Genomic DNA, 144,179 nt, shown 5'->3' on the forward strand with positions numbered 1-144,179 from the left:
TCTTTTTTAGGCGAAGTATTTCTTGACTCCATTTGCGTTCATAGGACAATTGAACTCCTCACCATCCATAGTTGTAAGAATCAAAGCACCGCATGAAAAGGCTCTCTTAAATAACATATGGGCCTTAATAATTAGGAGTCCATCTGCCCTTAGAATCTAGCTTGAAAGATAGAATATTCTTGAACACAAGGGCACCTTCTCTGAAGACACGAAGTCTGACCTTCTTGTCAAAAGCTTTCTTCATTCTCTGTTGATATAACTGGCCATGGCACATGTCAGTCAATCTCTTCTCTTCTATCAAATTCAGTCGGTCATACCTGGTCTGACACCATTCAGCCTCAGTCAACTTCGCTTCCATCAAGACACGCAATGATGGGATCTCAACCTCTACTAGGATCACAACTTCCATGCCATAAACAAGTGAGAAAGGGGTTTCCTCTATTGAAGTGAGGATGGAAGTACGATACCCATGCAAAGCAAATGGGAGCATCTCATTCCAATCCTTGTATGTCACAACCATCTTATGGATAATATTCTTGATGTTCTTGTTACAGCTTTAACAACCCCATTCATCTTAGGTCCGTAGGGAGAAGAATTATGATGTGCAATCTTGAAGTCTTTCCAAAGAGCTTCCACCATATTATTGTTCAAGTTAGATCCATTATCAGTAATGGTCTTACTTGGCACACCATACGGGCATATAATCTTATTCTTGATAAACCTTACAATAACTTGCTTGGTTACATTTGCATATGATGCCGCTTCAACCCACTTTGTGAAGTAGTCAATAGCCACTAAAATGAAACGATGTCCATTCGAAGCTCTGGGCTCAATCATGCCAATCATATCAATTCCCCACATGGAGAATGGCCATGGGGAGGAAATGACGTTCAACAGTGTCAGAGGAACATGAATCATATCTGCATAGATTTGACACTTGTGGCATTTCTTCACAAACTTGCAATAGTCAGATTCCATTGTCAGCCAATAGTAACCTGCTCGCAACATTTTCTTAGCCTTGCACTCATACCATACCTCAAGATCAAGCTGCACTCAAGAATTGGAGTGGATCGTGTTCATCAAAGCTGCACTTCAAAGGTTTACATGTCAACTGTTTTGCTTCGAATCTCACTATATATTGTGCTTTGCTTGAGTTTGCTTGGTTTTCTGAAGTCCTCGTGTGAGAGGCAAGCCAATGGTGGCTTTAATTTCAATAATTGATGCACTGCAGATCAAGTACCTAGATTTTCCATCTCAGATTTCTCCTTCCATAGAGATCTAGAGAACAATCCAAGGTTACAGGGGTGATGTACATCACCCCAGCTTTATTTTGGTATAAGGCACGTTTTGTTTGGTTGAGGTTGCAAAACCTGCAACTGGTGGCCGAAATTTGTTGGCTCATCGGAGAAGACGGTGGTTTCCACCACCGTCCCTTACGTGGAAGCTCTTTGGTCATTGGATTCAAGTGATATGATCTAATCTGAGCCATTGCCTTATTTGACTTATTTTAAAACATTTTGCAACGCGTTTGACTAGTGTGCATGGTGAGCGCGCGTATCTGAGCCACATGATGGTCCACGTCAATTAATGAGGTTGGATCATGCGCTCCAGTTTTTTTCTCTTTTTTTAATTTCTGTTTTATTTTCTTTAAATCCATTTGTTTTCAAAAATTCATAACTATTTTATTTGGAATCACAAAAATATGGGACCAATTGCAAAAAATTTCTCTTAAATTCTTGTTTCATAATATGATTTTTAATTATTTTTGTGATTCCATTTAATATTTTTTGTGAATTATTTTGTTTTTAATAGTTTTTAATTCATTTTAAATACTTTTTGATATTCAAAAATGCCAAAATTATTTTCTTAACACATTTGGATCATGATAAGTCTATAAAAATATTCTCATCAATTTCTTAATTGATTTGAGATTTATTTGAGATTTTAATTCATTTGTGTTATATTTTAATGCTTTTAATTGACTTTAAAATAGTTTCTGTTTTCAAAATATATTGAGAAAATTTGTCAAACCTAGTTTGACCATGTTAGACTTATGATGATCCAATTGGACTTATCCAAGTTGATTTGAATTGGATTTGAAGTTTGACCTTACTTTGTTCGTTTTATTTTATGTATTATTTTAATTCCAAAAAATACCAAAAATATGTTTGACCTTTCTCGACTTCTAATCTTCATTTCACTTCTGTTTACCATTGATTGATGTTGATTCTATTCACATTTGATCATTGTGTTTTGGTTATGTCATTTGAATTTTCATTTTGTACATTCCATTTTCTTCTTCATATTCTTCTTTTTATTTTGACCAATGAGTTAATGATTTGTGGTTAGCCTTGACATATGGGAGACTTAACCTTCTTTGATCCAAATCAAATTCAACTTGATCAAAGATCAAGTGAATTGCTTTGTGTCCCAGATAGGTTGCTTCTTGGTCAAGCAAAGAACCTAAAATCCATACAAGGTCATTCTTCTTTTCTTTTGGCATGGCAAGTTGTAGAAGCTTGGCTTACTAGTCATGATCTCTAACTTGTGTTTATTTGCCTATAGTTTTATTGACCGGCCTCAGATAGGTGTGACTACTACATTAGTCCACTTACGATTGCTTAACATAGCGCTAAATTGTCTTATGGCACACTAACACTAACTACTAATTACTAACTTTTAACTCAAGCATTTATTTCTTTCAATTTACTTTAACGCAATTTAATTTCTTGCTCATTTATTCATATTGTCTTTTCCCTTTTCTCATTTGAGCTCATGTTTATGTTTATGCCATTGCCTTTTGCTCACTTGAGCACATTATTGTGTAAATATACTATTGCCTTGTGCTTGTTTTGTCTTTGTTTGTGTGAACCCAATGAAAAAAGGAGAAAGGACTTAGAATTAGGACCTCACCTATGCTTAATGGAGTTCAAGAGCAACTAGGCCTCATGCCTTTAGAATGCTAAATTTGTTGAAGAGAAACTAGGTCTCATGCCTTTAGAATGCTTAATCTTGAAGTTGACTTGAACCCTTAATCTAAACTCTCTTTGTCCATTCCTCTTATTGCATTGTGAACTTTTTGATTGTTTGTTCTTGTGTGATAGGGATTCCAAACTTGAGCTAGTTAGAAGGACCATTGTCATGAGCATCCAAGTTAAGAGAGACAAGTCCAATTGGAAGATCCTAGGAGCTTTTTTGAATACTTGTTTGACTGCTTGAGTTAATTGCAAAGTCCAAAGAAAATGAGCATCTTGGATCATCTTTATGATCTCAAGAAAGGAACTCCAAGAGTTTTATTCTCTTCTCTCATCTTTGCATGTTTAGGACTAGCCCTTCTCTTCTTCTCTCCACTCTAACCCAAGCCAAACTCATTTTGTGCAAACATTGACATTGTTTTTCAAATTAGAAACCTAGGCCATATGCCTTTGATTTTTCAAACTCTTTTCATTAATACTTATTTTGAATTGAATCCTAGGTCAACTTTGACTTCCTTTTGTGAATACTTCTAATTGGTACATACCACTCACTTCAAATGATTTTTTTGTGGTTCTAATGGCCACCTTTGTTAAAACCTTTTTCATAAACATTAGCCATAGGTTTGAGTTATCATAGTGGTTGATGTAAACCTCACCTCATCCTTAGTTATTGGACTATAAGTCTTCCATACTTATTATAGGGTGGATCCCTCACTAGTATGTTGAAGCTCTCCTCACATGGTGGATTATTGGTTTAGGTTGATTTTTCTCCCTTTGATAACAAAAGACCTTAAGGCTTTTGTCAAATCAATTCATCCATATTTTGAGATTTTTACCCCGGACTACGAGGTTTTGATCCTACCTTTGTGATGGTACGTAGGAAGTGGGTTTATCCATTCAAACAACAAAATTGTAAATTATTTGTATATTCTTTTCTCATATCCCCAATCATGTTTGCATAAGTATTTTCACAAATACCAACCTACCATACAACTTTGCAAAAAGGGCTCCCTTAGAGTACTAAGGATATTTTGGGTGCTTAAAACCTTCCCATTGCATAACCAACCCCCTTACCCAGATCTCTGACATTTTTATTAGTTTTTGATTTGATAAAACTTCTCGGTTTTTGTTCGCTTTCTAACCTTTCCTTTGGATAAATAGAAGTGCGGTGGCGACTCGAATTGTATGATTTACTTTTGATTTAGTCAATAAATCTAAAGGTAATGAATAGCCCGTTACACGGTTGTTTGTGTAATCTTTCAAGATTAGTGGATTATGTCCTTTTTAAAGGAGAAATCACCTTGGCCGGGTGGTATGGAGTAGCTTTGAATTTCAAGCGAACCAGTATAAAATTCCGTGTTGAATTCCTTTTTATTCTGCGTGTGTCCAAATTCTTAAAAAGTTTTATTTTCAAAAACCATTCAAACCCTCTTTCTTTTTTTTCTCTACCTTCATATCCGTCATCGGTTAGGATGAACATATCAAGGATAAACTGCTTGAAAAAGTGGGGATTACATCTATCGAATACTGGATAGAACACCGAAAAGAGAATATCCATCATCGGTTAGGATGAACATATCAAGGATATACTTCCTGGGAGATGTGGAAACGAACCCGCTGGGGAAACAAGGTTACCTTTGTCGGTATTTAGCAAAAGTGACGAACATGAGAAGAATATTACAAGTTACTGGGTAATAGGCTCTTAGGGGACCAAAAGCATCTATCTAGGTAAGATCTAGAAAGAAAAGGTAAATCAAAGGACTCAATCCAATGAGGATATAACTCAAGGGGGTGGTTCCATCCAGATAATCAACTAGGGAGGAAGCTGAAATAATGTCCATCCACGAGGAAATAACTCAGTGGGGAAAGAGAAAGGTTAAAGTCTTCATGCTTAATAGGATAACACTCTACAATTGAAAGAGGTTAGACAAACCAAATGTGCATAGGGAAAAGTATACCACCATAACAGAGCATTAAAGTGAACAATGAATCACAAGGTGCAATAATGTAATAATGAAGTTATATGAGTATATATGTATATGTATATGTATATATGATGATTATGCTGACAAAACGATCGTAAAGGATACAAATGTCACTTATTTGAATCATCGATACAACCCTTAGCCAATCCTCGCGGGAGGGAAACAACTGTTGGAGAGAAACGAACATCTCGAAGGCTCAATCCTGGCTGGGTAAAGCACAAGGAGAGGATCTGCTGAGGAAATTGCTACAAATTCTACGGGGAATTTTAGGTCAACATCATATCAAATGGAGACAACCCTGCAGGGGATTAACATAATAGCTGCTCAAAATCAGGAGTAACTCTGACGACTTGCGGAGAAGCAAAATTCTGCCGAAGTTGTGCAAACTGCCAAAATAACACGCCTACAACTCAAGGGAGGCCAACAAACTCGGCTGGGGAAACCAACAGAACTCGGTTACTGAAATGTTGTCGGGGATGAAATAGGGGTCACACCCACTGCTTGGGGAGAACAAATACTACTCCGTATTTATGGCTTGCCTTTCTTCAAACCGCTGTTGATATTCTTTAAAATGATATCGATTGCTTAAAATAACTGCTTTTATATATTTAAGAAAACATGATTTTGATTTTAAACATTTAATTTCAAAAATGATCATAATAAAATTTAAATCTATTTGGCTGAATTAAACAAGAGTAGAAACAATTGGATAAAAGGCTCAACTTTATTTAATGGGATGGTAGTCTGTAAATGACAAGGCTCCGTAGATCTTTACAAAAGTTGAAAATTGGTAATTTACATGGAAAAGGGCTACATTGAATACAATGATCACTAATCCTTTTACCAACTTTCGATATCCACTGTGCTCTTGGCGACGGTTGGAGATGATGAATCAGAATTGACCAACTTGCTCAAGAATGCCTTCAAAACTGAAGATCACCAGGATGCAGTTTCTTGCCATAATCCCTAATTTTTGCATAAATTGCCCCAAGGTGGGGTACTCAATTTATCGGGATAATTCTTCCTGTTTTTATGTCTCTAATTTTTGCCTGGATCGCCCTTTCAGGTTTCAATCCATCGAGACGCTCATTTTTACCTAAGCTGCTCTTTTGGGTTTACAACTTAGCGAGTTGTTCTTTTCTTTTTTAGGCGAAGTATTTCTTGACTGCATTTGCGTTCATAGGACAATTGAACTCCTCACCATCCATAGTTGTAAGAATCAAAGCACCACATGAAAAGGCTCTCTTAAATAACATATGGGCCTTAATAATTAGGAGTCCATCTGCCCTTAGAATCTAGCTTGAAAGATAGAATATTCTTGAACACAAGGGCACCTTCTCTGAAGACACGAAGTCTGACCTTCTTGTCAAAAGCTTTCTTCATTCTCTGTTGATATAACTGGCCATGGCACATGTCAGTCAATCTCTTCTCTTCTATCAAATTCAGTCGGTCATACCTGGTCTGACACCATTCAGCCTCAGTCAACTTCGCTTCCATCAAGACACGCAATGATGGGATCTCAACCTCTACTAGGATCACAACTTCCATGCCATAAACAAGTGAGAAAGGGGTTTCCTCTATTGAAGTGAGGATGGAAGTACGATACCCATGCAAAGCAAATGGGAGCATCTCATTCCAATCCTTGTATGTCACAACCATCTTATGGATAATATTCTTGATGTTCTTGTTACAGCTTTAACAACCCCATTCATCTTAGGTCCGTAGGGAGAAGAATTATGATGTGCAATCTTGAAGTCTTTCCAAAGAGCTTCCACCATATTATTGTTCAAGTTAGATCCATTATCAGTAATGGTCTTACTTGGCACACCATACGGGCATATAATCTTATTCTTGATAAACCTTACAATAACTTGCTTGGTTACATTTGCATATGATGCCGCTTCAACCCACTTTGTGAAGTAGTCAATAGCCACTAAAATGAAACGATGTCCATTCGAAGCTCTGGGCTCAATCATGCCAATCATATCAATTCCCCACATGGAGAATGGCCATGGGGAGGAAATGACGTTCAACAGTGTCAGAGGAACATGAATCATATCTGCATAGATTTGACACTTGTGGCATTTCTTCACAAACTTGCAATAGTCAGATTCCATTGTCAGCCAATAGTAACCTGCTCGCAACATTTGCTTCGCCATAGCATGCCCATTGGAATGAGTACCAAAGGAGCCTTCATGGACTTCAGTCATCAATAGGTTTGCTTCGTGTCTATCCACACATCTAAGAAGAACCATATTGAAGTTTCTCTTGTATAATACATCACCATTCAGGTAGAAATTTCCGGCTAATCTTCTCAAAGTCTTCTTATCTTTCAAAGATGCCCCGGACGGGTAAATCTAACTTTGGAGGAAACATTTGATATCAAAATACCCACGACTTTTCATCTTTGGCTTCTTCAACAACAAACACATGAGTTGGCCTATCAAGGTGCATCACAATCAAATTGGGAACCTCATTCCAATACTTCACCATAATCATTGAAGCCAACATTGCAAGAGCATCTGCCATCCGGTTTTCATCTCGAAGGATATGATGTAATTTAACCTTCATAAATAAATTTGAAATCCTCCTCGCATAATCTCTATATGGTATCAAACCAGGTTGATTCGTCTCACATTCACCTTTGATCTGATTCACCGCCAAGGTTGAATCTCCATAGACGTCCAAATACTTGATTCTGAGATTAATGGCCTCTTCAAGCCCCATAATACAAGCTTCATAATCAGCCATATTATTTGTACACTTGAAAGTCAATCTAGCTATAAATGGAAAATGTGTGCCTTGAGGAGTAATGATTACTACCCCAATGCCATTACCATATTGATTATTAGCTCCATCAAATACCATACCCCAACGGGAACCAGGTTTCAGCCCTTCTTGAAGCAATGGTTCATCACAATCTTTCATTTTCAAGTACAAAATCTCTTCATCAGGAAAATCATATTGCACTGACTGATAATCTTCAATTGGTTAGTGAGCCAAATGGTTAAGCAAGACACTACCTTTGATTACTTTCTGAGATTGATATTCGACATCATACTCGGATAACAACATCTGTCAACGGGCAATCCTCCTTGTTAGTGCAGGCTTCTCAAAAATATACTTGATTGGATCCATTTTGGATATCAACCAAGTGGTATGATTCAACATATATTGACGCAGACGCTTAGGAGCCCAAGCCAATGCGCAACAAGTCTTCTCAAGCACAGAATACCGAGTCTCACAATCGGTGAACTTCTTACTGAGGTAGTAAATAGCATATTCTTTCTTTTTAGTATCATCTTGCTGAACAAGAACAAAGCCCATACTCTCATCAAGCACAGTCAAATACATGATCAACGGTCTTCCTTCAACAGGCGAAGACAGAATTGGAGGCTCAAGAAGATACTCTTTGATACTATCAAAAGCTTTCTGGAAGTCTTCGGTCCAATCATAAGACTGATCTTTTCGAAGAAGCTTGAATATAGGCGCACATGTGGTAGTCATGTGTAAAATGAATCTTGAGATATAATTCAAGCGGCCGAGAAAACCTCTGACTTGCTTCACAGTTTTAGGCGCATGCATCTCTTGTATTATTTTGACCTTGGTGGGATCAACTTCAATACCCTTCTCGCTGACAATAAAGCCCAACAACTTACCAAAACGAACACCAAAACTACACTTATTGGGATTCAAGTGGAGTTTGTATTTCCTCAAACGCTGGAAAAGCTTCAACAAATGCTCAACATGTTCCTCTTCATCAATGGATTTGGCAATCATATCATCAACATAGACTTCGATCTCTTTATACATCATATCATGAAAAAGAGTAATCATTGCCCTTTGGTAAGTTGCACCAGCATTCTTTAAACCGAAAGGCAAAATTCTATAATAGAATGTTCCCTAGGGTGTAATGAATGTGGTCTTCTCCATATCCTCGGGTGCCATCTTAATCTGGTCGATCCTGCAAGTAACCCTCAGTTGTAAGGCCTAGGGAAGACCAACGGTTATTTAGCAATTTCCACAGTAATCATAAAGGTAGTATCTTGGCTGACCATTTGGCTCACCAACCGATTTAAGATTATCAGTCGGTATAATATGACTTTCTTTGATGAAGAGATCTTGTACTTGAAAATGAAAGATTATGATGAACCATTGCTTGAAGAAGGGCCAGAACCTGGTTTCCGTTGGGGCATGGTAATTGATGGAGCTGTTAATCAGTATGGTAATGGTATTGGGGCGGTGATTATTACTCCTCAAGGCACGCATTTTCCCTTTACCGCTAGATTGACTTTCAAGTGTACAAACAATATGGAAGAATATGAAGCCTGCATTATGGGGCTTGAAGAGGCCAAATCGAAGCAACTCAGTTCATGTCAATGTGAAGCCTGCATTATATCCGGAAAATCCATCCATAAACGAAAAGACTTTGAATTTAGCTGTATTATCTACCAACATGTCAATGTGTGGCATAGGAAAGTCATCTTTCGGACTGGCTTTATTCAAATCTTTATAATCGATGCACATACGGACTTTTCCATCTTTCTTCGGAACATGCACAATATTGGCCAACCACTGCGGATACTTAGCAGTAACAAGGAAACTAACGTCAATTTGCTTCTGCACTTCTTCTTTGATCTTTACTGCCATATCAGGATGAGTTCTCCTCAATTTCTACTTGATTGGCGAGCATTCTAGCTTCAACAGCAATCTATGCTCCACAATCTCAGAATCCATCCCATGCATATCTTGATAGGACATGCAAACACATCTGAATACTCTCAGAGAAGATCAATCAACCCCTTCTTCACTTTTGTACACAGTCGAGACTCAATCTTGACTTCCTTCACATCATCCTCGGAACCCAAGTTGACTAACTCAATCTTCTCTTCAAACAGCTGAATGGCTTTTTCCTTGTGCTTAAGTAGACGAGACAATTCATCAGATACTTCTTCATCACTTCCTTCCTCGACTTCAAACACAGGGAATTCAAAATTTGGCGAAGGAGTAGGATCATTGTATTCAATGGGTTTAGAAACCAACCTGCATAATGATTTGATATTTTGATTTTAGAGAAGTGATTTGGTGACCAAATATTATGCAGATGGACAATTATATTTATTTATTCATGTTTTTTGTGATTACCATTTTCAGAAAAAGCAAAAAGTAAAAATAAAACATCATAGATGTGGATGAATAGAATTGAATTTTATTAATGATCAAATTTGAAAATGCCAACAATGTTCACTTCTCCCTTAGGCATAGGAGAAGGATTTTCAAAAACAATAAAAGCAATTACTTAGAATGATGCATAATAACAGGAACATCAACAGCAATCCAATTGTTACAAGCTTTTCCATGCGTCACAAAATTGGTGCAATCTTCATCTTTATCATCCTCGATCACCAAAGCTAAGTGTTGTTCGTTACCATGAATGAACCCTCCGCTACGGAAACTGGGTTGCACATCTTCAACTCTAAACTCATTCGAACCTCGTTGGAATCCTAAACCGGCTCTACTCTTATTCTCGGTGACCTCTACCATCCGGCCCCACTGATCAGAAATACCGTCTTCAACAATCTTATGAGCATCTTTGAAGAAGGACGTGAGTGCCCCAACTCTCTTTTCCTCAGCAATAGATAGAGCTTGGAACGGAGTTCCAACCTCATCCTTAACTTCTACATAAAAGAAAGACGACATATGGCTTACCAACAAAGCCTTCTCCCCACCGACGATAACAAGCTTTCCATTCTTGACAAACTTCAAGTTATGATGTAACATTGATGTAACGGCTCCTGCCTCATGTATCCATGGCCTTCCTAACAATCAGCTATAGACCGGGTGGATATCCATTACTTGGAAAGTAATTTGGAAATTACTCGGACCTACCTTCACAAGACGGTCCTCCTCACCAATCACAGTTTTACGAGAACCGTCAAATGCCTTGACGATCATGCCACTATATCTCATTGGAGCTCCTTGATATGACAATATAGAAAGAGTTGATTTGGGAAGAACATTCATTGAAAAACCGGTATCAACCAATACGTTCAACAGAGCATCCTCCTTGCTATTCATTGAAATATGCAACACTAAATTTTGATTTCTACCGTCCTCAGGAAGTTCCTCATCACAGAAGCTCAAATTGTTACAGGAGGTGATGTTAGCCATAATATGATCAAACTGATCAACTGTTACATCATGCTCTACATAAGCTTGCTCCAACAATTTTTACAATGCCTCTTTGTGCGCTTCAGAGTTCATAAGCAGAGACAACACTGAAATCTTGGAAGGGGTTTGGAGCAACTGCTCCACCATATTAAATTCACTTTTCTTAATCAACTGGAGTACTTCATCATCATCATTAGGCTTCAAACCGCTAGATTCACCATACTGACACTTCGGAGCGCTAATCGGATCAATTGCAGGCACTTCAACTTTCTTACTGACAGACACCTCTTCTACATTCTTTGGGAACACCGGCCCAAAAACACGACCACTATGGGTCACCTTCGTAACATAAGCAATGCTTTCAACAGAACTGGTCGTAGGAAATGCAATCTCTTGACCATTATCCAACATATTCACATTATACTGGTACAAAACAGCTTTATCGGATGCATACAGGACTGCTGATATTGTCAAATTGAATCACCACTCTCTCTGGTGTTTTGAACACAGGAACTATTACATTCACATCGTCACCCTAGTGACGAGACTAAAGAATTTGGATCATACCCTCATCAATCAACCTCTGAATGTCTCTTTTCACAACCACACAACCTCGGGGGTTGACACTGCAGATTGCACAACCATCATGGTCATGCTCACAATCACTTACCAAACAGATATCCTTGTGCATCGTCACCAAAGACCTTCTAATGAAATGTACATCATATACCTTAAACTCCCTAGGACATCCATCTACCATATTAACAGAAGGGTTACCTTGAGCAGGTAGTGGGTTAACTTTGACATTAGGAGCACGGTCCATAAAGGATACCATCCCACTTTTGACCAACTTCTGGACTTCAAACTTCAGGGGGTAACAGTTCTCAATATCATGGCTAGGAGCCCCTTGGTGAAAAGCACAGTGAAGCTCTGGCTTGTACCACCATGGAAGTGGTTCAGGAACCTGCGTAGGATTTCTCGGTTGCAAAAGGTTTCTTGAGAACCAATGATGGGTACAATTCAGCATAAGACATAGGAATCGGATCAAAAGAGACCTTCTTCCTCTCAAAGTTTTATTGTTGTTGATGATTGTTGGTATTGTTGTTGTTGTAGTTGTTTGTTCTTTGCGGTGGTTGTTATTGACGTTGTTGTTGAACTGGCGTTGATTGATTGTTGGAAAATACCAGAATAACAAATGATACTCGATGATGGTGTTGACGGGGTTGTGGACTTCTTCTAACATGAGGCTTCCTCTGCCTCCCAACGGATACTACATTAGTCTCACCTTCTTTCTTTCTGGAAAACCCACTTCCATACTTCTTGCTAGACGAAACCTCCTCTTTAGACAACCATCCCTCTCGGACACCTTCTTCTAGTCTCATCCACATGTTTACCATATCGGTAAAATCACTGGGGCATTGGCAATCATGCACTCATAGTAAAATGAGCTTACGGTCTTGAGAAAAATCATGGTCATCTCCTTTTATTCCAAAGTAGGGGTAATTTGAGCGGCAAGCTCTCTCCATCATTAAGCGTATTCCTTAAACGTCTCTTTGTCCTTTTGAGACAATGACCTCAACTGGTCCCTATCTGGCACCATGTCCACATTATACTTGTATTACTTCACGAAAGCCTCACCCAAATTATTGAACGTGCGGACACTCACACTATCCAAACCCATGTACCACCTTAGAGCGGCACCAGTCAGACTGTCTTGGAAATAATGAATCAGTAACTGATCATTATCAATTTATGTTGATATATTTCTAGCATACATGACGAGATGACTGAGTGGACGTGTATTCCCCTTATACTTTTCAAAGTTAGGGACTTTGAACTTCATCGGGATCTTAACATTAGGAACCAAGCAAAGTTCCACAACACGCTTACCAAACAAATCTTTTCCCCTCAAGGTCTTCAACTTCTTTCGTAGCTCAAGGAATTGGTCTTTCATCTCTTCCATCTTCTAATAAACATCCGGACCCTCAGCTAACTCGGAATGATAGATGGTGTCCTCAACACGAGGCAAAGTGTGAACAATCGGTTGTGGAACATATATGACCGGGCTAGATGTCGGCATGGAAGCAAAAGTAGGCGCAAAACCTTCAGTCACAAAGTTGGGCGTCATTCCCCACGGGAATCCGGCAGGCATGGCAGGAGCGAAATGAGCGGCAGACACGGTTGAAGAAACAACCTCTGATATGACCGTCCTGTGAGGAGGAGGAGTTGCAGGCGTTGGAGAAGATTGACTCTGAGCAGCTAGGACTGACTTCATCATGGCAGTCAGACGGGAAATCTTGTCCTTCAAGTCTCTGTTCTCTTGCTCTAGGTGTTCCATGATTCTCGGATGATTGGCACGGGTATTGTATCGATGAGTCAGCTTGGCTAAAGCATAGAAGAAATACCAATAAGACATCTGACGAAAGAGAAACCTGTATGCAAATGATGCATGAAATGCAATGCTTGATTGTTTTTATTTTCAAGGAAGTTACTATTTTATTTGCAAATATAATAATAATAAAAATTCCAATAATTTTATTGACCATAAAATCTCTTCTATTTATATAATTGGAAGGATTACACTGTGTACAATTTCAGAAACCAAAAATACAAAAATACAAGGTAAAGGGAAACTAGTCATCCTAAGGATCCCTAACAAAAATGTCAGAAGGTCGGGTCACGGGTGCATACTTCCTTCGGATGCATCGGATCTCGGACTCAAAAGAAGTCTTCATCTAAGTCTTCTCGAGGACAAACTGATCTATAATCTTCTTCCAGGAGATGGAAGGCTGGGGCATACTAGAGGAAGATGAAACCTCTGGCTCTCTCTGTCTCTTCACTACTCGGTCTTCAAGAAGCTCAATAAGTGCATCTTTGTCCTTAGACTCAAGTTGCATCTCCTCAGGCTTTCTGCTCAAAGCATGGAAACGCTCTTCCCACATATCCTTCTCTTGCTTCATCTTGATGAGTGCGTCTTCCAACTCCTCTACATCTTAGTTAGGGAGAGCTAATGGCTCAACCACAACCATAAACATAGGTCTTTCACAAGCATGAGGCATCTTCAATTCCAAAGCTCTCTTCTTCACCCAAGTAATGCAAGCTTCCAAAGCTACATAGTTGCGCAGACCAAGCTCGAATCTTCCTTTCTTATACATATTATGCCAAGCATGCACAATCTTCTTCTTCAAATGTTTGAGATCTTTACCCTCTTGATATAAAAGACCTTCTAACAAAGTGTTATTAGGTTTGTCACTCAAGGGGAACCCAAGTTGATGACAAGCCAAAGCAGGGTTGTAGTTAATTCCTCCTTGTGTACCAATGAGAGGCACATTAGATAATTCACCACAACAATCAATAATCTCCAAGCTACTCAATGAAGTATGATACCAAACTATATCATCATTAGTGAGAGACATGAGTCTTTGATACCACCGTAGACATTGTTTGTTCTCCAAAAAAGTAGCCGTCTGAGGCAAGTGCGAAATAAACCACTTGTAAAGAAGAGGAACACAACACACAATAGTTCCACCACCTTTAGCATTCCTTAGATGCAAATAGAAATACATATCACCTAACAGAGTAGGAACATGATTCCCAATCAAGAAGATTCTAATGGCGTTAACATCAACAAAACCGTCAATGTTAGGGAACAAGGCTAATCCATAGATGAGAAATACAAAGATAGCTTCAAAAGGATCCACACTATCGGTTTAAGCAAAGGCAGTAGCTTCCTTGATGAGGAACTCAGAAGTCAATCCAAACAATCCTCCTCTCTTCACCCAATCAGCCTCTATCTCAGACTTCTTCAGATGAAGAGCTTCAGCTATAATATGAGATCTGGGAATCTCTTCCAATCCACTAAAGGGCATCTTGTTATAAACAGGTATTCCCAAGAGATGGGCATACTCCTCTAACATAGGCACAAGCTGATAATCAGTAAAAGTGAAGCAATGGTAGAGAGGATCATATAACTGAACCAACACACTCAAAAGTCCTTCAACCACATCAGCAGACAAGATAGACAGAAGCTTCCCATGATATTGCTTGAAGTCCAAGGGATCTAATACAAAGATGATAACTTCCTTAACTCTTTCAAATCTGGACATCTGAAACTATACTTCTTAGTGTTCCTTCGTCCATAATCCATGGTCTGAAAATATTTGATAATAAGACCTCAGTTCCTTGAAATTATTTTTGGTGTGATTAATGTTATGATGCACATGAATGCATGAATGCAACAATCACAAATAAGGGATCACACACAAGGAAAACAAAGGTCAATGGATGAATCAAGTCTTTGTCAAGATCAATCATCCATTTTGGTGGATTATGGTTTTCACCTTATCAACACCCAAGTTCCATTGATATTGACAAGACTTGATTGGGTCAACCAAGAATCAAGGGTTTGTTGTGAGTCACGAGCATGGAGTCTGGGTAAGAACCATCCCAAAGGAGTGTACTAAGGATAAAACCTATAGATCATCTTCTAAAAAGTTCCCAGATTCTTAATTCCATCTATCAGATATTACAGGTTAGGATGACTGACTCGTTAACCCATAATATTCTCAAGAGAAACTCGTATGAGTGTAGTATCGCGTAATAACTGTTATCAAGTCTACACCTGAACAGTCTCCATGCTACGTCCTAAATAGGCCAAGTTGGGTTAAATGTTCTACGGTCCTTAGCTTCTCGGACCCCAAATCAGAGAGAGTAATGCCTAACCACAAATGACTTGTGTGACATTAATAACTCCAAAAGGGTCTCCATTGAGTAGATGGGTCTCAAGCCAACTTGTTAAGGACTACTCCGCACAATTCGAACATGACTATACCATCCTCCTATCTTAATTGCACTCAAGTCCGGGTTAGAACTTATCTCACCACTCAGAGATCATCAAGCACAACAAGCAGATTATATCATACAAAAAAATATACAAGCATCAAATATACAATTATATACACACAAAAAAGTAGGCTAAACCCACTGGAGACTACTCCCCAGCAGAGTCACCACTTAATTTCTGTAGCGGTAAATTCATGACCATCAAGCTATGGATAAGCTAGAAGTCAATTAAACTAGAGTCGCCACCGCGCTTTTATTATTTCCAAGGGAAAAGGGAAAACTACGAACAAAATCCAAAGATAAAAAGTTTTCAAATCAAAACTAATAAAATGCCAGAGATTACAGGTAAGGGGGTTGGTTACACATAGGGAAGGTGTTAGCATCCAAAGTGTCCTAGGTACTCCTAGGGAGCCCTTTTGGTGTGCATGTGTGTTTTTGTACAAAATGATGTTTGCAAAAAAATAGAGTGGAGGGATGAGAAAAGAATTTATTAATTATACTTTTGTGTTTGACAAGACCTTCGGACTTGTGCCTATGTACCAACATAAAATGAGGGATCAAAACCTCATAGTTAGTGGTAACAATTTCAAAATGGATGTATTGCTTTTAACAAAAATTTAAGTTTAACAAAGGCACCAAAGGGCCTAAAAAGGTTTGAATGAGTATTAGTTCTTTTTTCTTTTGAAATTTGAAGTCAAGTATAGTTAGGTTCATTTACAAGTTTGGTTAATAAAAGAGTTTAAAAATGCAATGGCATAAGGCCAAAGTTTCTAATTTGTAATATGGTCTAAGTTAAAAAAACACAAGCAAAAACGGTTTTAAAAGGAGGGAGAGATTTGAAATTAAAGAAGTGGGGAAGAAATAAAGATACTAAGCCTATGCAAAAATTAAAATTTAAGAGTTAAAAAGATCTGACCAATGGACTGCAATCCAATAGACAAGAATGTCATATAGAAACCCAAATTTCCCTTGGACTTAATAATCAAGAAATATCAATACAAAAATAGCAATATTGAGAGCAAGGTATAAAATAAAGATAGCCACATCAAAGCATAGCCATTCCATGAATCTTCTTCATAATCTCCCATGTATCAGATGAACTCAAAGATAGACACTAGGCACAGGTTCAAAGTAACAACTTCAATAAGACCATGTAGCAGATGAACTCAAATGGATCTTCAATACTTGCTTCAGATGAAGTTTCAATTCACAAGAACTTGGTTTCATGAAAGTTGGTATTGGCAAAGTCCTTTTGCATTGGGAGTGTTGCCTAATTCTAAGTCCAATGTCTCAGATCCAATCCAACAGTCCACACAAATGTCTTTTAGGGTTTTTTTGGTTATTGTGTACATTAAGGTCAAAAAACCACAAACACAATCAAGTATATACAATCACAATATAATCACAAGATAAGGCTCAAATGAGCAAAGTGAAAATGGCATTAAGGTAAACAAGTTAAATGGTATGAATAATGGCAAATGAATAAAGACTAAAAATTAAAGTGCATAAAAGTAAATGGCTTAAAATTAAATGTTAGTTGTTACTTTATTAGAACTTAGTGTAATACCCCAAAATTTACCCTTCTTATTTTCCAAAAAAAAAAAAAAAAAAAAAAAAAAAAATTAAAATTAAAATAAATAATTAAAATATAACAAATTATTTTGGACTTGGGTCTCCCTCATTCCAAGCCCACAAGTCCACGAAAATCAGCTATAAATATAAGAGTTTCAGTAGGGTTTCAGACACTTGGAAATTCCCTGAGAAATAGACTTGGAGTTCACGTGGAGTTTCAAACCTAGGAACTACTCTGCAGCAACCTTCGGGCAGCCCCGAGAAGTTCATTCTGCCTCACGCAAACCCTAAACGTTGCTTCGCCAATCCGGCCTTGTCTTCCAATTTTAACAGGTCTCTCATCAGCTTGGGAGAATCTCAGGGTCGCTTATCCTTTAATTGCTGTAACTTCGGATCTTGATCTGTGTGGTATTTTACTTCTTCCCTTTTATTTCTACTGTTTCTTAGCTGGAACACCTCGATAGGAGGCAATGTTTGAGCCCCTTGGTGGCATTTTTTCTATTTCAAGATATATGTTTTGTGTGATGTGATTGTTTCCCCATAGGATGCGAGGCTTCGCGTAGTCTCCCGTTTGCATGCCAATTTAGGTAGCACTGTTCCTCCGCCTAGGACTTCCTTTTTGCATGCGCGTTCCTACAACGCAAACAAAACCTAAAACCCAAAGCAACACGTTTACTCCTTCTACTACAGGCGAGTAAGTCTCCAAAGGTCGAGCATCCGGTAGATTGCGTAGTAACGTTGTTCACCCCGTAACATAATCCATAACCCCGTAGTTAGTCGAACTACGGCTTGCTCTGATTCTCATTCCAGATGAGATACGTAGGCATAAGACGCGATGTCTTAGCGAGCACAATTACCCCCAACCCGTAGGTCAGCCGAGCTACGAAGACTCTGATTCTCATATTCAGATGAGATACGTATGCAGTGGATGCGACATCCGCGCGAGTCATTTCTCTTAACCTTTTTAGTAAATAGCACATTAGGCAAAACCATACCCTTTAAACAAAAACCGCACAAGTGGATCCCGTAGAGTACTACGGATGCGTAGGGGTGCTAATACCTTCCCTTCACATAACCGACTCCCGAACCCAAGATTTGGTTGCGAGACCTTGTCTTTTTCTTTCCTATTTTCAGGTTTACTTCGAGCGTTTCCTTTCCCTCCTTTGGGATAAATAACGCACGGTGGCGACTCTCCTGTCTTTTTTCTTCGCCGGTTGTTTTTTTTCGCACTGTATTTTTTCAAGTTGCGACAGCTGGCGACTCTGCTGGGGACTTTAGAAGTTGACCTCTTGCTGGTCCATCTTCCCTAAGCGAGTCCCTCCTAGCTTGTGTGTTTTCTTGTTTATTGAGTGTTCATTCTTTTGTGCAGTTACTTATTTGCCTAACTGCATTCATGTACATATGTTTGCTGTATCTGCTGCTGTTTGTTTGTTTGTTGGGATGGGGTGTTCTACGAGAGATAAGCCCATTACCCAGGCTTGAGTGTACACACAGGTTTTAGAGTGGATGTTCATGAGGCTTGCGTGGCATGTTGCTGCGTTAAGTCGTTCGTGAAGAACCACACCCAGACGAGGTTTCTCTTGGATATACTATGTCCTACGGATGTTCCGTAACGACATAATATTCCCCTAGAAATTGTCGACTCTGGTGACCATTTCCCGAGAACTCAGTCGAGGCCTCTCCTCCGAGACGTGATTATGTTAGCTCTGGTGGGCGCATTCTCGCTGATCAATCCAAGGACCCCGAGACTGGGAACTTGCTTTAGGATGTCCTGTTGAGGGGAGTCAGTGGAGGTCTTTTATTCCGTAATAATGCCAAACCTTCAATGGTAAACGTATTATTCGCGACTGAAGGGCTGAAGTTGACGAACTTCTGTTCTTAGAACCTACCAGTGAGGGGCGGGCTAAATTCAGGAAACCTTAACCTCCGACCAACCCGGTTTTCTGGAGCAGTGCTTTGATCTCGTATTATATTCCTCAGTGGTTTTCTCTTCAGACAGTGCAACCTGACAAATGCTCAAGCAGATACAGCAATCCTGATTGACACGCCGCTGCATTACATTCACATCATCACATCATTCTGCATTCATATCATTTAACACATGTTTATCCATTTCTAGGGGGTTTACATCTTCTTCTTGATTCCGGTCGGGGTTTTTTTCTGGTTCTCTTAAGATGGATATTGGCAGAAAGAGACTCGTCGCCTACAAGTTTCCGGTGGTCTGTCTGGAGCCCATTCAACAGTTAATGAAGTTAATGGATCCTGGTTCTCTAGAAGGATTCCGAGAGGATTACGGTTTGATTCTAAGTTTCGTCACGGTTCTTTCCAAAGATCAACATGATGCTCTCTTCACACTACTGCAGTTCTATGACCCTCCATTGAGGTGCTTCACATTCCCGGATTATGTTTTGGTCCCTACTTTGGAGGAGATTGCCAGTTTTCTCAGAATTCCCATCAAGTCACAGTTGCTATTCTACAGCTCGGAGTGTCTGCCCGATCTCAGCATGGTTGCTTCAACCACATATTTGAAGGAATCAGTTTTGAAGGCTAATATGTGTCAGAAGGGAGAAGTTAACGGTTTTCATCTGAGTTTCTTATTGGGAGAAGCAAAGAAGAAGCTTGAAGATGGTGACCAGAGGGGTTTCAATGCTGTGTTGGCTCTTTGTGTGTATGGGATTGTCTTGTTCCCTAATGTCGCCAAATTTATAGACGTAGATGCCATACGCCTCTTCGTGTTGGGAAATCCAGTGCCGACCTTGCTGGGAGATTTCTTTCATTCAGTGCACCACAGGAATAAGAATAGAAAAGGAGGATTGTTGAATTGTTGTGCGCCTTTGTTTTATAAGTGGTTCAGTTCTCACCTACCCAAGTCAGGAGCATTCATTGATGTCAAGGACTCGTTGAGTTGGTCAAAGAGATTGATGGGGTTGAGAGCTGAAGATATTTCTTGGTGGTCTGACCGGAGTTTGCTTCGGGCAGGTATTATTCACAGTTGTGGGAACTTCCCGAATGTTCCGTTGGTAGGAAGAAAAGGAGGAATCAACTATAATCCTTCTCTTGCAGTTAGACAGTTTGGATATGCCTTAAGAACTCCGCCGGTGGAAAAGGATGTGGAAGAGTCTCTGTTTTTCCATTCTTCGCCTGATTTGACGGTATCCCGTAAGGCAGCTGAGGCCTGGCTCAAGGTGATCAAGAAAGGAAGAATTGTTCTTGGGAAAGGAGATTGTAGAGCTTACCCTCAGTATGGAGAATGGCTTCAAGGAAGAATCGAAGAGTTTGGTCTACCGTTTCCTATTGAAGAACCCTTGTATTCACCTACTCTCGAGCAGTCAGCAACGGTGAGCCGAGAGGAGTATGACAAGTTGAAGAACACCACGGAAGGACTTCAAATCGAGAACTCGGAGTTAAGGGAGAAATTGCAAGACTGTATGCATCGATTCCATGAGTCAGAATATCAGAAGGAGGAAGCCGTCAAATTGCAAGAGGAAGCCGAAAGGAAATTTGCTGTGGAGGTGAATTTCTTCAGGAAGACAGACGAAGCCTTGAGATCATCCAGTTCTGAGTTGAGGCGAGTCAAGCAGCAGTTAATGGATGCTCGTGGTAAATTAGCTGGGTGGCAAGAGCGATGGGATGCATTTTCAACTTCTCGGAAGACAAAGGAGGAAGAGACGGTGGCTGAACTGACTGGTCAGATAGAGAAATTGAAGACTTTGCTGAAGGGGAAGAACCATGAGCTGCTGTGTACCCGATCAACTAATGGTTATATCACAGATCAACTCAATGAGGCTCAAGGATATATCGAAGAACTCAAGACGCTGGCAAGTTTGAAGAAATCCAGACTTGAAGAGGTATTTGGAGAAGATGATGGGAATTACTACGGAGAACACATCAACGAACTGGATAGGATCATTCGCAAGAGGAATCTGCTTATCAGGCGTTTGACAGAATCTCCAGAGCATCCTGACACGGTGGCGCTACTGGATGAAGTGAGGAACGGTCCTTATGGGTTGCATACAGGAGGCTGATTTCTGATTTGCTTGTTCCTCTCTTTACTTACTGCTTTGGTGTTATGTAGTGATGATCCACAGGCTTGTTGTGGAGATCCTCCTTTGATGTATTTTTGGCTAAGGCCCTTTCCTTGAACTCATTTGTATGATGGTTTCCCTTTATTACATCTTGATCTCAGGAGTTTATCCATGACTCGGCCTTCTTGCACTACCCACCTGATGTGAGACTGGAATCAAGGGGGTAGAATACCTTTTGGAATTGATAAACATGTCATTGCATTTACATATTCATTGTCATATCTTGCATAACAGGTACCGCTGCGGTGTTCTCATATTGTTTGGTGTTCCACTAGCAGGATAGCTGACTCAGGCATTCACCGATACGGTACCCGGAGGAATCAACAGAGAGCAATGGAAGGTGTACAAGCAGAGCTCGCTGAGATGAGGGCCCGCATGACCCAATTCATGGATGTGGTTCAAGGGGTGGCTCAGGGACAACAAGAGCTCAGGCAGATAATACAGGGGAATCCCCCTGCTCAACCAGAGACAGTGACTGATCCTCCAGCTGGAGAGGTTAACGGACCCAGTGGACCAGGGCCTATCCCGATCCCGCACGCCAACCCCGGTCAACAGCCCGTTCATGATGATCAGGACGATCAGTTTCCCCCACTTCAGGAAGACTTTGGCATGGGTCATGGCGTAGACCCCATGTTCAGGAGATTGGAAGAGAGGTTGAAGGCAGTGGAAGGACAGAATCCTTTGGGAGTAGACGTTGCTGACTTAGGGCTGGTCCCAGGTGTGAGAGTGCCACCGAAATTCAAAGTCCCGGTCTTTGACAAGTACAAGGGCAACTCTTGCCCCAAGACTCACGTGCAAGCCTATTTCCGTAAAATGGTTGCATACTCTGATGACGAGAAGCTACTTATGTACTTCTTCCAGGACAGCCTGGCTGGGGCATCCTTGGAATGGTATATGAGGCTGGACAGAGCCCACATCCGTTGCTGGAGGGATTTGGCGGAGGCCTTCGTGAAGCAGTATCAGTATAATGCAGACATGGCTCCGGACAGAACTCAACTTCAGAATCTGTCTCTTAAAAGCAATGAGTGCTTCAGGGAATACGCTCAACGCTGGAGGGAGACAGCTTCCCGTGTTCAGCCCCCTATGTTGGAGAAAGAAATGGCCAACATGTTCATGAATACGTTGCCCGGACCTTATCTGGAGCGTCTGGTGGGGTGCAATGCTTCCAACTTTGCTGATGTGGTCTCTACCGGAGAGAGGGTGGAGAATTACCTGAAGACCTGCAAGATCCAAAGTGGAGGAGGATCTTCGTCAGGGGTAAAAAAGTCGTTCGTTGGAGGGCATAAGCAAAGAGAGGGGGGAGTGAATTCTTTGGCTTCCAATCAGAACAGAGGTGTTAGAAGGAATAATTTCCAGAATTATCATCAACAACCGTATGTTACGGCTGTGACCATTCCAGCTGCAGCACCACTACAACAACAACAGCCGCAGCGTCAACCAGCTCAGTATCAACAGCAGCAACAACCGGGTAACAGACCCGCTTATCAACAGAGACAAAGGATGATGGATCGGCGTTTCGACACCATTCCAATGTCGTACGCCCAGTTGCTTTCTAGTCTTCAACAACTACAGCTTGTGCAATTACGCACTCTGGCTCCTCCTGTTGGTAGACTTCCGGTGGGTTACGACGCCAACGCTAGGTGTAGTTTCCACTCTGGAGCACCTGGCCACAACATTGAGAACTGCAAAGCTTTTAAGCACGTAGTTCAGGACCTCATAGATTCAAAGGCCATCGACCTTACACCGGCTCCGAATGTCGTTAACAATCCCATGCCCCAGCATGGTGGTGCGAACGTTAACATGATAGAGGGAAAAGCCAAGTCCATTGAGGATGTGTTGAAGTTGAAGACTCCATTGTTGGATATCAAAGGATGCTTGCTGAAGGCCGATGTTTTCCCCGGTTGTGGGAAAGTTTGTTTGGATTGTGCTGCACAGGAGAAGGGTTGTTTGAAACTACAGCAAGGTATCCAGGCCTTGCTCGACAAGGGTATCCTCCAGGTTGAAGATTTGTCTGTCCGAGAGTCTATGGAAGGGGTTGAGGAAGAAGGGTTTGAAGGTGCTACTGAAGAGTTCCTAGATGTTGTTCCTGCTGATTCTGCAGTCCATGATGATGTATTTACTCTTTCCAATATGGTTGACTCTTTTGTATTTGAACTTGATTCCGATGTTTCGGATGTTTATGCTCCAACAAATGAGGTTTCTGAGTACGACTGTGACATTGCAACTATAACTATTTTCTATCCAACTAATCAGATCAGTGTGCCAGAAGCGCAACCCGCGCCACCAGTGCGACGACCTACTATGACCCTTCACCAGTGAAAGGGCCATTCCGTGGCATTATGGGGGGAGCGTGTATACGCACGATCATGAGGTGGAACGGCCACTGAAAGTAGAAGAGGGTCAGAAGCCTGAACTTGAAGGTCCCGCAGTGGATAATGTTGGTGGAATCTGGCGATTCACCAGGAGTGGTAGATTGCTCTCACCACCGGTTACCCAAGCTGATAATGCTGATGCTGTGGCGAAAACCAAAGGCAAGCAAGTCGTGAATGAGGGTACCTCTACACCCCAAGATGGTTCTGAGCCCACTTTTGCAAAGGACGTGGACGAGTTTCTAAGAATCATAAAGAAAAGCGATTACAAGGTAGTCGATCAGTTGATTCAGACTCCGTCCAAGATATCCATTCTCTCACTCCTATTGTGTTCGGAGGCACACAGGGAGGCACTTCTGAAGGTTCTTAATGCTGCATATGTACCTCAGAAGATCTCAGTGAACCAACTAGAAGGGATCGTTGCCAATGTCCATACAAGCAACGGGTTGGGTTTTACTGATTCTGACTTAACACCAGCTGGACGCAATCATAACAAGGCTCTGCACATCTCATTGGAATGCAGAGACACCATGTTATCTCATGTTCTGGTGGATACAGGTTCCTCTCTCAATGTGCTACCCAAGAGGGCCCTGTCGAAGTTAGAAGTAGAGGGTTTGGTCTTGAAACCTTCAGATCTTATTGTGAGAGCCTTCGATGGTTCTAAGAGATCGGTGTTTGGAGAGGTAGAATTGCCAATTCTGATTGGATCACAAACCTTCAACACTGTCTTCTACGTGATGGATATCAGTCCTTCCTACAGTTGCCTGCTAGGTCGGCCTTGGATCCATAATGCTGGGGCAGTCTCTTCAACTCTGCATCAGAAGATTAAGTTTCCGGTCAACGGACGAATTATCACCGTCTGTGGTGAAGAGGACATCCTGGTCAGTAACCTGTCTACATTCAAGTATGTAGAAGTAGAAGGTGAAATTCATGAGACTCTGTGTCAGGCTTTTGAGTCAGTTCAAGTCAAGGATGCAGCTCCGGTGGAAGAAGTTAAAGCGGGTGCCTCTATCTCATCCTTTAAGCAGGCACAGGCCGTGGTGGATTCAGGTGTTGCTCCCGGTTGGGGACGTCTGTTGGAATTACCAGTTAAGGAAGATAAGTTCGGGATTGGATACCAGCCAGCTCTGACTTCTACAACTTCAACACTTCAGGGGCCGATCACTTTCTCCAGTGCTGGCATCATTCAGTATGGTCAAGTCTCTGCTGTCAACGAAGAAGATGGGGATAGTGACTGCGACATCGACAACTGGGTGCGTCCGAGGATCCCGGGTGAAGTCATCAACAATTGGTCTTCTGAAGAGATTATTCAAGTCACTCTTCTTGAAGAGTAATTTTCTTTGTTTATTCATGCATATCCAAGTCTTACGTTCCACCCAGGGCGTAACGACTCATTGTAGGGCCCGTCTATGTGACACTTGCATTTTTTTATCATAAATAAAGGACGTCTTTTCGCATTCAAATATTTCGTTCCTTGTCTTTCTATTTTTTGCAGTTTTTCAAAAAAAAAATGGCAATGTTTTGTTTAGTTTCCACATTTTTTTTCACACTCATAAGCACATACCATCACTCATGCAGATGCACACCACCGGATCCTATTGATAACGGTTCTGCTATGGCTCGCTTCGACTTTGAAAATCCAATCTTTCAAGCTGAAGAAGAGGATGATGAAGATTGTGAACTCCCTGAAGAACTTGCCAGGTTGTTGAAACAAGAGGAAAGGGTTATTCAACCGCATCAAGAGTTTGTTGAAGTGATTAATCTCGGCACCGAAGACGCCAAGAGAGAAATCAAAATAGGGGCTGCTTTGGAAGATAATGTGAAGAAAGGGCTGATTAAATTGCTGCAAGAATACATTGACATCTTCGCCTGGTCTTATCAGGACATGCCTGGGCTGGACACAGACATCGTGGTACACCGCTTGCCTCTCAAAGAAGGTTGTCCTCCGGTCAAGCAGAAGCTCAGAAGAACAAGACCAGAGATGGCTGTCAAGATAAAGGAAGAAGTGCAAAAGCAGTTGGATGCAGGGTTTCTAGCAGTCACCAATTATCCGCCATGGGTTGCAAACATCGTCCCAGTACCTAAGAAGGATGGAAAGGTACGGATGTGTGTCGACTATCGGGATCTGAACAGAGCTAGCCCTAAAGATGATTTCCCATTACCTCACATCGACGTTTTGGTGGATAATACAGCTCAGTTCTCGGTATTCTCCTTCATGGATGGCTTTTCTGGCTATAACCAAATCAAGATGGCACCAGAAGACATGGAAAAGACAACTTTCATAACCCCGTGGGGCACCTTCTGCTACAAGGTGATGCCGTTTGGTCTGAAAAATGCCGGAGCAACATATCAACGAGCTATGGTAACTCTGTTCCATGATATGATTCATCATGAAATCGAGGTTTATGTGGATGATATGATTGCCAAATCTCAGACAGAAGAAGAACATTTGGTGAATTTGCAGAAATTGTTTGAGCGTTTGAGGAAATTCAAGTTGAGGCTTAATCCGAACAAGTGTACTTTCGGGGTGAGATCGGGAAAATTGCTGGGTTTTATTGTTAGCGGAAAAGGGATTGAGGTGGATCCTGACAAAGTGAAAGCAATACAGGAAATGCCTGAGCCAAGAACAGAGAAGCAAGTCCGTAGTTTCTTAGGGAGGTTGAACTACATTGCAAGGTTCATCTCTCACCTAACAACCACGTGTGAGCCAATTTTCAAATTGCTGAGGAAAGATCAGGCTATCGGGTGGAATGAAGATTGTCAAAGGGCTTTTGAGAAGATAAAAGAGTATTTACAGAAACCTCCAATCCTTATACCTCCAGTTCCTGGGAGACCTCTGATAATGTACCTATCAGTGACTGAGAACTCGATGGGGTGTGTATTGGGACAGCATGACGAGTCTGGTCGAAAAGAGCATGCCATATACTACCTTAGCAAAAAGTTTACCGACTGTGAAATCAAATATTCGCAGCTTGAGAAAACTTGCTGTGCTTTGGCCTGGGCTGCTCGCCGACTGAGGCAGTATATGTTGAACCATACTACCTTGTTGATTTCTAAGATGGATCCAGTGAAATACATATTCGAGAAGCCAGCTCTCACCGGAAGGGTTGCTCGTTGGCAAATGATTTTAACAGAGTATGATATTCAGTACACGTCGCAAAAAGCCATCAAAGGTAGTATTCTATCAGACTACCTTGCCGAGCAGCCGATTGATGATTATGAGCCGATGAAGTTTGAATTCCCTGATGAAGACATCATGTTCCTCAAGATGAAAGACTGTGAAGAGCCAGTTGTTGGGGAGGGACCTGATCCGAACGAAAAGTGGACTTTGTTGTTTGATGGGGCTGTCAATGCTAGAGGAAGTGGAATTGGTGCTGTCATTACAACTCCGAAAGGTGCCCACATACCTTTCACCGCTCGTTTGACTTTTGAGTGCACAAATAATGAAGCTGAGTACGAGGCCTGTATCTTGGGCATTGAGCAAGCCATTGATCTGAGAATCAAGACTCTGGACATCTTCGGAGATTCAGCTCTGGTGATTAATCAAGTGAATGGTGATTGGAATACTCTCCAACCCACTCTGGTCCCCTACAGAGATTACACGAGAAGACTGTTGACTTTCTTCACAACAGTAAAGTTGTATCATATACCTCGTGATGAGAACCAGATGGCAGACGCACTTGCTACTCTATCCTCCATGATCAAGGTAATTCGTTGGAACCATGCTCCCAGGATCGATGTGATGCGCCTTGACAGGGCCGCGTATGTGTTTGCTGCTGAACTGGTAGTCGATGACAAGCCCTGGTATCACGATATCAAGCGCTTTCTGAAGAATCAAGAGTACCCTGCAGGGGCATCCAACAATGACAGAAAGACTTTGAGAAGATTGGCAGGCAGTTTCTTCTTGAACAAAGACGATGTGTTGTATAAGAGGAACTTCGACATGGTTTTGCTCAGATGTGTGGACAGACACGAGGCGGACATGTTAATGCAGGAAGTTCATGAAGGTTCCTTCGGTACTCATGTCGGTGGACATGCAATGGCTAAGAAATTGTTGAGAGCGGGTTATTATTGGATGACCATGGAATCAGATTGTTTCAAGTATGCTTGGAAGTGTCATAAATGCCAGATTTATGCTGATAAGGTGCATGTACCGTCGAATCCTCTGAATGTGATGTCTTCGCCGTGGCCGTTTGCTATGTGGGGCATTGACATGATTGGAAAGATTGAGCCGACTGCTTCCAATGGGCATCGCTTCATCCTTGTTGCCATCGACTATTTCACCAAGTGGGTCGAGGCAGCGTCATTTGCGAATGTCACCAGACATGTGGTTGCCCGTTTCATCAAGAAAGAAATTATTTGTCGCTATGGGATTCCCGAAAGAATCATTACTGATAATGGTTCTAATCTCAACAACAAAATGATGAAGGAGTTGTGTCAGAACTTCAACATTCAGCATCACAATTCTTCCCCTTACCGCCCTAAGATGAACGGCGCTGTTGAGGCGGCAAATAAGAACATAAAGAAGATTGTGCAGAAGATGGTCGTTACGTACAGAGATTGGCATGAGATGCTACCCTTTGCTTTGCATGGGTACCGCACTTCAGTACGTACATCGACAGGGGCAACCCCTTACTCCCTTGTGTATGGTATGGAAGCGGTCCTACCTGTTGAAGTGGAGATTCCTTCTCTAAGAGTCCTGTTGGATGTCAAGTTAGATGAAGCTGAATGGATTCGGACAAGGTTCAATGAGTTGAGTCTTATCGAAGAGAAGCGAATGGCAGCCATTTGTCATGGGCAGTTGTATCAGAGTCGGATGAAGAGAGCTTTTGATCAGAAGGTGCGTCCTCGTTGTTTCCAAGTCGGAGATTTAGTGTTGAAAAGGATCCTTCCTCCTCAGACAGATCACAGGGGCAAGTGGACTCCTAACTATGATGGACCGTATATTGTCACCAAGATTTTTGATGGTGGGGCCCTAATGCTTGCAACTATGGAGGGTGAAGACTTCGCTTCCCCTGTGAACTCAGACGTAGTTAAAAAATACTTCGCATAAAATAGACCCGCTGGACAGTAAAAAGAATAGTCCAGGCAAAAATGGGCATCCCGACGAACCAAGAAAATGGAAAGGTTCGGGCAAAAATTAGGGATCAAAAATAAAAAAAAAAGATTGTACACCCGGTAAGTTGAAAACCTGAAAAGGCAACTTAGGCAAAAATGGGTATCCCGGTGGATCGAAAACCCGAAAAGGGCGATCCAGGCAAAAGTTAGGGATTAAGCGAAGGACTGCGTTCTGAGTAGCTCTGAATCTCATCTCGTGCCAATGACTGGAAATTTTTGAAGGATAGGAAACAGTCCAATCACTCTTTCAGAAAGCTGATCATCTGGAGGATCTTGAAGACGGGCAAGTCATAGCAGAATTGGAACCCAATAGAAATCCACTTCACATTGCCATTAGATTAATTTTTGTTTTATCTATTGTGCGATTACCTCTTTCCAGGGATTGCTTCTTAATGTAAATGCCTATTCAGAGGCCATTCAATCAATAAAATCATGTTATTCAGTATATCTCTGTTTTCATTTTCATTTTACTGTTTTGTTTGCGAAAATGACGTCCGAATTTTTGATAAACATTGCATCATGACACATAAGGGCTTTACAGGTACATGCTCAGTAAACATTTAAAATTGCTGTAAATTTTGAGTGCCTTGGATCGTCTATTCAGAACAGATACCCTCGGGGCATTTCTTTAAAATCCCCTTGCAGATGATCGTGAATATCTTCCCCAGAAGTCACCAACAGACTTCGGTGTCTTATCCCTGTAGAGCTAATTAGAGCGTTGGATTCTTCAATCCCCAGCAGGTTTTCACCACTGTACTTCCCCAAGCGTTTGTTTCAGGACATACACTCCCCAGTAGAGTTGACAGTGCCAGACTATATATCCCCAGCGGAGTTGACAGTGCCAGACTGTATCTTTCCAGCAGAAGTGGCTGCTCCTTAGAGTTCGATGCCAGATCGATAGTCCCAATGCCAGATCCATGGTTTCTTTCCTTGAAGCAGAACCTCGGTACCGTATCAGTGTTTGCTCCCCCTGCTGAGTCATCTCTCGCAAACCGTGGTTGCCAGAATCATTGTAGCTTTCCTCAGCAGCAGGCTTCCAATGCCATTCCTTCCCCGATCAGAGTCTCGGTATGGCCAGAACACCGCATGGCTAGTCGTCTCCCCACAGAATTCTTTGCGCCGTGCATCTCCAACAGCCTTGCCAGGGTCCAGAAGATGGTGATCATTTCCCCAGCAGATCCCCTTGCCTCGGCTTGGCATTTTACCCAGCATTTCGCATCCCTGCATGTAGAATCATATTGCATTGCATCCTTCCAAATCGCGTAGCATTTCCATTTTCATGGAGCATTACGCCATTGAAAAATTCAAACATATGCATGTAAACATAAAACATTCTCGGTATCCCAAGTGATAAGCTAGAAGTTGTTTCCAGTACTCAGACTGAAGATTGTTCATGACTTAACTTTGTGTCATTGGCCCAGGCGCCGCCTCTATTATCATTCCCTATTTCTGCCGATGCTGACAGGCATGAAGTTTTCCGGTATCCAGACCGAAGTGGCGTTCAGGCCAGTTTTCCGGTATCCAGACCGAAGTGGCGTTCAGGCCAGTTTTCCGGTATCCAGACCGAAGTGGCGTTCAGGCCAGTTTTCCGGTATCCAGACCGAAGTGGCGTTCAGGCCAGTTTTCCGGTATCCAGACCGAAGTGGCGTTCAGGCCAGTTTTCCGGTATCCAGACCGAAGTGGCATTCAGGCCAGTTTTCCGATATTCAGATCGAAGTGGCGTCCAGGCCAGTGTTCCGATGTTCAGATCGAAGTCCTTTCCAGTATTCAAACTGATGAGCGGCATTCCGGCCATGGTTATTTCTGTGTTACCATTTATTTTGGTATGCAAGTTAACATTCTTTATTCAGACTGACTCTCACCGTACCAGACGGATTCTTCTTTCAAGACCACCTCTTTGCCGATTCTGACAGACATTGTTACTTCATTTCACTTCAGTGCAAATTTTTGGGCTTTTATTGTATTCAATCCCTTGACACCTCGAAAGCACGAAAGCAGCTGTCATCTTCCTTCCGGGTCTCCAGTTGATTGAATAGGGGCAGCTGTAATACCCCAAAATTTACCCTTCTTTTTTTCCAAAAAAAAAAAAAAAAAAAAAAAAAATTAAATAAATAATTAAAATATAACAAATTATTTTGGACTTGGGTCTCCCTCATTCCAAGCCCACAAGTCCACGAAAATCAGCTATAAATATAAGAGTTTCAGTAGGGTTTCAGACACTTGGAAATTCCCTGAGAAATAGACTTGGAGTTCACGTGGAGTTTCAAACCTAGGAACTACTCTGCAGCAACCTTCGGGCAGCCCCGAGAAGTTCATTCCGCCTCACGCAAACCCTAAACGTTGCTTCGCCAATCCGGCCTTGTCTTCCAATTTTAACAGGTCTCTCATCAGCTTGGGAGAATCTCAGGGTCGCTTATCCTTTAATTGCTGTAACTTCGGATCTTGATCCGTGTGGTATTTTACTTCTTCCCTTTTATTTCTACTGTTTCTTAGCTGGAAGACCTCGATAGGAGGCAATGTTTGAGCCCCTTGGTGGCATTTTTTCTATTTCAAGATATATGTTTTGTGTGATGTGATTGTTTCCCCATAGGATGCGAGGCTTCGCGTAGTCTCCCGTTTGCATGCCAATTTAGGTAGCACTGTTCCTCCGCCTAGGACTTCCTTTTTGCATGCGCGTTCCTACAACGCAAACAAAACCTAAAACCCAAAGCAACACGTTTACTCCTTCTACTACAGGCGAGTAAGTCTCCAAAGGTCGAGCATCCGGTAGATTGCGTAGTAACGTTGTTCACCCCGTAACATAATCCATAACCCCGTAGTTAGTCGAACTACGGCTTGCTCTGATTCTCATTCCAGATGAGATACGTAGGCATAAGACGCGATGTCTTAGCGAGCACAATTACCCCTAACCCGTAGGTCAGCCGAGCTACGAAGACTCTGATTCTCATATTCAGATGAGATACGTATGCAGTGGATGCGACATCCGCGCGAGTCATTTCTCTTAACCTTTTTAGTAAATAGCACATTAGGCAAAACCATACCCTTTAAACAGAAACCGCACAAGTGGATCCCGTAGAGTACTACGGATGCGTAGGGGTGCTAATACCTTCCCTTCGCATAACCGACTCCCGAACCCAAGATTTGGTTGCGAGACCTTGTCTTTTTCTTTCCTATTTTCAGGTTTACTTCGAGCGTTTCCTTTCCCTCCTTTGGGATAAATAACGCACGGTGGCGACTCTCCTGTCTTTTTTCTTCGCCGGTTGTTTTTTTTCGCACTGTATTTTTTCAGGTTGCGACACTTAGTATTGCTTTTGCTTTTGTTTTGTTTAAGTCATTCTTTGGAGAACACTCAACCCACTATTCACAAGTATGGATCCTTAAACCAAGACATCTTCCAAAGGAAGGAAAAAAGGCCAAGTTTCCACACAATACCATGAAAGAGGGGAGACTTACAATCTCACTTACTAGAATACTATGCCTTTTGTGTCAAACTTTTAGCGATATTTTAAGCAATCGTAATTGGACTTATGTAGAAGTCACAACTATTTGAGGTCAGACAATAGAAATTTTAGTGTTAATGCATGTTAGACATATGGTATTATGAACCATACTCCTAAAATATACCACACTTAAAAGAATATGCAAAACGGGTGAACCTAATCTCATCCATACTTATGTTGATTTTACAATCAACTAGCCTTAGGATATAGAGATATCATAGGTCCATGAAATGAATGAGAAGAGAATGGGATTGAGATGAAGAGGGAGGAAAAATGGAATCAACACAAATTGGTCAAACGAGGACTTTTGTCAAATTAAAATCATTCATTCATTTTGGGAGATAAAATGTACATTTCATCAATCCTCTAAATCCAATGATTTTAATTCAACAAAGTCAAATCAACCTTGACCAAGGCCCAACAACACAAGTCAATATCAAAAGCTCAACACAATTTATTTTTCAATTAAACAATTAAAATCAATTAAAAATTGCATTAAATTAAATTATGGTTGGTCAAAATCCTAAAACCTCATCAAAACACCAAATAAATGGCCATGAGATTTATCATAGGTCAAACAAGGTCAAAGGACCTTGGAGGAAAAAAATCATTAATATTGGAAACTTAAACCTATTTTTAAACAATTAAATCATGAAAAATATTAATAATGATCCAAAAAATAATTTTAATTTAGAAAATGAAAGAGGAATTTATTTAAATTTTTTTGGTGAAACTCTCATATTTTTTGGATCAATATTAGAATTAATATGAATTAATGAAAATAAACCAAATAAAATGAAAACCAGAAAATAGCAAAAAACATGGACCACTTGATCTCCCTCATTAATTGAGGTGGCAAATCAAGTGGCTCTTAGCGCGCGTTCCGCAATAGACTTTAGTCAATGCGCAGTAGGAAAGGTAATCTGAACCAACGCGAGAGATTAGAACATTTAAAGGGATCCTATGGCTCAGATAAACGCCAGCACACCACCGGAGCCAAAGCTCTGGTCTCCTTCTGCGGTGAGCCTCACCGGGCTGGTTCACTCTCAACCATCACCAAAATAAAAAAGAAGGACATGAATTTAAAGTAAAAATGCGCAGGAGCTCGAATTTGGCCTCAATTTCTTCAAACTCCATGTATATTAAAAGATACATTGGTAGGACTTCAGACAACCAAAGATCAAGAAGAATTATGGAAAATTGAGTGAGAATCAAAGAGATGAGAAATTCTGAAAATTACCTTCAATACAGGTCTGTATGAACACGATCTTGCTTCCAATTGCTCTTGATCTTGCTCTGGACACTTAATGGAATGGAATTGAATCAACAAAAGGCACAAGACTCTTGGAGATTTGAATCTCAAAACAGTGGAGATTCAAACTCAATTTCCAATGGAAATTCTCAAGGTTATCCTTTGAATGAGAGGGTTTGGAGCTAGGGATTCAAAGCTGGTGCGCAGGGTCCTTAATTCTGAGCATGAAAGGCTCTATTTATAGGCCAAATGATTGTTATTTGCACACTTGAAATTAAGTTCCAAAAATAGCAATGTACATTTCATGGATGCATGGGCGTGTGATAGGCCCATGTTATCATCTCTTCAGTTCCAAAAATGAGTACAAACATTGTTGAAGTCACATTGGTAAGCCATGCAATTGTGTATTAGGAATGCAAGTTCAATTATGCCAAATGGTGATCCAAGTTCAAGCCATGCGCAAGTCACTCATACTTTCTCCAAATGGGATGAAGTTGGACTTTTTGAAAAGGTTAGATCAAGAGGAACAACTTTCATTTTGAACACCTTTTCATTTGAAGCTTGGATCATGATGAATTTTTAGGTGGATGTTGGGAAAATCAAACATGTCAAAAAAAATTCTAAGTGTCAAGCCATATGTTCACTTATTCCATCTTGGCTAACTTTTAATGTGAGCTTCAAATAAGAAGCGTTCCTTCATCAAAGTTGTATCTCTATCATAGTCCTTAAAAATGGTTACAAATTTGACCTAATTTGGATTTAGCATGAAGGAGTTATGCATTTTTGAAGTTGAGGAAAATCACTTGTTCAATGGCATTGGACCAAAATGACTTATAATGTCTCCTCATATCACATGCATATAAAAGTTTAATTTTCTCTTCCTCTAAACATAAAAGTTGAATTAGACATCTTTAATTTGATTGTGCAACTTGAATAGATTTCATATCATAAAAATTGAGCAAGTTATGGCCTTGGGAATTTGACCTCCAAATTAGGGTTTAGACAAAATGACCTATAATCTTTTGGCATAAAAAATGACTTTCCAAGAAAAACTAGCTCTTGAGATCAAAATGAAAGTTGTTTGTAATTTCATTTAGAGTAACTATTTTCTTGGAATAATTTTCATATGACAAAAATTGTAGGAGATAAGGTCTAGGGAACCCCAGTTTTGATCAAATGAATTCCTCTGGTCAACCACCATGCACCAACTTGCTAGCTTGATATTCTCTTGACTTTTGGGACTCATGAAGGATCATATATGCATAATATGATGAAATTTGAAGTATCCATTGAAATATTTGATCAATTGGTGAAGAAGCTTGTTGAAGAAGTTACACAAGATACCCAGATGAATTAGGGTTTCCAAGGCAAACAAACTCCAAACTCTTGATGAATTATTGAGAAAAATAACATGTAAAGACCATGGGGATTCATATATGATGCTTAGAGCCATAGTAAACCAATTCTTGATTGAACTCCTTGCATTGAGGGTCTTAAACCCTAGATGTGAGCTTGATAGATCAAAGGTGAGCATATGCCCTACCTACAAAAGAGTTAGTTTATACAAAGACATGTTTTTGGTATTTCGACTAGTAAAAATGATAAAATACAAAGTATGATACAATCAAATGATGTTTGGTGATCTCTCCCAATGCAAACCCAATTAATAAGGGGTAAGGAGGATGTCAAGATGTGATCCCAATGCCATTGCATATGATGAGATAGCATAAGGGATCTTAGGGTCAAAATTGGGGTCTTACACAGGCCTGGAAAGGTGGTCAGCAACTACATTCTCCGTACCCTTCTTGTCTCGAATATCCAGGTCAAACTCTTGCAGTAAAAGGACTCATCGAAGTAACCTAGGTTTGGCGTCCTTCTTGCTTAACAGGTATCAAATAGCTGCATGATCTGTTTAAACTATAATTTTAGCTTCGACCAGATAAGATCGAAATTTATCAATAGCAAAAACAACAGCGAGGAGTTCTTTTTTGGTTGTTGCATAGTTAACTTGAGCGGTATCCAGGGTTCTGCTGGCATAGTAAATTACGTGTAATTTCTTGTATTTTCTTTGCCCTAGAACAACACCAACAGTGTAATCGCTAGCATCACACATGATTTTGAAAGGCTGGTTTCAATCTGGAGGTTGAATAATAGGTGCAAAAATCAGTGCTTGTTTCAAAAGGTTGAATGCTTCAATACATTTTTCGGTGAAAATAAACTCGACATCTTTCATTAGAATGCTAGTCAGAGGTTTGGTTATTCTAGAGAAGTCTTTAATAAAGTGCCGATAGAAACCGGTGTGTCCAAGAAAGCTTCGGACTTCCGTAATGGTCTTAGGTGGTTTGAGGTCTTCTATAACCTCTATTTTGGCTTTATAAACCTCAATGCCTTTTTCAGAGACTATGTGTCCTAATACTATTCCTTCGGTAACCATAAAGTGACATTTTTCCCAGTTTAGCACAAGGTTTGCTTCTACGCATCTTTCTAGAATTTTCTCAAGGTTAGCTAGACAATTTTCAAAACTGAATTTGCATACCAAGAAATCGTCCATAAAAACTTCCATAATCTCATAAAGGAAATCTGTGAAGATTGACATCATACAATGTTGGAAGGTAGCTGGGGAATTGCCAAATCCGAATCGAATTCGTCTATAGCCAAATGTTTCGTAAGGGCATGTAAAGGTTGTTTTCTCTTCGTCATCGGGGTGAATAGGAATTTGGAAAAATCCCGAGTATTCATCTAAATAGAAAAAGTAAGAGTGTCTAGCTAGACGCTCAAGCATTTGATCTATGAATTGGAGAGGGAAATGATTTGTCCTAGTTACCTTATTTAGTTTTCTGTAATCGATGCACATACGCCAACCGTTTTCCACACGCTTAACTACACGCTCGCCTTTCTCATTTTCCACAATTGTGACACCTCCTTTTTTAGGTACCACATGTACAAGGCTCACCCACTTACTATTTGAAATTTGATAAATTATACCAACCTCTAGTAGTTTTAGTACTTCTTTCTTAACCACATCGCTCATTATAGGGTTTAGCCTTCGTTGATGTTCTCTAGAAGGTTAGAATCTTCCTCCAGCAAGATTCGGTGCATGCACGCGGATGGGCTTATCCCTTTGAGATCAGATATGTTATATCATAAAGCTGAGGGATACTTTCGTAAGATATCTAAATGTTGATTCATTTCATCTTCATTCAAGGTGGCGCTCACTATAACGGGGAAATTTAGTTCTTCATCTAAAAACTCATATCTTAGATTCTTGGGTAGTTCCTTAAGTTCTATAAATGGTTTCTTAGGATATGGCATATGGTTCGGGGTAAGTGCTAAGCATTCATAAGAGTTGTCATCCATGTAAGGCTCCATTCCAAATTCGTCGTCTTCTCTTATGGGAGTCAAGGGAAATTTCATTTTCTCGGGAGGTCTTTCTTGATCTAGCTCCCTTATGCATTCATCAATGATATCGATGGCATAACATGAGTCTTCTCTGACTGGTGCCATTAGGAATTTGGAAAGTATAAATTCTATCTTCTCATCATCTACTTCAAAAGTTAATTTTCCTCTTTTAACATCTATTATGGCTCTTGCTGTTGATAAGAAAGGTCTACCAAGGAGGATTGGGATTTCGTCATCTTCTTTAATGTCGATTACAACGAAATCTATTGGGATATAAAGTTGGCCGATTTTAACTGGAATGTATTCTAATATGCCTATTGGATATTTTACAGATCTATCGGCTAATTGAAGAGACATCTTAGTCGGTTGCAATTCTCCTAGGTTTAACCTTCTACAAACTGCTAAAGGCATTAAGCTTACGCTTTCTCCCAAGTCTAGGAACGCTTTGTCTATAACATGATTCCCTAAAGTACAAGGTATGGAAAAGCTTCCGGGATCTTTCTCCTTCTTAGCAAGTTTAATCTCATCAATGGAGTTGCACTCTAAAGGTTTGGGATCATCAAGCCTATGTTTGTTGGTCAAGATGTCTTTAAGGAATTTAGCATAAGATGGTATCTGGGTGATGGCTTCGGGTAATGGGATTTCTACGTGGAGTTTCTCGATCACCTTTATAAACTTTTTATATTGGTTATCAATTTTGGTCTATTTAAGTCTTTGCGGGTATGGAATTGGTGGTTTATAAGGAGAGGGTGGAACATAAACTTTTTCTTTATCTTTCCCTTATCTTTTTCTTCTTGGTCTTTTGTCTCTCTAGTTCCTCTACTTTATCTGTAGACACAACGTTTTTCTTAGAACTCGGTGGTCCACTCAAGGATGGTTTTTTCGGTTCTTCATAAGTGGCCCCACTTCGTAGGGTAACATCGTTAGCTTGCCCTCAGGGGTTTGGTTGAGGTTGTCCAGGAAATTACCCTCCAGGTTGTAAGAACAAGATTCCGTGTCTACAACTCATCTCTAAGATTTTGAGGATAACAAAGGATGAAACAAATAGGTAGCCAAACATAATTTATCTAAGTGTGCAGGACTCTAATATAAAAAGAGGTCAGATAGACATATATCAGATACACACGCAAGTTCAGAATGACCAATTAGAAGTTATTCAGGCAGAAGCTTTGACTCTAAACAAAAAGGAAGCCTACAAAGCTCAACGAAGAAAGAGGTATCAGACGCTCTGATTCTAAAAATCATACTATAGGGTGTGATGCTTTTTCATCATGATGTAATCACTATCAGGAAGACATCAAGAACCTCAGAAGTCAATCAACTTTCAGCAACTATCTGAAGATGCACACGCTGAATAGAAACTCTGATCTCTGTACACTCTGAATTAGAAACGATCAATAAGACTTAACTGTGAAGTCTTTCACTTATGGCAGGAATCTATTTTTGGAAGAAAGTTAACGCGCCCCAAACTGCTAGGGAAAGAACAAAGAGATTAATTACATTAAATATAATATATATATTATATATATATATATATAATATATATATATAATATATATATATATATATATATATATATATATTATATATATATAATATATATAATATATATATATATATATATATATAGGATGGATCATCTTCACATCTATCAACGAAGCACACGAGAATACTGAACCTAATCACAAATCTCTTTTTTCATTCTCTTTTCACACGAGTTGTTGCTCTAAGTGTGGACCAATTTTTTTGTGTGTTCTTATATTATGGAATTTCTACTTACCTAGAAGCACTAAGCACATAACTGTATTTCCCATTAACTGCTAAATATTCCTCAAGTGACTTGTGAAGTCTGTAAACATGAGAGGGCTAAGAGATATTTATCCTCTTAGACGCTAAGTATTGTAATCTTTCAAGATTAGTGGATTAAGTCCTTGTTGAAGGTGAAATCACCTTGCCCGGGTGGACTGGAGTAGCTTTGAATTTCACGCGAAATCACCTTGTCATGACCTTTTCTTTGCTTAGGTTGGAATATATTGTGAGAATGGTTTTGTGATTGAGCCAATAGGATGTTTAAGTTATCAAATGAAGATGGAGAAGTTAATGGTCGTTCTTGTTGCAAGATTGAGTAAAAAATGTTAGAAACATCAAGGAGCGACTTGATCGTTAGGATTTGAGACTTGATATTATTGAAATTTTCGTTCAAACCCTTCAAGAAATAGATAACGTATTCCATGTCAGGTTGTTTCTTAAGTGTGGCATGTGTACACAGGTGCATGTTAGAAGAACTCGGAGGGTTTCCAGGTCCTCCCAAAGTGTCTTGAGCTCATTAAATTACGTTGTTATTGATTTCTCACCTTGGCGCATAGAGTGAATTTGTTGACGGAGATCAGATAACCGGAAATGACCAGTCTTAGAAAATCGATTATGGATATCTCTCCAAAGTTGAGCCACATCGTCCATGTAAATGGTGCTCTACGCGCTATCTGGAAAAAGAGACGCAGAGATCCATGCAAGAACGATATTACTTCATCGCTCCCATGTATCGAATAAAGGATTATATTCCTTCAGAGTTGTGATCTGGTCGTTGATGAATTTTATTTTGTTCTTATTGAGAAAGGGATGTTTAATGGACATTCTCCAAGATTCACAGTTGTTTCACGACAACGGTGGTGTAACAAGAACGATGCCTGGATTCTCTGCAGGATGCAGATAATATGAGCTAGATTGATCAAGGGTGGTGTTATTGCTTGCAAAATTGTTGTTGTTTTGTGATATGTTATTGTTGTTATTCAGTGGATATTCAAGTTTATTAACCATGATGGAAGATGTGAAGGAAGCTCGAGAATGAGAGGAAGAAGAAGAATAGTGAATGTAAAAAGTACTCACACTACTGATACCATAATAGAATTTGTGTATTTGTGCATAATTGAGCTTAACATTTGATATTGATGAAGGTAAAGAGATATACACAATAGGTGGTTTGGATAGCAAGCAACATAAAATAACAAACTATCCTAAAAAAAGTAAAACCCTAACTACCCCTACTGTCATTACCCAAAAATAGTAATACAATCCAATAAAAACTAAAAATGGAGCTTCCACAATCACCCTTGTATATAGTTCTAAGCCATATGTAATCACCATGATTTGGTAAAGACACAAATAACGGCGCAAAGAAAAAGCAACAAAACATAGAGAAAAAAAGTGAAAACACCTTTCGAGAGAGATAATATATATCCCTAAACTAAGACAATTTAAAGAAAAAGCAACAAAACATAGAGAAAAAAAGTGGAAACACCTTTCGAGAGAGATAATATATATCCCTAAACTAAGACAATTTTGAATTTCATTAGCAGTTTATATAATGACATTTAAGGAAGGAGAGGAAGACAACACCCATAGATATAAGATTTTCCCAAAGGGAACAACCTTAGAACTGTTGAGCCAAATATGGTTTGAATAACAATAGTCTATATTTGTAGAGTTTTGATGATAACATTTAATTATGAATAATAGATACTGGAATGCTTTTGTTTCTATGTGTAGAATAATTTGCAATTATTTATAGGAAATAAAGTGATGAACGTCTACAAAATAAATAACATATGTATCATAGTCAACAAGTTTGACCACCTACATCTCAAGCCTAAATGATTATCTACACCTAGACAAATGAAATGATCATCTGCACTAGAATCGAGAAGATTGACCATATGATCATCTCCAATCACTTAGAAGAAATGATCATCTATCCTTAGAGAAAAGGAATGATCATTTGAGCTTAAGTCAACAAGGTTGATCATTTGTACTCAATGCTAATACAATCATTTATATCCCAGGACAAGAATGAGCATTTATACCTCAACAAACATGATTATTTTTACTTAATACAAGTGACTACCTATGCCTAGATGAAGAACCAATCACATGTACCTCAATGACAATGACATGATATGCTATGTCATCATAGAAAATGTTTTCAACAGTCACATAATGAGATTTGTGTCAATACAAGAAATAAAAGAATAAGGAACAATACAATGAGCAGGGAGATAAGGCTCCATGCATGTGGTAAATTTTCAACGGTTCCATTCTCAACGAGCAAATAATTGACAAAGACAATTGACATGGAAATTCATAATTACCAAGTCCCATACAAAGGGAGACTATAAATGTCGAAGGTCACACACATACAAACACACTCTACCACAACTAACTATTGTATTATTGTTATATAGTTGAGAATCATGAATATTGAGCTTTAAAAAACATTTTAATATTAGCAAAGAAAAAACAAGAAGCGGGTTCACTTTTATTCATTATCTTTCTTAGAAGAGTTAATCATTTATAATTAAGTTGTATTAGATTTCTCTCTTTGTGTGAGTTGTTATAAATAAAATATTTTGTAATATTTCCAAAGTCCTCCGGTGTGAGAAAAGTAAGTCCTTAAAGGTTGTGAGGCAAAGAGGTCTTGTAGAATGAGGAGAGGAAATTCAAGACTAGGTTATAATTTTTGTGTGATTCTCTTCCCTATTCTCTTTACTTTCTGTTGCATTACCATTTATACTTAAGGGACATGTGATACATTATAGGCTATAAATGTCTTTGTATACAAGTCTCATGCTTAGTGATTAATGATTGTAAAAATCATAACTTTCAACATTTATTTTCCCCCTACCACACAAGGCCTATAAGCCCATCACTAAAGTACCCAGGGATCAATACCCAAGTAGAAACACACACAACACATGATGTTTTACTCGATGAAACAACATTTTATCATGATTGAGACAATAAAAAGATGTGATATCGATTATCTCAGAAAGCCATAGCCAAGGCCACGACTGAGATAAACGTGGGAGACCTCCCTTTCTATATGTGTGAACTAAACTAAACACTTTTTTCTACAAACTAACTACCATAGAGTTATGGCCATTGCACACTCCTAGCAAGTTTCACCATAACAATAATCACCAAAAACAAACAAAAATATATATTGGCATTTTTATACTGGAAATAATTATGTTTTAAAAACTCAAAAACAAAAAATATATAAAATATTATTATTTATTAGCTCTAAAAGAATCTCATCTTTTAACTTGCCAAGATCTAAAGTATGTATTCAGTTGTCCATGCTGCCCCTGTCTATATATAATATACTTGTCCAAGACTCTCCACTGTTACCAAATACCATCTATGTTTCAAACTCCAAATTGGTTCTCTCTCTTCCTCATCATCATTCTCCTATTTTTTTTTCTTCTATCAAATTCATTCTCCTATTCTTTTCCCCTACTTGTTAGATCTCATAAAAGGATATACTTCAACCACACAACACATCATCTCTTATATGCTTCAGTTTTCTTCGATCTATATAGGTTTTCATTTCTTTTTTGGTCAAGACTTTTACACCAAAAAAAACAACAAAGGGTTTAGTTTTTGCTTTAATTTAGTTTTGTTTTCGAGGAAAGAGCTTCTTCACCTGCATAGTTTCTCTCTTGTTCGCTCTTTTTAGTTTCTCTTTGTGACTTTTTATCTATAAGAATATTTTCTGTCATGATATGATATGTACTTTTGGAGAGATTGGCAGGAAGAAGGGCATAGTTGCATGGACAGATAAACAGTCGTCATTTGCGGATGTAGCATCATCAAGATTCACATGAAAGTGCAAGTGGGTTGGTTGGTTGGATTCTGATCAGATCAATGTAAATCCAACAACTCCATATGTCTTTTTTAACTGAGAATCTTGATGATGCTGCATCAGCCATAGACGGCTTTAAAAATAGTTTGGATTAGTTCATATAAAATTCAGTCAAAGATCTGACCAATGTTTAACCAGGTGCTCGCTCACTCATCCTTTCAACAACTTTGCTTTTTGTGCTTCTGTCAGGTAGGTTTTCATTTTTTTATATTCTTTTTTGTCTGAAAATTTATAATTTCTTACTCCATTTTTTTAATCAATGGCATCATGGGCTTATTGTACTTTCTTATATTATAATTTTGTTATATTTCAATATTATATTTAGGTTTTACAAGTTTTGCAGAAAAAGCTAGGGTATCAAAAAATAGGCTTACATGGGGAGGTGAAGAGGGGAAATTAGGGTTTTTTTTGCTGACTTCATAGATCTATTTATGTATATTCCTTTTCAACAGAATTGCTGGGAATGGTAATGGTGTCTTTTCAGTTTCTAAATATAGATGATGATGATGACAATGATGTATGATACTTTATCCAAATCTGGGTGAGAATTATCAGAAGGCTAGGAGAAGAAAATAAAATTAGTATTTTGATTTATTAGTATTGACTACTCAATAGTACGGTTGATATATGTTGCTATAATTATGGTAACTTTTACTTATGATGTGTAGTTAGTTTTTCCTTGAATATAGTATATTGCTAGACCAAATATAGATTTTTTTGATCTACAGATCTGTAGAGAACTTCAACAAAATCTGCAATTTTTTGTGGTAAGGTTTATGAAAAACTGTCTCGAATGATCTATGATGGATTCGTAGTTTAACATGATTGGAAACTCTAAGAAAGACCGATAATTCTCGTTATAACAGAACTCAGAAGGCAATCCTAGTTTGTGTTAATTCGCCTTCAAAGAAAACAAATACTATGTGTGTTTGTTTTCTCTTATTTTGTTGAATTCACATTTACTTGACATAGTTTTAAATTGCAGTTTGCAGCGCATAATATTACTGTTGTGGTTGTCTCCGTAACAATATCGGTCAACAACTGCAATGTATGTGTCATTACATTATGTCTATTTTCCGGCCTGGGTTTTGTCGAGTTTGTTGTTCTTGCGCACTATTAGTGCTCATTGTTCTTTTTATAACATTTGTTTCTCTAAATTTATAAGAAATTGTAATAAAAATTCAAGTTTTAGCATCCCATATCGCATTCTTCTTCGTAGATATAATAAATTCATAAATATTTATTCACAATACAGAAACGGCAACGCACGTGGCATCGAGCATCAATCGCAATGAGTGCAATCGCAACACCTGCAGCTGTATTCACAATTTAAAACTATGCATAAGGACATAAGGACAACACCTGCGACTTCAAACACAATGTTTGAAGTTTTGTGTGATTTTAAATCATTTATCCGGTGTAGAACTATGAGCTACGCCTTCACTCTATTAATCATCTTTTTTGATGTCTATACAGAGAAAGTTAAAGTTAAAAGGTTTGTTGAGTCATCTTCTGATTCTGATTTTCAAATAGCAAAATACTATTCGTTTCATGTGAGATTTTTGATTTCCCTTCACACAAATGTGGTCCAAATTGCGGTTCTGAAACTGCCATTGAGACCACAAAATCATTGTTATTTTAGTCTTTTTAATCTTTCATGTGTCAGTTCAAAATATATAGATACTATTTAATATATCTTGCTTTGGTGTTAACAAGAACACTTATTCATGATGTATGTATACAAGAACTAATTATACTTTTGGGAGTGGATAATATTCCTAGTTGGTTTGCATCTCCAATGCATATAGTAGATTATTGAAATTTGAATGAAATAGGATGATGATGAAGGTTTTGGCTTTATTAATAATACTGAAAACACCCGTGGTTGGTGGACCAATAGATCTCTTTCAAGTTGGACCCTTATAGGTACACACTATCTCTATGCCAGAGATTTTTCAGGCCTTCTATTTGTTACTTCTCTTGTAATAGTCAATTACTAATTAATGCTAAAAGTTTTTTCTTCATAAATGCAAATGTCAGTGAGATGGTGAAGTCTCCATTCAAATATTTACCGGATACACACTTTGCAATTCCAATCTTCGAATCAAGATCAAACGAATCGAATTTCAAACAAATTCTTCACAAACACACCGCAATGGTTGTCTCATGCTTCTTGCAACATGAGAACATAACCATTTTTGAATTCGTGTCAAACGGACTACAACCTAGAGTCTCAAATTTGTCAGAGTTAAGACTATAATTATATAAGACTTTTAGTTATTTTGTCATAGATGAATCAAACTATGACTAACTAACGTACACATAATCTCTAAAAATTTAAGACGACTCTGCTCATGAGATTATGTCCTCCCCTGAACTAGCAATCAACCTACTTCCATGGACTATTAATGTTCAAAGTTAAAGTCTCTACTTCCATGAACTATTAATGCTCAAAGTTAAACAGTAGATGTTTTATTTAATTTTTCAAAAAACTATACTTACATTTTCTTCATGATTGATGATAGTGATGATTCAATAAGTTCAAAAGATTGAAGATCCAATCACATGGAAAGATGTGTGCCCCTATCACTGTCCTAATGCTACATCATTGAGAGGGTTGTGTACAATCTCTGCTCAAAATTAAACTCCTTTTCCCTCCCCACAGCCCCCCACCCCCCCGACCCAAAAATAAAATTGCCCTATTTTTCCGTACATTGTAACAAGACTCATCATGTATATTGCATGCATTAGGCCCACGCATTTCAATTACTTTATTTTCTCTATGGACTTTCAATATTCACAATTAGTGTGGATTTATAGTCAATAGTGCTTTAAGTATTAAAGCAAAGATTGATGGTGAATGTACTATATTGGTTACAGAATATATAGATAGCATTCATTCTCCTTAATATGGATCTGGTCCAACCATCAACCTTTATGTCAACCCATTAACTCCATCTATTTATTCTATATAATAACCTACTATTCTAAATCATTTTTTCACGCCATTTGTTTCTTGTATAGTAGTATAAACGTAAGATGTAATTGGAAAAGACATTGATATGGACAAGTTTATGGAAAGTTTTCCAATTTTCAACTCTCCACGCACTTAAGTGTGTGAGGAAGGTTTGAAAAATGGTCTTATACAGTCGCGACAAAACAGTATAAGAAGATGTTGATACATTTATTTATAGTTTTTATATTAAAGAAAAACACATATGAAATGAATATGTTGGATTATATTGTTAGGAGTATATTTTAACCCTTAAAAAAAGTTAGAACTAAATTCTGTGTTTTTAGTTTTTCGAAAACCTAAAAGAGTATTTCACGTGGCAAACCCTAAGTGCATTGTAAGATGAAGGATGTATAAGCAAATCCCCTGATTAATGCATTGTATGGGAAAAGTAACTGTATGGGGGAGTTATCCAGGTACTGCTGTGTGAGGTGATAGTAGAATCTATTGCATATGAAAACAGCTTTTGATTTGTGATTTCTATGATTGTTCTTCCATCCTACTAGAAATATATAATCTTTAAAACAAGGCGATTCTTCTAATTCATATAACTGCATTTTACTAATTATTAAGTTTTAGATTTATAAAATAAAAATAATTGTTTATAATAACAATGCAGAAATCATATATTACTATATAAAAAAAATAAAAGTTATAGAAAATTACAAGAGGAACAAAGAGCTCAGAAGTGTGAAACAACAACAAAACAGAAAAGCAAAACAACAAAACTACAACAAAAGAAAACACAAGCCAATCAATCCAATAGTTCTATCTATCCGAAAACCAGAGACCAAATAGACCTCAAGAGACACCGACCTGGAGAGAAGAAGATACAATGGCATCCACAAAACAAAAACAAAAACTGATCATCCAGCGCCACCCTAAATACCTGGCTAGTTAATAAGAGAAACAACTGTGCATGAGCATGTATTCACTTCCACACCAAACTGAATAATTATTAATAATTAATTATTAACTGACAAACTTTTCCGATAAAAAATAATGTTATTTCGTTTTTTTTAATAATCTAGACCACATAATATCATATCGATACAAAATTGTAAGATGTCAGTTTCCTTTTACCTAGACCCTGAAACAACTTAAACACCTATAAAATCGAGTGTAATAGAGGCTCAAACTGATCAATCCACCTAGAAACTCTATACCATATGACTGAAGCAACATCACATAAAATAAAAAAATGATCAACCAACTTTATTTGCCCCACACACAATACACCTTGCATTATTAGAACAAGATATGATTTGACGCCTCAAAAGATTCTGCCTAGTTGAAAGACTATTTTAAATTAACCGTCAAGTGAAACATCTTTCCGATAATGCCTAACTACTCCTTAAATGAAGATGAAAGATTGAAGATAATCAAACACAATGAAACTCATGATATGGTGGATATAGTTCTTTGATAATCAAAAAAACTACCGAAAGATTTGCACTTTAAACACACACATCAAAAATTAACATTATGTATAATTCGGTGTTTGAAATTAATTGGAATTATATAGTGTATAAAACATTCTTACTTAACTATATGTGATTAAATTGATTTTATTAAAATTTATGTGTATCAAATTTTTTTTTTGAAATCCATGTTTAATTTACCTCTAGACTAAAAACTATAAATTAAAAACGATTTAAATAATATTAATAAAATAAATACATTATACCCATTTCCAATTTATAGCCACATGTGGCACATAGATCTAAGATAACTTATACTTTATAGGTCCAATTGGACATAATCACATGCCACTACGTACATTGCTTCCATCATCCAACGTCTTGTTATATCTCCTTTAACAAGTGGAGGAAGGAACCACAATTCGAATCTCTTCCGTACTGTCTACAATCTAAAAAGATCCTTTTTTTATAAGTTGGATGCTCAACAATGCTCTCATTTTTTTTGGCACATAGTTTTGTTTTTTATTTTGTCTAGTATTATAATTGTTAGAATTTTTTAAAATTAATAAGTGGAACTAGGGTGATTTTTAGCTATCTTCGGCTCTTGTTTAAGTTTTTCATGAATTTAGGTAGTTGATTAAGATAATTCGTGGTGTTTGTTATGATTTGAGATATTGTTGATTCATTTATTTAGAGGAGACGCAACGATAATATCTTTAATAATGTTTTGTGAAAGAAGCGGATGAGAAGAGTATTTTTTTATACATAATAATGTTTTTTAAGTCAACAAAGGTGGACTCTTGTGCTAAGGGATACCTTCCTAAATTACTTACGCGATTTTCACCTTTCTATTAATATTTTACTTTATCTTTAAAAAAATTGATATTCTTATAACTATCAATTGAGTTTGATTAATAAGACAAAAAATTTGATTTTAGATATCACCCGGTCGACTATTTTTATTTTTATTTTAATATTTTTGTAGCTTTAGATTTTATTTGAGAGTTTGGAGGAAAAGAGATGGGAGATCTTTGAAAAAAAAGAAATGATTGAATGAAAATAATAAAAGGACTTAGGTGGGAGGATTTGGGAGTTTATTTTTATTTTAAAACATAATTCTCCTTAATTTAAGAAAACTAAAAATTGTATTTGACATTAGTACAAATAATATATTTCATGACGACGATTTTACCTCACGTATTGAAAACCTAGGTATAGTTTTTGCACGCACCTTATTTTTTTTATAAAATATATACAAAATATTTCGTCGATTATTTTGAAAACCGATGGGTAAACCTATTCAGTGTACATGCTTCAAATCTCATCCGCCTCAGTTTATGTTTTTATCTCATTAAAAGTGACGCATTCTTGAATATTTTATTTTTTAATCTAAAAGAACATTACTTTTCACCTCAGTTTTCTTTCCAACTGATGTGAATACGTTTCTCGGATATATATAGTTTTAACTTGTAGCATTCAGTTTCATTTGTCTAAACAACACAAACAGAACCCTAACGAAGAGTCCTAAATAATGAAAGTCATAAAAACATACCATATTTAATACGAAGATGTTATGTGTTTAGTGCTTTCGTTTCTTCATCAGGGCTCCAAATCATTTTCTTTTACTTCTTCTTCAGAGATTTGGTGCGTCAAACATCACTACTCATATTGTTCTTATTGATGTTGTTGATGTTGTTGAGATTCGAAACCCTAGAGATTTTATCTTGTTGTTATTGCTAATGTTTAAACAGATTTTTATTATAGGTTTATTGATATTGTTGTTGTTGTTGAGATCTGTTATTGAGACCCTAAATCGTAGAGGTTTAATATTGTTGTTATCGTTTAAATAAATTTATGTTATAGTTATGTTGTTGATGTTGTTGTTGTTGTTGAGACCCTAAACCACAGAGGTTTAATCATGTTATTGTTGTATCAACTGATTTATGTTATAGGTTTATTGATGATGTTGTTGTAGTTTTGTTAAGAGATAACTTTTTTGAGTTGTTATTTAATATAAGTTGTTGTTTTTGAGTCGTTGATGTTATTGTTTTTGTTGGGTAGTTGTTCTACTACCCAAGGTTATGAAAACATATATGTTGTAGTCTAGTTGTTGTTATTGAGTTTTAATTTTAGATTGATATTGATATTGAGTTTATGTTTTTTTTTATTCTTTGTGGAGCTCTCATCTTGTTCTGTCGAGTTGAATTTATTATATCTAATTATTTGTTTCACTAACCCCTTTTTGAACATATAACCTAGTAAATTGATTTTGAAAATAATCATATGTAAAATTATGTTGTATCTGAAACTTATCTTATATTGATTAATGTTTTTCTAATATTCTGCAACTTAAAATTCATCTCATGATGTTTTATCGTTAAAATATCTCTGATACTTCAAGTTTTCATTCAATTTTCTTTCATATTTGTTCATTTTTTAAAGCATCAAATTTTATGCTTTCAAGAATGAATTAGTAGAAAAGGAAGTGTTGAATAAAGAACTTGAAATATTTGAGAGATTTTAATCATAAAACAACATGAGATGAATGATGACTTGCAGGATGCTTCAAAATCACTAATAATTGTAAGTTTTTCTTCAAATATAACACAATTGTTCATATAATTATTTTCCTAACCAATTTTGAGAAGTTATATGTTCAGTGTAGGGTTTAGTGAAATAAACAATCCACATTAAATTTAATAAACTCAAAATATTTTACCCATCGGTTTTATTAGGTAACCGAGATGAAATGTGCTCTATCCGTCGGTGAAATTATAAAACGTAGGGGACATGTGTTTTTGCCATTTCATAATTCCAAAATGGTCTCCCTGGAGATCGAACGCATGACTGTTTCACATATCCGTCAATTATTTTAAAACCGAGAGGTAATGTGTGCACTTTTCATGACGCCCTTTGTTACCTCGCCTCTGTAGCCGAGGTTAAATGTATTTCGCGTCCAACATTAAATGTGTTTTTTCTAGTAGTGTGAGAAGGGGTTTGGAAGGTTTGGGAGGACTTATAGAAAATTTTAAAATATAATTTATGTTGTTATAATATTCCCAAATTTAAAAATAATGTAAATGTTAAGTATTCTTTTATTATTCTATGTAATTTCTTGTTCAAAAAATAGTAAACATGTCTTAATATTTCTTAAAAAAATTGTTTTTCGAAATCTTCTCTTCTCCTCCTCTCCAAACTCCCAAACAGAATTTAGGTCTTTTTTTGTTGTTGTCATTGTTCATTTGTTTAGGGTGAGGCAATTCTTTCACCTTCTTTCTTAGTAATTTATTTTATAAAAATATATAAAATTTATGTTTATAATTTCGAGTATAACTCAACCCTATATCTAATTTTATTTGGAATATAGAATTTATTGTGTGAATATAAATAGTAGGAGATATAGTAAATAAAATTGAAAAAGGATAAGTAGCCTAGTATTGCATCTTTTTCGGTCTAAGTCCCGATGTTTAAAATAATGACGTTCTTATCCTTAATGGATTTTTTAGCCAAGTAATAGGCAATAGTGTAAATAAGGGATTTAAGACCAATTTTCTAGAGATTTAATATCTGATTTTTTTTTATGTTGTTGCTACCGATATTGTAAATATGATTTTGATACCGATTTTTAAAAGGGTATGATAAATCGATTTAATATCGTTGATAAACTGGTGTTATAAGTGTTACATATTGTTGTTAAAACTAAAATTCGACACTTTTTTCTACTTCAAAGAGGTGTAAACACTTACAAATTGTACCTAATTTTTCCAAAAACCGATGTTAAAGTTTAATGTAGAGTAGTTTGATTAGAAACCAACTTATTACGCCTATTTTTACATTAAAAAAAAGATGTAGAACATATATATCATATCAATTTTCTTCAAAATTGGGTGTTAAAAATTTAACGGAGTTATTTGGTTAAAAACATACTTTTCACACCTATTATTTTTCTTAAATTAGGTGTATACACTTTTCTTATAATGTTTCTATAGCGTATGTATCACATTTGTTCTTTACTAAAGTTAGTGTTATAAATGACATCGCGTGTGATTTGATTTTAAATGAACCATCAACAAATATTATTCTCTAAAATGAATGAGAAAATATATATAATATAACTGTTTAATCATAAATCAAGTTGAGGTCACATATGAGATCTGCAAAAAAATTATTATTGATTCAACTCATCAAAATTAAACTAAAATTTTTTGATTTAAATTTAAGAAATTATACCAAAGAGTGTAAATCAAAATTCAAAAACAAAATTATAATAAAAAATAATTTTAATTAATAATTCAATATCAATTCTTATAAAACGCCATCTTTTATCGAATTCTTTGTTTCTTTCCCTTCAAGTTGATGTTATTCTTCGGCTATTTGCAAAAATAGTTGAGCCCAAAGTTATTGGATATTATCAATAACATCCTTGTCATATGATGATGGATTGTCATATATCTACAAATCCAAACAATAAAACAAATTAAACGAGAACATATTAAAACATTAAGTGATGTGATTAACATATTAAGCATTAAAAAAATAATGATTAAGTGAAAATAATAAAAGGATTTAGGTGAGAGGATTTGGGAGTTTATTTTTATTTAAAAACATAATTCCCCTTAATTTAAGGAAACTAAAAATTGTATTTGACATTACTACAAATAATACATTTCATGACGATGATTTTACCTCATGTATTGAAAACTTGGGATATAATTTATGGGCGCGCCGTGTTTTTTTTTTTAAATATATACAAAAAATTTCTTCGGTTATTTTGAAAACCGAAGGATAAACCTATTCAATGTACATGCTTTAAATCCCATCAGTCTCAATTTATGATTTTATCTCATTAAAAGTGACGCCTTCTTGAATATTTTATTTTTAATCTAAAAGTACGCTGCTTTTCACCTCTGTTTTCTTTCCAACCAAGGTGAATATGTTTCTCTGATATATATATATATATATATATATATATATATATATATATATATATATATATATATATATATATATATATATATATATATATATATATATATATATTACCTTGTAGCATCCAGTTTCGTTGGTCTAAACAACACATTTTAGTGCTCTTGTTTCTTCATCAGAGCTTCAACTCATTTTCTTTTACTTCTTCTTCAAAGATCTGTTACGTCAAACATCACTACTCATATTGTTCTTCTTGTTGTTGTTGATGTTGTTGAGACCTAAAACCCTAGAGGTTTTATCTCATTGTTATTGCTAATGTTTAAATAGATTTTTATTATAGGTTTATTGATATCATTGTTGTTGTCGTTGTTGAGACCCGTTATTAAGATCTTAAATTCTAGAGGTTTGATATTGTTGTTGTTGTTTAAACAAATTTATGTTATAGGTCTATTTACGTTGTTGTTGTTGTTATTGAGACTCATTATTGAGATCCTAAACCCTAGAGGTTTAATCTTATTGTTGTTGTATCAACTTATTTATGTTATATGTTTATTGATGATGTTGTTGTAGTTTTGTTAAGAGATTGTTTTTTAGTTGTTGTTTAATATAAGTTGTTGTTTTGAGTTGTTGATGTTATTGTTGTCGTTGTATAGTTGTTATACTATCCAGAGTTATGAATATATATCTTGTAGTCTAGTTGTTGTTATTGAGTTTTAGTTTTAGATTGATATTGATATTGAGTTTATGTTTTTTTTATTCTTTGTGCAATTTTCATCTTGTTTTGTCGAGTTAATTTTATTATATCTAATTTCGATTGTTTGTTTCACTAATCCCTATTTGAATATATAACCTAGTAAATTAATTTGGGAAATAATCATATGTAAAATTATGTTGTGTTTCTGAGGCCCAATGTTTAAAACAATGAGGTTTTTATCCTTAATGGTTGTTTTAGCCAAGTAATGGGTCAGACCATTTTCGGTTCTAATTACATGATTTATGGTCCAATTGTTGAATTTTCTTAGGCTTTGTACAATTTTAGTCATTGTAAACCTTAAATTGGTTCTCTATATCATTTGAATTTGCACTGAGTTTCCATCTTCTTCCTCATACTTGGTCAGTTGTTTCCATCTCTCTCTCTCTCAATCATTTTTACCACCATTTTGCAATTCGATCGTATCTCCATATCACTCGCCTTCATTTTCTCAACAAGCTAAATCGTGTTGTAGATCACTTTTTCTTCTCAAAATATGGCACTAGAGAACCATTTCTACTTCCATATTGTCGTCCCAATGGTTTCACCGTTAGTGTTTCTGAACCAATCATCCACGTTACATTCATCCTGAATGGCCATGTTCACATCAATGTTTGTTGATAATGATGTGTTTCTTTCTATCCCATATATGATTTTTTTTTCTAGAGTGCGTGTTGCGATCTTCTTCGTTGTAGCTTTTGATATCTTGCGTGTTATTCTCTTTTCTGCAGGTCTCCTTCTAGGCATCGTTCTTCTTCTTCACGAAGGTATTTTTCCCCTTAATTTTAACATGAGTTTGCTCTCTAATGTAAACTCCTTATTAAGCGATTTGTTGATTTGCATGTTGATGTCTTTCAAAAAATTTATGTGGAGAATATCCAACTTTGCTCCTCCTTTTAAGCTCTCACCTATGTACCATCTCTTTTACAAGTCTTCATCCTTCTATTGTTACCAGGTTGGTTTGTGCCTTTCTCCTCCATAGTTTTCTTATAATCTCTCTTTACATTTATGTTGTTGTTTTCCATTTCCCCCTTGTTATCAGGATTGATGATATTGTTGTATCTGTTGTCAGACTGGTCTTCCTTGTGGTGAGCATTGCCCTTATGATGGCTCTTTAGGATCTCATCTTTTTGTATAGTATACTGCATATTATGCTTCCCTTTGTTGCTTTGATCTATGTTGTTTTTCTTTCCCACCTTATTAATGTTATTGTTATGGTTGTTTCCCAGGTTGGTCGTTTGATTGTTCTGCATGTTCAAGGTATTCCTAGTTTTGCTCTCCTTGTTATGACTATTGTAGTTGTTCTCCTTATATCCTTGTCAATCCTCGTTATTTTGATTGTTCCTAGTGATTTTATCTCGATGGTTGGTATGATGTTCAAGCATTTTGCCCTTGTGCGCTCCGTTCATATTCCAGGTATTTGGCTCTTGGTAGTTATCTTTTGTCTTGTTTTTCTGGTTGGAGTTATGGGTATGATTGTTAAGCTGAATAACCTTAGACTCAGCTGCTATAGCCATTTACATAATTCCAATCTCTTCCTTCCAAGGATCTTCCCACACCTTAGTAGACTTTCCATTGCCTATTCTCCAGGAGCAATCTTTTAATATTTTTTCCTTGGTTTGGATGATTTTGTTCCAATCGTAGCTTCCTCCCTGCTTGCTTGTAAGCACTAGGATACTTGTCTTAGGAAAATAGTTTGCCTTTAGGAACCTGTGAATCAAGGATTTCTATTAGTGGTGATTCTCCATAGCTGTTTGGAAAGGAGAGCTTCATTCACCGTGCTCATAGTTTTGATCCCCAGACCCCATGTATCCTCGTTGTTGTTTATTTTTTCCTAGATAGCCCAACAAATGACTTTCCCTTCCTAATTCTTGGTATGACCCCACCAGTAATGTCTTATAAGCTTTTACATGTCCTTACAAACCTTCATAGGCACTTTGAGCACACTCATAACATAGTTAGAGATTGCTTGTATGATGGCTTTCATCAACACTTTTTTACCAGCATAAAACAAGTGTTTCTCTTTCCACCATGTAATTCTCTTCCTGATGTGATCCATAATAAATTGGATTTCATGGTTCTTAGATGTACCCACTTGGGTATGGATTCCTAAGTAGCTTCTCATCCTTTCATTCCTAAGAATGGTCATCCACTTGTTGATTTCATTCTTGTCAGCTTCCTGAACTCTGCTGCTGAAAACCATCGTAGAATTTTGGTAGTTGATAAGTTGTCCTGAAACCACTTGGTACTTTCCAAAACTATTGTAAATTCCATGGGCTTCCTCATCTAAAGCCCTGCAAAAAACTAAGGTTATCATCGGCAAAAACGATATGTGTTATAGTCGGGGAATTTCTATGAATGGTTAATCCATGCATTTTTCCCGAGTCCTGGCTCTTTTAAAGAAGGGCCGGGAAGACTTCAATTTATAATATGAAAGGCCTTTTGGTTATAGAGTAGGAAACAGTTTTAATGCATTGCATGATAATAGAGTAGGAAATAGTTTAATGCATTGCATGACAATGGACACCAGCTTACTAGGGAAGCCCATAGTTCTAAGAGTTTTTTCTATGAAAGGCCATTCTAGCCTATCATAGGCTTTGACCATTTGTTAGTGTTAGTATTCTTGCTTATGGTATGAAAAGCTTCAAAGGTTAAAATAATATTATTCGTTATAAGCCTACCAGGAATGAAGGCCCTTTGGTTAGGATGTATGATGTTGTTAAGAATATGCTTGAAACTATTAGATATAGCCTTAGTGATAATCTTAAGGATACCGTTACAAATATATATAGGGTGAACATCGGAGGGAAGTGTAAGCTTGTGTACCTTAGGGACTACGCAAATAAAAGTTTTGTTGAATGGAGAAATGTTATTGTTACTGTTAAGAATGTTGAGGACATTATTTGTCACCTCTTAGCCAACAGTGTCCCATTAGATTTGGTAGAAGCACGTTGTTTGCCCATCAGGGCCATACAATGCATATTCCTTCATTTGAGAGATATCTTCAGTAATGTTTTGAGTTATGAACTCTCTGAATATCCTCCTGCATATTGTTGTCAATTATTTTTCTGACCACCTCAAAGATATCATATTTGTTCTAGTTTTCTTCTGCCATGAAAATAGTATGAAAGTAATGCATGAATATTTTTCCTATGATCTCATTGTCTTTTTTCCAATTTCCATCCCCATCTTTGATAGCATGAATGTTGTTTTTTACTCTTCTTTGGCTAGCTTTTAGGTGAAAATATTTAGTGTTCTTATCGCCTTCGTAGAGCCAGGTGCTCTTAGCCCGTTGGATCCATCATATTTCCTCTTGATTGAGGGTCTTCTCCATTAGGTCTTCAGCCATCCTAATACGCCTTTGTTGGTTAGGATACTCGCCTTTCCTCTGAATTTTGTTCAGATATTCCTTAGCATCTTCCTGTTGGAAGTTAGGTTCCCAAAGACCTTTTTTCTCCATTCATCCAGTCTCTTGAGGGTTTTTTCCTATTCGGTGATCATGTAAAAATTAGATGTCAAGACCTGCCCAACTTTACTTCCAATTTTATCACCCAATTTCTTGGTGCAAAATTTCTCCAGGATATCCCATAGTTAATCCCAAAGAGGAACCTTTTGAAAAAATCCTTTCTTGCAATGATTTATAGATTCTCGCAAGACTCACAAGATTCTCAAAATAAAACCCAGTGAGGAGATAAGAAGGATGATAGCCCAAGAACAGAGGAGGAGGAGGAAGATAAAGAACAAGAAAAAGAGGCTGAAACTAGCTAAGACTCAACACTACACAGACATAACACTACACATCCAAAGCAACTTGGAAAGTAAAAACACTCACAAGAATAGAAGGAAGTTGTCGGAGGAGAAAGATGTTACATGCCTCAACAGGGCGAAATAGAGAATGAATAAATAAAAAGAAACACACTTCAACAGGATAATACTAGAGCGCGCTCTAGTAAAAATATTTGATGACACGGACGTGTAAAATAAAAATTACACTCTTATATATAATATATATATAATATATTATATATATATTATATATATTATATATATATATATATATATATAATATATATATATATATATAATATATTATATATATAATATATAATATAATATATAATATGAGAAACTACTAAACTAAAATATCAAGATATCTAATAAAGTTATTTGGAATCCAATAAAATTAATTGAATTATGTAAGATCTTAGATGAATAGTTTAATATTTCATCAATTTAGAGTTCCAAATCAAAATTAAAAACTAAAAGACACTTACAATTTCATTTTAATAGTGTACTCTAATATTATTATTTTTTATTTTTTTCTTTAAAAAAAGTAATGGTTAGTGTTCCACTGAGGAACAAGAGTGTTTGATGAAACAGTGAGATAAGATCTTGAATCGAATCTGCAAGTTCTCGATACAATCGATATGGGGTAGAGATAATGAATTTGAATATCTAAAATGATGTGTTTTATTCTTATATATCATGATAGGTTGAAACAATTCATGCGTGGTGCGGCGTGTTGTGCATTGTATGATTGAAGCAAACGGTGATTGATGCCCTGAAATGCGGAATTGTCTACTTCTGACCAAACAAAGATCTACATGCTCTATACACTTCTTAATTTGAGGTTCTCTCATGAATCTTTTACTATTAGATTTTCAAACCGCCCATTGTTAGATAATATTATTATATTATATTATATATTAGTAAGGGTAGTTTAGTCTTTTTCTATTATCTAGTATTTATACTCCATTGTAATCTTTATTCTACAGAATTTTTTGTCATTCTAATGTTAACCCTGGAATCTCTTATCTTATGTTAACATGGTGTTGTACCCCAAAGTTTGTCCTCCGTATTTACTTTTCATCTAACCTATAACTTGAGATCCATCTATACACGTTCATGCCTCATTCATGTGCATCATTCATTCATCATCAACACCTGCTAACAAGTATCATAGATTCAAGGCTTACGACTTGCAAAGTTAGGGTTTACTTGTGGTTCAAGCCCTAGAAGTGTGGTAAGGATTATCATATGGAAGCATTTTTGGATAAAACCTATTTTCTTGATCTCGGGGACATTGAGTACAAGGAGATCACAACTTGGCATTCATCTGGGCATCAAAACCCTAACTTTTTACTATTCTACTATGGGACTTTATGATTTACTTTTTGTGAATTGATTTGATCATCTAAACTCTCATTGTGGGCCCATTGGTTTGAGATGTTGCTTGTGGGGCTCTGTGCTTTGTTTGAAACCCTAATCATGGATAGTTGGTATTCAGGTGTTGTGCTTGGTTGACCTTTTGATTAAATCTTCATCAAAACGCTAGTTCTTGGTTTTGAGGCTTGTGAACCTTGTGGTTTGCTTTGAGGGGGTGGAAACCCTAGATAATGGTTGTGGCATTATCATCCATTGTGTGTGCATTTTATTCATCTGGTCCATTATGGATGATTCATTCGCTTGATTAAGATTCGTGGTCCTAATTGCTTGATTAAAAGCTCATTTAGGGCTTTACATTTTCATGACCTTTTGTTTGATTAATGTCCATTTGGTTTGATAGCATGGAATATTTCATTTGGTTCAGGGCATTGTGATCCACGTCCAATTTCAATTGTCCACTCAAAAATACACATTTTCACCTAAGTTGACTTCTGGTCAACTATTGACTTTTTGGTCAATCAGTGGACTAACGTCAACCATCTAACCAACATCAATTTATTAGTCATAACCATGCCCATCCTCACTTAAACTTCGTTAAACCATGTTTATTGTCCATACGTGTTTATTTTAAACCATTTTAACCCATATTCATTTTGCATAGATCATGTTCATACACCACTTCAAACTGAATTCCATTACTTCTAAATATTTAAATTCCATACATAAATCACAAATTACAATTATCCCATAAACCATTTTTAATTCAAAGTGAAACCATTTCCATTTGAATTCCCATTACCAAATCCATTCATTCAAATCTTTAAAAATTTTGCAAGCCATTCTCATACCAAATACCATACATCATTCCGATTCAATTTCCAAACCATACATCATTCCGATTCAATTTCAAAACCATACATTCAATTCAACTTTACAATTCCTAAACCAATTTCAATAATCATTCCATAATCAATACTACCTCCGTTTTTTATTATATGTCACTTTGAAAAAATATTTTGTACCACAATATAAGTCGTTTTATAATACCAATGAATCATTAATGTTATTTTTCCTATTATACCCTTAAATATTTATTATTCTCTCTCCTTTCAATTATGTTAATTTGTCTTTCCAATATCATTAATGAAGGATAATTTTGTAAAATCTCTCCTAATTTATCTTTTTCATACCATAATTATTACATTTCTTAATACGTGTGAAAAGTCAAAAACGACTTATAATAAAAAACGGAGGGAGTACATAACCATGCATCATTCAACCTTTTTTTTATACCACTTCCGTACATATATTCATCGTTTCCAACATTCAAATTATAATCATTCCCATTGCATTTTCAAACCAATAGTTACAAATATTACAACATTACGAATCTAGATCTAACCCCCCATTTTCATGGATAATCCACATGAGTTCCCCTCCAATTCATCACCATGGCATTCACCTGCAAAATTCGTTTCAACCTGCAACGAAATTAACAAAAAAAATCAAATGAAATTCACTTGCATCTTTTTAACAATAGCTCATTAAAGTTCCACCTGCGTCATGTTGTAACAGACCCATAGAAACTCATCACATTTTTCAGCATACAACAAATTAACAGCAAGCGAATTTCGGTTTCTAATTTTTTTCAGATTCTAACATTGAAAGCACAAATTAACATTTTCGTCAATTACTAACTAACTATTTTCCAAATTCAGCTAATTTCTCTAACATACACATTCATCAATCCAAATCCACTTTACAATAACTTAGTTGATGATTAACAGTTTTTTCTCAAGCATTAGCATATGTCAAACCATGTATAGCACATCATATTGCCAAAACCACAAAAATAATTTCAAGTATGTCGTGCATCAATCAGTAATCCAATGCATACCGACATACAGACCCTGCCATAACTCATAGCATAGCATCGCCGAACCATTTCATTCAACTTCATTCACACTAATTGAAACCATGTAACAGAAAAATTAACGAACAAATTGTATTTTCACTAAGAGGTTTAGCATTTTCACATTTCACTAATAGAGACCGAGTTTCACTAATTAACCGAGCTAACTTTTAACTTTTAACTAACAGCAAAAACATTTAACAACCAACTTAGTTTAATAATTAACAGAACAAACATACTGCATCATTGGAGCTTTTCACATCACAGTAAAAAAAAAAACAAATTAACAATTAACACAAATCAGTTTAGCATATTAACTTTTTTAACATTTAACTAACTCATCACATTCAAAATTGTTCAACTAACATCCAACTCACTACTTGGATTGACTAACTGTTTTTTTAACCCATTAAATCCAAGTTAACACCAAAGTTTCGCCGACTTACGGCAGTTGGTGGTATAATCGTGACTTAGAAGCACATCCCTGCAAAACAGAACCAAAAGCCAATTTCATTTGAGGTTCTTCTAACTGATTTTCAATTAACTCAAACCAAAAAGCTAACAAATAACAAGAATCAATTAACAGTAAGAGATGAGGTTAACAGAACTTGCATTTGCCAAGTAACTGATCAACATAGAACCTACATTTACAGGTTACCTTCGATCCGCAAGCAGCCACTTCCACATCATGCACACAACCTGCAACCCGTAATCTGCATTAGCTAGTCGTAGCAGTTGGAATAACTAACAAACTAATCTAACATCACTTAACTAAACAAATCGGTAACAACTTATAAATAACAAGCATGGCAGGACAAAGGAAAATTAGTAGCAACAATAACAACCAAAATAACCTGTACTCAGAATTTTAGTACTCGCATTTTAGATTAACCAATTAACATCTTAACTTTCAGTTTTTCTTCATAACAGTATTAACTTCTTCATCGTCCACCGCAACAAAGCAAGCAGAGGAGAAGAGCAAAGATCGAAGAAGTTTGTTGTTGGAGCCATCGTGTCGTAGTAATCTGAAAATCCTTTGAACGATTCAATTTCGGTGTTTGTTGCAGCGAATTTGAATACGGATTAGATTCGTTCTTGATTCTTCGTGAGATGGTGAAACCGAGTTCTCAAATCTTTTTCCATGGCGTTTGGTGTTTGGTTGCACACGAAGTAATGAAGACAAGGTCGAATCGCGTCCTCAGTAGAAATCCATGGCGGAGCCATCGTTTGATCGGAGCATGTCAGAACGTTTTGGACGTGAGGGAGTGAAGTCATCTGACCTATGAACTTAGTATGTGGATGCGGATTCAGACATGTGAGACTCGGGTCATCAATTGCAAACTTGGGCCGAGTTTTCTTACCCACCCTTATCAATCCATGCACCTCCATTGCTACACAACAGGCCATGTCAATGAAGCTTCTTGTGGGCCAGCAACCATAAGCCCAAGTGCATCTTTCTAAACCCCATTTCCAGGTTTTACCCCCTTTTACTTTTGATCAATTCATGTTAGGATAATTAGAATTATTAGATTAGTTAAGCATGATTTTTGTAGAACTTAAGTTAATTAGAAGTCTAGATCAATTAGAATATTAGGAATTAATTAGGAGAGTAGATTTTTAGAAATAAGTTGTTTGGTTTAATAGTTTTGTTCTTAGAAATATTAATACATCAGTTTAATTATATTTTTAAATTGATTAAGTCTAGTTAGAGAATTTGAGGATTAATTAGAGGTTTAATTAGGACTAGCTTAATTAGTTAATTGTTTTTAAGAATCATTAGGATCTTAGATAATTAGGTTTTAATTTTTAGAATATTAGAATGATAACTAGGATTAATTGGAATTTTAAGTGATTTTAGAATTCTTTTTTAGATTCTAACAATTAGGTTTAAGATAGGTTTTGGAACTTAAATTTTGTTTCTATTTGATATATTTTGTGATATGACCATTTTACCCTTTAGGGATTATTTTGGTATTTTAACCACATAATTGCATGACATATTCCCTTAGGATTAATTGTGACTTAGAATTTTAATCAAACCATGACTAACCTAATAAATGTACCCTTAGGATAGTTTGTAACAATTATAACCATTAGATTAGGATTAACCTAGCTCCCAAAATCAATTCTAACCCTCTTATTCCAACTGATCAAAAATAATTTTGATCAGTTAAATCCTTTGATATTGTATAATCTCACAGTCTAATTTGAGTGATCAAAAGACCCTTGATCACTTAATAAGACTTTTTCTGTAAGGTGTGGAGCTCGAGGCCTCAGGTAAGATTCTCAATCAAGGCATCTTCAGTAATACCAAGCAATGGATAATACAAAGTACATCAAAGGTGGCATCTTCAAGAGCTTGTTAAATCAAAGCTAGAATTGTGTGGCATGAGTCTTAAGTAATAGAGAAGGAATGGGACTAGAGAATTCCTACCCCCATTCTGAATATCTTTGGGTATGAGATGAATGACCTAGTTGCTCATCGTATTCTCCTCTCTTCATAGACTTTAGCACAATTCAAATCATATGATTGACAAGTCTCTCTCCCCATAAAGCAATGCAACAAGCAAAAGACTACATTAACAACTTATAAATCATGAATCAAGTTGTATGACACGAGCCTTAAGAAATGGAGAAGGAATGGGACTGGAGAATTCCTACCCTCATTCTGAATATCTTTGGGTACGGGACGCTTGACCCAGTTGCTCAGTGTATTCACCTCCATTCATAGACTTTAGTGCAATTCGAATCGAACAATTGATAAAGGCTTTCATCACTACAAGAAGCAACAACAAAGACTCTTCTCCAGCAACTTGAAAGTTAGGATGAGGAATTACATGTCACGATCCTTAAGTAGTAAAGAAGGAATGAGACTGGAGATTTCCTACTCTCATTCTGGATATCTTTGGGTGCGGGACATTTGGCTCGTTGCTTATCGTATCCACCTTTACTCATAGACTTTAATATGGTTCTTACCAAGTAACTATCAAGTCTATTCCACTCTTTCAATCAATTTATCATCTCCTCCTGCCTCCTCAATCATCTTGTGTTCAACCCTAGTGAGCTTAACTACGAAAGCTATGATTTCCTTATTGCACTATAAGGATACGTAGGTAGGAGAATCCATATTCTTCGCGAGCTACCTTATTTATCAATCAATCATTCTTCATTCAATCAATACCATCTTTTTAAGATCAAAGATACTTCTTCGACTTCATGTACATCCTTTTAGGACGATATAGCGGAAGTCCACCTTATCAATTGAGAGTTGTTTGGATCATCCCCAAACATTTAATTCAGTCTTTTTGGGCTTAAACATCGATTTGCTCTTCGATTCAGAGTCATTCTCTTTCATGGATCCAATATATTCTTCTTCTTTGATCTCGAACTATTTGTTTCCCAGCCAGTGATATATTGTTCCTTGTACGCAACAATACTTTCCCTTGGGCCCCGCATATAACCTTTTAGGACGATGTAGTGGCAACCTATCTGGTGAATCAAGAGTTGTTTGGATCATACCCAGACATTTAATTCACTTTATTTTTTGCCTTACCCTATAGCGGCAGCCATGCTAGCCCCCAGCCTGTGATATATTGTTCCTTGTACGCAACAATACTTTCCCTTGGGCCCCGCATATAACCTTTTAGGACGATGTAGTGGCAACCTATCTGGTGAATCAAGAGTTGTTTGGATCATACCCAGACATTTAATTCACTTTATTTTTTGCCTTACCCTATAGCGGCAGCCATGCTAGCCCACGTATTGGTAAACGCCTATTTTACTCTTTGATTCCAAGTTCTATCCATTTGTGGGTTACCTTGATACCATTTTGTTAGTACAAGTTATACTTTTCATCACTTACCTCTATCTTTGTTCTCGTGGTTTCACGAACTACGTTTCCTTTGATTTTCTCATTAAACGATGAGAATACGTAGGCACGAGGATGCGAATCCTTGGCAAGCATAATTATTTATTATTCTTTCTTTTGCCTTAGGACACCACTCATATCTTTCATGATCTGTCACCTATCGTCCACCTAGTGACATACTATTTCTTTGACACCAAAATACACAGTTCCTTTGGAATTCCATATATACACTTTTAGAACGATATAACGATAGTTCGCATTTGTACCTAGAGTTGTTTGGCTCATACCCAGATATTTAATTCCTTCTTTTTTGGCTAAATATCATATAGTGGCAGTCATGCTAGTCCATGTATCGGTTAACGTTGTTTCCCTCTATGATACAAATCCCATTTCTCCTATGGATTCCAATACACCTTTACCTTTAGTTTCAAACAACACTTATTCAATCACTTGTTAACAAATCTTCATTTCTGTGACTTTGGTCACTTCATTCCGTTCATCTCCATGATGCGTTCATGATTCTACCTTCATTTCACTTCATGTGATATACCTGTTACCTTTGAGCCAAATACACTACCTCTTTGTGCTCCATCTTGCGTCACCCTGTGAACCAAGAGTTGTTTGGATCATTCCTGAACACTTAATTCTCCTTGTTCTTGGCTTTACCCTATAGCGGCGTCCGTGCTAGCCCACGTATTTGTAAAAGCCAATTTTACTCATGGGTTCATATTTTCACCCCTTGTTGGAGTTCAAAATACTATTCTTTGGTTCAGACCATACTTTGATCACACTTCTTTTCATCTTCCATCACTAGTTATTTGAACTACGGAGCTCTGAATTTCTCATTGCACTATGAGGATACGTAGGCATGAGGGCCCCAATCCTCACTGAGCACTTTGTCTATTTCTTTTTCTTTCCCCATTCTTTTGTGAGTAATCTTTAGATAACACCCATTCGAGCAAGAACAATCAAAACGGTTCCCATGGAGTACCATGGATGTTAGGGGTGCCAATACCTTCTCCTTGCATAGCCAACTTCCTTACCCAGCATATCTCTTTCCCCCAGGTTTTATCGATGTTTTCCATTTCCTTCGGGAATAAATAAAGTTCGATGGCGACTATGTTATATGTTCGAGCGTGTGATATGTTCGTGTATATTTCCGCTAGCTTCACATGGTATCAGAGTCAGGTTAAGGACTGCAATACATGCATTTTACCTAGGCCCATAATATGCGTAAGGGTGAGTGTTGAAGTTGGTATTTGTATTGTTGGAGTTTGTTTGAGTCTCACATTACTTAGGTTCCCAAGTTATTGTTTGTATAAATATGTGAGGCAAACCTCACCCTTTGAGTTAGCTTTTGGGGATGAGGTCCAAGCATATTTAAGATGGTATCAAAGAGTTAGGTTGACTCAATGGGATATTTTCAACAAAAAAAATATTTTCTCTTCAATTGATTAGTTTCGTCAATTTAGTGTTTATGACTTTACTTTTTTTCTCTCCACAAAAAAAATTATAGAAGTTCATTTGGGTTCTGAGTTTGAATTTGTTTGAATTTTAAATTCTTAGAAAAGTAGTAATGGTCAGTGAAAAAGATTATTCTCTTCCATCTATTAGTGTTCAACTCGATGGAAAAAATTATGATTATTGGAGTTATGTAATGAAAAAAAAATTGAAACGAAAAATGATGTGGAGTTATGTCGATGAAACTTCTGTTGAGCCCACATATAAAAGAGATGAAGCAGCATATGAAAAAAAGTTGGAAACATGAGATGTTAGTAATTCAAAGATCCTTACTTTGATTAATAATTTTGTTTCTCAATTAATATATGTGTAACTAGCAAAATACGATAATGCTAATGAGGTTTGCGATACTTTGAAACGTTTGTATAAAGAGCCTAATTTTGAAAAATGATACTAGTTGGAGAGTGAAATTAGGGCTCTTAGACAAAGCAATATGACCATTCAAGAATTTCATTCAACCATGACTGATTTATGGGATCAATTGCCTCTTATGGAATTAGCGGAATTAAAAATTGTCAAAGCTTACATCGAGCAAATAGAAAAACAATGTCTCGTTCAACTTTTGATGGCTCTTTGGAATTATTTTAAGAGTCTCTGTGGAAGTATTCTACACCGTAATCCTTTTCCCAATGTTGATTCAATTGTTAATGAGTTATTGGCAGAAGAAATCATACTTAAGGTCCACTCTAATATAATTCAAAATAAATGAATTCTCTATACTCCTTATCTTTTTTTGTTGCTCTTATTCGCAAAGAAAAATATCAAGGTAAAATTGGACTTAGTATTGATGAATGTGCTTTTTATAAGAAGAAATGTCATTGAAAATCTCAGTATCTCGAATTGTTAGAGAAAATAAAAAAGAATTTTACAAATCGATCATCTAATGTTGTTGATGCTTTACTACTATTGGTTTTGGTTCTAATTATGTATGTCCATTTGAGACCACTTTTCAAATATTTGATATTATAGAGTTGCTCCAAAATATTCTTGTCACTCAGCCACATGCCATGCATGCTTCCTCTATTAAAGGTTCTAATTCTTATAGTTGATCAGATATGGATCCTTGGTTCCGAAGCATCACATCATATGTCATATGATGATAAATCATTTGTCTCTTTAAATCTTTCTTCATCTATGTTAGATATGACTTATGATGGTACACATATGCTATTAGCAGGCATTGGTTCTATATCTACAACTAATATATCACTTTCTGATGTTTATTATATTCCTAGTCTTACTTTGAGTCTTGCTTATATTAGTCATTGTGTGATTTTAGTTATTCTATTACATTTTATTCCATTTTTTGTTGTGTGTAAGATCCACATTCCGGAAGACTGATTAGAACAGGTTGTAGATAAAGGGGATTTATGTTTTGGATGAGTTAGAAAGTCTCAAATACTACAGCCTCAACTTCTACTTCCACTACTGATTCATTAGCTTTTTTTGTTTGAATTATTCATCTTCTAGTTTTTAATTATGGCATTTCCATCTATGACATATATTTGCTTCTAAATTAAAGTACTTGACTTCTATTGGAGCTTTAGGAAAGTTACAAACTAGTAAACTTGCAAAATTGTAAACTTTACCTTTTAATAAAAGTGTTTATATTTCATATGCATTATTTGACTTGGTTCACTATGGTGTGTGGTGTATGAGGTCCATCATCGGTTATTACCAAAGGTGGATCTAGATATTATGTTTCGTTTATTGATGATTATACTCGTTATTGTTGGGTTTACCTTATGAAAAATCGTTCTTAATTTTTTTTTATATTGATCATATGTTTCGTGCAATGTTTAAAATATCTACTACAAATTATACATTTCATGAAAAAGCATCCACCTTGACTAACCAAAAACTGGCGTATAAGTCCGAGGGAATATAACTACCAGGGACCTCCCTTTGAATCTCAGATACTATATTTTACGTTTTTTTTCAATTGGTTTAGGGTCACTATTTCTCACTTGGCGCATTTCCCATTTCCTTTTATTTATTTATTTTGAATTACGAAGTTAATCTTTTCAAATGCCTTTTTTTTCTATTAACTTTTTTTAATTTAATTTGAATTATCCCTCGGTTACATGGCACAACTGATGGGTAATATCTTTTGCATCAATGTTTTCAAATTAATATTTTCAAATACTTTTTTTATTTTGTGTATATTATATTATTTTTAATTATTAATTAATCTACTCATCACTAAAATATACTATCCATAGTTCTTACAAAATAGAAATGGTGTTACGTAACTAGAAATAGTTTTGTTTTTCTTGAAATGTTGTTTTTCTTGAAAAGGTATGATCCATGATGATTTATCATAACTTGGTGCTTAGTTAGTAAGAACTATATTTTTAGTTAGTATGTTTCTATAATCTGAATCATTTTGGATGAAGTGTTGCGTGATGTGGCTTTGAAGTTCATGTTGGTGTCTCTATTATATGTTGCTATTTTTCTTAATTTACACAGACATGAGCAATTTAACTAGCACCTCTCATATAACCTCTACTACAACCTCTATTAGTATAAAAAGTAAAAGAAAAACTAGTGATGCCACGATGTTGACCAATGTGACAAAATCCCATGAAAGTGGTGTTCGCTTCCTAGTTAATTTTGATGTAAGAACTGGTAAGGCTTATGGTGAACATACTGATGATTTTAGGGGTTACGTGAAAGTACAAGGTAGAAGCAAAATGAGTATTTTGATAGATAATTGGTACGATGTTGACGATGATTTAAAAGATAGCATATGGATCGATATTGCAGTATTTATTATAAATTTTATGATTTGTTTTACAAGTATAGATGACCATTTATTTTTTTGGTTTAATATTAATATCAACTCAATTATGTAAACATAAGAAGTGTTCATTGTTCCATAGGATAGTATGATGGAAAGAAATAGCTTGGGTATGCTGGTGAGGGGCTTTAAGACACAACTCATATGTGATTATATTAAATATCCAAATGATAAATCAGAGTCTCCATACGTGAAATATCCATTTATTGATAAGAAAGTTTGGGAGAATTTTGTAAAGTCGTGCACCACTCCTGATTTCTTGGCTAAGATCCAAACATGAAAGGCGAATAAAGCTAGAAATATTTATCCACATAGATTATCTCGTGGAGGATATGATAAACTTGAACAAAAAATGATTAATGAAAAAAGAAAACAAAAGGAACTAGAGCTGAAAGATCCTCCTAGAAGCCTTTATCGCAATCCATCTCCACCACCACACCATAATAAATGGAAGAGAGCATGTCAAAGACCAGGTGGCAAGTTCACATCAAAGACTACACACGAAGTGGCTGAAAAATTGTAAGTAGATACTATTTTTCAATATTAGCTATTTTAATAAATTTAATTTGGTAAAGATCACTACGCCAAATAAGGGAAAAGAGAGCGCTTTTTTTGGCCTATAACAGCGCTTTAAAACGCCCTCTAATCTGGCGCTGGCATAGGTAAAGACAACGCTTTTTTTCCTAGTGAAAGCGCTGTCTAAAGTGGCTCTTTAAGCCCTTTAAGGGCCACTTTAGAGGGCGCTTTTTCAAAAAAGCGCCCTCTAAAGTGGAAACATTTAAGGGTTTAGAGGGCGCTTTTACTGGAAAGCGCCCTCTAAAGTGGAAACTTTTAAGGGTTTAGAGGGCGCTTTCCAGTAAAAGTGTCCTCTAAACCCTTAAATGTTTCCACTTTAGAGGGCGCTTTCCAGTAAAAGCGCCCTCTAAAGTGGGTGGTTATTTAAATTTTTTTTTTAAAAAGCGCTATATTTATTTATTTATTTTAGACAACCTGTATATTGAAGTAGTACACCCAAAACTATATAATTTGAAGCCCTTTTTCACACATTGCATTCAACAAGCCTTATATACAACAATCCATACATATACAACAATCCACTGATATATAATCGTTTAACTTCTAAAGATTCTATATACAACCAATTCATAACTTAAAAAGAAATAAAACTAAGTAGCAAAAGCATCTCTGAGATGTATGTTTTTTTTGCTAGCAGCAGTCTTCTTAGCAACAACCTCTTTTTGTTCAATATCAATAGCATGAACCTAAAATATCATAAAATTAGTTAGGTGATGTATAAGATCAAGAATTAAAATTTTCTATGCATAAATATCATATAATTGTGTTTATACCTTTTTTTTTATGCAACTGACTCGATTTGCTGCGTAATCCCCTTATATTTTTGGTCTCTTATCTTTTGAAGATAGAATTGATATTTGTTTAGATGGACATGTTCCATTGTCGTAGAGGGATACTTTCAAATATCCAGCATCATCATTTACGCGAATGAGGCTTGACGACAATGGAACATCTCCATCTAAACAAATATCAATTGATACTTTCGAGTATCCCTTGCCCCTTGCACGAATGATTGACTTCATAATAGCCATTTTACCTGTAATAAAGAAAACAATTAAAATCAGATGACAAATGTAAAAACAATTAAAATCATAAAAGTCATTTTACCTGTAATAAATAGCACAATTAAAATCATTTGACCTGTACCTTTTTCACTAAGTTCTCTTTCTTTTCTTGGTTGGAATATGTTCTACATGTCTCTTAACAACACGGACGGTTGGATTGATCCAAATACCCTCATTATGATCATTTCTAATATATGAATCATTTGATATAATATTCTCATCTTGATCATTTCTGGTAAACGATTCAATCTCAACATCAATATCACCTTGATCTCCAGTGTTTTCATCAATTACTTTGTTGGAAAAAAGAACTATAGACCATTTCGTACTTTTCGGATCATTGACATAGAACACTTGTCTAGCTTGAGAGGCTAGAATAAAAGACTCATCTTTGTATCCCACCCTATTAAGATCCACTTGCAAAAATCCTGACTTATCCATTCGAATGCCGTTATTATTTTCAACCCACTTGCAACCAAATATAAGAATCTGAAACTTCTCATAATCAAACACCCAAATGCGCTCGATAACACCAAAATACGACAGATTTGCAAATTTGGGGTTTAAGTCCTTCACACTTGATATGTGCATTGCTTCAGCTACCACGGTGACACCACTATTCTGCATAGTACTTTTATCATCTTGTTCTTTGGTATAAAATGTGTATCCATTAATCGCGTATGCGCTATAAGAAAAAACATGGAAACTTGGACCATATGCTAAGCATCTCAACCTTTCTGTTATTGAAGCGGGATCTGAATAATACTTTGAATAAATATGATCCTTAAACCAAGGTATAAAACATCGATTATGCTCTCGTACTATCCAATTTTCATTTCTATTGGGATTTAAACCTCGGAGAACATCCTTGTGAATTTCAACATACGGCTCAACCTCATTCTCATTGTGCAGAACATACAAATGCACTTGATCCCGTTCGACCCTTGATACTGCCACGATTTTATTTCCAATTAGATTTTTTCCTTCTTTCTTTTCGACAAGCTGAGACTTGGGGAGTCCGATTGACTGAACATTAGACAAATATTCAGTACAAAACTCAATCGCTTCTTCAACAATGTATCTTTCAACCATACAACCTTCTGGTCAACTTCGGTTCTTCACGTACCCTTTTAATATTTTCATATAACGTTCAACAGGGTACATCCATCTCATATAAGTTGGTCCACACAATTGTGTCTCTTTCACAAGATGAACAACTAGATGTACCATTATGTCAAAAAATGATGGAGGAAAAAACATTTCAAGCTCACACAAAGTAATAACAATTTCTTTTTGCAACATTGGTAAGATCGCAGGATTGATCACCTTACTGCAAATTGACTTGAAGAAAGAAATCAACTTAGTTATAGAGCTTCTTACTTTTTCTGGAAGAATAGAACGTATACCTATTGGGAGAAAATGTTCCATTATAACATGGCAATCATGGGTCTTTAAACTCTTTAACTTGAGGTCTTTCATAGACATAAGTCTTCTAATATCTGAAGAGTACCCTTCTGGAACTTTAACTTCACTTAGAAACTTACACAATGTTTTTTTCTCCTTTCTAGATAGAGTATAAGCAGCAGGCGGTAGATATGTTCGTTTTGCTTTCTTCAAGGGTCCTAATTCAGTTCTTATTCCCATCGCTATCAAGTCCTTTCTTGCCTTAAGGCCATCCTTAGACTTTCCTTGTATATTGAGTAACGTGCCAATAACACTTTCAAATACATTTTTTTCAATATGCATAACATCAAGAAAATGTCTCACATACAAGGACTTCCAATACGACAATTCAAAAAAAACTGACCTCTTCTTCCACCCACTTTTGACAAGTGTGTGGGCAAAAGGCTTGCCAAACTGAGTATCCAAATCTTTCACCTTTTCAAAAATTTGATCACCCGTCAATATAGGTGGAGCTCTGCCTTGTTCTGTCTCTCCATTGAACGCTTGTCTCCATCCACGGTAGTGATGATTTGAATTTAAGAATCTCCGATGACCGAGAAAGACATTCTTCTGACCAAACTCCAAGCGCTTCCAATCTGTTTTATCTTCACAAATAGGACACGCACATTGACCTTTTATGTTATACCCTGATAGATTTCCGTATGCTGGAAAATCATTAATTGTGCCAAACAACATCGCCCTCAAGTTGAAACTTTCTTTCCTATATCCATCATAAACCTCCACACCGGTCTCCCACAAAATCTTTAAATCTTCGATTAAGGGCTTCAAGTACACGTCTATGTCATTCCCTGGTTGTTTAGGTCCAGAAATCAACATAGACAACATCATGTACTTACGCTTCATACATAGCCATGGAGGTAGGTTATAAATCATAATAATCACAGGCCATGTACTGTGTGAGATACTCTGGATACCGTGTGGGTTCATTCCATCAGTAGATAATGCCAAGCGAAGGTTTCTTGATTCTTCTCCAAATTCAGGATAATCATTATCAATTTTCAACCACTGTGGTGAATCTGCCGGATGTCGATACTTTCCATCTATAATTCTTTCATCTGCATGCCAGGTCAAGTGTCTTGAATCGGTTTCACTACGAAACATGCGTCTAAATCTCGGAATAACAGGAAAATACCACAAGACTTTTGCTGGAGACAACTTGTTCTTAAATCGCGAGACACCGCATTTAGGACACTCATTTAACGATGCATACTCATTTCGAAACAAAACGCAATCGTTTGGACATGCATGTATCTTATCATAGCTCATGCCAATAGAGCACAACATCTTTTTGGTCTCATATGTTCGATTGGGAAGAACATTATCCTCAGGAAGCATATCTTTCAAAAGGGCTAATAACGCTGTGAAACTTTTATCCGACCATCCATTGCCCGCCTTTAAGTTGTACAACTTTAATACCGCAGACAATCTTGTGAATTTAGTGCAACCATCATACAAAGGTTTCTCTGCATCACTTACCAACCTCTCAAACATTTCGGGACAATCCTTAAGATCTCCTTCAAGTGCTTCTGCAATCTCTTCAACTCGATCACAATCGTATGTATCTGCGCCACTATAGTTTGAGGCATAGGTCGTACTATCACCCGGTTCAACATTCTCGTTACTTTTCTCACCATGCAAATTCCAACATGTATAACTTCGATCAATTCCATGCCTCATTAGATGCGATGTCAACTGAACTGCGTCAACCCGTTTCCCATAACAACAACCCAAGCAAGGACATATCATTCTACTGGGGTCTTCGGCGTTCGCAACGGCAAACTTAACGAATTCTGATACCCCATTCTCGTACTCTCTCGACAATCGATTGGAAGACATCCATGTATTATCCATTACTAATTAGAATAAATAAAAAACAATTTCAGAAGAGTTCAAACACATTCGGACCTAGGTTTCTAATGATACTGGTGTTGACACAAAATCAGATGTTCATAGGTCGTATAACCCTAACTACTGGGTAATGTAGTCCCATTGCATGCGCTAAAACAAAGCTAAAACAAAGCAATAGTAAACGCGCAGCTAAAACAAAGCAATAGTAAAATAATAACATAAAACTGAAATTGGGCAAAGCTAAAACAAAGCAATAGTAACAGTAATAATGTATGCATCGTGTACCTTTGATTGGTAGAAGGAGGAAACGCGCAGTAATAATGTAGATCTAACAGAGGTGGAAGGAAAACGCCTTAGAACCCTAACGTGAAAAAGAACGAAAATAACAGAGAGTGAAATAACAAAACGCGCAGTATGTTATAATTTTAATGTTTACTAAAGGGGACCTTAGAGGGCGCTTGTGGAAAAAAAGCGCCCTCTAAAGGGGGCCTAAGAGGGCGCTTATGGAAGCGCTCTCTAAGGCTTTCCAGAAGCGCTTTATAAGCTGGAAATGCACATGGACTTATAACAGCGCTTTATTAAAAGCGCCCTCTAAGGTATCTCCTCCTTATTTTTTCGCTTCACCTTAGAGGGCGCTTTATTAAAAAAGCGCCCTCTAAAGGGGGCCTAAGAGGGCGCTTATGGAAGCGCTTTCTAAGGCTTTCCAGAAGCGCTTTATAAGCTGGAAATGCACATGGACTTATAACAGCGCTTTATTAAAAGCGCCCTCTAAGGGTAACCTTAGAGGGCGCTTTCTAAAAAGCGCCATGTATTGTTGTCCCTCTATCTCCTCCTTATTTTTTCGCTTCACCTTAGAGGACGCTTTATTACAAAAGCGCCCTCTAAAGTGTGCTGTCTATTGCTCCTTATTTTTTCGCTTCACTTTAGAGAGCGCTTTTGTAATAAAGCGCCCTCTAAGGTGCGCTGTCTATTCCAGTTTTTGGCGTAGTGGATGAACTTTTATATGTGTTGTAGGATGTACTGATTGAACAATCCAAAGTTGGTATTTCGTTCCATGAGATCGTCATGAAATATTGGTAGAAGTGATTAGAACCGAGAAAGGAGTTGAGACATACCTGAGAAAGGAGTTGAGAAATTTGTTATGGATGGTGCAATCACGAAAGATAGTTGTTCTGTTCCACAACACAATATTGAGACCATGCCACCTCAACAAAATAATACTAAGACATTATCAAGGATGATATAGGATATTCCAGACATCTGTGAGAATACATTAAAACATGAACCAAAACAAGCTTATATACTTCATAACAATTGTGTTATAGAACTTTTGAAGGCAGATGGTTAGCTAGACATAACTGTACTATAATTGTGGTGCTCGTAAGTATAATTTGTATGGTGATTTCAATTTATATTCACTTTTCTCATACTTAACATAAAGAGTTTACTTTTGATTTATTAACTTTTAATTAGGTTCATGCATGAGATGCGTCTTGAAAGAGAATTTAAAAAATATTGTTTCTTCGATTCGTTGAACATTCAATTTCAAGATATGTCAGCAAACACTATCAAGATGTACATACAAAATAAGTTTATTAATGAAAAATAAAGAATGTTACATGGGACCGTTTTACCGTGCATAAGTATATATTAGTTTGTGTTTTATTTTATAAATCAATTTTATACATATTGTTAATTATTCTAAATGTTTATGTAGTTTGCATTGATAAATAGTTATTATATGTCCGAAGCAAAATGATATAGTTATATTATGCTCGTTACACTATAAAATTTATAAAAAGTTGGATGACGTTTTGAGCGGGTTAGTGATATTATTTGTAATACTCAAATTTTACCTTTAGTTTTGAATAACTTTTATTCATGTTTAATTTTTACCGACATGTAGAGCTCTGGAGGGATATAAATTTGTGAAACGTAATCTACAAGGTAGAAAGTCAATGTTCTATTTCTCAAAAGTGAATATTATTTATGCTTTTTGACATTCTTTTATTTTTGTTAATGTATTACTTGTGTTTTGTATGTATTAATTAGTAACTTTGTAAAAATTATTTGTAGTCGCGAAAATAGTTTGATAGCTTTTTATGTGGATACTATGTTAGATATTGTCTCTGAAAGCATTATGAATTCATGGGTTAAGGTATTAACTTTATCCATATACATGTAATTTATTTATATTTGTTAAGTTAATGTTGATGTTGATAGCTTATCATAATTTAAATTTTGCTCAAATAATAGGCGTTTAACAACTAACACCATTTTCATAAGAGGATATAGATGACATCCGATCACGTTGGGCTGATGCCCTTCTATCTTATTATAAATCTCCACAACACTAGTTTTTCTTGGTTGTTGTAAGCATTGTATAAGGTTTTGTCACTATAGGTTCAAATATGTATAGGTTCTCTTGGTAGAGGTTTTGTGTATCCCAAATGTCATTATAGGTATTGTAAGCATTATATGATTTTGTTTTCAAATATGTATAGGTTATTTTGGTGTACCATTTTGGATATGTTCACATTTGGTTTTGTAAACAATGTAAATTTGGTATTATGTATTTATGTTCTGTATAAAACAAAACGATCTGAATCTGTCACAAAATTTGTAGTTTTTGTGAAAAAAAATGGTACATTCTAGTCAAAAGGAGATTTAAAACAAAATTATAAATGAAATAAAAATAGGTTATATCTCTCCGTTATTATATCAAACTGACGTAAATACTGACCATTTTCCCTCGATTAACAGAAATCGAGACATATGTTACAAGCGTTACATAGTTTTAAAAATAAAAAAAATGTTGTTGATGGGGATCAGACCTGTGACCTTTTCAACTATCCCCTCGGTTATTCAAAAACTGAGGTGTAAAGTGGCAAGTTTTCATGTCTCCCCATGCTACCTCACTTATGTAACCGAGGTAAAACCGCCTTCGCGCCCGAGGTAAAATGTGTTTTTTATAGTAGTGAACTTAACATAATGATGTTATAAAATGCTTATGTTGTGATTTAGGTGGTGAATATACCTCTAATAAATTCTATAAGTTACTTGCATATGATGGTACTATTCACCAGATATCTCGTACTGATACTTCTCAATAAAATGGATTTTCTGAAAGAAAACATCGTCACATTATTAAGACTACATGTTCCCTTTTATTGTCTGTTTCAGTTCCTAGTGAGTTTTGGGGTGAAGCATTTCTTACTGTTGTTCATGCTATTAATAGAATCTCATCCTCTACCACATTAGGTTTGTCTCCTTTCAAAATTTTGTCTGATTTTATCCCTAATTATTCTGCTTCGAAAGTCTTTGGCTCTACTTGCTTTATTCTTTGTCCAAAGTAGAACATAGTAAGTTATCTTTTCGTTTGGCCATATGTGTTTTTATTGGGTATGGGGATGGTCAAAAAGGATATTATTGTTATAATTCTCAATCAAGAAAACTTTATGTTTCTCGTCATGTTGTATTTCTTGAACACATTTTTTTCTCTTTCTTTCTTTTGACTCTCATATTAATAGTAGTTCACAACTCACTCATATTGATCATTTTGGTCTTGAAGATAATATTTCTAGTGATTTTAATTTTGAGAAATGCATATCTGATCCTATTGATAAGCCTAATTTTGACATCCCTCTTGTCCCCGCGGTTACCCAATAACCTCCCAAGACTGTTGATCCTCACTCTCATCATCTATATCGTGATCGTAAGTCTATTCAGTTGCTTGATTTTGTCTATTCCACTTACTCTGCTTCTTTTTATTTTTTTCTAACCTATATTCACAGTTTTTCTGAGCCCTTTTCCTATAAAGAGGCTATACATGACACACTTTGACATCAAGCTATGACAGAAGAACTCTTTACTCTATATAAGACAAATATTTAGGAGTTAGTAATTCTTCCTCCTAGAAAACATCCAATTGGATCTCGTTGGGTAACAAAATCAAAACTAAGTCTGATGGGTTAGTTGAGTGCTACAAAGAACGTCTTGTCACAAAGGGATTCTCTCAACAATGTGGTATGGATTATGAACAAACCTTTTCTGTAATGGCCAAGATAACATCTATTTAAACTCTTATTACAGTTTCATTGGTTCGCTGGTGGGATATTCTCAAATGAATGTTAAAAATGCTTTTCTAAATGGTGATCTTCACGAGGAAGTCTATATGGTACCTCCTCCACGTGTTTCTCATAATCACAGGGAAATGTGTAAGTTGAAGAAGGCTCTATATGGTTTGAAACAAGCTCTGCGGACTTGGTTTGAGAAGTTTACCACTATTATTACATCTATTTGTTTATGCTCTAGTAATCATGATTTAGATTTATTTGTCTGAACCACCATTCATGGTCTTATTTTACTTTCATTATATGTTGATGATATGATAGTTACATTTGATAATGTTAGTGAGATTGGTGATTTGAAATTATAATTATCCAAACAGTTTGAGATGAAGTATTTAGGGTACTCTTCACTACTTTTTGGAGATTGAAGTTGCCTACTCTGCTAAAGCATACCTTTTTTCTGAATCTAATTATATTGCCAACAACCTTGAACAATATCTGCTTTCTAATACTAGAGAAGAAAATAGTTCTCTTGAATTGAATGTGAAATACACTCCATATAATGGTGTTACTCTACCATATTACACTTTGTATTGCACTTTTGTTGGAAGCCTGATGTACTTTACGATTATCATACATGATATTGCTTATGTTGTTCATGTTGTTAGTCAGTTTGTTGTCTCTCTCACTTTAGTACATTAGGGAGTTGTTCTTCACATTCTTCGTTATCTTTGAGGAATCCAGTTTCAGAGCCTTTTATTTCCTTCATCGTCCTCATTGGAGTTATGTGCTTATTCTGACACTGATTAGGCTGGTGACTCCATAGATCGTAAGTCTACCACAAGTTTATGTATCTTTCTTGGAGACTCTCTTATTTCTTGGAAAAGTAAGAAACATAATATTGTATCTCGCTCTTCTACAGAAGTTGAGTATTGTGCTCTAACATCCACAATTATTAAAATAGTTTGGTTGCGTTGGTTACTTTTGGATTTGGGTGTCACTTTTTTTGAACCAACTCTAATATAATGTGATAACAAAAGTGCCATTAAAATTGCTCACAACTCAGTATTTCATGAACGTTCCAAGCACATTGAGATTGATTGTTACTTCACTCGTCACCATCTTCAGCAAAGAACAATTACTCTATCATTCATCTCTTCCTCTTTGTAGATTATTGATTTGTTTATAAAGACACATTTTATTAAACGATTTCATTTCTTGATTAATAAACTCTTGATGTTTCGTGTTAATGAATCATGAGTTTGAGGGAAGATATTAGATAATATTCTTTTTATATTATTATATAATATTACATATTAATAAGGGTAGTTTAGTCTTTTTATATTATCTAGAATTTATACTCTATTATAATTCTTATTCTACGTACTTTTATCATTTTAATGGAAACCCTAGAATCTTTTCTCTTTTGATAAATGGATATGGATTCTATCATTCCCTTTCTCTCATGCTTCCATCGTTCTCAAATCCTATCCGTTCATTCACTTTATTTATCTGTCTCTTATGTAGCATTACGTTTTTGTGTGGATCTATCAACCATTGGATTAAAAAAGGAGAGATGGATGAACCGTAAAAATTGAAGAGGATCCAAATCAAGTTAACATGGTATGAAAGCCGAGTTAAAGGTTGTAATGTAGGCATTTGATCTAGGCTCGCGCTAGGCGTGAGGACGGGTGTTGAAGTTGGTAGTTGTGTTGTTTGAGTTTGTTTTAGTCTCACATTATTATTGACATATAAGATATAATCCAAGTTGTATGTGGCCCAAACCCAAAGTCAATTAGGGTTTAGGGTTTGTTACTTAGTAGTCAAGTAACTTTGTATATAAATATATGCATCTGTAAACCAATTTGTAACACAATGGTTTTTTAATAATATAATCCTTATTTTCATATTCTCTCTATTTTCTCTCCTCACAAAAGTGCCTAGTGTACTAACAATTATTTACGTTCTTTGACTATTCAATGTATAAATATGTGAGGGTAATCTCACCCTTTGAGTTAACTTTTGATGATGAGGTCCAAGCATATTTAATACCGATAACATGTAGGTCGTAAACATAATTTTTTATCCAAATAATTCAGTTATTCAAAAAAATTCCCAAAATAACTCAAATTTTAAATGATTTTTCAAACTATCCCACTTTAAAAAAAACTCATCAAAGCATTAGTGTCAGACCAATTGACGATTGCAACCAAAGTTTAAGAGGAGACACCAATTGAATTTACTTATACACTTAGTATTGTCAATTCAATTGACGCATATGTGTAGTGTTATAGTGTTGGCGCCAATTAGCTTGGTATCAATGAGTGTTGTGTTTTTTTTATAATAATTGATATTTTATATAAAAATCGGAATTTTAAATATTAATATTAATATTAGTCACCTAATATTAATATTAATATTTCCAATTTCGACTTTTATATAAAATATCAATTATTATAAAAAACAAAACACAACAACACACATAGGTGTAAAGTCAATTGGCACCGACAATATAACACTACACATAAACGCCAATTGAATTGATAGCATTAAATGTAATAATCAATTTAATTGACACTCCCTCTTAATTGATCTGACATCAATATTTGAATGAATTTTTTATTTATTTATAAAATGGTATAATTTAAAAAATTATTTGCAATGTAAGTTATTTAAATTATTATTTTTTTTTTGAAAAACTGAATTATTTAACATCACGGAGAAATATATTGAAGAACACTACTTAAAAATGATTTCTATAGAATTTGCACAGTACTATTAAATTAAAGCTTACTGTTTTTGCTAGACTGTTCTAAGACTTTGGTACACATATTGTTCTGATGAGATTCCTCACATCTTGTCTTGTTGGCTTGATGAGTTACATATTGATTTTGGTGAACCATATGAAAAGGATCGGAAGAATTAACTCACGTGGTTCCTCTTTTCAATCAACAATGTTGTCTAACCCCTAACATTGATATTCGAACACAGATCTTCCTGCATTAATACTTTTCCTAAGTGGTGGGAAACTAAGAATATACATTAATTTACTCAGGGGATAATACGAATTTTCCCTTTGACATCCGCATATTTGGATAGTCACATCTTGTCCAAATATAGATGTATCAAAATAAGAGATTCTCATATCAGTTTATGCTTCTCTTCATTACTATTATTTTTTCATTTATTTGACTCATATCATGTTAAATCATAAGCATGATTTGGTTTATCGGGATAATGAAGTAGTATTAGGCTCAATTGGTATGCTGCAAGAGCCTCATCATAACACTTTGGACTGACTCAGGTTGCAACTGACTAGTCAGTACTTACAAAAAAAATACTTTTCTAGCTTCTTTTTTATTCATATAATAGATTTAAGGTTTATTTAAAAAGATTAGAGATATTTAAAGTGATAGAATATTGAAAATTAAAAAATAAAACTTTAGAAAGAAAATAGAAGATGAGTAAGTAATGATATATATATATATATATATATATTATATATATATATATATATATATATATATAATATATATATATATATATATATATATATATATATTATATTATATATATATATATTATATATATATATATCAATAATTTCTTTAATATAAGAAAAAATTTATGCTACAATCATCGCATACTGCAAATGAGACAACCACATCTACTTCTACAACTATAATTTAAAACCATGAATTTACTATTAAATACAATTAATTGAGAAAAATATATAAAACTTTTTAGAAGTTTCTCTTAATTTACTTATAATTTTCTCTGAAAATCTATAATTAGGAAAAGAAATTACTATTTGTAAACTAAACAAGTAAAAAGAGAGTATGCATTTTTAAGATATAATCACTATAAAGAAAATGTGATTTTTCTACCAAATTCTTCAATAAAGTCTAAATTCTAAAAATAAAAATAAAAAATATTTTCGAGAAACAATAAGCATCAATGTGTCTCACGATGCATTTAACAAAAAAACTTTTGTGGCAGCAATCTTTATAAACATTTAATTGATTGTTGTGTTGGTAGTAAAAGTAACTTTTATAATTATTATATCTATAAAGACTGACGGTTTTAAATGTAATTTAACAGTTTTTTATTATTCTAAGTAGAGAAGGATTTTGTCGTTGCTGTGATGTGGAAAAGGAAATGATAAAACATAAATGATAGAAAGTAACGCTTTCACCTTCAAACTTCCTCTCTCATTCTCCTATTATAAACTTGAGTGAACCTACTAAAATTTTATAATTCTTTGATCCAACAAAACTCCCTTAAAAATGAGTTGGCAACACCTATTTATAGTTTATGGACTAGCATCCTTGCCCACCGCACAATTGTCTCTCCTAGTGCATCACCCATCCTTGACTAAAGCATCGCCTCCTCAACCAAATCAATGTTCTTACTTTCTTCAATATTAAGAAATGCTAGTTGTCTGACATGTTGTCATAACCGCCTTTTCTTTCTAGACACAATGCATCCTTGCCCGACGCATAACCCATCATATACTAGTGCACTACATCCTCTCCTAGCGCACAAACCATACCTTCATCACAAAGTACTTTATGCTTGAAGTGTCGGTTGTAACAACCAAAATTTTAGTATTTATTTATTATACTATTATTACTTATGTGGAGTGTTAATTAATTATTTAGTTGATAGGAGATATCACGAATAATTGAATTAATTAACTTGGTGGATATATGGTGTTAGTTTAATTTATTTGAATTAAATAGAGATATTTAAATATTAGGTCTTATTGGGCCTATTAATTAAATTAGAAGTATAATGACTTAAGCCCAAATAGAATACTAATATAAATAGTAAGAGGTGAGGAGAGTGAGAATTAGGATTCATTTGATCATTGAAGGCAATAGAGAAAGAGGAGAGGAAAAGTAAAGAGAAGAGCTAGGGTTTCCAGAAAATTGAAGAGGTAAGGGGGGAATCCTTATTATTATGGGTTAGTATGATTGGGTCAATGGGTAGATGTATGTTAGGTTAAAATTCCCCAATTTTGTATGGTTGTTTGAAATTGTTAAGTGTGATGATTATGCTTGACTGTGGTGATTGATTGTGTTAAAACTGCAAATTAACGTTATATATTTGGAGTATTGTGTGAGTTATAATTTTCTGAACATGTGGCTTTTTACGGAATCGAAATCGGAGGTCCGGAAGTCATCCAACGATGAAAACAACAGAAAATTTTGCATTCTGTCCGTCACACTCGCGGCCTTTTTTATGTTTTATTGTCGAAATCGTTTTGGTCATAACTTTTGATCCGTAAGTCCAAATTGAGTGTCGTTTGAAGCGTTGGATAGCTTAAACAGAGGGCTATAACTTTGTTTCAGGAATAAAATAATTTTGGAGATTATTTCATGGACGTTTTGGGGGTTGAAGAAGATGAAAATTATGTTGGAAAATTTAATAAACAACAACTTTTTAGTAATGCCTTCGTGTACGGTTTTATTCATAACTTTCAACTCGTGAATCATTTTGGGTTGGGGTTTAAAGCATTAGAAAGGTGACTCTAATAGATATTATGTGAATGGTGTATTTGTTATGACTGTTAAGATGGTAGAGATGATCTTAATTGCATATTATGTGAATGATGTATTTGTTATGAATGTTAAGATGGTAGAGATGATCTTAATTGCATATTATGTGAATGGTGTATTTGTTATGAATGTTAAGATGGCAGAGATGATCTTAATTGCATATTATGTGAATGGTGTATTTGTTATGAATGTTAAGATGGTAGAGATGATCTTAATTGCATATTATGTGAATGGTGTATTTGTTATGAATGTTAAGATGGTAGAGATGATCTTAATTGCATATTATGTGAATGATGTATTTGTTATGAATGTGTATATGTACCATTGGTGGATAATTCATAGAGTTGAATTATGGTGATATGTGGAATGTTAAGATGGTAGAGATGATCTTAATTGCTTATGTATTGGTATTTGTACATTCATTCATGGCATGGTCGGCTTCATAGTGGAAGTGGTGAAACTGTGGGTTCACGTGGTATTAGACGTTGATCCTTAATTGGAAATAGGCGTAGCAGACGTTGATCCTTAATTGGAAATAGACGTGGTATTTGTCGCATACGCGAAAAACAACCGGCGGGAAAAGACACAGAGCTGCCACCGTGCGTTATTTATCCCAAAGGAGGGAAAGGAAACGCTCGAAGTAAACCTGGAAAAGGGAAAGGAATGGTCTCACGACCAGAGATTGCTAGGATCGGGAGTCGGTTATGCGAAGAGAAGGTATTAACACCCCTACGCATCCATCGTACTCGACGGGATCCATGCTCGAAAGAATAGAATAAGGTTGCTAATAAACTGCTCAAAAACTGCACAAAACTGGCGTGAAAGACGGAAGAAGATGACTCGGCAGGATGTCACATCCTGGGCCTACGTAGTTTGTCAGACACAAACATCAGAGTCGACGTAGTTCGGGGAAATGGGAAACATGCTCGCTAGGACATCGCATCCTATGCATACGTATCTTCTCTAACCGGAGTAAGAATCAGAGCACTCGTAGCTCGGCTAACGCACGCCGAAACAAACACTGAAACGAGACGCTGAAACGTCAAATCAAACTCAACTGGAAACGGAATGCCAATCAATGGACTTACATCTAACTCCACACAAAACAAACACAAACAGGAAACCGAATGCCAATCGCTGGACTTACATCAGACTCCGAACAAACAAACACCAACACCGGGAAACCGAATGCCAATCGCTGGACTTACATCAGGCTCCAAACACACACACAACACCGGAAAACCGAATGCCAATCACTGAACTTACATCAGACTCCCAAACACACACACAAGAGGGTGGAAAAAGAAAAAGGGTGCAAGGGTGATGAACACACACCAAACAAAACAAAAAGGTTGCCCGGAGAGATCAGCTCAATCTCCTGCCTACGTATCTCATCTGGTATGAGAATTAGGGCGACGTAGTTCCCCTTAACAGGGAAAAAACTTTCCTAACCAGAGACTAGGAAGATAACAAACTACTAGGGAGACTACGACTCGAGCCTAGAAGTTGTCATGCAAACGATCCCTAAGTTGAGGTCTCTAATCAGAACCTAACTCGCACAGGTAGCAAGCTAGCCTAAACAGCAAATAAGCAATCACAGGTGAACAAGTATCACACTCTATATGCAAACAAGCGGCTCATACAAGGCTGGGCTTTAGTCAAGGGGTCATATCAACCTCGACAAACAAGTCAACACTGGAAGGGGTGTCTGAGGCTCTTAACCACTGACATTGACCGTCAGGGTGAGCAGATGAAAGGTAATGAGGATAAGACCTCATAGCTCTTAACCCGGGCCTGGGTGAGCTTGAATCAATGAAAACGTGGGGATCCAGAATGAGGGACCCTACTCCACTTGACTGACTCTATATACAAGGATCTTGGGTTAGGTTCAAGAGCGTCAACACGTGGTGCGAGCATAATGAACGACTCAAACGATTAGCAGGGGACTGACTGCTAGTCCCTTCTATCTGCCAATTGCCTCTTCACTTAGGAGGACTTGAAGTACATGGCACAAATATAAACAAACACAGTCATTGCCTCTTAAGGAGGACTTCAGCCAAATGCCTGCCAAAAGAAAACGACAGGGCTTCCAGACTACATGGAGTTAGAGGATGATTACCTAGGTGGTATGCCAACCACAAGCAAAGAAAAGCTCAAGCAATGAGCTAAAGCGACTAAAGTACCTGTAAGAAAGTCAAACAAGTCAATATTCACATTCAGACAAATCCAACAAACAGTTAACAGTGTTACAACCAATATGCACACAAGGCAAGTCAACAACTCAACAACTCAAGTGAGTTCATCACCAAGGAACCTACAACACAACAAAGGTTAGTGGATAAAGCAAATTTACATCTCAAGTCATGAGATTGAATCAACCACTAGAGCTAATAGCTTGGACCTGAAATACAAAGCTCAAAAGATGAGTACAAACCACTAGTACCAAGACTAGGGTCAAAGGCAAAGCAAAAAGTCAAAACAGCAGCCAATATTCAACATGAAGCACATTTATTCAATCAAGAACATGTCCTAAAAAGGACCAGACTCAAATCCTAAGGCAAATCCATCTAATGAACATGCTAAGGCAAAGACATACAATGTGATCAACAATTGGACATTCAAGTGAGAAAATGCACATTAAATCAGAAATGAATCAAATAACCATGGAAATTTTTATGTGCACACAACATGTTAAACACAAGTATCATGCAAAAAGTTGGAATCAGAAAAGCTCAATTGACATGTCAATGAAAATGAACAAGATCAACATCAAAATGTGTGACACACATTGTCACACCATACATTCATGTGTCCAAAACAGAAATGAAAGATGCTAAAAATACCAAACAAAAGCTCAAACATCCTACAACATGTTAGGAATCAGCATACCAAATTTCAAAGCAATTGGCCAAATAATGAGCATTCCACAAAAGAAATAACACAACATATCATATTTTGCATCACATTCAATCAATCAAGCATATCCAAAAATCCAGAAATGATAAAATGATAAAATCAATATCACAAAATAATAGACATCTCAATGAACATGTAGAAAAAAGTTTGGAATTATTTGGAATCATATTCTATTTTTTGTGATTTTTGTAATTGACATGAAAATAACATGAAATTAAATGTGAAGTATGGAAATAATGAGAAATGAATTAGAAATGGAAATGTATCATGGAGGATTCGAACACAAGACATTCATGTCAACCATAGCGCTCAGCACAGTTCAATTGGAAAAACAAAGGCATTGCTCGCCAGGAATCGAACACAAGGCGTTATGGTTATAGGCGCGTTCACAGCATCAAAACGCAGCCGTTTGGTTAAGTGGATGGATTAAAGTGAAAATACAAGCGCGCTCGCTGGGAATCGAACATGTGAGGCCAAAGCTATGGGCGCTTCTACAGTGAAAATCCAACGCGTGAACCAGAAACCCTAGCCACGATGGAGGAGCGGTGGTTTCCACCGTCTTCTTCATTGAGACGGTGGAGCTACAGTGCACACACATCCAAAAATTTCCAGAATCCAGCAATGTATACATGGTTGGAACCGTCACGATGAGGAGAACACAAATCTAACATTGCTTAAGCCTAAAAGTCCATGGATCGTGCGAATCGATCGAAAACATTTTTAACATACAAACTTCAAATCAACATAACTCAAGCAATATTCATCCATTTTCCATGAAATTTATATCAGTGTAATCAGCATGAAAAACTCTACACAATCATGGCAATAGAATGGAGAATTGAGAGATTCGATTCAAACCTTCTTGAAGAGCAGTCAATGGAAACAGTGGATTCAAGGCCTAGCAAGTGTTCGGATCTTCTCCTTCACTTGTATATTGAAGCTTTAAACACGAATGGATGCTTGAAATGGCTTGGATCTTGATCAAATTGCAACTTCCATCTTCATGTTCTTGAGCTTGATGTGCACTAATCCTGGCCAAAATCTTCAATCCAGAGCTTGATCCTTCATCAATAACACTTGCTGAGCATGATTATGCAATAATATTGGTGTGTTATGTGGAGAAACTTGAAGTTTCAATTGAGAGCAAAAATGGAGGGAAATCTCAAATTTAGATCTAGAATGTGTGAACCTTCAAAAATTCTGTTATGATTAGCATTATATATCACCTCCTAATTACTTTGCTAATGACACTTATGCATATGGCTAATGAAAGTTTAATGAAAAATGAGGTGTTTGACCAAATTGCAAAATTCACCTTATGCATGGCTCAATCCCACGTGAACAGTAGCATGCATGGTCCAATTACACTTAAAATGAGCTTATGAACATGATAGGATTGGAATTAAACTCATATGATCAACCAAATTCAAATTCTTCATTTTCCCTCCAAAAAGCACATGCATGGCCAAATGATCATGTGACATTATTTCATGCAATGCAATGATGGATTTGGAAAATATAGGTCATGACATGCAATTTGCAAAAAGAGTGGCCTAAATTGGAGTTTTGAATCAAAAGTTATGGCACTTTGAAGTTGCATGCACACTTGGTGATCATTTGCTCATAACTCCTCAACCATTCATCAGATACTCATGATCTTGGACTTTTTGGAAATGGGAGAGAAAGATCTTCAACTTTCATGTTGACCAAAATTTCATTTGAAGCTTCTTTGATGTTGGAAAGTCAAGTTGAATGTGGTCCAAAAACTTGCCATTTTTGGAAACTTGAAATTACAGGTCACTTTCCATTTTGGGAAACTTTTGATTTGGCTTCAAAATCTTCAAGGTAGATGTTTGATATGATGAATAAACCTCTTTTGGACATGAATGAAGTGTCTCAAACCATTTCCCCACCTCATAGCCCTCAGTTGACTTTCAATTGACTTTTATGGGTCCCAGATGACTTGGACATGCACTGATGACTTTGAGGTAGATGTTTGACATGATGAATAAACCTCTTTTGGACATGAATGAAGTGTCTCAAACCATTTCCCCACCTCATAGCCCTCAGTTGACTTTCAGTTGACTTTTATGGGCCCCAGATGACTTGGACATGCACTGATGACTTTGAGCCTCTAACACTTGGTCAAGTTGCTTCAAAATGAACCTTGATTCATATAAGCTCTTTAGAATACTCATGTGGCCTTCATCTCAAGGAAAACTTGCTCTCTTTGTGCTGGTGAATCCTCTTGATGCCAGTTCTAGTTGCCAGGATGCAATGCAATATGCAATGTTAATGTAATGTTAATGACCTAAAAATGAAATGAATGCATGAATGGGGGTGCAAATTTGAGGTGCTACAGTATTAGACGTTGATCCTTAATTGGAAATAGGCGTAGAAGATGTTGATCCTTAATTGGAAATAGATGTGGTATTAGACGTTGATCCTTAATTGAAAATAGGCGTAGCAGACGTTGATCCTTAATTGGAAATAGACGTGGTATTAGACGTTGATCCTTAATTGGAAATAGGCGTAGCAGACGTTGATCCTTAATTGGAAATAGACGTGGTATTAGATGTTGATCCTTAATTGGAAATAGGCGTAGCAGACGTTGATCCTTAATTAGAAATAGACGTGGTATTAGACGTTGATCCTTAATTGGAAATAGGCGTAGCAGACGTTGATCCTTAATTGGAAATAGACGTGGTATTAGACGTTGATCCTTAATTGGAAATAGGCGTAGCAGACGTTGATCCTTAATTGGAAATAGACGTGGTATTAGACGTTGATCCTTAATTGGAAATAGGCGTAGCAGACGTTGATCCTTAATTGGAAATAGACGTGGTGGCTTGGATTCTAGATATTGAATCGGAAAGCGGTGAAACGTTGGGTTCACATTATGGTACCACATGCATAGAGTGACATGTCTTGCATTAAGTCACATTAGAGTCATGTGATAGTTGAATGTTTGCATTGTTGTGATTGTGATGTGTGTATGAGATATGGTAATTGAATTTGGTGATGTTTGGATACATAACTTGGAAAATTATGTGATTATGTGATAATTGTCGTTATGTGTATTTCTGGGAATATACTATTGGATTTGAATATTATACTCCTTGAGTTTTTATGTGTGCTTGAAACATGTGAAATAAATGTTGTTTAATATTATTTACATGGTTATATGAAGTGTGACGAATTCCTTTAATTGTTGATTTAATCATTGTGCTTGATTAATACTTCTTCATAATGATTTGAATTCTCACCCTTTCTGTTTGAATGTTACCTTTACATGGGTATCGCGCAGATACTCAGGAGTAGTACCGCTGAAGCAAGTGGACGGTAGCTCACTCGAGATTAGCTGGAGAGCTGCGGTACTTCGTTTAGAGACTAAGTAGTGAGTCAATGCTCTGGTCATGTAACACTGGGTAGATTGGTAGTATGGAACTCATATCTGATTTGGATACGTTTTATGTTATTAATTGTGAACATGTGTAATCTTGAAGAGATTATTGAGAGATGATCATGGTATGGGACATGGATCATTTGATGAAATGCATGAGTATTCATTATTTTCCGTTGCGAACGCATATGTTGGAATATTCATGATAATTGAAATGTGTTATTTGAAATGACCAGGTGTATTGTATATTGATGATGAATGATGTTGGTTTTTGAAAGCTCTTAGTTTTCGAAAACGTCGATGTGACGCCCTTTTGTTTATATGCGTGCTTATTTACTCTGATTATATGTTAAGTATTTTGGGGTAGAAAAAGGAGTGTTACATTAGTGGTATCAGAGCATGGTCGACCAGTTGGTCAATAGTCGTTAGGGTTTTCCAATCCCGTTGTATTTGATTTGTGTATCTGACACGATCAATACTGTTTGCCTGGTTTATCTGAGACATTAGTGGTATCAGAACAGGTCGGTCCGTCCGGCCAAGTTGTTTAATTATGTTTGTTCCCTAGTATGCGACATGTGTGTGAGAACACTGTCGATGCTTGTTTTATTCTCCATTGCAGGGTGGGAATGAAATAAGTGGGGGAGAAGCGTCTGCTTCTCTTGGATGTTCCAATTGTATCGATCTTGGACATTAGGTTGTCGCATGCAAGAGTGTAGTGTTGGCCAGTTAACCTGTTTGAGAATGTTGTGCTTTTCCTGAAACCGAAGAGAGGTCGGATTCGAGGATGGCATTGGTTAGAATTTAATCGGGTGTATATCAACTGTTTTGAGAAGACTGTTATTTTTCCTGAGGTTGGTGCTAAGGAAGATTGGTTTGTGAAGTGACGTCTTCGTGTGTTAAGCTTGGTATGTTGAAGCTTACGTGTGGCATTCTTGACGAGATTAGAGAAGATCGAGAAGTGAAGAAGCTTCATGGTAAGGAAATTGCTTTGGTGAGAGTGATATGGAGCGGAGTCACCAATGGCAATATTACTTGGGAACTCGAGGATAAGATGAGGGAGTCGTATCCGGAGTTGTTCGTTTGAGGTGAATTTTTGAGGACGAAAATCTTTTAAGTGGGGGAGAGTTGTAACAACCCAAATTTTAGTATTTATTTATTATACTATTATTACTTATGTGGAGTGTTAATTAATTATTTAGTTGATAGGAGATATCATGAATAATTGAATTAATTAACTTGGTGGATATATGATGTTAGTTTAATTTATTTGAATTAAATAGAGATATTTAAATATTAGGTCTTATTGGGCCTATTAATTAAATTAGAAGTATAATGACTTAAGCCCAAATAGAATACTAATATAAATAGTAAGAGGTGAGGAGAGTGAGAATTATGATTCATTTGATCATTGAAGGCAATAGAGAAAGAGGAGAGGAAAAGTAAAGAGAAGAGCTAGGGTTTCTAGAAAATTGAAGAGGTAAGGGGGGAATCCTTATTATTATGGGTTAGTATGATTGGGTCAATGGGTAGATGTATGTTAGGTTAAAATTCCCCAATTTTGTATGGTTGTTTGAAATTGTTAAGTGTGATGATTATGCTTGATTGTGGTGATTGATTGTGTTAAAACTGCAAATTAACGTTATATATTTAGAGTATTGTGTGAGTTATAATTTTTTGAATGTGTGGCTTTTTACGGAATCGAAATCGGAGGTCCGGAAGTCATCCAACGATGAAAACCGCAGAAAATTCTGCATGCTGTCCGTCACACTCGCGGTCTTTTTTTATGTTTTATTGTCGAAATCGTTTTGGTCATAACTTTTGATCCGTAAGTCCAAATTGAGTGCCGTTTGAAACGTTGGATAGCTGAAACAGAGGGCTATAACTTTGTTTCAGGAATAAAATAATTTTGGAGATTATTTCATGGACGTTTTGGGGGTTGAAGAAGATGAAAATAATGTTGGAAAATTTAATAAACAACAACTTTTTAGTAATGCCTTCGTGTACGGTTTTATTCATAACTTTCAACTCGTGAATCATTTTGCGTTGGGGTTTAAAACATTAGAAAGGTGACTCTAATAGATATTATGTGAATGGTGTATTTGTTATGACTGTTAAGATGGTAGAGATGATCTTAATTGCATATTATGTGAATGATGTATTTGTTATGAATGTTAAGATGGTAGAGATGATCTTAATTGCATATTATGTGAATGGTGTATTTGTTATGAATGTTAAGATGGTAGAGATGATCTTAATTGCATATTATGTGAATGGTGTATTTGTTATGAATGTTAAGATGGTAGAGATGATCTTAATTGCATATTATGTGAATGGTGTATTTGTTATGAATGTTAAGATGGTAGAGATGATCTTAATTGCATATTATGTGAATGGTGTATTTGTTATGAATGTTAAGATGGTAGGGATGATCTTAATTGCATATTATGTGAATGGTGTATTTGTTATGAATGTGTATATGTACCATTGGTGAATAATTCATAGAGTTGAATTATGGTGATATGTGGAATGTTAAGATGGTAGAGATGATCTTAATTGCATATGTATTGGTATTTGTACATTCATTCATGGCATGGTCGGCTTCATAGTGGAAGCGGTGAAACTGTGGGTTCACGTGGTATTAGACGTTGATCCTTAATTGGAAATAGGAGTAGCAGACGTTGATCCTTAATTGGAAATAGACGTGGTATTTGACGTTGATCCTTAATTGGAAATAGGCGTAGCAGACGTTGATCCTTAATTGGAAATAGACGTGGTATTAGACGTTGATCCTTAATTGGAAATAGGCGTAGCAGACATTGATCCTTAATTGGAAATAGACGTTGATCCTTAATTGGAAATAGGCGTAGCAGACGTTGATCCTTAATTGGAAATAGACGTGGTATTAGACGTTGATCCTTAATTGGAAATAGGCGTAGCAGACGTTGATCCTTAATTGGAAATAGACGTAGTATTAGACGTTGATCCTTAATTGGAAATAGGCGTAACAAATGTTTATCCTTAATTGGAAATAGACGTGGTATTAGACGTTGATCCTTAATTGGAAATAGGCGTAGCAGACATTGATCCTTAATTGGAAATAGACGTGGTATTAGACGTTGATCCTTAATTGGAAATAGGCGTAGCAGACGTTGATCCTTAATTGGAAATAGACGTGGTGGCTTGGATTTTAGATATTGAATCGGAAAGCGGTGAAACGTTGGGTTCACATTATGGTACCACATGCATAGAGTCACATGTCTTGCATTGAGTCACATTAGAGTCATGTGATAGTTGAATGTTTGCATTGTTGTGATTGTGATGTGTGTATGAGATATGATAATTGAATTTGGTGATGTTTGGATACATAACTTGGCAAATTATGTGATTATGTGATAATTCTTGTTATGTGTATTTCTGGGAATATACTATTGGATTTGAATATTATACTCCTTGAGTTTTTATGTGAGCTTGAAACATGTGAAATAAATGTTGTTTAATATTATTTACATGGTTATTGTAGCGGTGTATTCGTCGCTATATGATTTATTGATTAAATCAAAAGCAAAGCATACAATGAATCGAGTCGCCACCACACTTTTATTTATCCAAAGGATTGGCTAAAAAGCGAACAAAAGCCTAAGAAGTTTTACACATAGAAAACTAATGAAAAGATCAGAGAGTCTGGGTAAGGGGTAAATTACGCAATGGGAAGGTGTTAGGCACCCAATGCATCCTAGGTACTCCTAGGGAGCCCTTTTCACACTTGTTGTACAAAATTGTTATTTGTTATGAAATATTTATTGTGCAAACATGATTGGGATGATGAGAAAAGAATATACAATTTTTATTGTTTTTGTGTTTGAACGGATGAACCCGTTGCCTACGTACCTTCCATGAAAGGTAAGGATCAAAACGCCGTAGTTCGGCTAAAAGATTTCCAAAAGTTAGTGGATTCAATTTTAAACACAAGCCCTAAGGTCTTACGTTATCCACAGGAGAAAACTCAACCTTATGAAACAGCAAGTCCACCATGTGAGAAAAGCTTCAACTTGCTAGTGAGGGGTTAACCCTATAATAAGCAAGGAAGACTTACAATTCAGTCAACTAAGGACAAATAGGTGAGATTAACATCAACCAATTAGGATAAATCAAACCTATGGCTAATGTATGAAAACTCAGTAAGAATGGACAAAGCCACAAAACAATTGAATGGGTGGAGTTAATTGATTATGATTATTCACAAAAGGAGGGTCAGAGTATGATTAAGATTGATTCAAAGAAGTATTATGAAATGGAGTTTGAAAAGCCAAGGACTTAGGGTCCAGGTTTCTAATTTGAAAGCATGAAGATGATTGCACAATATTTATCTCAAGTTTTGAAGGCAATGTGTGAAAAGGTTTAGGACAAAGAGGGATGAACGGATGAAGATGGAGTGTAAAACTTCCTAGAAGGTTCACCTCTTGAGATCATATAGAAGATGACTCAAGTGTGTCCTTTGGAATAGGCAATGAGCGATAACAAACAAGCAAAGCAAAAGAAGAAAGTCAACCAAAGCGGATACCGGATGCCAATCACTAGACTTATACCAATCTCCTAAAACAAAACTGGATATCAGAGGCCACTCCATGGACTTATATCAATCTCCTCAACAAAGAAATAAAAAGTGGATACCGGATGCCAATCTATCTGGACTTATACCAATCTCCAACATAACAAAGCAAACACTTGGATGTCAGATGCCAATCTATCTGGGCTTACTCTAACCTCCAACATATGATCATGGGAAAACAAATGCCAAATTACACGGACTTACAATTGCATCCTCGCATACAACAAACAAATGCATCAAGCAGAGAGAAGATGAGTGGCCAATGAAATGGTCTTATACTCACTTCCATATCATAGGAACAATGGCCAATGAATGGTCTTACAATTGTCCTCAATGGGCAAACAACAAAGATATGTCACAAAGACAAATGAAATGATCATGCACTAATGAGCAATTAATGATGATAAATGCACAAAGCATGCAAGCAGACATGTATAAATGAACTAAGTAATCAATCAACCAAAGTCATTTAGCACACTCTATAACCAAGCATCAGGCTCATACAAAGGGTTAGGCATTGAAGCCAATTGGAATAGGGTTAATGGTGCTCTTAACCTTGACATTGAGAGCCAAGGTGAAGCAGATGAAAGGATATGAGGGGTGTGCCTCATGCTCTTATCCCTGGTCAGGGAGAGCTTCAAATGATAGAAGGTGTGGGAGTTCAGAAAGTAGGAACTCTCTCCACAGATTATTGACTCGATTGATCTTGGGCTTTTACTCACTATGCATCAACACATGTGGTGTGAGCAAGGTGAGTGACACACAGAATAGTAGGAGATAGGTTACATATCTCTTGGGTTCTACCAATTGCCTTATTCAAAGGACTTTTCCTGCTTGGGGACGAAAGTAAACAAGCACAAACATTGCCTCTTAAGGAGGACTTCAGACAGTTGCCTGGCCAAGTAATAGGCCAGGTCTTCCAGACTACATGGAGAAAAAGGTGCTATACCTCAATGCAAATGCTATCAAGCAAAGCAATGCAAGTTCTCAAAGAACTATTAGCAACTAATGGTACCTGAAACCAATCAAACATAATCAGTATACCAATCACAGAATCAAAACAAACAGCTAAGAACCAACAGACAACACAATCAATCTCATGTGCAAAGCACAAGCTCAAAGCAAGTGAGCTAAGCATCCTACAAAACAAACAAGTTAGTTCATAACAATCAAACAAACTCAATCAACTTGCATAAATCTCCTTAAAGCATTTGCTTCTTAACCTGAAAAGCACACTTAAACATGAGAAACATGACCACTAGGACAAGCCTAGGGTCAAAAGGAGGTGAAAAATTCAAAACAGCAAGTGAAAATTGATCAAAACCAAGATTAATCAAACAAGAATAGAGTCCAATTGGTCTCATATCAAAACTATGCACCAAGTCCATTTTAAGAACAAAACATGTCAAACTATGCATTTTGGAAGCACATTGGAGCCAACAGAATGATCACAATCAAATCAATACCAAAGTAACTCAATAAATTCCAAGAAAAATCATGCTCAAACAGGACACATTCAATGACCAGCACACCAAATTTCATGCTATTTGGACAAGAGGAGGTATGGAAATTAAATTCATCAAGTCATGGTATGCAAATACAAACTCAAACAATGCCACAAATCATGTGTCAACTTTAAGCAATCATAAAACAGTGGAAACAATTGATAAATGAATGAGACCAAAGCCAAAATGAAGTTAAACTTGTTAAGAAACAATCCACAAAATTTCAGCTTCATGAGATAAGGCATGAGAATTTCACAAGTCATGTAAAAGCATATATCACAAGAAGGTCAACAATTGGTCAAACAGGGGAGAAATTATCAAACAAATAGGAAAATACATTCAAAAATTCCAAGAAAATTCACAAGCATTCCCATCATTCACAAGTATCTTCATGCAAAAATTCAAAACATTTTGAGTTCAATAAGCATGGCAAATAAAATCATGAAGTTGGACAAGAATGGTGTGACACAAATTGTCACACCTCTATTAAAAAAAATCATATCTCATTAACCAGCAATGATAAAATCATAAACTCTATACCAAAATCACCATGAACATGTCTAGTTTAAGCACAAAAAATTTGAGAGGCATTGGATTAAGTATCATCATTTCACAAGCAAAATGGCAAGGCATACACAAATTGGACACACATGAACAAACCCTAGGCATTTTTAAAATCTACACGTGCAAAAAATCTGGAAAAATCACCATAATAAACTAGAGATCATGAGGAGCATTTCACAAAAAATCCCATATTATTTGGACAAGTATTGGAAGAGTTATGAATTTTCTAAGATCAGCATACCAAATGAAATAAAAATTGAAGATGGAAATTAAAATAAATGAAATAAACACGGATAATGGCAAACTTGTAATTATGAGGTCCCTTAAGTGAAACGCCGCGTTTCACTTAAGGGCGTGTCAAGCAACGATTGGTGCATGGGACGGAAACGCGAAAAACATGCAGAAGGAATTTCCAACCGATCAAACACGGTTCTGGGTTGAAATATTTTAGGGTTTATGAACATTCAAAGTGTTCTTCAACAAATTTTCCAGCAAGAACAACTTGTAACCAAAATCAACAAACGATATACCAATGTGTTCATCTCCTAATGCTCATCAATAATCTAACAATGGTTTGACTTAATTCGAGCTAACATGGAAGAAACAAGCAACATAACATTTGACAACGAAACTTCAATTCAACATTTCTCTCTCAATACTTAATGAAAATCAAAACTATAACATTCAGTGAACTCAGCATGGCAAGATCTATCCAAAGCCTAACATGATTTCAAGAATAAAGAGAATCGAAATCCAACCTTTATGAAGTAAGATTACAGATTGAGGAAGAAGATTTATGCGGGTTTTTGAGATGCGGTTTCGAAACAGTGGTTTTCCAGCCTTGCCAAGTAGAAACAGAAGTTCAATGGTGTCCCAGATGATGAATGGAAGAGTGTTGAAGGTTCAGTTGCTTCGATTCCAGCTCAAAATCTCAACTGCCATGGAAGAGGTTCAATGCAACAGTGCTGGTTTTAGCTACAACAGTTGGGAAATTATGCTTGCAAAAGCTTCAAGAATGATGGCAAGTGATGAATCAATGAACAAGGGCACGAGTTCTTTGGAGATTTTTCAGAAAAAATCCAAGTGAAGAATTGAGAGTTTTTGAGAGAAAAAGTTCAGATCTCAGTTTTGTAAATTGTGGCTAGGGTTTTCAGTCAGAAACATGCCATATATACTCCTAATTAACAATGCCTAAACATGGTTAATGAAATGGTAAATGCAATTAGCTAAAATGGAGGTGTTTTGGACAATTGGTAAAATCACTCATGTTGCATGTGCATGGCATGCTACAGTGCGAAAATTGGGCTCAACAAACTCCAAATATGGTTTTTAATCAAGTGTAATTGGTAGAATGTGTAGAAAATGTTTAAAATGAAAAGTCACTTTTTACCCCTCCCATTTTTAATTCAAGTCACTTGACAAAAGGCCATTTTGATTGGATGATTTTTGATGGAATGTGATGAAGGATTTGGATAGAGCATGTCAAATGTGACTTGTAGCAAAAAACCTCACTCAATTTGGCCAAATGGTTCAAGAGTTATGCCACTTTGAAGTTCAAAAATTCTTGAGAATGATTTGATCATAACTTGCCAACCACACATGAGAAATGAGTGTTCTTGGACTTTTTGGAAATGGGAGAACAAGATCTTCAACTTTCATGTTGGACAAAAATTCATTTGAAGCTCGTATGATGAAGTAATTTTGAGGAGAAGAACTTTCCATTTTTGGCAAATTCCAATTACAGGTGAACTTACTATTTTTGGAAACTTTTTCATCTGACCTCCAATCCTTCACTGTGGATGTTTGACATGTTATATGAGGCTTGTATGGACATGAATGAGACCTCTTAAACCAATTCCCACCATCAAATCCCTGATTAAATGCACAGTTGACCACAATTGACTTTGCTAGGGTTTTGGTTGACTGAACCATGTTCTGATGAATTCCAAGCCCCTACCACTTGAGATCTTGATTCCAAATGATATCACAACTCATATGAACTCTTAATTAATGATCATGGTGCCCAAATTCTTCAAGAATGGTCACCATCTATTGCTCAATGGCTGTTTTTGACTGATTGACTGTTGATTGCTTCAGCTGCAAGTAACATGGTTAGATGACAATATTTTGTACTTTTGGTTAATAAACAGATGAAAAGCAATGACATACAAATGAAAAACATGCTTGGTGATCAAGAATCACACTCAAAAGATATCCCACCCACTCGGAAAAGAGCAAAGGTGCACAATGATCCTTGAGGCAATGATATGATATGATATGATGCCATGAGGGATCTTAGGGACAAAATTGGGGTCTTACAGATGCCCCTATTTAAGGTCATTCTAGCCGGAGAAGTGAAGTTTAGAAATCTTCATCTCGACGCGGTATAATGGGCTTAAATAACAGTAATGAGACAAATTTTGGTCCCTAAGAGACCTCATGATGCAAATGTATGCATGCAAAAGACACAAACTCTGTGGGGAATATGATTCACACAGAAGAAAAGACGATCCGTCGGAGTAATACACTCACCAGGAACAGAGACTCTAACAAGACTCTTGTTGGGGATAGTAAAAGAAAAAAGGATGTGTGAGCAGGACACGACTCTGAGTTGGGGAAAACAAAACTGACATAGCATGAACAAGACACGACTCCGATTAAGGAATAACAGAAATCCGACTGGAGACCTCACTTGGGAGTGAAGGACTCACACTGGGGAAAAGAAAATTCCAAAGGAAAAACATCCATTGGAGAGACACAAGCTGACTCCTGGGGAGAAGCAACAGGAAACTCCACTGGGGAAGCACCAAAGAATGAGATGTTACCGGTATAAGGGCAACAAACTCAGGAAGAATGAATTTCTAAGACCGGTATAAACGTGCGAGATATCAATCAACCAAACATCTGAGAAAGACCTGGAAAAGGTACATAAACTCAGGAAAATCTGACTCCACAGGGGACCGAGGTCATAATAGGGAGCAGAAAGGGAAGGAACACCAGGGATACCGAAGTATATAATAGGTGACCGACCAAAGCGTGAATGAGTATATATGCCAAAACACTCATCATCCGAAAGGAGGGCTTGAAGAAGCAAATCGACTTACAGGATGGATATTCGAGTCCACAACGGGAAAACGAATCTTACTCAACTGGGGACACAAACCCGAAGACTGCATGAGATATAATATCCATTACCGGCAGACCGTGGATAAGAAAACTCGCATGAGATATATTATCTATTACCGTCAGAACGTAGATAATAAACTCGCATGGTAAGCAACACCAGAGATACCGAAGTATATAATAGGTGATCTACCGAAAACGTGGATTGGTATATGTGCCAACCCACTCATCATCCAAAACACAAACTGGTTAAAGGGTGGATATTCGATTCTACAAAGAATACGAATCTTACTCGACTGGGGAAGATCAACAAAGGACTTCAACCAGAGAGCGCATGAGACATATTATTCATTACCGGCAGACCGTGAATAATACACTCGAAAGGAAAAGACACCAGAGATACCGAAGTATATAATAGGCGACTAACCAAGAAGAGAGACAATCGATACCAAGCATCCGGGTAAACGAAAGACAACTCAAAGGATAAATTGCAAGCATCCGGCAATTATCCAACAACAAAGGATATTCGATTCCACAAAGGGAAATAATGAATCTTACTCGACCAGTGAAACACGAAAGGCCTCGACCGAAGAGTGCATGAGATATATTATCCATTACCGGTAGACCGTGAATAACATACTCGCATGGAAGATTATCCACAACCAGTTACTGGGTTAATAAAGGATAAATCAACCGAAAAGAAAGGCATCGGGATACCAAACTAGGTATATAATGATGACCGATCAAAGGGAACAACAACATTACCAACACAAGGGTAAATGAAAGAAGACCCGCTGGGGATAAATTGCCAGCACCCGGCAATTATCCACAAAAGCTGGGGAAGCATTGATATATAATCAATGATTCGGGGAACAAATCACTAGCAAACGGTGAAAAGACCCACTGGCGACTTCAAAAGGATAACATTGCAAGCATACGGCAATGACCCAGAAGACTTGCTGGGGATACAACATCGAACAACGAATGAAGATAAACACAAGGAGTAACCATCATCGGTTAGGATGAACAACAAGGTTAACTCTGCAAAGGGAGAAATTAGGGTTTACAGCTACCGAATACGAGGTAGAATACCAAAAATCTGGATGAGGAAACAAGAGGTTAACAATACCGACTACTGGGTATGAACCAAAGACTCAGCTGAGGATAAAATTGCTAGCAAACGGCAATTATCCGACTATACCACAAGGCACAAACTCCGCTGGGGAGAAAGAATCAACACCTGGGATTTACAACCACCGAACGGGGTAGAAGACCACAAACTCAACTGGGGATAGAAATCACCACAGGGAGACACCAACTCTGTTAGGGATAAAACCACAACAACAGAAATCCACTTACAATCAGGACGAACCACAAAGGTTATCTCTATTAGGGGAAAAGAGATAGGACTTACAACTACCGAATACGGGGTAATAGCCATACTCTGGTGGGGATAACTATGAATTAGAGTTTACATCTACCGAATACGAGGTAGAAAACCAAAAAAACTTGCCGAGGAATAAAAGGTATATAACCACCAATTCCGCTGAAAGGGCAAAGAAAATAGGACTTACAACTACCGGTATAAGGGTAGAGGCCCGAAAAACTCCGCTGGGGAACAACCCACTGGGAAGCACAAGACAGTTGACAAATAGCCAATTCGGGATCAATCCGAGAAGACAGACTGAATCAAGACACGTCCTAATGAGGATGTAACTCAAATAGGAAAATCCATCCCAATATATATGTTGGGAGGAAACGGAAGAAACCGTCATCCACGAGGATATATCTCAGTGGGGAACTGCAGAAGGACAGACAACATACATTTTCTGCTTACGGGGCTGACTCTATATGGAGAGATTTAACACCCGACATCTGCTAGGGGAGATCTATTGGGGATCTGCACCACCAGAGCAAGGAACAATCAACAAAAGATATATGGCGAGAAATGCAGCATGAATATCTGAATGTTTATGAATATGCATGAATATGCGTGATTTATGTTTGATGAATGCTGACAAAACAGACATATCTAACACAAACAGGTCCAGGAATCAAACGCCTGGTACTATACTTCCAGGGGAAAAACCAACTGGAAAGCCAATCTGCGGAGATCTACATGCTATAAAGCATAGATCTGCGGGTACTGCTGGGGAAGCAGAGGCTTAGAGATATCAGGGCACACCAAATCTCTGAATGCTGGATCAGCAAACAAACCAACCAGGGTACAGAAAGTCACAATGGGTAAAACAGCCACCAAGACGAATCTGTTGGGGAACAAGAGAAAATCTCGAAGATCCGCAGGGGGTCTCAGCATCAACTGAGAAACAAAGAGTTCTGCAACTCCAAACAACTCCGGGGAACAACCCACTGAAGGAGAACAACATCATCCAAGTAGAATCTAACTGCATAAGCAAATCTACTGGGGGAAAAAAGCTGTCAGCTACTCTCTTGGGGAACAACCCACTGAGGGAGGACAGATCACACCAGTAGCTTCGGCAACAAACCATTCTACTTGGGGAGAACACACATCCGACGGATCACATCGGTAGATTTTGCAACACAAGCCACTCTACTGAGGATAAAAAACAAATCAAGAAATCAATCCAATCTCTGGATGATGGAGCCATCATCCGACCATACCGGGGATTGAAGGAGTATTCAACAGGCAAAACTGCCTCAACAACCACTCTGCAGACTACGCCGGGAAAGAATGGGTGAAAAATACTGAGATACCAACCCAATCAACCACTGAGTAGGAAAATAAATCCTGCTCTGCTGAGGAGAACAAACACTCTGATAGAGAGAAAGCAACAACTCTACTGGCAACTACGCTGGGGAGAGTGACAACAACTCTGCTCGCGACTGTGCTGAGGAGACAAATAAAGTCTGGGGATGTCGACCCACTGGAGAAGGTGACGGGGCACCAGGATGGCAAACCATCAACCACCGAATCTTCCACAAGGAGAGCACCCATGCTGGGGAAGACTGCTGCTGGAGAAAACGAAGTCTTCAACAACACTCTGCTTGGGGAACAACCCTACCAACAACTCTGCTTGAGGAACAAACCCAACAAAGATCTGAAGAAAGAAAATTCAACCAAACCAGGAGTATGAACAAATGTCTTACCTGTTGGAGATCATGCCACCCTCGGGAGAGCACTAAGATATTCTTGAGTATCCTTTCAACATTGTGAATATTCACTTTGTTTAAAACAACAATTTTGAAAAATCTGTTCGTTTGAAACAATGACATTTTATCAATTAAAACATGCAAAACATTTGTTGAATTGAAACAAATAAGAGTGCAAATAATTGGATAAAAAGCTCAAATTGATTTGATGGAATGATAGCCTGCAAATGGCAAGACTCCATAGATTTGTACAAATTTGAAATCAGTGATATATATTGGAAGAGGGCTACATTGAACATAATGATCCTTTCTCTACCAATTTGAATCTCGCTGTATTCGAAACTTCAGTTGACAACGAATCGAGAATCCTCTGACGAAATGACAGCTGGTGAAACAGAAAGTCTTGTCATGATGCAGTTACTTGCCAAATCCCTAATTTTTGCCTAGATTGCCCCAGGGTGAGGTACTCAATCTAGCGGGATGCAAATATTCTTTTTTTTCAAGTCTCTAATTTTTGCCTGGATTACCCTGGCGGGTTCTCCACCGAGACGCTCATTTTTGCCTAAGCCGCCCTTTCGGGTTTTCAACTTAGCGAGCTATTCTGTTTTTTCTTTTGCATATACTTTTTTTTTTAGGCAAAGTATCTCTTGACTGCATCTGAATTCACAGGACGAGTGAAATCCTCCCCATCCATTGTTGTAAGCATCAAAGCACCGCCTGAAAAGGCTCTCTTGACAACATATGGACCCTCGTAGTTTGGAGTCCACTTGCCCCTGGAATCGGGCGCGAAAGACAAAACTTTCTTGAGCACGAGGTCACCCTCTCGGAACACACGAGGCTTGACCTTCTTATCGAATGCTTTCTTCATTCTCTGCTGATATAACTGACCATGATACATGGCAGTTAACCGCTTCTCTTCAATCAAATTCAATTGGTCATAACGACTCTGAATCCATTCAGCATCAGTCAACTTGGCTTCCATCAAGACTCTCATTGATGGGATCTCCACCTCTACTGGGAGAACAGCTTCCATGCCGTAAACAAGAGAGAAAGGGGTTGCCCCTGTTGAAGTGCGTACAGATGTACGATATCCATGCAAAGCAAATGGCAGCATCTCATGCCAATCTTTGTACGTGACAGTCATCTTCTGGATAATCTTCTTGATATTCTTATTAGCAGCTTCAATAACCCCATTCATCTTAGGTCTGTAGGGAGAGGAATTATGGTGTGCAATCTTGAATTCAGCGCACAACTCATCCATCATCTTATTATTCAGGTTAGATCCATTATCAGTAATGATCCTCTCTGGCACACCATAACGGCAAATCAGCTGGTTCCTGATAAACTTCACAACCACCTGCCTGGTTACATTCGCGTACGAAGCGGCTTCAACCCATTTGGTGAAGTAATCAATTGCTACGAGAATAAACCTGTGTCCGTTGGACGCTTTCGGCTCAATCATGCCGATCATGTCGATTCCCCACATAGAGAAAGGCCATGGTGATGAAATCACATTCAGAAGTGTCGGAGGAATATGAATCTTATCCGCATAAATTTGACACTTGTGACATTTCTTCACATACTTGCAACAGTCAGACTCCATTGTCAGCCAATAGTAGCCTGCTCTCAACATCTTCTTAGCCATGGCATGTCCATTGGAATGAGTACCAAATGAACCCTCATGGACCTCAGTCATCAACAGGTTTGCTTCGTGTCTATCCACGCATCTGAGCAAAACCATATCAAAATTTCTCTTATACAACACTTCACCACTGAGGTAGAAACTGCCTGACAACCTTCTCAAAGTTTTCCTATCTTTCACAGATGCCCCAGGCGGGTAGACCTGGTTCTGGAGGAAATTCTTGATATCAAAATACCAAGGCTTGTCATCTTTCACTTCTTCGATCGCAAATATGTGAGCTGGTCTATCCAAACGCATCATAGTAATATTGGGGACATCATTCCACCGTCTGACCACAATCATGGAAGCAAGCGTAGCAAGAGCATCTGCCATCCGATTATCCTCTCGAGGAATGTGATAAAATTCAACTTCTGTGAAGAATGTTGAAATCCTCCTTGCATAATCTCTGTATGGTATGAGACTTGGTTGATTCGTCTCCCACTCACCCTTGATCTGATTAACAACCAGGGCCGAATCACCATACACATCAAGATGCTTGATTCTCAAATCAATGCATTCTTCAAGTCCCATAATACAGGCTTCATACTCCGCCATATTATTCGTGCATTTGAAAGTTAGCCTTGCTGTAAACGGAATGTGTGAACCTTGAGGAGTAATGACCACTGCCCCAATTCCATTTCCATATTGATTAACAGCGCCATCAAACACCATCGTCCACCTGGAACCAGGTTCCGGACCTTCATCAAGTGTAGGATCATCACAATCTTTCATTTTCAAATACAGAATTTCCTCATCCGGGAAGTCATACTGAACAGACTGATGATCTTCGATCGGCTGGTGCGCTAAATGGTCAGCCAAGATACTACCTTTGATAGCTTTTTGAGCTCGATACTCAATATCATACTCAGACAACAACATCTGCCAACGGGCAATCCTCCCAGTTAAAGCAGGCTTCTCGAAGATATACTTAATTGGATCCATTCTAGATATCAACCAAGTTGTATGATTTATCATGTACTGGCGCAAACGCTTAGCAGCCCAAGCCAAAGCACAACACGTCTTCTCAAGCATAGAGTACCGAGACTCACAATCAGTAAACTTCTTACTGAGGTAGTATATAGCAAATTCCTTCTTCCCCGATTCATCTTGTTGACCGAGTACACAACCCATCGAGTCTTCAAGAACTGTCAAGTACATAATCAGAGGTCTTCCTTCCACAGGCGGAGACAAGATCGGGGGTTCAGACAAATATTCTTTGATACTGTCGAAAGCTTTTTGGCAATCCTCGGTCCAATCATGAGACTGATCTTTCCGGAGGAGCTTGAATATCGGCGCACATGTGGCCGTCATGTGGGATATAAATCTGGAAATGTAATTCAAGCGGCCAAGAAAACCTCGGACTTGCTTCTCAGTTTTGGGTGCAGGCATCTCTTGTATTGCTTGGACCTTTGCAGGATCAACTTCAATACCTCTCTCGCTGACAACGAAACCCAACAACTTGCCAGAACGGACTCCAAATGTACACTTGTTCGGATTCAGGCGAAGTCTAAACTTCCTCAAACGCTGAAAAAGCTTCAACAAATGCTCAACATGTTCAACTTCCGTTCGGGACTTAGCAATCATATCATCAACATAGACCTCCATCTCCTTGTGCATCATATCATGAAACAAGGTAGTCATAGCTCGTTGATACATGGCTCCGGCGTTCTTCAAACCGAAGGGCATCACTCGATAACAGAATGTTCCCCAAGGTGTGATGAATGTTGTCTTCTCCATATCCTCGGGGTGCCATTTTGATTTGATTATATCCGGAAAATCCGTCCATAAACGAAAAGACTTTGAATTTAGCTGTATTGTCTACCAACATGTCAATGTGTGGTAGAGGAAAATCATCTTTCGGGCTAGCTTTGTTCAAATCTCTATAATCAACGCACATACGGACTTTTCCGTCCTTCTTAGGAACAGGCACAATATTGGCCACCCATTGAGGATATGTAGAAGTCACCAGAAACCCCGCATCAATTTGCTTCTGAACTTCCTCTTTGATCTTCACTGCCATATCTGAATGAGTCCTTCTGAGCTTCTGCTTCACAGGCACGCACTCAGGCTTCAAAGGCAGGAAATGTTGCACAATATCTGTATCCAAACCCGGCATATCTTCATAGGACCAAGCAAAGATATCTGAATATTCTCGTAGCAAACTGATCAAATCTTCCTTGACAGACCCTTCAAGAAGTGCCCCAATCTTCACCAGACGAACACAATCCTCAGACCCCAAGTTGACTGTTTCCAAGTCTTCGAGATGCGGCTGAATGATCTTCTCTTCGTGCTCAAGGAGACGGGTAATCTCATCAGGAATCTCCTCAACGTCATCTTCCTCTGCCTCAAATACAGGGGATTCAAAATTGGGAGATGGCGTTGGATCATTATGTTCAATGGGTTTTAGGATCAACCTGCATAATGATTTTGGTTAATGAAAAACTTCAGAACTTAAACAAACAAACCATTATGCAGATGAAAAGGTTGCTTTTATTCTTGTTTTTATGGGTTTTTTGTGATCACTGATTTCATGCAAAAGCAAAAAGTGAAAACAAAGGAAAAACAAATGTTTAACAATGCATTAATTGAATGAAAACATCATTGTATATATGCTTTGCCAACAACGTCATCACTTCTCCTTTTGGCATGGGAGAAGGGTTTTAAACAAAATGAACAATTACTCTGATCTATGGATGATCGTAGGAACATCTACAGCGACCCAATTGTGGCAGACACCACCAGGAATAACGAAATTGTTCAGGTTCTCTGCATCCTCTTCCAAGATAGCAGCAGCTTCCTCCTCAGGTTGATCATCATGGATGAATCCTCCACTCTTGAACAAACCTTGCTCATTATATGCCCCAGAACAGTAGCCAATGCCAGCCCGGGATCTATTGTCTTCAAGCTCGATCACCTTCCCTAAACCAGCAACTGCACCACATTCAATGGCCAGTTTCGCATCACGGTAGGAAGTGAATGAAGGAGACTTCTTCTCGATTGGTTCATCAATAGATAAAGCTTGGAATGGCGTTCCAACTTCATCTTCAGCGTCAATGTATGAGAAAGAAGACAAGTGGCTAACCAGGAGAGCCTTTTCTCCCCCTACCACCACGAGTTTCTTATTCTTCACAAATTTCAGTTTCTGATGTAGGGTGGATGTCACGGCGCCAGCCTCGTGAATCCATGGTCTGCCTAAGAGACAGCTATAAGATGGGTGGATATCCATTACCTGGAAGGTAACTTGGAAATCACTTGGTCCAATTTTGATTGGGAGATCAACTTCCCCAATCACGGTCTTACGCGACCCATCGAATGCTTTCACAACAACCCCACTCTGCCTCATAGGAGGACCTTGATATGACAATCTGGAGAGTGTGGTTTTTGGCAATACATTTAGAGATGATCCAGTGTCCACCAGCACGTTGGACATGGCATCAGATTTGCAATTCATGGAGATATGTAAAGCCATGTTGTGGTCTCTTCCCTCCTCAGGGAGATCAGCGTCACAAAAGCTCAAAGTGTTGCAAGCGATAATGTTTGCAACAATACTATCAAATTGCTCAATGGTGACGTCGTGATCAACATACGCCAGATCCAAGACTTTCTGCAAAGCCTCCCTATGAGGTTCTGAATTCAGCAGCAGAGAAAGAATGGAAATCTTGGATGGCGTTTGTAGAAGCTGGTCTACAATGTTGTACTCACTCTTCCTGATGAGCCTCAGCATCTCATTAGATTCTTCATCTACAATGCCACTCGGGCCAACTGAAGAAGCGGGAGTTTTTTGTACAGAGGAGGATGGTTTGGCAACATCAAGTGCCGGATTCTGAATATTCACAGCTGTCCCTACAGGACGCTCAATAGTATCAGAAGCAACAGCCTTAGGAGGCACAGAAAACACACGACCACTTTGGGTCAACCCACTTACATCAGCGACGTTGGTCACAGAAGTTGAAGGTAAAGGCACTTCTACCCCATCTTGCACAGCGACAGGATTGTATCTGAATGGCACAGCTCGGTCAGAGGAATATGGCACAGGGCCTGCAGGCTTAATGACCAACGAAGGAGAAACCTTCGGCTTGCTGCTATCGTAACGGATAACAACAGGCTCGGGCAGCTTGAACACTGGTGAAATGACATTAACCTCAGGTTCGTCTTCATCAACATTGCGATTCTGCAAAATCTCAATGGTACCCTCATCCAACAGATCTTGGAGTTCTCTTCGTACCTGATTGCAACCCAAGCGGTTAACCGAGCAGATGCGACACTTGTCGTGGTCATGCTCCATGTAGCTGTACTGACACAGAAACCGATGTAATTCAACCAGCGACTGTCTAATGTGGCTTACGTATCTGACCTTGTACTTGCCAGGGCATCCCTGAATCATATTGGCCGATTTCCCATGCGCAGGCAATGGGTTCTTGGTGACATTCGGGCCTGAATCTTCAAAACTCAAAATTCCACATCTCATAAGGTCTTGAACCTTAGTCTTGAGTGGGTAGCAATTCTCGATGTTATGGCCTGAAGCACCGGAATGGTAAACACAGTGCTGATCTGGTTTATACCACCACTGTGGATTTGCAGGAATGGCAGGAGGATCCCTGGGAGAAACCAATTTCCTTTCCAACAAGGAAGGATAAAGCTCTGCATATGACATGGGAATTGGATCGAAGTTGATCTTCTTCCTATCATAACTCAAGTTAGCCTGATTGGTTGTAGTGCCACGAGGCTGGTAAGCCTGTTGCTATGGACGATGCTGTTGCTGATACTGAGGCTGTTGATATTGTTGCTGATGCTGATATTGCTGATGTTGCTAAGCATTGTCTTTGAAGACAGGTGCTATATGAGCCACCTGGTGCTGATGACCGGCACGACGTGCAGGCTTCCTCTGAACAGAGGGTCTTCTGTGCTTGGGATGGGATTGCACAGCATGTGCTTCCCCATCCTTCCTCTTAAACGTCCCATATCGTTTAGAAGAAGAGCTCTCATCTTTCGCCAATCGTCCTTCACGGGCACCTTCCTCAAGGCGCATCCCCATGTTCACCATCTCGGTGAAATCAGAGGGAGCGCTTGCTACCATCCGCTCATAATAGAATGAGCCAAGAGTCTTCAAAAAGATCTTGGTCATTTCTTTCTCCTCTAGCGGTGGAGTAATCTGAGCTGCCAGCTCTCGCCACCTCTGGGCGTACTCCTTGAATGTCTCCTTATCCTTTTGAGACATGGCCCTGAGTTGATCACGGTCAGGCGCCATATCAACATTGTATTTATACTGCTTGACGAAGGCTTCGCCAAGATCGTTGAAGGATCGAATATTAACACTGTCCAGATTCATGTACCATCTGAGCGCAGCACCGGACAGGCTGTCTTGAAAATAATGAATCAACAGCTGATCATTATCAGTTTGGGTAGACATCTTCCTGGCGTACATGACCAGGTGAGCGAGTGGACAGGTGTTCCCTTTATACTTTTCAAAGTCAGGTACTTTGAATTTAATCGGTATCTTCACACCAGGAACAAGGCACAACTCGGCAGCAGACTTGCCGAACAAATCTTTACCTCGAAGGGTCCTCAATTCCTTTCTCAGCTCAAGGAATTGGTCGTTCATGGCGTCCATCTTTTCATTAACGTCCGGGCCCTCAGACGGCTCGGAGTGATAGATGGTGTCGTCTACCCTTGGCATGGTATGCACGACAGGAGGAGCGGCAACAGGGACCGGGCTAGATGTCGGCATATGAGCAAAAGTTGGAGCAGGCCGATCAGGCATAAAACCTGGAGGCATTCCCCAAGGGAACCCGGCTGGCATAGCATCGGGCACATGATGAGCACTGACTGGCACAGTCGAAGCGACGACCTCTGAGATGACCGTCCTCTGGGTAGGAGTTGCAGGCGGTTGAGCAGGTTGATTTTGAGCAGCGAGGAGTTGCTCCATCAAAGCGCCAAGTCTGGCGACTTCTTCTTTCAGTTCTCAGTTCTCTTGTTCTAGCTGCTCCATAACTCTTGCAGAATTGACTCGAGTATAATACCGGTGAGTCAGCTTGTCTTCAAAATAAATGAAGAACACAGAGTTAGGACAAGAAGACCAGAAACAAAGGGTACCTGCTTATGCAAAATGATGCGTGAAATGCTTGTGCAGATGATTTATTTATTTCCAAGGAACCCTTAGGGTATTATTTGCAATATTTTGAATAGTTAAAGCATTTTAATTTCCCACGGAAAATATCTCATTCAATATATCGAGACAAAGAAGTACAACATTTTTTTGATCATTACAAAGAGAAAAGGGAAATAAACATCCTATGGATCCCTAGAAGCTCGAGATGCTGGAAGACGAGAAGTACACAGCTTCTTGATCTCTCTCTCATAGGCCGCTTCCATGTCTGCTTTCTCCTTTGCAAGTCGATCATACTTCCTCTTCCAGAATTTGGAAGACTGAGGAAGCAGAGAGGTCCAAGTGTCGTTCGGGTCATCGATCACTCGATGCTCGAGGAACTCAATCATAGCGTCCTTCTCCTTAAGCTGCTGAAGCAATTCTTCTCTTTCACGGATCCAAGCACGTGAAAGGTCTTCTTCTCTCAACTCCTCTACACGTTGGGTAGGGAGGGTTGAAGGCCTAGCCACATCCAACGGTGTAGGTCTCGGATGATCATATGGCATCAAGTACACGGCAGCTCTCTGTCTGACCCAAGAGGTGTATGGTTCCAAAGCAATGCAGTTCTTTGGACCCAACTCGTTCCTACTCTTCTTGTGAATACTGCGCCAAGCACGGACAAATCTGGCTTTCAGGCCTTGAGGATCTTTACCCTCTTGGAAGAACACACCTTCTAACAGAATGTTATGAGGTTTATCCTTTAGGGGGAACCCAAGCTGACGTCGTGCGATAATGGGATTGTAGCTGATCCCACCACATGTGCCAAGAAGAGGCACATTAGGGAATTCACCACAATAGTCAATGATCTGGACGGTATCATACACGCGATCATACCAAGTGATATCATCATTAGTGAGAGACATAAGTCTCTGAGACCACCGTAGACATCCCTTGTTCTCCTTGAAAGCAACTGTCTGCGGCAAGTGCGAAATAAACCACTTGTATAGCAAAGGTAGACAGCAGACAATAACTCCTCCACCCTTTGCGTTCCTCAGATGCAAAGAGACATAGACATCGCCCAACAAAGTCGGAACTGGATTAAGAACTGAGAAGATCCTAATGGCGTTCATGTCCACGAACTTGTCGAAGTTGGGAAACAACACCAATCCATAGATGAGCAGCACAAACAAAGCCTCAAAGGCATCCTCACTCATGGCTTTCCCATAAAAGGTAGCTTGAGCAATGAGGAACTCGGAAGGGAAACCCTGAATTCCGCCTTTGGTAGTCAGATTAGCTTTAATCAGATCTTCATCTAGGTGCAACAAGTTGGCAATCTCTCGAGCAGTCGGAATACTCTCTAGGCCACTGAACGGCACTTGATCCAAAATCGGGATCCCAATAAGGTGAGAATACTCCTCCAAAGTTGGCAACAACTGGAAGTCCGGAAATGAGAAGCAATGATACAGAGGATCATAGAACTGGGCTAGAGTACTCATCAACCCTTCATCAACCTGAGTAGTCAGCAGAGGCAGAAGCTTCCCATAGCGAGCTTTGAAACCCAAGGGATCTAATACATAAGATGTCAGATTCCTTAACTCTTTTACATCGGGCTGTCTAAAGCTGTACTTCTTTGTATGCCTTTTTGGTCTTTCCATGTCTGACAATTTTGCAAATAAACCCTTTTAAGTTCCTTGAAAATTTTCTTTTTTTTTTCTGATGACATGAAGTGCAGATGAATGCATGAATGCATGAATGCAACAATCACACTCAAGGATCAAACAAGTCACACCAAACAAAGGTCATGGGAAAGCTCATTGTATCCCTAATATCAATCATCCATTTTGGTGGATTTAGGTTTTCACCTTATCGACACCCAAGTTCCATTGATATTAACGGTACATGAACCGGCTCGAACATCCTTAATATCAACCATCCGTTTTGGGGGATTTAGGTTTTATACCTGATCAACGCCCAGGTTCCATTGATATTAAGGTTGTCTGAACGACTCAACCACGAATCACGGGTTTGCTGAGAGTCACGAGCATGGAGTCTCGGTTAAGAACCACCCAAAGGGAGTGTGCTAGGGTTTAAACCTGCCAGACATGTTCTACCAGAGGTTCCCATAATCATCATTCCATCTTTCGAATATTATCGGAGGAACGAATACTCGTATTCCAAAAATATTCTCAAGAGAAACTCTTATGAGTGTAGTATCGCGTAACAATCGCATCAGAACTTACATCTGAACGACCTCCGCACTACGTCCTAAGAAAAAGGCCAAGATGGGTTTGGTAAACTAAGGTCCTTGGCTTCTGCGGCACATGATTGAAAGAATAATGCCTAACCACAAATAACTTGTGTGACATTATTAATCCAACATGACCTCCACCAAGTGAATGGACTCGCAAGTCAACTGGCTAAGGAATACTCCACACCAGTCAACAAGACTATGCCATTCTCCTATCCTAGAGTGCACTCGAGTTCGGGTATAGAACTCATCTCACAGAGATCACCAAAGCAAACAGCAATTGTATATCAAGCAAATCAAACATTACAATCAATACAGTTATCCCAAATTGTACAAAAATACGTCAAATAACAAATAACAATATAGCACAACAAGGGTGAAAAGTAGGCAATACCACCAAGGATTTCCTCCCCAGCAGAGTCGCCACTTTTCTGTAGCGGTGTATTCGTCGCTATATGATTTATTGATTAAATCAAAAGCAAAGCATACAATGAATCGAGTCGCCACCACACTTTTATTTATCCAAAGGATTGGCTAAAAAGCGAACAAAAGCCTAAGAAGTTTTACACATAGAAAACTAATGAAAAGATCAGAGAGTCTGGGTAAGGGGTAAATTACGCAATGGGAAGGTGTTAGGCACCCAATGCGTCCTAGGTACTCCTAGGGAGCCCTTTTCACACTTGTTGTACAAAATTGTTATTTGTTATGAAATATTTATTGTGCAAACATGATTGGGATGATGAGAAAAGAATATACAATTTTTATTGTTTTTGTGTTTGAACGGATGAACCCGTTGCCTACGTACCTTCCATGAAAGGTAAGGATCAAAACGCCGTAGTTCGGCTAAAATATTTCCAAAAGTTAGTGGATTCAATTTTAAACACAAGCCCTAAGGTCTTACGTTATCCACAGGAGAAAACTCAACCTTATGAAACAGCAAGTCCACCATGTGAGAAAAGCTTCAACTTGCTAGTGCGGGGTTAACCCTATAATAAGCAAGGAAGACTTACAATTCAATCAACTAAGGACAAATAGGTGAGATTAACATCAACCAATTAGGATAAATCAAACCTATGGCTAATGTATGAAAACTCAGTAAGAATGGACAAAGCCGCAAAACAATTGAATGGGTGGAGTTAATTGATTATGATTATTCACAAAAGGAGGGTCAGAGTATGATTAAGATTGATTCAAAGAAGTATTATGAAATGGAGTTTGAAAAGCCAAGGACTTAGGGTCCAGGTTTCTAATTTGAAAGCATGAAGATGATTGCACAATATTTATCTCAAGTTTTGAAGGCAATGTGTGAAAAGGTTTAGGACAAAGAGGGATGAACGGATGAAGATGGAGTGTAAAACTTCCTAGAAGGTTCACCTCTTGAGATCATATAGAAGATGACTCAAGTGTGTCCTTTGGAATAGGCAATGAGCGATAACAAACAAGCAAAGCAAAAGAAGAAAGTCAACCAAAGCGGATACCGGATGCCAATCACTGGACTTATACCAATCTCTTAAAACAAAACTGGATATCAGAGGCCACTCCATGGACTTATATCAATCTCCTCAACAAAGAAATAAAAAGTGGATACCGGATGCCAATCTATCTGGACTTATACCAATCTCCAACATAACAAAGCAAACACTTGGATGTCAGATGCCAATCTATCTGGGCTTACTCTAACCTCCAACATATGATCATGGGAAAACAAATGCCAAATTACACGGACTTACAATTGCATCCTCACATACAACAAACAAATGCATCAAGCAGAGAGAAGATGATGTAAGAACAAAAATTGTTCTACAACAGATTCCATGATTTTGATGCTAACAAAGGATGAAACCAAAAATGGCACCCTAACGAAAAGTTTCTAAGTGTGCAGGGTTCTAAGGAAAGAAGGAAGAGATCTGATGACGTCATCAGATACAGAATCATATCAGATACAAATTATCAGAAGACCAGAAGTAGAAACACGTTCAAGAAAGTCTAACTCTGAGCAAAACAGTAAAATATCAGAAGCATCTGAACAAGAAGTACGCTCTAGAAGTTCTGACTCTGAACAACGGTATGTCAAACTCCAGAAGCTCTCAGCGCTATCTGAAGAAACCATCAGAACTCAAAAGAGTTCAACATCAGAAGTTAGATAGCAAGATTCCAAGAATCCCAGAAACACGAAGACTCAGATCTTGGATTTCCTAATAAAGAAAGAGTAACGTTAACTTCAAATAAAGGCTTGGAAATGGATTTCCTAATACAGAAAGAGACGTTAAACTCCAAATTCAAACGAAAAGGAACTATATTTGGAAAGTGTCGCATTACGCGAAAAACCGGCGGGAAAACAAGAACAACAGAGCCGCCACCGTGCGTTATTTATCCCAAAAGAGGGAAAGGAAATGCTCAGAGTAAACCTGGAAAAGACATGGTCTCGCGACCAAAGAGAAAGGGATCGGGAGTCGGTTATGCGAAGGGAAGGTATTAGCACCCCTACGCATTCGTCGTACTCGACGGGATCCACGCACAATAGGAAGGAAAATGGTTGCTAAAACACTGCTCAAACACACACACACACTGGCTGAAAGAGACACAAGAAAACAAACAAGGCTGACTCGGCAGGATGTCGCATCCTGGGCCTACTTAGTCTATCAGGCATAGACATCAGAGTCCAAGTAGTTCGGACTGGGGAAACGACACATGCTCGCTAGGATATCATATCCTATGCATACGTATCTCCTCGGACGAAGGAGAATCAGAGCATTCGTAGCTCGGCTAACACGCACACAAACAAATAGACAAAGGCAAACGTGGAAACCGAATGCCAATCGCTGGACTTATATCAGACTCCGAACCAAACTCACACACACTGGAAACCAAATGCCAATCGCTGGACTTACATCGGACTCCAAGCACACAACAAGAGGATACGGAATGCCAATCGCTGGTCTTACATCCATCTCCTAACACACACAAAGACAAAACAAAAAGGGCGCCCGGAGAGATCAGCTCATCTCCTGCCTACGTACCTCATTTGGTATGAGGATCAGGGTGACGTAGTTCCCCTACGGAGGGACACAGGACTAGCCTAACCAGATAACAGAGGGAGACACAACTAGGGAGACTACGACTCGAGCCTAGATGTTATCATGCAAATTCATCCCTAAGTTAAGGTTTCTAGCTAACTTGCACAGGAAGCAAGCCTATCCTAAACATGACTTACACAGGAAGCAAGCCACACCTAACTTGCACAGGAAGCAAGCTAAACAAACCTATCTTGCACAGGAAGCAAGCTAAAGCAAACACGCAAACACAAGTAGCACACACTATATGCAAGCAATAGGCTCAATCAAGGTTAGGTTTTAGTCGAGGGGTCATATCAACCTCAACAAACAAACCACTGTAACAGGGTAGTGTTAGCTCTTAACCCTAACATTGAGAGTTAGGGTGAAGTTGATGAAAGGTGAGTGAAGATGAGACTTCACAGCTCTTATCCCTGGCCTGGGAGAGCTTAAGACAAGAATGTGTGGGTTCAGAAAGGGGGAACCCTTCTACACATTTGATACTGACTCAACTGTACAACTGTACAAGATCTTGGGTTTGTATCTGCAATGCATCAACACAGTGGTGTGAGCAAAGCAGATGACACACAGAATAGCAGGGGATAGATTACATATCCCTTGGGTTCTGCCAATTGCCTCTTCACTTAGGAGGTCTTTGAATATATACAGGGACAAATGTAAACAGTCACAAACATTGCCTCTTAAGGAGGACTTTAGACAGTTGCCTGGCCAAGTAACAGGCCAGGTCTTCCAGACTACATGAAGATAAGAAGTTATACCTCAATGCAAATTGCTTATCAAGCAAAGCAAAGCAAAGTTCACAAGGAACTAGTAGCAACTAAAGGTACCTGAAACCAGTCAGACAACATCAGTATACAATTCAAAGTTAAATCAAAATGAAATAGAGATCAACAGTCAACACAATCAGTTAAATGTGCAATGCACAAGGCTCAAAGCATGTGAGCCAAGCAACCTACAAAACAAACAAGTTAGTCATGATAATCAATCAAGCTCAATCAATTTGTATTGATCTCTTTGGGTATTTGTTGCTTAACCTGAAACAACAAACTTAAACATGAGCAACATGACCACTAGGACAAGCCTAGGGTCAAAAAGAGATAAGAAAGTCAAAACAGCAAGTGACAAGTGTCCAAAATCAAGTTCAAACAATCAAGAAACAAACTCAATTGGTTTCATGTTCATATCAATCATCATCATCATTTCACAAGCAAATTAGGTCATAGCATGGCATATAGAAGCTCAAAGAAGTCAACAGAATGATGCAACTCAAATCCAATCACAAACAATTCAAAAAATTCTCAAATAATTCATGATCAAACATCATCCATAACATGATAAGCATACCAAATTTCAGCTCATTTGGATAAAGGGAAATAGGTCAATGAAAATCAGAAAGTCAAAGCAAGTTCAAGCATGCTCAAAGAAGTCAACCAAACATGCACCAACTTCAATAAATCATAAATCAGTGACAACATATGAGAAATGAATGGGACTAAAACCATGATAAACCTTAAGATGTCTACAAATCACATGTCAAATTTCAAGTCCATCCAATAATGTATGAGAATTTCACAAATCATATGGCATCATGTGTCACAAAAGTCAACATTTTGGTCAAACAGGGGAGAAATTATCAATCAAATAGAAAATGGATTCCAAAATTCCAGAAAAATTCACACACATTCTCAACATCCATAAGCATGTTCATGCAAAAAATCAGACCATTTAGAGTTCATTAGGCAAGGTAATTAAAATCATGAAGTTGGACATGCATGGTGTGACACAAATTGTCACACCCCTATTCAAAAAATCACAACTCATCAACCAGCAATGATAAATTCACAAACTCTACACCAAAATCACCATGAACATGTCTAGTTTGAGCACAAAAAATTTGGGAAGCATTGGCTAATGTATCATCATTTCACAATCAATTTGGTGAGACATACATAAAATGGACACATATGACAAACCCTAGCACATTTTAAAATCCATACATGCAAAATATCTGGAAAAAATCCCATAAAAAACTAGAGGTCAAGAGGATCAAACCACAAAAAATCCCACCAAAATTGGATAAGAAATGAGCAACTTATGATTTTTCTAAGATACCATGCCAAAATGAAATAAAAATTAAAATGGAAAATGATTAAATGATATAATTAAAACGAAAATGGCATAATGATAATTATTCAATCCCTTAAGTGAAACTCCGCGTTTCACTTAAGGACGTGTTGCGTGCTGATACGCTCATGGCTATGGAACAGTAATTTTCATGCACAAAACCAAAATCCAAATGAACAACACGATTTCTGGGTTCAGCATTAGGGTTTAAGCTACAGTGTTCATCATGTTCATCAATGGTGATGAACTTTTTTCCCAGAATTGGACAACAAATGAACCAATCGAACCAGCAAACCATGTACATCAATAATCTAGCATTCATTTTCACTAAATCATGCTAACAAGGATGAATCGAGTCAAAACACAAATGACAACCAAACTTTGAAGCCATGTTTCTCTCTCAATACCTAACCATTTTTCTTGATTCAAAGCTCAAAACAATCATGGCAAAAAGATCTATAAGAAGCACATCAACATTTTAAGAATGGTTAGGTTCGAAATCTTACCTAGCTTGAAGCACAGTGATGATACAGTGGTTTTTTGGCTTCAAAAGGCTGAAACAAATGCACACTAATGTTAGTGTTGATGAATGGAAACGAGACTTGAAGCTTAGTTGCCTCGATTTAGCTTGAAATTGGATCTGCCATGGAAATGCTTTGATGTAACAGTGATAGATTCCTTGCTTACAGTTGAGAAAAGATACTTGCCAAAGCTTCCAAAAGGATGGGGAATGATGAATCAATGGATAGCAGCACAAGTTCCTTTGAAGTTTTTCAGAAAAAATTCCAAGTGAGGAGAATGAGAGTTTTTGAGAGAATGAGATTTTGATCTGTTTTTCTGAAGTGTGCTAGGGTTTTCCAGCAGAAAATGTGAAATATATACTCTGTTTAGTGTTTGTTTAAGTTGGTTAATGAAGTGATAATCACAATTTGCTTAAAAGAGGTGTTTTTGCCATTTTGCTAAAAATCACTCCAAATGCATGGGGTGCATGTACATGCACGAAATTGGGCCTTGAGCAACCTCTAAATGTGTTTTCAGAACAATTGCAATTGGTAGAAATTATTGGAAATGCTTAATTTGAAAACTCATTTTTTCACCTCACTCATTTTAATTCAAGTCACTTGGAAAAAGGCCATTTTGATTGGTAGATTTTTGGTGAATTGTGATGAAAGATTTGGATAGAGCACATCAAATATGACTTGTAGCAAAAAACCCCATCCAATTTGGCCAAATGGTTTGGAAGATATGCCACTTTGAAGTTCAAAAATTCTTGAGAATGATTTGATCATAACTTGCCAACCATAAATGATAAATGAGTGTTATTGGACTTTTTGGAAAGGTGAGAGCAAGATCTTCAACTTTCATGTTGGGCAAAATTTCATTTGAAGCTTGTATGATGATGTAAATTTGAGGAGAAAAACTTTCTATTTTTGGCAGTTGAAAATTACAGGTCATCTGCCATTTTTGGAAACTTTTTGTCTGACTTCAAATTCTTCAATCTTGACCTTTGAAATGTTGAATGAGACTTGTATGGACATGAATGAACCCTTTTCAAACCATCTCCCACCTTGAAATCCATAAAATCAGGCCCAGTTGACCACAGTTGACCATAGTTGACTTTTTAGGGTTTCTGGTGGACTGAACACTGACTGATGACTTATGAGCAATCAAACCTTGACCAAAACACTTCAAAAGGACCCCTAGGTCATGTGAACATGTTGGACCAACCCTAGGGCCTTGTCTCAAATGGAAATTGCACTTGCTTGCTTGATTGACTGATCTCCTGACCAGTTTGACCTAATTCTTCTGAATGGCTTGCACTTGGGCAAAGGGACAATGCAATGTTATGCAGTGGACTATGTTAATGTTATGACCTAATATGAGAATGTATGCACAAAAGGTAGGTGCAAATTTGAGGTGCTACAGAAAGTAGTCATTCGAGGAGAGAAAGTTGTCTTGGCAAGAAGCTATATAAGTTATGGCATTAATTCAAATTATTGGCCATCAATTTCAACGACTACTTCACTCCTATATAAAGGACGGCAATCAACATTGAGAGTACAAGAATTTACTGAAACATCAACACACATAAACACGTTTTATTCTCTCAATCTTCACAAAGCTTTTGCTTAGAACGTGAAACACTTTTTGTTCTTACTGTTGTAATATTTGCTTATCTTAGAAGCACTCTAGATTACATAAGTCTTTATCTTTGTTGTATTTCCTCAAGTGACTCTGTGCAGTCTGTATACTTGAGAGGACTAAGAGATCTTTCTCTTAGACGTTGTTTGTAATCAATCTTTCAAGATTAGTGGATTAAGTCCTTGTTGAAGGCGAAATCACCTTGGCCGGGTGGACTGGAGTAGCTTTGTGTTATAAGCGAACCAATATAAATTCCTTGTGTGGTCTTTATTTTGAAAAAGCGGTTATTTTCCAAAACAATTTAAACCCCCCCTTTCTTGTTTTTCTCACCTTCAATTGGTATCAGAGCTCCGGCTCTGTTATTGATTTTCTAATCAAACACTTAACAGTGTAGAGAGATCCAGAACGAGAAAAACTATGGCCCACACAAATGAAAAGGATAGTTACAATGCTAAGCCTCCTGTCTTTGATGGAGAGAAATTCGATTACTGGAAAGATAGAATTGAAAGTTTCTTTCTAGGCTATGATGCTGATCTCTGGGACATTGTCACAGATGGATACAAACCTTCTGTCACAGAGGATGGAGCTGAAGTTCCCAGAAGTAAGATGTCAGATGATCAGAAGCGCGTTTTCAAAAATCATCACAAGGCCAGAACCATACTCCTCAATGCTATATCTTACAACGAGTATGAAAAGATCACCAACAGAGAAACAGCCAAAGACATACTTGACTCTCTGAGGATGACTCATGAAGGAAACTCTCAGGTCAAAGAGACAAAGGCTCTGGCGCTTATCCAGAAATATGAAGCTTTCAAAATGGAAGATGATGAAGCCATAGAGGCAATGTTCTCTAGATTCCAAACTCTGATTGCAGGTCTCAAGGTTCTAGACAAAGGATACACAACTGCAGACCACGTCAAAAAGATAGTCAGAAGTCTGCCAAAGAAATGGAGACCCATGGTTACTGCTCTGAAGCTATCAAAGGATCTGAACAATGTCAGTCTTGAAGAACTTGTTAGTTCCCTCAGAAGCCATGAGATAGAACTAGAGGAAGATGAGCCTCAGAAAAGGAACAAGTCCGTAGCATTAAAGTCCAGATATGAAAGACGCAAACCTGACAGAACCAAAGCTCTCCAGGCAGAAACTGAAGATACTGATGACTCTGAACCAGAAGATTCTGATGATGAAGAAGAATTGTCCCTTCTGACCAGAAGAGTTAAACAACTCTGGAAAAAGAGGAACAACAACTTCAGAAGACCAAGACCCAGAGGGGATCGATCAGAATCAACCTCAAAAGGTAAAACTAACAAAGATATTACTTGTTATGAATGTAAAGAAACAGGTCACTACAGGAATGAATGCCCCAAGCTAAAGAAATACAATTCTAGAAAAGAAAGCTTCAAGAAAAATACCTTCAGGACAAAGAAAGGACTAATGGCTACCTGGGATGATAGTGAATCTGAGTCATCAGAATCTGACTCTGATGAACAGGCCAACGTGGCACTTATGGCTACCACATCCAGGAGCAGCTCAGATGAAGAATCTGAAGAGGTATTTTCTGAACTCTCTCGATCTGATCTAGAATCATGCTTGTCAGAAACTCTTAGCTCATATCAGAAACTAAAACAAAAGCTTAAAAACATAAAAGGCTGTCTTAAAGCAAAATTCGAAGAATGTGGCAAGCTTGAGATGACAATTCTAGCGCGGGAAGATACAATCAGATCTTTAACATTAGAAAGAGATGGAGCAAAAAGAAAAAGCTTAGAATTAGAAGAAGCGTTGTCTCAAGCACCACAAACTTCAAATAAATTAATTTATGAATACGAAGAAGCCTTTCAAGAATTTCTGAAAAATGGAATAGGTAGGAGTATTATGGCATCCATGATTTATGGAGTCAGTCAGAACAATAAAAAGGGAATTGGGTATGATCCTAAGGAAGATAAAACTTCTACTAGTGACCAACTTAAATCTCCGTTTTCATATCACTATACACACACACAAGAACAAAAATTTGAAAATGCTAGAAAACCCAAAGTTATAAGAAACTCTGGGAAAACTAATCAGAAAGGACCCAAGAGATTCTGGGTACCGAAAGATAAGATTGTTTATGTTGCAGATATCCTATGCAGCAAAGTTCAGACACCAGTCATGGTACCTGGACTCTGGATGCTCGCGACACATGACGGGAAGAAAGTCTATGTTCCAAAGTCTGGAACTTAAAGACACTGGATTTGTAGGCTTCGGAGGAGATCAGAAAGGAAGGATCAGAGGCTCCGGAACTATTGGTAATGGTACTCTTCCCTCTATATCTGATGTCCTTTACGTAGAAGGATTAATGCATAACTTGTTATCCATAAGTCAATTAAGTGATAACGGTTATGATGTAATCTTTAATCAAAAAACATGTAAAGCCATTAATCAGAACGATGGTTCAGTCCTATTCACAGGCAAGAGGAAAAACAACATTTATAAAATCAATCTTTCTGATTTAAAAGAACAAAATGTTAAATGTCTGATGACTGTTCACGAAGAGCAATGGGTGTGGCATAGACGCTTGGGCCACATTAGCATGAGGAAACTTTCTCAGCTAAATAAACTCGAGTTAGTCAGAGGCCTACCTAAACTAAAGTTTTCTTCAGATGCTCTATGTGAGGCATGTCAGAAAGGAAAATTTTCAAAAACGTCTTTCAAAAAGAAAAATGTTGTTTCTACCTCTAAGCCTCTGGAACTTCTCCACATTGACTTATTTGGTCCTGTGAAAACAGCATCAGTCAATGGAAAGAAGTATGGACTAGTCATTGTGGATGATTATAGCCGCTGGACATGGGTGAAATTCCTAAAGCACAAGAGTGAGTCTCACTCTGTATTCACTAGTTTCTGCTCCAAAGTGCAAAAAGAATTTGACTCTAAAATTATTAGAGTCAGAAGTGATCATGGTGGGGAATTTGAAAACAAAGATTTTGAGGAATTATTTGACTCTAATGGAATATCCCATGATTTCTCCTGCCCTAGAACTCCACAACAAAATGGAGTTGTAGAGAGGATGAATAGGACACTCCAAGAGATGGCCAGAACCATAATCAATGAAACTAATGTGGCAAAGCACTTTTAGGCAGAAGCTGTAAATACAGCGTGTTACATTCAGAATAGAATCTCTATAAGACCTATTCTGGAAAAGACTCCCTATGAACTGTGTAAAGGAAGAAAAGCAAACATTTCATATTTTCATCCTTTTGGATGTTCTTGCTTTATCTTAAACACTAAAGAACATCTGAACAAGTTCGATTCCAAAGCACAGAAAGGTATTATGTTAGGATACTCAGAACGCTCTAAAGGCTATAGAGTATACAACACAGAAACCAAAATTGTGGAAGAATCAATTCATGTCAGATTTGATGATAAGCTTGACCCTGAAAAGTCAAAGCTAGTTGAAAATTTTGCAGATTTAGAAATCACTCTTGCAGGATCTGATAAAACTCCAGAAGCAACTGTCACTCAGAACTCTGAAGAAATTAAATCCCCAAAAATCCCAAAGAAAGTTAAAAGTCGTATCAACGTATCTGAAGATTTGATTCTGGGAAACAAGGACGAACTTGTCAGAACCAGATCTACCTTCAGGACCTCTGAAGATACTCCTCTGGGACTAGTGTCTCTGATTGAGCCTACGTCCTGTGATGAAGCACTTCAAGATAACGACTGGGTTTCAGCCATGCAAGAAGAATTAGATCAATTCACAAAGAATGATGTCTGGGATCTTGTTCCAAAGCCCAGAGGCACTCACGTTATTGGAACCAGATGGGTATTTAGAAACAAGCTGAATGAGAAAGGAGAAGTCGTCAGAAATAAAGCTCGACTGGTAGCTCAAGGTTATAGTCAACAAGAAGGTATTGATTATAATGAAACCTTTGCTCCAGTCGCAAGGTTAGAATCTATTTGTCTTCTTGTATCTTTTGCTATAAACCACTCTATCAAATTATATCAAATGGATGTCAAGAGTGCATTCCTTAATGGTTATATATCAGAAGAAGTGTATGTCAACCAACCTCCAGGTTTTGAAAATCCAAATTTTCCAGAACATGTTTTTAAACTTAAAAAATCTTTATATGGACTTAAACAAGCTCCCAGAGCTTGGTATGAACGTTTAAGCAATTTTCTTCTGGAACACAATTTTATCAGAGGGAAAGTTGACTCCACACTCTTCTGTAAGAACCTTAACAATGATCTCATGATATGCCAGATATACGTTGATGATATTATTTTTGGTTCAGTTAACGCCTCTGTTTGTCAAGAATTCTCTGAGTTAATGCAGGCAGAATTTGAAATGAGCTTAATGCAAGAACTAAAGTTCTTTCTGGGAATTCAAATTAACCAAACTTCAGAAGTTACATACGTTCATCAAAGCAAATACATTAAAGATGTTATAAATAAATTTGATATGGCTGATTGCAACTCTGCAAAAACTCCCATGCATCCGACATGCATTCTTGAAAAGGAAGAAGTAAGCAAAAAGGTTTGTCAAAAGCTCTATCGAGGTATGATAGGCTCTCTTCTCTATATGACTGCTACTCGTCCTGATATTCTCTTTAGTGTCTGTCTCTGTGCCAGATTCCAATCAGATCCTAGAGAATCTCATTTAACAGCAGTTAAGAGAATTCTCAAGTATCTGAAAGGAACTCCTAACCTGGGCCTGATGTATGAGAAAACATCAGAGTATAGACTTTCGGGTTACTGTGATGCAGATTATGCAGGAGATAGACTAGAACGAAAAAGCACATCTGGAAATTGCCAGCTTCTGGGAAACAATCTGATATCCTGGGCCAGCAAGAGACAGTCAACTATTGCTCTATCTACTGCAGAAGCAGAATATATCTCAGCATCACAGTGCACAACTCAGATGCTCTGGATGAAGAATCAGTTAGAAGATCTGCAAATCTTCGAGAGTAACATTCCTATCTTCTGTGATAATACTGCTGCCATTTGTCTAAGTAAGAATCCCATTCTACACTCCAGAGCTAAACACATTGAAATAAAACATCATTTTATCAGAGACTATGTTCAGAAAGGGATATTAACATTGAAGTTCATTGATACAGATCATCAATGGGCAGATATCTTTACTAAGCCTCTAGCTGAAAATAGATTTCTTTTTATCTTAGAAAATCTGAACATTCAAAATTGCCCCTGTCGCATTACGCGAAAAACCGGTGGGAAAACAGGAACAACAGAGCCGCCACTACGCGTTATTTATCCCAAAAGAGGGAAAGGAAACGCTCAGAGTAAACCTGGAAAAGACATGGTCTCGCGACCAAAGAGAAAGGGTAAGGGAGTCGGTTACGCAAGGGGAAGGTATTAGCACCCCTCACGTCCGTCGTACTCGACGGGATCCACGCTCTAATAGGAAGGAAAATGGTTGCTAAAACACTGCTCAAACACACACACACTGGCTGAAGGAGACACAAGAAAACAGACAAGACTGACTCGGCAGGATATCGCATCCTGGGCCTACTTAGTCTATCAGGCATAGACATCAGAGTCAAAGTAGTTCGAACTGGGGAAACGACACATGCTCGCTAGGATATCGCGTCCTATGCATACGTATCTCCTTGGACGAAGGAGAATCAGAGCATTCGTAGCTCGGCTGACACGCACACAAAAACAGGCAAAGGCAAACGTGGAGCCCGAATGCCAATCACTGGACTTACATCAGCATCCAAACCAACACACGCACACTGGAACCCAGATGCCACTCGATGGACTTATACCGGCTTCCAAGCACACAACAAGAACAAACAGACAACAAATTGCTAAGGAGTCGGGAACTCGAGCCTAGCAATCGTCAAACAACACACAAAAAGAAAAAAAAAGGTGCCCGGAGAGACCTCGCACGGTCTCCTGCCTACATACCTCGTCTGGAACGAGGATCAGGGCGATGTAGTTCCCCTACAGAGGGGAGAAAGACTAGCCTAACCAGATAACAGAGGGAGACACAACTAGGGAGACTACGACTCGAGCCTAGATGTTATCATGCAAATCATCCCTAAGTTAAGGTTTCTAGCTAACTTGCACAGGAAGCAAGCCTATCCTAACCCTGACTTGCACAGGAAGCAAGCCAAACTAAACCTAACTTGCACAGGAAGCAAGCTAAACTAAACCTAACTTGCACAGGAAGCAAGTCAAACAAACACACAAGCACAAGTAGCACACACTATATGCAAACAATGGGCTCAAACAAGGCTAGGTTTTAGTCGAGGGGTCATATCAACCTCAACAAACAAACCTCTGGAACTGGGTAAATGTTGCTCTTAACCTTGACATTGAGAGCCAAGGTGAAGCAGATGAAAGGAGATGAGGGGTGTGCCTCATTGCTCTTATCCCTGGTCAGGGAGAGCATTTGAATATCAGAAGGTGTGGGAGTTCAGAAAGTAGGAACTCTCTCCACAGATTATTGACTCGATAGATCTTGGGTTAGGATCTCAATGCTACAACCATGTCATGGGAGAAAGGAGAAGACTCACAGAATAGTGGGAGATAGACTACATATCTCTTATATCCACCAATTGCCTTATTTAAAGGACTTTTCCTGCTTGGGACAAATGTAAACACACACAAGCATTGCCTCTTAAGGAGGACTTCAGACAGTTGCCTGGCCAAGTAACAGGCCAGGTCTTCCAGACTACATGGAGTAAGGAATTATACCTCAATGCAAATTGCTTATCAAGCAAAGCAAAGAAAAGTTCACAAGGAACTAAAAGCAACTAAAGTACCTGAAATCAGTCAAGCACAGTTAGTATATCAGACACAAAGTTAGAACAAACAACATAAACCAAACAGATAATACAGTCAATCAGTTGTGCAAAGCACAAGTTCAAAGCAAGTGAGCTAAACAACCTACAAAACACACAAGTTAGTCCATGATAAAACATCAAACTCAAGCAACTGGTATTAATCTCTTTGAAGCATTTGTTGCTTAACCTGAAACAACAAGCTTAAACATGAGCAACAAGACCACTAGGACAAGCCTAGGGTCAAAAAGAGATAAGAAAGTCAAAACAGCAAGTGGCAAGTGTCCAAAATCAAGTTCAAACAATCAAGAAACAAACTCAATTGGTTTCACAATCATATCATTCATCATCATCATTTTATAAGCAAAAGAAGTCAAAGCATGGCATATGGAAGCTCATAGAAGTCAACAGCAAGACTCAACTCAAAACCAATCATGAACAATTCCAAAAATCATCAAATAATTCATGCTCAAACATAATCCATAACATGATATGCATATCAAATTTCATCTCATTTGGATCAAAGGAAGTTGGTCAATGAAAATAAGAAAGGCAAGGCAAGTTCAAGCATACTCAAAGAAGTCAACCAAACATGCACCAACTTGAATAATTCATAAAAACAGTGATAGCATATGAGAAATGAATGGGATCAAAACCATGGCAAAGCTTAAGATGTCTAGTAATCACATATCAAATTTCATGTCCATCTAATAAGGTATGAGGATTTCACAAAGGAAATGGGAACATGTATCACAAAAAGTCAACATAAGACCAAACAGGGGAGAAAAACCTCAATCAATTAGGAAATGCCACAAATAATTCTAAGAAAAATCACATGTAAAGTAGGCATACTCAAATACATTCATGCAAAAATTCAATCCAATTTGAGGTCCAGAGGCATGGTATTGAAAATCATCAAGTTGCACATCAATGGTGTGACACAAATTGTCACACCCTACTTCAGAAAATCATAACTCAATGACCAGAGATGATAAATTCATGAACTCTATACCAAAATCACCATGGATGTGTCTAGTTTGAGCATAAAAAATTTCAAGGCCATAGGATAATGCATCATCATTTCACAAGTGTTTTGGCAAAAGGTACAAAAATTGAGCACATGAGCAAAAACCTAATACCAATTAAAATCCACTTATCCAAAAAAATCAGGAAAAATCATGATAAATAAGTAGAGATCCAGATGAACACAATGAAAAAATTCCCATGAAAATTGGATTAAAAATGATGATGTTATGAATTTTGCAAAATGATGTATCAAATTGAAATAAACATTGAAAACACACATGATTTAATGGGACATGGGGCACGGCCGGTGGCATTTTTTGAAATTTCTGGGAACTTTTAATAAAACGCAGCGTATTAGCCAGACAAATGAAATGTTGTAATTGGTCGGTTCAATGGAACAGTGCCCCATTCATGCAAAACACGTTAAAGCAAAATTCTGGAAAAATGGTTTTAGGGTTTGGCAGCTACAGTGTCATCTTCCTCACTCAACCAAAATCGTGGAAATAAATTTGGCCCAGAAATGGAAATCAAACATACCATTATGACCAGCAAAAACACACATGCATAATCCAAACATCAATTTCACTAAATCAACTCAAATAACATGAATCGAGCAAGAAACTCATTTCAACATCAAACTTTAAAACAGCATAACTTTCCAAATACACAACCATTTCATGTGATTTAAAGCTCATAATACTCATGGCAAGGAGATCTTTAAGAAGCATATCATGGTTTTGGAAAAGGTTGAAGTCGAAAACTCACCTAATTTGCAGAACAGTTGTGTTGTAGTTGTTGTTTGGCTTGGTTTGCTCGAAACAGGTGCTCAACAAACTTCCACAAGGTGAATGGTGAAAGAAGCTTGGCTCAGGAAAGCTTGGAATGGCTTCAATCCCAATCTGCCATTGATGAGTGCTTGAGTAGCAGTGTGTTTTTGCTTGCTTACAGTTGAGAAAGAGTGCTCAAAAATGCTTCCAATGGCTGATGAATGATGGAACAAGCAAGCAATAATCGTGCCTTTTGAAAGTTTGAGCAGAATTTCCAAAAATCAAAAATGGTGTGTTTGAGAGAAATGGATTTTTCTGTCTTGGAATTGTGGCTGCTAGGGTTGCAAATGAGCAGAAAATGAGTCTATATACTTCTGTTTATGATTGCTAACCATGATTAAAGAACTTGGTAATTGGCAATTTGTGATTTTTGTGTTTTTGCTAATTTTCAACCAAGTTGGTAATGGGTGTATGTGCTGCACGAAAATGGGCCTCCCACAAGTCTTAAACAACATTTCAGAACATATTCAAATGGCAAAATGGATTAAAAATGGTTATTTGGAAAATTCACTTTTTACCCTCACTTGAAAATAAATCATGTAAGTGCAAAAAGGCCATTTTGATTTGTAATGTTTTGGTGCATGAGGGTTACATATTTGGAAAGAGGGCATCAAATGTGACTTGTTGCAAAAAACCCCACCCAATTTGGCCAAATGGTTTGAGAGATATGGCCTTTTGAAGTTCAAAAATTTCTGAAAATGATTTGATCATAACTTGCCAACCATACATGGGAATTGAGTGTTCTTGGACTTTTTGGAAATGGAAGAACAAGATCTTCAACTTTCATGTTGGGCAAAAATTCATTTGAAGCTTGTATCATGATGTAAGTTTGAGGATCAAGACTTTCCATTTTTGGCAAATTCCAATTACAGGTCAACTTTCTATTTTTGGAAATTTCTTGTCTGGCTTCAAATTCTTCCATGATGGTGTTTGACATGTTATATGAGGCTTATATGGACATGAATGAGCCTTCTCAAACCAATTCCCACCATCCAATCACTGATTAAATGCACAGTTGACCAACAGTTGACTTTTTAGGGTTTCTGGTGAACTGAGCCATGACTGATGACTTCTGAGCAATCAAACCTTGACCAAAACACTTCAAAAGGACCCCTAGGTCATGTGAACATGTTGGACCAACCCTAGGGCCTTGGCTCAATGAAAATTGCCCTTGCTTACTTGATTGACTAATCTCCTGACCAGTTTGACCTAACTTGTCAGCTGAACTTGCACTTGGGCAAAGGGACAATGCAATGCTATGCAGTGGACTATGTTATGTTATGACCTAATATGAGAATGTATGTACAATGATAGGTGCAAATTTGAGGTGCTACAGCTGCCCCTATTCAATTAGCTGTGAACCCGAACGGATGATAGCAACGGCTGTCAGACTTTCAGGGTAAACAGGGATTGAATACCAAAGAACCGTAGAAATTTGCACTCTGCTGGGAAAATAATTAACAACGCCTGTCATAATCGGCAAAGGAACAGTCTTGAAACAAGAATCCGTCTGGCACGGAAAAAGTCGGCCTGATCACCGAAATAGTAACGTCGACCTGGATACCAAAATAAACGGTAACGCAGGGATAACCATGGCCTGAACACCACACGTCCGCTGGGGATTATTATCTCTCCTTTTCATGCTTTTCTTGAACCCCGAGATTTTTCTTTTGCGCAAATGATCCCCGATCGCTGCAGTTGAACCCCAACATCTTGTTTTGCCAAAATAATGAACCCCATTCTCCAATTTGAACCCCAGTCGCCTGACGATAACTCGCGATCGCCATTGTGAACCCCATTCTCCAGAAAATGCCGCAACATCTCCCTTTCTCCATTTGAACCCCGCTCTCCAGAAAATGCCTCAACATTTCCCTTTCTCCATTTGAACCCCGCTCTCCAATTTCTCGTGATAATTCCGCTGGCAACGTCGGAAATAACACCAACACCACTCTGAGGGCGACATATCAGAGGGTATACCTTCACAAAAGGAAGGTAACATGTGCGTCTCTTCCCTGGAAGACACCTATAACGACCTCCATTGGCCTCAGCCAAAGTCTAAGGTGACACATGAACAGAAGATAATCCTAAGGACCTCATCCCGGATATAATCTTCAACTCCAATCTCCATTTGAACCCCAGAAAATGCCGCAACATCTCCTTTTCTCCAGTTGAACCTCGATCTCCAAAAAAATGTCTAAACATTTCCTTTTCTCCAGTTAAACCCTGTAATCGCGCTGATCGCGTAACGTCCTTTGATTCCATTTCCTTCTCCGCTTGACAGAAAAATTTCCTCCAATATCGCACTACTGGGGAACATTGCTGATCTGACGTCATGATGCTAGACTCCTCAGAGTAACATCTTCCAATCGCTGTCTCGCACGACAGAAAACTCCTCCAGTATCGCACTACTGAGGAACACCTCTGATTCACAATCAAGATACTAAACTCCGCGGAGCAACACCTTCACTTCTGATAAAACCACCTCTCAAACGGTAACCACGGCTTCAGCCTAGCTTATGCGTGCAATATGATGCATGATTGACTTTTCTGCGTAATGCTCCATAATTATGGAAATGCTACGCGATTTATTATGCAATATGCTATGCTTATTCTTCATGATGAATGCATAAAAAATATCCCCCTCAAGGGACTCTCCTGGGGAACTCGAGACACTCTGCTGAGGAACTCGTCAATACTCCGATTCCACCCTGCTGGGGAATGACGCTGCTGTTGGGAAAAGGTAACCCTTGCTAGGGAAAGCCTCCTTTGCACCCAATCCGCTTGGGGAATTGCTGGGGGATAGGAACCACCAACACTCAGTGGGGATACCTCGATCTTTGACTTGCGGGGGATATCAATCCCGACTCTGCTTGGAGAACCCTCACAGATACCTGGCGACCTCACTGGGGAAATGCTCACAGATACTCCGCTAGGAAACATCAACCTCTAGGCCTGGCAACTGGGGAAGCATCGATCTAAAACCTGTTGGGGATAACCATCCTGACCCTGCCAGGGGAAACGAATGCTACTCCGCTGGGGACAACCCATGCAATCCACCGGTAGAATCAACTCAGCTGGGGATGCAGATATCAGTCTGCTACGGAAACTCGTCCAATCCACTGGTAGCATGAGCACCGCTGGAGATATATTTCATTGCAACCCGCTCCACTCGGGGATAGCAACCTTCGGGCCTGCTGCTGAGGAAACATCGTTTTAAACCTTCCTGGGATAACCATCCTGACTCGACTAGGGGACCCACAGACCTTGGATCCGCTGGGGAGTTAGTTCTCACGACTCTGTTTGGAGACTACGCTGGGGAAATGAGAAAAGTTGGTACAAAACACCCGTTGACTTGTCGAACCATAGCATCCGCCTCCTAATCTCGTATCAGCTTTCCACTTTTGAGAATTCCCAGACTCATCTGGATCTTTTCTGCTCCATCATCTTGTATTCCCAATCGCTCCGCACTCGACAAAGATCGAACTCCTGGGACTTATACAGAAATTTCAATTTTCCGACTTTGAAGAGTCTTCTTGATTAATTTCAAAGGCCCTCGGACGTCCTTCGCCGTCTCTTCACCGTTCCTCCAACTCGCCTGTCCCTGATTGGACTCTGCGGGGAATTTCCACAGACTTTTCAGTCTTTCGACTTTGAAGAGTCTTCTTGATTATCATTCAAGGATCGTCGCACGTCTCAACGTCTCTTCGTCATCCCTTCATATTCATTCGTCCCTGACCGGACTCCACGGGGATTTGCCTTGTCAAAAGCTTCCACATCACAACCTGCAAGTGAGCGAAAATATCTAACAGCACCTGCAAAAGGAGATCGTCAGATAAAACCGTGCCCCAGGCGTGTCAAGATTTCAACACTTGGGTCCCTCAACCTTCCGAATAAGATTTCAAGCTCTCAATCCTATAAACATGCATTGGAAAGGACCTGTATGTCTCAAAATGCAAGATTCTTTATCAAAAATAATTGGATGTTTTTGCAATCAAAGCGGTAATGAAAAACAAAAACAAAATTATTTGACTGAATATGCATTTTATTGATTGAAAAAAGTGTGGCTCAAATGAGCAATACAAAGGAAGCAATTCCTGAAAAGAGGTAATTGCGCACAAAAGGAAAAATCTATCCTAATGGCAATGTGAAACCCGTGATCTCATCGAGTTCCAACTCAGTTACACCCCATATATCCTCAGACTCTCCATGCTTTCTGCCTTCTGAAAAAGACGTTTCTGATTGATCCCCACCGGGTATTATCCATGATGCCTTAACCAAAACGCAAACGATCATGCTGGACGCAGTTGTTCGTTTCAATCCCTCTTTTGCCTGGACCGCCCTTTCGGGTTTTCAGTCCACCGGGATACCCTTTTTTGCCCAAGCCGCCTTTCCAGGTTTTCGACTTGCCGGGTGTACAATTTTTCATTTTATCCCTAATTTTTGCCCGAACCTTTCTTTCTGTTTTTGGTTCGCCGGGATGCCCATTTTTGCCTGAACTGTTTTATTCTTTTCGTCCAGCGGGTCTCTTTACACGAAGTATTTTTTAACTGCGTCCGCATTCACAGGGGATGGAAAATCCTCGCCATCCATGGTCGTTAGCAACAAGGCTCCGCCAGAGAAGACCTTCTTGACCACGAATGGACCTTCATAATTCGGTGTCCATTTGCTCCTTCGATCGTTTTGAGGAGGAAGGATCCTTTTCAGCACCATATCACCTACGTGATATACCCGAGGTCGCACCTTTTTGTCAAAAGCACGCTTCATCCTTTGCTGGTATAACTGCCCATGACAGATGGCCGCCAACCTCTTTTCCTCAATTAGGCTCAACTCCTCGTATCGGGTTCTTACCCATTCAGCCTCTTGCAATTTCACGTCCATCAGGACTCTCAAAGAGGGAATCTGAACCTCAATAGGTAATACAACCTCCATCCCATACACCAATGAGAAAGGAGTTGCCCCAGTAGATGTACGCACCGACGTTCGATACCCGTGCAATGCAAACGGCAACATCTCATGCCAGTCTTTATAGGTTACCACCATTTTATGCACAATCTTCTTGATATTCTTGTTGGCTGCCTCAACCGCCCCATTCATCTTCGGACGATAAGGAGAAGAATTATGATGCTCGATCTTGAATTCCCGGCACAGTTCTGCCATCATCTTATTGTTCAAATTAGAACCATTATCAGTAATGATTCTCTCGGGAACCCCATATCTGCAAATGATGTCTCTCTTGAGAAACCTGGCTACAACCTGCTTCGTCACGTTCGTATAAGAGGCTGCTTCAACCCACTTGGTGAAGTAATCAATAGCCACTAATATGAACCGATGCCTATTCGAAGCTGTAGGCTCAATCTTTCCGATCATATCAATGCCCCACATAGCAAACGGCCATGGAGACGACATTAAGCTCAAAGGATTTGGAGGCACGTGCACCTTATCAGCATAAATCTGGCATTTATGACACTTCCGCACGAAATTAAAACATTGGGCCTCCATTGTCATCCAATAATAACCTGCCCTCAGCAGCTTCCTTACCATTGCATTCCCACTGGCATGGGTACCGAACGATCCTTCATGAACCTCTTTCATCAATTGGCTTGCTTCTTTATCATCAACACATCTTAGCAAGACCCAATCAAAGTTCCTCTTATACAAAACCCCATCCTTATTCAGGTAGAACACCATGGCCAACCTCCGCAGAGTCTTTCGGTCCTTTTTAGATGCTCCCTCGGGATACTCTTGAGTCTCCAGATAGCGCTTGATATCGTAATACCACGGCTTCTCATCATCAGGCGCTGTATCAACAGCAAACACATAAGCCGGCCTATCCAAACGTCCAACCTCAACACTGGGGAACTGATTCCACCACTGCACCTTAATCAAGGCGGCTAGAGTAGCCAAAGCATCTGCCAAAGGATTCTCCTCTCTAGGCACATGATGCATCTTCACCTTGGTGAAAAACGTCAACAATCTCCTCGTATAATCTCGGTACGGCACTAAATGAGATTGATGCGTATACCACTTCCCGTTAACCTAATTTATCACCAGAGCTGAATCTCCATATATGACAAGGTTCTTGATCCTCAAATCAATCGCCTCCTCAATTCCCAATATACAAGCTTCATATTTAGCCACGTTGTTGGTGCACTCAAATGTTAGCCGGGCAGCAAAAGGAAAGTGGGATCCTTTCGGCGTAACCAAAACAGCACTAACACCGCTTCCATTCACGTTAACGGCCCCATCAAACATCAAAATCCATTCGGATTCAGGGTCAGGCCCCTCCTCCGGGATTGGTTCCTCGCAATCTTTCGATTTGAGAAACATGATGTCCTCATCAGGGAATTCAAACTTCATCGGTTAATAATCATCAATGGGTTGCTGAGCGAGGTAATCAGACAATACACTCCCCTTGATAGCCTTCTGAGAGGTATACTGTATATCATATTCAGTCAAAATCATTTGCCATCTCGCAACCCGTCCGGTCAATGCTGGCTTTTCGAAAATGTACTTGATTGGATCCATCTTGGAAATCAATAAAGTGGTATGAACCAGCATGTACTGCCTTAGTCGGCGAGCAACCCAGACCAAAGCACAACAAGTTTTCTCGAGCAGTGAATATCTTGTTTCACAGTCGGTAAACTTTTTGCTAAGATAGTATATGGCATGCTCTTTTCGACCAGACTCGTCATGCTGCCCCAATACACACCCCATAGACCCCTCAAGGACCGTCAAGTACAGAATTAACGGTCTTCCCTCCACAGGAGGCATCAGAATCGGAGGCTCCTGCAAATATTCTGTTATTTTTTCAAATGCCGCTTGGCAATCATCATTCCACCTGACCGTTTGATCTTTTTTCAACAACTTGAATATCGGTTCGCACGTGGCTGTTAGATGAGATATGAACCGTGAAATGTAGTTCAATCTACCTAAGAAACCACGAACCTCCTTCTCCGTTCTCGGTTCAGGCATTTCTCTTATTGCTTTTACTTTTGCAGGATCAACCTCGATTCCTTTCTCACTTACAATAAACCCCAGCAATTTACCGGACCGCACTCCGAACGTGCAATTGTTCGGATTCAACCTCAGTCTAAACTGTCTCAGCCGGTCGAACAACTTGGCCAAATCTACCAAATGCCCCTCTTCTGTCTGGGACTTTGCTATCATGTCATCAACATAGCATTCGATTTCATGATGAATCATATCATGAAACAAAGTCACCATGGCCCTCTGATAAGTAGCTCCGGCGTTTTTGAGACCGAATGGCATCACCTTGTAAAAAAGGTACCCCACGGTGTGATGAACGTTGTTTTCTCCATATCATCTGGCGACATTTTAATTTGATTATAGCCAGAAAAGCCATCCATGAAGGAAAACACCGAGAATTGAGCTGTATTATCTACCAACACATCGATGTGCGGTAGCGGAAAATCATCTTTCGGACTAGCTCTGTTCAGATCTCGGTAGTCCACACACATTCTCACCTTCCCATCCTTCTTCGGAACTGGCACGATATTTGCAACCCACGGTGGATAATTAGTGACAGCAAGGAAACCAGCATCCCACTGCTTCTGCACTTCTTCTTTGATTTTCATCGCCATGTCAGGTCGAGTTCTGCGCAATTTCTGCTTCACTGGAGGACAATCTGCTCTCAACGGTAGCTTGTGCACAACAATATCGGTATCCAACCCTGGCATATCTTGATAAGACCAGGCAAAGATGTCGACATACTCTTTCAACAATGCTACCATTCTGCTCTTGACACTTTCCTCCAAAGCAACCCCGATTTTCACTTCTTTTTTGACCTCGTCGGTACCCAAGTTCACAACCTCAATCTGCTCTTCATGCGGCTGAATCACCTTCTCTTCTTGTTTCAACAACCTGGCTAATTCCCCTGGCAGTTCACAATCTTCTTCGCCTTCTTCTTCAGCATGATAGATTGGATTGTCGAAGTCATACGAGGGTGTAACAGGATTATTATCAATGAGATCCGGAGAAGAATCACATCTGCATGAATGTTGATTCATGCATTGCTTTAGAACCGGTGTGTGACAAATGGAAAAAGAAAAATGAAAACATTGCCATTTTTATTTTATTTTTATTTTTAAACTGCAAAAATAAATGAAAAACAGGGAACACCGCTTTTAATTGAAAAACATCCTTTTATTAATGATGCGAACTTGCAAATTTAAACATGAGGTGGCCCTTACAATGGACCATTACGTGTCGGGCAACGCGTATGGCTTTCATGCACATAAAATCAAAACAAGAAAAATATTACTCTTCCAGTAGAGTGACCCGGATGATCTTTTCAGCCTTCCAGTTTTGGATTCCCATCCCTGGTGCGCACGGCTTTATCCACCGGTCAATGTCGCAGTCGCTATCAGCTTCCTCACTCATCATGCAGATGTGATCCGGATCCAGCATTCCGGCGCTTGTGAATGTTACTGACGTACGGCGTCCTCTGCCTTGTCCTGAGCCTCGGCCCGGCTGGTAACCCACTCCGAAGCGATCTTTCTTTGCGGAGATATCCATCATCCTGCCCCAACCAGGAGCCTCTCCATTCTTTACCACCTCGGCGGCCTGTTTGTACGAAGCAATGGACGGTTTCTCCTCCTCTTTGGCAAACAGAGCATTCTCCACCTTAACGGTTTCGAAAGCTTGACTTGGCGTCTCCTAGATTTCGCCATCCATCTCCACATATTTGAATGAGGACAGGTGGCTGACAAAGATATCCTCCTCTCCGCATATAGTGACGACCTGTCCCTCCCAGATGTATTTCAACTTTTGGTGTAAAGTCGAGGTCACTGCGCCAGCAGCATGGATCCATGGTCGACCCAACAGGCAACTATATGCCGGCTGGATATCCATGACGTAAAAAGTCGACTTGAACACCTCTGGGCCTATCTTCACAGGAAGCTCAACCTCTCCCAACACGGCCCGCTTCGACCCATCGAATGCCCGCACTATTAAATCAGTCGGAGTCAGAATCAGCCCATCACAATTCAACTTTGCCAGAGCCTTCTTCGGCAACACATTCAAAGAGGAACCGGTATCAACCAGCACATGCGAAAGCACGGCTCCTTTACATTCCATCGCTATGTGTAACGCCCGATTGTGATTTCTCCCATCCACAGTCAAGTCCATGTCTGTAAAACCCAACCCATGGCTGGCATGCACGTTAGACACGACCGTCTCCAACTGGTTAATGGTAATCTCTTGAGGAACATAGGCTTTCCTCAAAATCTTCAACAAAGCCTCCCTGTGACCCTCAGAGCTTAACAGCAAGGACAAAATGGATATTTTGGAAGGAGTCTGCTGCAGATGGTCAACCAATTTGTACTCAGACTTCTTGATGATTCTCAAGAATTCCTCTGCATCATCATCAAGTTTTTCTTCCGACCCAAGCGGCGCCGGTGTCACCACTGGAGTACTATCACTCACCACTGCTTTCCCTTTTGCCCTGGCTAAAGCCTCGGCCTTTTCTTTTTTCTCTTTTTCTCCTTCTTCTCTCCTTAAGGCATCCGGAGCAAACAGTCTGCCACTGCGAGTGAAACCGCTAGGACCGGCATTATCCACCTTCGAAACGGTGGTTTCATCCGCAGTCTGATCCTCTACCCTCTCACCATTGCAGTATACCTCTCCACCATAATGCCATGGTACGGCATCCTCTTTGTCATACGGAATGGGTCCAGGTACCGTGATGGTAACTGGAGCCGCCTCCGCCAGGGTAGACAAATCTATCGGGTCAAAATAAATTATTATGGTGGAGACCTCTTCTTTTCCCATATCAACCTTCTCAATCAAAATACTCCCATCGTCCATCAAACTCTGGACAGTCTTCCTTAAGAGTTCACACCCATCAGGGGCACCAACGCACTTAGCACATTGCTCATCACAGCCTGGATAAACCCCATTCTTTAACAACTGCCTCTTGACCTCAGCCAGAGGAGCCTTCAACTGATTAACACTTGACAACCCAACTCTGCCCTCCTCAGAGATAGCATTCACCCCCCTTTGACCATGCGCGGGCATGGGATTAGCATTCACGTTGGGAGATGGTGCAGAGTTGATAGCTTTCGAATCCACCAGGTCTTGAACTGTGTGCTTAAAAGCTTTACAGTTCTCTATATTATGTCCAGGAGCACCCGAATGGAATTCACACTTTGCATTTTCATCATAGTTGGCTGGCCTTTGATCAGGTCTCAAAGGTGCCAGAGTCCTTAGCTGTACCAGCCCCAAGTCCATCAACTTTTTAAACAGAAAAGAATAAGTCACAGGCGGCCTGTCAAACTGCCTATCAACTGCTCTCCCCCACACCTGATAACCAGCCCTCTGAGGCCTCTGCTGAAATGGTTGTCTTTGCTGTTGAGGTTATTGTTGTTGTTGTTGCTGTGCAGGCTGATGCTCAGCAGGAATGGTTACCGCAGCAGTATGCTGGAAGTAACGATCCCTACTGGGTCCTCTTTGTGCGTATACTGCACTGGTATCACCCTCCTTCTTCCTCTGTCCATTTTCAAAGGGCTTCTTTGACCCAGACGACGAAGCTACACCCTGAATCTTCCCGAGCTTCAACCAGCTCTCAATTCTCTCCCCAGCCACAACTATATCTGAAAAGTTGGTCACCGGACAACCAACCATCCTCTCAGCATACGCCCCCTGCAAAGTCCCCATAAAGAGATCAGACATCTCTCTGTCAACTAGTGGAGGTTGCACTCTGGCAGCCAACTCCCTCCACCTCTGAGCGTATTCTTTAAACCCTTCGTTATTCTTTTGAGACATACCCTGCAGCTGGGTACGACTCGGGGCCATATTAGCATTGAACTGATACTGCTTAAAGAATGCGTCCCCCAGATCTTGCCAATTCTTGATATCTGAGGACTTGAGCTTGGTGTACCACTCCAGTGAGCCTCCGGACAGACTGTCCTGGAAGAAGTACATCCACAGCTTTTGGTCCATGGTGTAAGCTGAGATCTTGCGGACAAAAGCCTGCAGATGAGTCTCGGGGCAGGAACTCCCATTATAGCGATCAAACGCGGGCGCTTTAAACTTTTGCGGGATCACAATCCCCTCCACTAGCCCCATGTTTGACATGTTTACCACCCCAGGAGTGGCATAGCTCTCCAGAGCTCTGATCTTTTCAGCCAGCAGCTGAATCTCTTTGTTCTGCGGCGGAGCACTGTACTGACCAAAAGGTTCATTATGCATCGAGAACTGGTCTGCTTCCCTATCTTCCTCTCTGTCATCCTCAACCCCGAAGAATGGAGGAAACAGACTATCCTTCAAATTCTGCCCCGGTTGACCACCAGCAGCACCGAAACCCTCAGCGGTGTTATTCGCCATACCCACCGTTGCTCTCTTTCCACCATCTCTAGAACCATCCAGCCCCTGGTTGGAGACACCATCCAAGTTTACACCACTGTTTGCTGCTGAAGCCCGCTCGAGCTTCTCGACTTTATCCGCTAGAGCCTTCTGACCAACTGCAAAGCCTTGCATGATGTTGATCAGCTCAGTCATCTTGTCTTTTAGCTCGAGGATATCTGTGTTTGGAAGATCCATCAGTCGAGGAGTGTTGCGCCTCGTGAAGTATCTGTGAGGTCGGGTTGAGTGCAAAGGTACAACTCTGCGAGCACGAGCAATGATTCCTGAAACAATCAAGCACGTTAGCAACAGATACCTGCAAAACAGCGAACAGGTTAATATGCATGAATGCAACGTCTGTCCATATGAGGAAGATTCTGTCCTTTGATTCTGGTTTCATCGAGACAGATAATATTTCACCAATAACATTTTGACATTCAGATGTCTCTCAACCAGATTCTCAATCAATAATACTCCTCATATGGCTAGACGTAGGTTTGATGCAGATGAATGCAAAGTGGGAATGATGCAGATGTATGAATGCGATGCACTGTGCCATTCTCCGAGTCATCTGAACATTTGCACTGAAGCCCTGATCTCTGAACTGATCACAACCATCTGAGGGAATATGTAACCACAAATCCAACTCAAGGGAGTTCCGAAATAAACGGAACTGACAGATACATCATCATCATCAGACAATCTCTGAGCAGATAACCATAGGATCTCTGAATCGGCCCGGGGAATCCTGAAATAAACGGATCCCCACTGATAAATACCACGGACAACACTCCGGCGTCTCAGCAATAAATGACCATAAATCCGACTGATAAATATGACTCTGATCAACGGAACCATTAGTCACCACCTGAGTCACCATCTGTACCTGTAATAAAGATCATTCCCTCCCCACTCACGGGTGTCATCTAGGCCAGGGTAAGGTCGAGAGAAACGCAGCATAAATAACCTTTCGCAGAATATCATCCTGTGCACACCCGATGTATGCACCGATAATATCCCACCAGGGTCTAAACTGCTCGTGATATCAATGTTCCGCTAAGTGGCGTACACCACCCTCTTCCCATGAATCACTCTATTCCTAGGTTTCCTAGATTTCACTCATAGCCTGGGTATTGGGCCTTTTACCTCAAGTAACTCCCACCCCAAACAGAGAAACACAGCCAGCACAGCAGAATGAAAATGGATGAATGCGAACATTAATGCAAACAGTAAATGCACATATATACAATGAATGCAATAAATAACAGCACCAAGCAACCAAAGCCCTAACCTAGAAAGCGCTAGGAGAGACTCGCTCAGGGAAGATGGACCAGCATAGGTCAACTTCTCTATGTCCCCAGCAGAGTCGCCAGCTGTCGCATTACGCGAAAAACCAGCGGGAAAACAGGAACAACAGAGCCGCCACTGCGCGTTATTTATCCCAAAAGAGGGAAAGGAAACGCTCAGAGTAAACCTGGAAAAGACATGGTCTCGCGACCAAAGAGAAAGGGTAAGGGAGTCGGTTACGCAAGGGGAAGGTATTAGCACCCCTCACGTCCGTCGTACTCGACGGGATCCACGCTCTAATAGGAAGGAAAATGGTTGCTAAAACACTGCTCAAACACACACACACTGGCTGAAGGAGACACAAGAAAACAGACAAGACTGACTCGGCAGGATATCGCATCCTGGGCCTACTTAGTCTATCAGGCATAGACATCAGAGTCAAAGTCGTTCGAACTGGGGAAACGACACATGCTCGCTAGGATATCGCGTCCTATGCATACGTATCTCCTTGGACGAAGGAGAATCAGAGCATTCGTAGCTCGGCTGACACACACACAAAAACAGGCAAAGGCAAACGTGGAGCCCGAATGCCAATCACTGGACTTACATCAGCATCCAAACCAACACACGCACACTGGAACCCAGATGCCACTCGATGGACTTATACCGGCTTCCAAGCACACAACAAGAACAAACAGACAACAAATTGCTAAGGAGTCGGGAACTCGAGCCTAGCAATCGTCAAACAACACACAAAAAGAAAAAAAAAGGTGCCTGGAGAGACCTCGCACGGTCTCCTGCCTACATACCTCGTCTGGAACGAGGATCAGGGCGATGTAGTTCCCCTACAGAGGGGAGAAAGACTAGCCTAACCAGATAACAGAGGGAGACACAACTAGGGAGACTACGACTCGAGCCTAGATGTTATCATGCAAATCATCCCTAAGTTAAGGTTTCTAGCTAACTTGCACAGGAAGCAAGCCAAACTAAACCTAACTTGCACAGGAAGCAAGCTAAACTAAACCTAACTTGCACAGGAAGCAAGTCAAACAAACACACAAGCACAAGTAGCACACACTATATGCAAACAATGGGCTCAAACAAGGCTAGGTTTTAGTCGAGGGGTCATATCAACCTCAACAAACAAACCTCTGGAACTGGGTAAATGTTGCTCTTAACCTTGACATTGAGAGCCAAGGTGAAGCAGATGAAAGGAGATGAGGGGTGTGCCTCATTGCTCTTATCCCTGGTCAGGGAGAGCATTTGAATATCAGAAGGTGTGGGAGTTCAGAAAGTAGGAACTCTCTCCACAGATTATTGACTCGATAGATCTTGGGTTAGGATCTCAATGCTACAACCATGTCATGGGAGAAAGGAGAAGACTCACAGAATAGTGGGAGATAGACTACATATCTCTTATATCCACCAATTGCCTTATTTAAAGGACTTTTCCTGCTTGGGACAAATGTAAACACACACAAGCATTGCCTCTTAAGGAGGACTTCAGACAGTTGCCTGGCCAAGTAACAGGCCAGGTCTTCCAGACTACATGGAGTAAGGAATTATACCTCAATGCAAATTGCTTATCAAGCAAAGCAAAGAAAAGTTCACAAGGAACTAAAAGCAACTAAAGTACCTGAAATCAGTCAAGCACAGTTAGTATATCAGACACAAAGTTAGAACAAACAACATAAACCAAACAGATAATACAGTCAATCAGTTGTGCAAAGCACAAGCTCAAAGCAAGTGAGCTAAACAACCTACAAAAACACAAGTTAGTCCATGATAAAACATCAAACTCAAGCAACTGGTATTAATCTCTTTGAAGCATTTGTTGCTTAACCTGAAACAACAAGCTTAAACATGAGCAACAAGACCACTAGGACAAGCCTAGGGTCAAAAAGAGATAAGAAAGTCAAAACAGCAAGTGGCAAGTGTCCAAAATCAAGTTCAAACAATCAAGAAACAAACTCAATTGGTTTCACAATCATATCATTCATCATCATCATTTTGTAAGCAAAAGAAGTCAAAGCATGGCATATGGAAGCTCATAGAAGTCAACAGCAAGACTCAACTCAAAACCAATCATGAACAATTCCAAAAATCATCAAATAATTCATGCTCAAACATAATCCATAACATGATATGCATATCAAATTTCATCTCATTTGGATCAAAGGAAGTTGGTCAATGAAAATCAGAAAGGCAAGGCAAGTTCAAGCATACTCAAAGAAGTCAACCAAACATGCACCAACTTGAATAATTCATAAAAACAGTGATAGCATATGAGAAATGAATGGGATCAAAACCATGGCAAAGCTTAAGATGTCTAGTAATCACATATCAAATTTCATGTCCATCTAATAAGGTATGAGGATTTCACAAAGGAAATGGGAACATGTATCACAAAAAGTCAACATAAGACCAAACAGGGGAGAAAAACCTCAATCAATTAGGAAATGCCACAAATAATTCTAAGAAAAATCACATGTAAAGTAGGCATACTCAAATACATTCATGCAAAAATTCAATCCAATTTGAGGTCCAGAGGCATGGTATTGAAAATCATCAAGTTGCACATCAATGGTGTGACACAAATTGTCACACCCTACTTCAGAAAATCATAACTCAATGACCAGAGATGATAAATTCATGAACTCTATACCAAAATCACCATGGATGTGTCTAGTTTAAGCATAAAAATTTCAAGGCCATAGGATAATGCATCATCATTTCACAAGTGTTTTGGCAAAAGGTACAAAAATTGAGCACATGAGCAAAAACCTAATACCAATTAAAATCCACTTATCCAAAAAATCAGGAAAAATCATGATAAATAAGTAGAGATCCAGATGAACACAATGAAAAAATTCCCATGAAAATTGGATTAAAAATGATGATGTTATGAATTTTGCAAAATGATGTATCAAATTGAAATAAACATTGAAAACACACATGATTTAATGGGACATGGGGCACGGCCGGTGGCATTTTTTGAAATTTCTGGGAACTTTTAATAAAACGCAGCGTATTAGCCAGACAAATGAAATGTTGTAATTGGTCGGTTCAATGGAACAGTGCCCCATTCATGCAAAACACGTTAAAGCAAAATTCTGGAAAAATGGTTTTAGGGTTTGGCAGCTACAGTGTCATCTTCCTCACTCAACCAAAATCGTGGAAATAAATTTGGCCCAGAAATGGAAATCAAACATACCATTATGACCAGCAAACAACACACATGCATAATCCAAACATCAATTTCACTAAATCAACTCAAATAACATGAATCGAGCAAGAAACTCATTTCAACATCAAACTTTAAAACAGCATAACTTTCCAAATACACAACCATTTCATGTGATT

The 144,179-nt window shown here is 38.3% G+C and overlaps 2 protein-coding genes and 2 long non-coding RNA genes across 10 annotated transcripts; 2 read left to right on the forward strand and 2 right to left on the reverse strand.

The window, feature by feature from the left end:
- Positions 1 to 37,010: 37,010 nt before the first annotated feature.
- On the reverse strand, positions 37,011 to 39,082 carry LOC127103636 (uncharacterized). The gene is made up of 2 exons (XM_051040883.1): positions 39,049 to 39,082; positions 37,011 to 37,912 (listed from the first exon to the last, which is right to left on the reverse strand). The coding sequence occupies exons 1-2, from the start codon at positions 39,080 to 39,082 to the stop codon at positions 37,011 to 37,013; spliced, it is 936 nt and encodes a 311-aa protein (XP_050896840.1).
- Positions 39,083 to 42,388: 3,306 nt separating this feature from the next.
- LOC127106919 (uncharacterized) lies at positions 42,389 to 44,474 on the forward strand. The gene is made up of 2 exons (XR_007795547.1): positions 42,389 to 44,014; positions 44,222 to 44,474. It is a non-coding gene; the product is annotated as an uncharacterized LOC127106919 (long non-coding RNA).
- Positions 44,475 to 53,375: 8,901 nt separating this feature from the next.
- LOC127107670 (uncharacterized) lies at positions 53,376 to 57,844 on the forward strand. Of its 6 annotated transcripts, XM_051044982.1 has the most exons (7): positions 53,383 to 53,626; positions 53,809 to 53,844; positions 53,979 to 54,032; positions 54,120 to 54,165; positions 54,307 to 54,337; positions 54,426 to 54,493; positions 57,570 to 57,844. In XM_051044982.1, exons 1-6 carry the CDS (start codon positions 53,574 to 53,576, stop codon positions 54,449 to 54,451), a joined length of 246 nt encoding a protein of 81 aa, XP_050900939.1. In that variant the 5' UTR covers positions 53,383 to 53,573; the 3' UTR covers positions 54,452 to 54,493; positions 57,570 to 57,844. The 6 variants fall into 6 exon arrangements, with proteins under 6 accessions (XP_050900937.1, XP_050900939.1, XP_050900933.1 ...); XM_051044980.1 differs by having other exon boundaries at positions 53,376 to 53,439; positions 53,809 to 54,032; positions 54,150 to 54,165; XM_051044976.1 differs by having other exon boundaries at positions 53,979 to 54,165.
- Positions 57,845 to 59,500: 1,656 nt separating this feature from the next.
- Positions 59,501 to 61,494, reverse strand: LOC127106408 (uncharacterized). 2 transcript variants are annotated; one of them, XR_007795384.1, is made up of 3 exons: positions 60,814 to 61,494; positions 60,602 to 60,639; positions 59,501 to 59,724 (listed from the first exon to the last, which is right to left on the reverse strand). It is a non-coding gene; the product is annotated as an uncharacterized LOC127106408 (long non-coding RNA). The 2 variants fall into 2 exon arrangements; XR_007795383.1 differs by having other exon boundaries at positions 60,801 to 61,494.
- Between the last annotated feature and the right edge of the window lie 82,685 nt (positions 61,495 to 144,179).

Source organism: Lathyrus oleraceus, chromosome 7 (genome assembly GCF_024323335.1).
Source record: "Lathyrus oleraceus cultivar Zhongwan6 chromosome 7, CAAS_Psat_ZW6_1.0, whole genome shotgun sequence".
Classification (NCBI taxonomy): Eukaryota; Viridiplantae; Streptophyta; class Magnoliopsida; order Fabales; family Fabaceae; genus Lathyrus; species Lathyrus oleraceus.

Excerpts from the sequence above, each read along its gene's own strand:
- LOC127103636 (XM_051040883.1), bottom strand. The coding sequence starts at position 39,082 with ATGGGAAATACAGTTATGTGCTTAGTGCTTCTAG. Across the intron at positions 37,913-39,048 it reads TATGTGCTTAGTGCTTCTAG|AAATCCCATTACCCGAAGCC; the intron begins GTAAGTAGAAAT and ends AACTCCACGTAG.
- LOC127107670 (XM_051044976.1), top strand. The coding sequence starts at position 53,574 with ATGGCACTAGAGAACCATTTCTACTTCCATATTGTCGTCCCAATGGTT. Across the intron at positions 54,166-54,306 it reads TCAGACTGGTCTTCCTTGTG|GTTGGTCGTTTGATTGTTCT; the intron begins GTGAGCATTGCC and ends GTTGTTTCCCAG. Across the intron at positions 54,338-54,425 it reads GATTGTTCTGCATGTTCAAG|TGATTTTATCTCGATGGTTG; the intron begins GTATTCCTAGTT and ends GATTGTTCCTAG.